This window comes from Erinaceus europaeus, chromosome 15 (assembly GCF_950295315.1).
Source record: "Erinaceus europaeus chromosome 15, mEriEur2.1, whole genome shotgun sequence".
Classification (NCBI taxonomy): domain Eukaryota; kingdom Metazoa; phylum Chordata; class Mammalia; order Eulipotyphla; family Erinaceidae; genus Erinaceus; species Erinaceus europaeus.
Window position 1 is genome coordinate 26,708,904 of NC_080176.1, and position 105,308 is coordinate 26,814,211.

General features: G+C 52.2%; 6 protein-coding genes and 2 long non-coding RNA genes across 12 annotated transcripts; 2 read left to right on the top strand and 6 right to left on the bottom strand.

Annotated features, from left to right (window-relative positions):
• Nucleotides 1–2,489: 2,489 nt before the first annotated feature.
• MOGAT3 (monoacylglycerol O-acyltransferase 3) lies at nt 2,490–7,311 on the bottom strand. The gene is made up of 7 exons (XM_007517983.3): nt 6,692–7,311; nt 5,563–5,670; nt 5,407–5,477; nt 5,070–5,274; nt 4,597–4,771; nt 2,908–3,110; nt 2,490–2,813 (listed from the first exon to the last, which is right to left on the bottom strand). Exons 1-7 carry the CDS (start codon nt 6,786–6,788, stop codon nt 2,659–2,661), a joined length of 1,014 nt encoding a protein of 337 aa, XP_007518045.2. The 5' UTR covers nt 6,789–7,311; the 3' UTR covers nt 2,490–2,658.
• Nucleotides 7,312–12,972: 5,661 nt separating this feature from the next.
• PLOD3 (procollagen-lysine,2-oxoglutarate 5-dioxygenase 3) lies at nt 12,973–22,732 on the bottom strand. 2 transcript variants are annotated; one of them, XM_007517928.3, is made up of 19 exons: nt 22,304–22,732; nt 22,045–22,136; nt 21,595–21,731; nt 21,350–21,513; nt 21,156–21,268; nt 19,132–19,195; nt 18,754–18,851; nt 18,509–18,610; nt 18,271–18,396; nt 17,993–18,114; nt 17,503–17,607; nt 17,273–17,398; nt 16,968–17,109; nt 16,771–16,884; nt 16,589–16,657; nt 16,096–16,200; nt 14,655–14,801; nt 14,436–14,561; nt 12,973–13,424 (listed from the first exon to the last, which is right to left on the bottom strand). In XM_007517928.3, the coding sequence occupies exons 1-19, from the start codon at nt 22,407–22,409 to the stop codon at nt 13,269–13,271; spliced, it is 2,214 nt and encodes a 737-aa protein (XP_007517990.2). In that variant the 5' UTR covers nt 22,410–22,732; the 3' UTR covers nt 12,973–13,268. The 2 variants fall into 2 exon arrangements, with proteins under 2 accessions (XP_007517990.2, XP_060029419.1); XM_060173436.1 differs by lacking the exon at nt 18,271–18,396.
• Nucleotides 22,733–22,960: 228 nt separating this feature from the next.
• LOC132533142 (uncharacterized) lies at nt 22,961–23,685 on the top strand. Its single transcript, XR_009545028.1, has 2 exons — nt 22,961–23,359; nt 23,478–23,685. It is a non-coding gene; the product is annotated as an uncharacterized LOC132533142 (long non-coding RNA).
• A 593-nt stretch (nt 23,686–24,278) lies between these two features.
• ZNHIT1 (zinc finger HIT-type containing 1) lies at nt 24,279–28,604 on the top strand. Of its 2 annotated transcripts, XM_016185948.2 has the most exons (5): nt 24,291–24,436; nt 24,588–24,720; nt 27,817–27,987; nt 28,131–28,210; nt 28,288–28,604. In XM_016185948.2, exons 2-5 carry the CDS (start codon nt 24,600–24,602, stop codon nt 28,477–28,479), a joined length of 564 nt encoding a protein of 187 aa, XP_016041434.1. In that variant the 5' UTR covers nt 24,291–24,436; nt 24,588–24,599; the 3' UTR covers nt 28,480–28,604. The 2 variants fall into 2 exon arrangements, with proteins under 2 accessions (XP_007517992.1, XP_016041434.1); XM_007517930.3 differs by lacking the exon at nt 24,588–24,720 and having other exon boundaries at nt 24,279–24,436.
• A 368-nt stretch (nt 28,605–28,972) lies between these two features.
• On the bottom strand, nt 28,973–32,996 carry CLDN15 (claudin 15). Of its 2 annotated transcripts, none has more exons than XM_060173437.1 (6): nt 32,171–32,996; nt 31,780–32,041; nt 30,553–30,717; nt 30,373–30,454; nt 30,191–30,307; nt 28,973–30,115 (listed from the first exon to the last, which is right to left on the bottom strand). In XM_060173437.1, exons 1-6 carry the CDS (start codon nt 32,210–32,212, stop codon nt 29,995–29,997), a joined length of 789 nt encoding a protein of 262 aa, XP_060029420.1. In that variant the 5' UTR covers nt 32,213–32,996; the 3' UTR covers nt 28,973–29,994. The 2 variants fall into 2 exon arrangements, with proteins under 2 accessions (XP_060029420.1, XP_007517993.2); XM_007517931.3 differs by having other exon boundaries at nt 31,780–32,077.
• A 157-nt stretch (nt 32,997–33,153) lies between these two features.
• Nucleotides 33,154–36,484, bottom strand: FIS1 (fission, mitochondrial 1). Its single transcript, XM_007517984.3, has 5 exons — nt 36,329–36,484; nt 35,562–35,694; nt 33,933–34,009; nt 33,553–33,658; nt 33,154–33,392 (listed from the first exon to the last, which is right to left on the bottom strand). Exons 1-5 carry the CDS (start codon nt 36,371–36,373, stop codon nt 33,295–33,297), a joined length of 459 nt encoding a protein of 152 aa, XP_007518046.1. The 5' UTR covers nt 36,374–36,484; the 3' UTR covers nt 33,154–33,294.
• Nucleotides 36,485–49,088: 12,604 nt separating this feature from the next.
• On the bottom strand, nt 49,089–57,891 carry LOC132533143 (uncharacterized). 2 transcript variants are annotated; one of them, XR_009545030.1, is made up of 4 exons: nt 57,821–57,891; nt 53,837–53,970; nt 53,626–53,707; nt 49,089–50,183 (listed from the first exon to the last, which is right to left on the bottom strand). It is a non-coding gene; the product is annotated as an uncharacterized LOC132533143 (long non-coding RNA). The 2 variants fall into 2 exon arrangements; XR_009545029.1 differs by lacking the exon at nt 57,821–57,891 and adding an exon at nt 55,630–55,739.
• A 5,440-nt stretch (nt 57,892–63,331) lies between these two features.
• IFT22 (intraflagellar transport 22) lies at nt 63,332–76,224 on the bottom strand. The gene is made up of 5 exons (XM_007517933.3): nt 76,072–76,224; nt 69,707–69,783; nt 69,528–69,617; nt 65,159–65,361; nt 63,332–63,722 (listed from the first exon to the last, which is right to left on the bottom strand). Exons 1-5 carry the CDS (start codon nt 76,108–76,110, stop codon nt 63,574–63,576), a joined length of 558 nt encoding a protein of 185 aa, XP_007517995.1. The 5' UTR covers nt 76,111–76,224; the 3' UTR covers nt 63,332–63,573.
• Between the last annotated feature and the right edge of the window lie 29,084 nt (nt 76,225–105,308).

Here is a 105,308-nt window from a genome sequence, read left to right on the forward strand (position 1 = left end):
TGCTACCACCCAGCCCCCCTTCTCCTCCTTACTGTGAAACATTTAATAATGTTGAGTATTTAATATTAATTTTTAAATTATGGATATAATTCCACATTGTTCTCACCACTAGAGTTCTCTGTCCCATCCCCCTCCATTAGAAGTCACAGTGGTATTCCAAGGACACAGATATGGGTTGACTATTATTTCTTTAAAAAAAAAACAAAAAACTGAGTTGGGTGGTAGTGCAGCGAGTTAAATGCAGGTGGCGCAAAGCACAGGGCCTGGCATAAGGATCCCGGTTCGAGCCCCCGGCTCCCCACCTGCAGGGGAGTCGCTTCACAAGCAGTGAAGCAGGTCTGCAGGTGTCTGTCTTTCTCTCCCCCTCTCTGTCTTCCCCTCCTCTCTCCATTTCTCTCTGTCCTAGCCAACAACAACATCAATAATAACTACAACAATAAAACAACAAGGGCAACAAAAGGGAATAAATAAATAAATAAAAACTTGTTTTTCAAAAAAATCTTTATTTATTACTGGATAGAGACAGAGAAAAATGGAAAAGGGAGGTGGAGACAGAGAGGGAGAGATACAGAGGCACCTACAGCCCAGCTTCACCATTAGTGAAGCTTTCCCCCTTGCGGGTGGGGGCCAGGGACTTGAACCTTGGTCCTTGTGCACTGTAATGTGAACACTTAACCAGGTGCGCCACCGCCTGGCCCCTTGATTATTTTTCCTATAACTAGAAAACCTATATTTAACTGCATATATTTGCCCATTCTTCCTATGGTTCTACCTTCTCTTCCATTCTAAGTCACACCTACACTTGTGGGGTTTTGGGTTTGTTTTTTTTTTCACCTCCAGGATTATCATTGGGGCTACGTGCCAGCACTACGAATCCATTGCTCCTGGAGGCTTATTTTTTGGGACAGTGCCGGGGGCCAGCCCCAGCAGGTTATTAGGGTTAGCCTGGAGGAGGAGGGGCATCGGCGAAGAATGAAGAATGAGAGAAGAGCGAGTTGATGTTGAATCAAGCTCAAGCAGACATCTCTGTCATAACTTAAGCAGAACTTTATTTTCATAGTCTCATAAGGCTTAGATCATTAAAACAAAAATCACCAAGGTATTGATTATTTAAAAAATCACCAAGTAAGAACAGCACAGGTAGGGAACACCTCCTGCTTTGTGGAACATTTACATTCCAGGGGCACTTTCCTCCCTAGAGATCATGTCACCGGTTCTGTGACTTTTGTTTTTCCTGTACCTGTGTGCTAGGCAAATGTCCTATTGATTAAGATGAATATTCTACCTTTTATGCCATTCTCTTGGCCCTATGCATCAGAAGACAATGGTTTATAGAAAGTTCAAGATTGTTATGTTTCTAGGGGCCTTAAACAAATTGAGCAGCCCATTTTTCACAAAATCTGTTCCATTGTTTGATCAAGGAGTTTTGTTTTGTTCTGTTCCAAGTTAAACTCTCTAGCTGGAATCCATCTTCTGTGTGTGCTCACTATGCGACCTAGGTTCTCGTGTACTATTCCTGCATAAGGAGGTGGGAGCACAGCAATGGGTGGTAGATTAAAAGGCCCATTGTATCTAGGCAGGTACCATAACTTTCCATTAATTAATTATGCTATGTAAGGTGGCCCCTCCACTGTGGGAACCACCAATCTTTCTCTATATTTTAGGGGGAATACTAAAGGAAGTGGTGTAGATAAAGGGGAAAACATTTCTTCCTATTGGAGCCTCCTGAAAAATTCTGCATTACTGATATTGCTTGTTCCATTATGATCTGTCTTACAGAGTGCAGTGCAGGTTTTGTCATTATTTTTGTTATTGGTCAGGCTCTGAGCCTGGCCATAGGTAAATATTATTAGGACCACACAGAGCTTAATCATGGCAAAAGGCCAGATGGTTTCAGTTTGGCCTGGAGAGTCCAGCTGTGCTGAACTTCCTGCGAAGCTGGTACCGTGTCAAGCAGCTCGCATGGCGGCGCCTGCGCCAGGAAAGGACAGAGAGAAATCAAAACAGGAGGTGAAGACAGAGAGGGAGAGAGAAAGATAGACACCTGAAGACCTGCTTCAACCCTTGTGAAGTGACTCCCCTGCAGGTGGGAAGCCAGGGGCTCGAACTGGGATCCTTGTGCTTAGTACTATGTGCAATTAACCCAGTGCACCACCGCCTGGCCCCTACCTATACTTGTTTCTACTTCTTTTTTCCTCTTTTCCCTCCTTTCTTTTTTCCTCTTTTCTCTCTCTCTCTCACTCTCTCTCTCTCTTTTAAAAACTCTTTAAGAGGGAGTTGGGCTGTAGCGCAGTGGGTTAAGCGTAGGTGGCGCAAAGCACAAGGACCAGCTGGTTCGAGCCCCAGCTCCCCGGACCTGCAGGGGAGTTGCTTCACAAGCAGCGAAGCAGGTCTGCAGGTGTCTTTCTCTCCCTCTCTATCCAACAACAACGACAACAATAATGACTACAACAATAAAACAACAAGGGCAACAAAAGGGAATAAATAAAATATATATTTTTTAAAAGGTGTTTAAAAACTCTTTAATTTATTCATTTATTGGACAGAGAGATGGAAAGTAGCACGGAAAGACTCAAGTGGACGAATACTGCACCAGTGGGCGGGCAGGGGAGGCGTTTCTGGGCCCCCAGCTAGGGCTGGGGGAGTAGGGTGCTGGGGCTAGATGAAGGTGAGGTGCGTGGCCTCCGGCACTCCGCAGTCCTGCTTGTGCTCCTCAAACAGCCGCTCCAGGGCCTCCATGTAGAGGCGGTGGTAGTGGTCCACCTCCTCCTGGCTGGGGTTGGCGCGCTGGGGCACGGAGATGGGGCTCCCCACTGTGGGAGAGGCCAGGTGAGAGCCGCCGGCTGGAGGAGGTGGCCGGGGTGGCAGTAGCCTTTAGGGGGCGCTGCCCACACAGCAAACACTCACCCACGGTGGTGATGGGGCTGGCGAAGGGGAGCAGGCCCCAGGCACGATTGGAGAAGATGCTTTGGCCCCAGAACAGGCAGGGCGCGAAGCCCAGGAAGTTCTTGAAGGCCGTCTGGCACCGGTGCTGCCAGGAACCTTCCGGGAAGGCCTTGAGCCGGAAAACGTCATTCTCCCCGAAAGAGTAAACAGGCACCAGCGAGGCCCTGCGGTGGGGTGGGGGGGCCCGCAAGACAAGGGTGGGGGTACAAAGGGCGGCTCCCGGGGACCCCAAGACAGAGCCTCAAAGCACAGCTTGTTTCTCCCCACTCCCCCACTGGCTACAGAGAACATTCTAGAAGGGCCGGGCAGTGGTGCACGCGGTTGAGCATACACATTAATTACATTTTTTTTCTTCACCAGAGCATTGTTCAGCTCTGGTTTATGGCAGTGTGGGGGAATTGAACCTGGGACTTGAGCGCCTCAGGCATAAAAGTCTCTTTGCATAACCATTATGCTATACCCCCACCCATTTAATTACATTTACTACCACGCACAAGAATTTAGGTTCAAGCCCCCCCCCATCACCTGCAGGAGGGAGACTTCAGGAGTGGTGGGAGAAGCAGTGCTATGTCTGTCTCTCTGTCTCTCCTCCTCTCTCTTTCTTATTTATTTATTTATTTGCCTCCAAGGTTATTGCTGGGGCTCGGTGCCAGCACTATGAATCCACTGCTCCTGGAGGCCATTTTTTTCCTTTTGTCGCCCTGGCTGTTTATCGTTGTTGTTATTGATGTCTTTGTTGTTGGATAGGACAGAGAGAAATGGAGAGAGGAGGGAAAGCCAGAGAGGGAAAGAGAAAAATAGACACCTGCAGACCTGCTTCACTGCCTGTGAAGCGGCCCACCTGCAGGTGGGGAGCCTGGGGCTCGAACCCGATCCTCATGCTGGTCCTTGCGCTTTGTGCCACATGCGTTTAACCCGCTGTGCTACCGCCCAACTCCCAGAATCTTATATATATATTTTTTTGACTCCAGGGTTATTGCCAGGGCTCGGTGTCTGCACCATGAATCCACTGCTCCTGGAGGCCATTTTTTCCCTTTTGTTGCCCTTGTTGTCTTTTTATCATTGTTGTGGTTATTATTATTGTTGTTGTTGCTGTCATTGGATAGGACAGAGAGAAATCGAGAGAGGAGGGGAGACAGAGAGGGGGAGAGAAAAATAGACACCTGCAGACCTGCTTCACCACCTGTGAAGCGACTCCCCTGCAGGTGGGGAGCCAGGGGCTCAAACCGGGATCCTTACTCTGGTCCTTGTGCTTCGCGCCATGTGCACTTAACCCGCTGTGCTACCGCCCGACTCCCCAGAATCTTATAATTTTTATAGAGATATACAGAGAAGACACACCAGAGGTGACTCTAACAAATGCAGGCTCAGGCTCAGGCTCAGCCCACGATGTCCCCTTGCAAGCCATCAAACTGCACCCCCCACCCCCTGCCCAAGGCTGGCACCTCTGCTGTCAGAGCTCAGCTCCTGCTTGTACCCCGAAGCCTTGGGCAGCCTGGACTCCCACCCCACCCCACCCCCAGCTTCCCAGAACCACCTGGCAGTGCTGAGCCCAGGTGGGCCTAGGGCAGGGGGTGTCCACACCACCCTGAAGCCTCACCTCCCAGAGCCCTGGCGGGGGTCTGAACCCAGGCCCAGCCCCCCACTCACCCATTCCTGAGTGCCAGGCGCACAAAGCCCTTGCGGCCCCTCAGCTTGAGGCAGTGCTCCCCGGGCCTTGCATACAGGGACTCGTGGGCGCCCCCCACCAGGATGACCACAGCCTGCCCCTGCTGTGCCTGCGCCAAGATGGCTTCCAGGCTCTGCCGGCTCACCGGGCACATCCCTGTGGGGAAAGGGGGGTGTCATGGGGGCCCCCTCTCCCTGTAGGTGGGTGGATATCACAGGGGGCTCCCAGCTCTCTCTCCCTATGGATAGGTGGTTGTTACAGGGAGGCACCCAGCTCTCTCTCCCTAGGTGGGTATCAAAGGGGACCCCCAATGCCCTCACTCTCTCTAGGGAGAGATGTAACAGGCAGGACACCCCAACACCCTCCCCCTGTGAGTACTCTGGGTTGGGCTCAGGTCAGGAAATGCTCCCCCACACACACACACAGTGGGTCCCCCCCAAAGGGCTGTGCTTACCCAGGGCCAGGAGGTAATCCCGGTAGACAGGCAGGTGGAAGAGGCTGGCCAGGGTGGCCAGGTAGGGCCGTAGCCCCGGGAAGTGCTGGGAGAAGCCGTTGCTCTCAGTGCAGAAGTTACAGGCCACGCCTGTGCACATGATGCCGTGAGGGTGTGCCGCCAGCACGTAGTTCCTGTCAGGGGGCAGCTCCGCCGTCTTCACCAGCTGTGGGGGGACAGTTAGGGGATGGGAGTGAGGGGACCGGAGCTTGAGGCAGGGCAGCCCAGCACGGCCCAGAGAACCAGGGCAACCCCTGGCACACCCCTCAGGGGCAGGAGCAGGGGCAGAGCCCGTCACCTTGATGGGGTAATAGTCCCGCAGGTGTCTCCAGATCGGCCAGTTTCTGACCCACTGCGAACGCCGTCCGGCTGTGAATAAGGGGGAGGGTCGTGGCAGGGACCCCGAGATGCTCCCCCCTCACCCTGTTCCTTTCCCACCCCCCACCCTGCTCACCTTGGTGGGGGGTGTCCCAGTCCAGGAAGAGCCAGGCCAAGTAGAGCACGGACAGGAGCCACAGAGACGTGAAGAGAAGCCAGAGGATGAGGAGGGAACAGGAGAGGCCTGGGGAGGGGTGACAGCCGGGCGTGAACCCCTGCAGCCAAAGAGTGGACGCAGCCTAAATAAATGCCTGGCCACAGATGGCTGCCTGAAGAAGTGATGGGATATATACTTCATGGAATACTGCTCTGTCATCAAAAGGATGATATTGTGTTCTTTGGGGCAAAATGGATGAGACTGGAAATGACTGCTTAGTGGATTAAGTAGAAATGAAAAACACGGGCCCGGCCGTAGCGCAGCGGGTCAAGCACACATGGTGCAAAGCACAAGGACCAACTCAAGGATCCTGATTCGAGCCTCTGGCTCCACCCTTCAGAGGGGTTACTTCACAGGCGGTGAAGCAGGTCTGCAGGTGTCTGTCTTTCTCTCCCCCTCTCTGTCTTCCCCTCCTCTCTCCATTTCTCTCTGTCCTATCCAACAACAACAGCAATGGCAAAACAACAATAACAACAAGGACAACAAAATGGGAAAAATGGCCTCCAGGAGCAGTGGATTCATAGTGCAGGCACTGAGCCCCAGCAAGAACCCTGGAAGCAAAAAAAGAAAAGAAAAAAAGAGAGAGAGAGAGATAAAAGACAACTACTGTGTGGCCATGTGGTTTCGCTCATATGTGGAATCTAGAGATCTGATTTACATGAACTTGGGGGAAAATAAAAACAGAAGCAAGCAAACTAATATTTGTAAGGTGGTTATCTTTGGGAGGTGGGAGGGTGAGGACACGGAACTCTAAAGGCGGGTGTGGTGGGAACTATGTACACTATGTCTTGTGATCCTGTGAGCTGCCATTAAACACAAACTTTAAAAAAAAAAAAGCAGAGAAAGAGAGAGAGAGAGAGAAGTGAATTAATTCACTTGGGGCAGACAGCTTTGCACCCACCCAGACCCAACTGGTTAGTTTCCAGCCACCCTCTGTTCTATACCCCCTCCCCAGTCCAGGCAAGGCAGGGGCTCCAGCCTCTCTCCCCCCGGGGTCCCCCCAACTCTCATGGGGATCCCAGACCCCAAGCCCCTCCTGTGTGCTCACCCATGAAGAGGAAAGTCAACACAAACTGATAGGAACTCAGAGCTTCCAGACGCCGCTTCTCCGGGGTCTTCTCAGAGGAGGCCGTGGGGTCCCCCATTCCAGCGGCTCAGCACACCCAGAGGCCGCAGAGGAAGAGGAATGTCCCTTGGGGTTCTTGAGAAGTGGGCTGTGCGGCTGGTAGAGAGACTCAGGGATTGGACACTCTGAAGCCTCCTTTTCTGCCTGATCTTTGAACTTTCCCCCGCCAACTGGCCTCAGGTTGGGAGGCGGGGTCAGAGGTATATCAGGGAGGGGTGGCACCAGGTGAGGTGCAGGAGGGAGATGACCTGGGAGAAGGCTCAGAAAAAATCAGGGCTGGGGATCAGACTAATTTCATTTCTTTATTTTTTCACTTGGTTCCACTGCTCCTTGATTGGAGACAGAGACAGAGAGCCACCATTCGTGGAGCTTCCCCTGGTGCTATGCGGGGTCCTCCTGGAACCTGGGCTTCCTCAGCATGGTCATTTGTGTTCACCGTCTTGGGGAGCCACCTCCCAGTCCTGGGACACCCTTCTACTGGTAAGTCTGCAAAGTCTGCAGAAGCAGGTCCAGTGGGGGCACAGGGGCGGTGTCTGGGCCCCTTCCCTCCTTGCCACTACCACCAGGGTAGAGTTCAAACTGGGGAGAGGATTGTGCAGGGATCCCTTTCCTCTGTCCTCTCTGCTCCCCTAAGCTCAGTCCCCCACACTCTGGAGGCCCTGGACAGGTGTGAAACCCGCCATCTAGCTGCAATCTGGCTTTGAGCCCTCAGCTCCCCACCTGCAGGGGAGTTGCTTCACAGGCGGTGAAGCAGGTCTGCAGGTGTCTATCTTTCTCTCCCCCTCTCTGTCTTCCCCTCCTCTCTCCATTTCTCTCTGTCCTATCCAACAACGATATCAATAATAACTACAACAATAAAAGGACAACAAAGGGAATAAATAAATATAAAAAAATTAAAAAGCATGTACAAACTATTATATTTACTGTCGAATGTAAAACATTAATTCCCCAATAAATTTTTAAAAAGAGAGAAAGAAAGAAAGAAAGAAAGGAAGGAAGAAAAAAGACCATAGCTGGCTTCCTCCCAGTCACCTCCCAGGGACATGGGGACCAGCCCCTCAGATGTCACCAGTGTCCCTCCTGCTCCAGCCCTCCCCAGACTCAGAAGCCACTGCACCTGCTGCCCTGGTCCCACCCGCCTTTCTCAGCATCCAGATCTTCTGTGGCTGCTGTCACCCCCCTCCCCACATCCTGCTGTCTGGGGGTGCCTGGTCCCAGATCTGCCTTCATGGTGCCCCCCCTCTCTCATCCCCCTCCCCACTCAGCAGGTCCCCAACCTCCCTCCACCCCTTCCCCAGGTTTGAGGTCCCTGGAGGGGCCCAGCGCCCCCTCTCTGTGTTCCCAGTGGCCTGCAGGCCAAGTGTCCACACTGCTCCTAAGAGGGGCGCTTGAGCCTGGGGACCCACAGGAACCAGTCAGGCTGAGGCTGGGGCTGGTGCTGGAACTTGGTCAGGAGGCCCTGGGAATGAGGTGCCCCCCCCATTGGCTTCTCCCAGCTGCTCAGCCAGGGCTGAGGGGTCCCAGGGCCTCCTGCCCACTGGTGACATCTGAGGGGCTGATCCCCATGTCCCTGGGAGGTGACTGGGAGGAAGCCAGCTATAGTCTTTTTTCTTTCTTTCTTTCTTTTTGTAATTTCTTTATTGGGGAATTAATGTTTTACATTCAACAGTAAATACAATAGTTTATACATGCTTTTTAATTTTTTTATATTTATTTATTCCCTTGTTGTCCTTGTTTTATTGTTGTAGTTATTATTGATGTCGTTGTTGGATAGGACAGAGGGAAATGGAGAGAGGAGGGGAAGACAGATAGGAGGAGAGAAAGACAGACACCTGCAGACCTGCTTCACCGCCTGTGAAGCGACTCCCCTGCAGATGGGGAGCTGGGGGCTCAAACCGGGATCCTTACGCCGGTCCTTGCGCTTTGTGCTTAACCCACTGTGCTACTGCCCAACTCCCCATGCTTTTCTTTCTTTCTTTTTGCTTTTTTTTTTTTGCCTCCAGGGTTACCGCTGGGGCTCGGTGACTACACCACAAATCCACTGCTCCTGGAGGCCATTTTTTTCCTTCTTTGTTGCCTTGTTGTTTATTGTTGTTATTACTGTATTGTTGTTGGATAGAACAGAGAAATCTGAGAGTGGAGAGGAAGACAGAGAGGGGGAGAAAAAGATAGACACCTGCAGACCTGATTCACCGTCTGTGAAGCGACCCCCCCTGCCGGTGGGGAGCCGGGGCCTCAAACTGGGATCTTTGCATGGGTCCTTGCACTTTGCACCACGTGCACTTAACCCACTGCACCACTGCCCAGCCCCCCTTTTCTTTCTTTCTCTTTTTAAAATATTTATTTATTCCCTTTACTTGCCCTTGTTGTAGCCTTGTTGTGGTTATTATTGTCATTGTTGATGTCGTTTGTTGTTGGACAGGACAGAGAGAAATGGAGAGAGGAGGGGAAGACAGAGAGGGGGAGAGAAAGATAGACACCTGCAGACCTGCTTCACCGCCTGTGAAGCGACTCCCCTGCAGGTGGGGAGCCACGGGCTCAAACTGGGATCCTTACGCCGGTCCTTGTGATTTGTGCCACGTGCGCTTAACCCGCTGCGCTGCCACCCGACCCCCCCCCCTTCCTTCCTTTCTTGTCGGGCTGCACCACGGAGAAGAGAGAGAGGAGATCCGGAGCGAAGAGGGAACACAAATCTTTATTTGCGCTGGCACCTCAGAGTTGGGTGAGAGAGAAACAGGTTGGGCCACGTGGAGGTAGCAAAAATGGCCGCCTCACGCAGTAACCTTCCCTGCATCTAAACACCCAAGTGAAGCGGCCGGTGGTGAGAGCAAGGTGCAGAAGAAGAAGGGCTTTTATGGGAATAGCTCTCGCGAGAATGGGAAGGGGGAGGGGTAACCATAGCACTCCAAATATCACGGGAATTGACAATGCCCTGAGGGCACAACATGGCAGAACAGGCACTCCGAGAATGTCCCAACTCTCGCGGGAACTAGCAATAGACTGAGGGGTCAACATAGCAGATATGACTGCATCGGCACAATTTCCTAGCACTTTCTTCCTCCCTCCCTCCCTCCCTCCCTTCCATTCCTTTCTTACCAGAGCACTGCGTAACTCTGACTTATGGTACGATGGAACCTGGGACTTTGGAGCCTCAAGCATGAGGGTCCCACCCAGCAGCCATGTCTCAGGCCCCCTTAGTTCCACCTGTCCCCAAACTCAAGGGCCCCCGCCCGAGAACCCTGGCCCCCAGCTCTGGGGAGCAAGGAAGTGAGGGGCCTGGGAGCCTTGGGGACTCACAGGGTTACCAAGGAAAGGTACAGTGCAGCTCAGCAAAGATGAGGGGTCACTGGGGAGGGTCACTGGGGGGCTTCTACACAGGAGTCTGTCCCCCCCACACACAATGTTATTGCTGGGGCTCAATGCCAGAACTATGAATCCACTGCTCCTGGCAGCCATTTTTTCCATTTTATTGGACAGGACAGAGAGAAACTAAGAGGGAGGGGGAGATAAAGGGGGAAAGACAGACACCTGCAGACCTGCTTCAGTACTTGTGAAGTGACCCTCCTGAAGGTGGGGAGCTGGGGGCTGGAACCTAGATTCTTGCATGGGTCCTTGTACTTTGTACTATGTGCACTTAACCAGGCGTGCCACCGCCTGATTCCCCTTTTTATTGTTCTTTAAACTATTTTTAGGGGGCTGGGTAGTCTCTGTCTATCACCCCCTCCCCTCTCAATTTCTCTCTGTCCTATCCAATAAAAATGAAAAATGGCCACCAGGAGCAGTGGATTTGTAGTGCTGGTACCAAGCCCCAGTGATAACTCTGGAGGCAATGAAAAAAAATTATATATATATATATAATTATAAATATATAAATATATATATATATATATATATATATATATATATATATATATATATATATATATATTCCAGGGTTGTCGTGGTACCTACACTACGAATCCACTGCTCCTGGAGGCTGTTTTTTCCCTTTTGTTGCTCTTGTTTTATTGTTGTTGTTACTGTTGTTGTTGGATAAGACAGAAATGGAGAGAGGAGGGGAAGACAGAGAGGGGGAGAGAAAGATAGACACCTGCAGACCTGCTTCACTGCTTGTGAAGTGACTCCCCTGCAGGTGGGGAGCTGGGGGCTCGAACCAGGATCCTTAAGCCAGTCCTTGCACCACGTGCGCTTAACCTGCTGAGCTACCACCCGACCCCCATATATCTTTATTTTAATGAGAGACATGCAAAAAGACACACAAAAACCAGAGCCCTGTTCAGCTCTGGCTGATGGTAGTGCTGGGACTTCAACTCTAACCACTCACATGAGGAGGTGGCCCACCACCTGGTGAGCTCTCTCTCTCAGTCCCAGGGTTTATTTACTTTATGAGAAAGAGGAAGAGGGACAGCCAGCACATCACTCTGGCATATATGGTGCTGGGGATTGAACCTGGGCCCTCATGAGTGCAAATCAGCAACGTGGTTCTGTAAAAGACTCTCCCGCCTGAGATGCCAAGGTCCCAGGTTCAGTCCCCAGCACCACCATCAGCCAGAGCAGAACAGAGCTCTGGGTAGAAATAAATAAATAAATAAATAAGAGGCCAGGTGGTGGCGCACCTGGTTGAGCATGTACATGTATTACAGTGCTCAAGGACCCGGGTCCCCACCTGTAGGGGAGAAAAATTTGCGAGTGGTAAAGCAGTGCTGCAGATGTCTGTTTCTCTCTATCACCCCCTTCCGTCTTGATTTCTGGCTGTCTCTATCCAATAAATAAAGATAAAAAAATTACAAAAAAATTAAAAAGAAGTGAAAGTGGGTCAATGGGAGAAGTGGTTATGTCCTCTTCCCAGGCTTCCCATACCCACCCCGCCCCCTGTGAGAACATGTGCCCTGTCCCTGCTCAGCCCACTTCCCTCCCAGGGCACGTGGTATATGGCTGAGAGGGTGCAGGCTGAAGTGGACTCAAAGTGGAAAAGAAACTGTCCAGGGAAGCAGCAAGGAAGACTTCCTGGAGGAAGTGTTTCTGGGAGGTGGGATGGGGCAACAAAGGAGGGGTCAGGCATCACTCTGGCCCAGGTGATGCCGGGGATCAAACTCAGGAGAGTCCAGCACTTTATTTGTTGTGCCACTTCCTGGTGTGTGTGTGTGTGTATCATTATCTTTATTTATTTGTTGGATAGAGATAGCCAGAAATCGAGAGGGTAGAAATAGATAGAAGGAGGGAGAGAGACAGACACCTATAGCCCGGCTCCATCATTCACAAAGCTTTCCCCCTGAGGTGGGGACCGGGGGCTCAAACCCAAGTCCTCTTGCATTATAACATGTGCGCTACCACCTGGCCCTGGTAGGTGTGTTTTATGTGGTAGTTTGAACTTTCTTTTCTGTTCCAAATCATTTGTAAGGGGATAATGGTTCACAGTATAGTTGTTGATACAAGTATACATTATTACTTTTTAAATTTTTATTATCTTTATTTCTTAGATAGACGGCCAGAAATTGAGAGGATAGGGGGAGATAGAGGAGAGAAACAGAGAGACACCTGCAGCCCTGCTCCACCACTCATGAAGCCTTCCCCCTGCAGGTGGGGGTCCGGGACACAAACCCAGGTCCTTGCACACTGCAAGCCACCCAGGTGTGCCACCACCAGGCCCAGACACAAGTATAAATTCTCATCTCCTTGTGGTCCAGGAGGTGGCACAGTGGATAAAGCCCTGACTCTCAAGCATAAGGTCCCGAGTTCAATCCCTAGCAGCACATGGACCAGAGTGATGGCTGCTCTTTCTCTGTGAATAAAACAGATAGCCTTCTCTACAGCCCCAGAGGGGGTGTAGTGGCTAGAGTGTTGGACTTTCAAGCATGAAGTCCTAAGTTTGATCCCTGGCACTTCACGTGGCAAAGTACTGCTTTGCATCTCTCCCTGTAACTCTCCTTCTCTTCCTTGTTCTCTCATCAATTGATAAAAACACCTTGGGCTGGGGAAGACAGCATCATGGTTCTACAGAGACTTTCCTGCCTGAGGCTCTGAGGTCCCAGGTTCAATCCCCAGCACCACTATCAGCCAGAGCTGAGCAGGGTTCTGGTGTCCTTGTGTATCTTTCTCTCTGCCCCTCTTTCTTATCAAAAGAAAAGAAAAGAAAATGCACCTTTAAGAATACAAATTTGGTGGTGGGGGACACGGAGCTGCAGGTGAAGGGGAAGAAAAGCCACAGTTACAAATCCTCCTTTATTGAGGGGCAGGGGATGAGAAAATAACTTATCACGTGGGGAACCCCTACCCCGTCCTCTCCCCAGGGGGAGTCCTGGGGGTGCCCAGGCGGGAGCTGGGCTGGGGGGCTCTGGGAGCTTCCTGAGAGAGCCGTGTGGCGGGGTCGAGGGGAGGGGACACATTCAGTCCCAGACACACAGGACGCACACTGGGGACAGAACCCCCCCTCCTTAGGAAGGGGTCCCCCAGAAGGCACCGCGGCAGGAAGGCTTGATGGCGGATGAGTGGCTAAGTGTCAGGGGTCCACAAAGGACACCATGATGTATCGGGTCCCCCAGGTGGTGGGGAGCCCCTCGTGGTAGTGGGTGAGCCGGCCGGGGTGCAGGAGTGCCCAGCCCTTCCGCGGGGACGCGATCACACAGTCGTAACGCAGGAAGCGACAGCCGCCACCCTGGGGGGGGGGGACAGGGCAGAGATGAAGGGAAGAAGTGGGGGGGGAGCCCAGGGATCAATCATGGAGCTGGGGGGACTGGCGAGAGGGATGGCAGACAGCTGAGAAGGGGTTCAGGAGACAGGACTCGAAAAGACACAAGGTGAAAGAGCATAGGCAGGGGCTGGGTGGTGATGCACCTGATTCCTGATTGAGCACACACATTACCATGTAAAAGGACCTGGGTTCAAGCCCACAGTCAGCACCTGCAGGGAGGAAACTTTACAAACAGTGAAGCAATGCTGCAGGTGTCTGTCTCTCTCTTTTCGTAAAAAAAAAAATTTTTTATTATCTTTATTTATTGGATAGAAATAGCCAGAAATTGAGAGGGAAGGAGGAGACAGAGAGACACCTGCAGCCCTGTTTCACCACTCGCAAAGCTTTCCCCCTGCAAGGGGGGTCAGAGGCTCCAACTCGGGTCCTTTCGCACTGTAACATGTCGCTCAACCAGGTGCACCACCACCTGGCCCCTGTCTCTCTCTTTTTAAAGATATACTAACATTTAAATATATATTAATTTATTATTGGATAGAGACAGAGAAAAATTGAGAGGTGAGGGGGAGATAGAGAGGGAGAGACACTGAGAGACCCCTGCAGCCCTGCTTCACCACTTGTGAAGCTCCCTCTCTGCAGGTGGGGACCAGGGGTTTGAATCCGGGTCCTTGCTCACTGCAATGTAAGCGCTTAACCATGTCTCTACTGCTACCACTTGGCCTCATTTCTCTCTAGCTATCTTCCCCTTCTCTCTCAATTTCTATCCCTACCCAATAAATAAATAAATAAATAAATTTTTTAAAAGGAAGCATAAACGTTGGCCACGTGGTGATACAACAAATTGAGCGCATTCATCGCAGCGCACAAGGTCCCAGGTTCCAGCCCCAGGAAGGTTATGAGCTCAGAGCCAGGCAGCAGGTGTCTCCTGCGTGCTAGCATCAGCGTGCGTGCTTGCGTCAGCACAGGGGCAGGGCTCACCTCGTAGTCTAGCCCCTTCCGGTTGAGCGCCACGTTGAGGGTGAAGGTGGAGGAGTCGTGGTGCGGCCGGAGTGCTGGCTGCTCGTCCGGCCGGTAGCGGACGACGAAGTTCATGATGGCGCGGGTCTGCGGGGCCGTGAGGTCCAGGGGGCGGCCGTGAGGTCGGGGGCGGGCGGGCCTCTGCACCCCCACCCACCCGCTGCCCGGGCCGGCACCCACCTTGGTGTGGTAGCCGGGGAATAGGTGCTCGGTCATGGGCCCCACGTAGGTGCGCAGCAGCTGCAGCCACTGGTCCTCATAGCCCACCTGCTTCATGTGGATGTCCACCGTGGGCACGTTCTCGTAGCCGCCTGCCAGCCGGGAGTCCTGCGGGGAGGGGGGCTGAGACCCGCGGCCCGCACCCTGGGCCGCTGGGACCCACACCCTGGGCTCTGGCACCCTGGGCCCTCACATTCTGGGTCCAGCACCCTGGGACCCCTGGGCTCTTGGACCCTGGGCCTTTCCACCCTGGGCACCTTGGGCCCTAAACCCTGGGCTCTGGCACCTTGGGCCCCACACCTTGGTCACCCCAGCCTCCCCCCACAGGGAAGAGCCTCTCTTGCACTGCCCGAAGCATCAGCTTGGGGACCGGGACCCCCCAACCCATGAGTCAGCCTGTCTGTCCCTGGCAGCTGTTTTGGGCAGTGTTAGGACCTCACTGTTTCTGATTAGCTTTCTTTTGTCATTGGGTGGGGGAACCATAGCACTGGAGCTAACACTGGTAGAATGGCACGGCCCCTGTAGTGCCAGGGCTAACTGGGCCACACATGTGGCATGACCCATGCCCTACCTGGTAACCCCCCTTTTAAAAACTAGTTAAAAAATTTTTTTATCCTTATTTATTTAATTTTTTTAAAAATTTATTATTATCTTTATTTATTGGATAGAGACAGCCAGAAATCAAGAGGGAGGAGGGTGATAGGGAGAGGGACAGAGAGACACCTGCAGCCCTGCTTCACCACTTGTGAAGCTTTCCCCCTACAGGTGGGGACCAGGGGCTTGAACTCGGGTCCTTGTGCACTGCAACACATGCGCTCAACCAGGTGCACCACTGCCCAGTCCCATTTAAAACTATTTTTCAAGATTTATTTAACTAATCAATGAGGAAAAGGAAGGGACTGGGTGGTGGCACACTCAGGAGAGTGTGCACACATTACCATGAGTAAGGGCCCGGGTTCAAGCCCTGGTCCCCAAGCAGTGGAGCTTGTGTTTCCCCTCTCTCTCTCTCTCTCTCTCTCCATTTTGTCTTTATGAGAATAGAAGGAGGAAGAGGAGGAGAAAAAAAACAGGCAGCTGGGAGCACTGGGTTCATTACGCAGGCAGCAAGCCCCAGTAGTAACCCTGGTTGCAAAATAAAAAAATAAAGGGGGGGCAGAGAACCAGAGTCTTGTTCTGGCACATGCAGTGCTGGGGATTGAACTTGGGACCTCGGGAGTTCAGTGCTCTAGCCGCTATACCACCTGTGAGGCTGCTGACTCTATACTTGAGAGAGTGTGTGCAGAGCAGAGGGACTGAACCTGCAGCTCTGGGAGAGAGGTCTGCAAGTCTGTACTCAGGCCTGAGTTCTCTCTGACTTCACTGTCTCTTGGGAGAGAGTCCTGTGGGCCCTGTAGCCCCTCACCTCATGCCGGCCTCCCGACCACTGGCCAAAGTGCTCCATCTCCTCCACCAGCTCGTCACACATCTGCTCGGACAGCAGCGGGAACCAGTACACATCTGGGCAGGGCTGGGGACAGCGGGGGGGCTGGGTGACCCTCCGGAGAGAGGGTCAGTTGGGGGGGGCAGTGGGGGCTGGGTGGCCTTCCCAGAGAAGGAGAGGGACTGGAGGCAGCAAGGGGTTGGCTGACTTTCAGGGAGAAGGAGAGAGACAGGCAACAGGCAGGGGAGAGTTGGGGGGAGGGGGGTGATCTTCCCAGAGAAAGAGAGGGGAGGGGGCAGTCTGGGGAGGGGTGACCTCCCGGAGAGGGGAAGGAGAAGCAGGAGGGAGGGGACAGACAGTGGGGACAGGCCATGGCCAAGAATGGGGGTGCTGACATGCTCAGCCTCCCCCTTAGGACCCTGGGGGGGCACATAGTCAGGGGTGGGGCCCAAGAGGTGCTGGGGGGTTCACCTACCTGCTCCACAAGCCCATCCCCCTCCAGGGCGCGGCTGTAGTTCTCATGGATATACTGCTCCCTCCAGTCCTAGGGGGCAGGGGGTCATGTGACACCAGGCCACAGGCTCCTCCTCAAACCCCAGGCCCTCCCTGGGGTGCCCCAAGCCCACATGACCTCCCGGGGGTGGGGGGGGCCCTCACCACGGGGTTGTGGAAGATCTGCCAGAGGTCGGGGTGCAGGTGGTCAGTGTCATAGCGTGCAGTGGCCAGCAGGCGGCCGAACTCCTGGCGGTTGCTGAGGTGCAGGAAGATGCCCTGGGCGGGCTGGGGCGTTAGGGCGGCAGGTGCCCCTACCCACCCCGACTCCCCTTGGGGGGCTGCCCCTGCTGCCTACCCACCTTGTCCCGCAGGCTTTTGCAGAAGGCCATGTCCGGGTCCGAGTCGCTGGCTGAGAACACCTCCCTCTGGGGCAGCTCGGATCTCAGCGTGTCCCCCCGGATCAGGTAGGCCTGGGCCACGTACGGCACGTTCCACACACCCCTGGGGGGGAAATGTGCTGTGTTAGCTGCACTGGGAGGACCCCCCTTCTGCCCCATCTGTCCCAGGAGCCCCCCTCATCTGGGGCATCCTGTGTATGGCACTGCTGCACACAGCTGCTTTGTGGGGGACCAGGTAGGGAGGCTGAGGGGGATCCAGGACTCACATGCGCTTCCGCTGCACCAGCTCCACATAGTCCTCTGAGCGGGCGTAGTACTCGTCGGGGCTCAGGGCCCCCCAAAAGTTGGACCACAGCTTCCCGTGGCGGGACAGCATGGGAGCTATCACCTTCCTGCGGATGGATGGACAGACAGACAGTAAGAATGTCAGAGGCAGAGGCAAGTCCCCGCCTCCATGTCGGACCCCCCCCCAGGGGAGTTGGGGGAGTGCTCACACCTGTTCTCCTCGATGAGGAGGCGCAGGGCCTGTGGGTGGGTGAGGATGGCATCGGCGTCCAGGCTGAAGTAGAAGTCACAGTTAGGATCCTGCCGGCAGTTGTCCCTGAGGGAGGGGGACACAGCAGGAAAATAAGCTGGAGTGGGGGGTGCCCTGGGGAGAGGCACCCCCACAGGGGAAGGTTGCAAGGGTGGGGCACAAAGAGAGGTACTGGGTTGGGGAGGTGAGGGAGGGGTTCTGAGGTCCTGGTGTGGGGGAGGGGTGCTGGGTAGGGTGAGGGAGAGGTCCTGGGGTGGGAGAATGGGGGACAGGTGCTGCATTGGGGGTGAGGGAGGAGTCATGAAGTAGGGGGAGTGGGGGAGGGGTGCTGGGTTGGGGCAGAGTGGGGGAAGGGTTTGGGATAGAGGAATGGGGGAAAGCTGCAGGGGTGGGGGACTAAGGGAGTTCTGCTGGGTTGGGGGGCTGGGTCCCCCCTTTCTGGCTCACTTACAGCGCCATGTCCCGGGCCTCGCCCGAGCTCAGGGCTTCCTCTGGCCCCACCAGCCTGGCGGCCGAGAAGTGCTCATGTAGCCTCGGCCAGGCCTCGGCGATGTGGGGTTCATGGTAGACCTCCTAGAATGGGGGGGCAGGGCAGGTGTGGGGGCCTGAGACTGGGGGTGGGGAGCAGGGCAGATACTGGAGTGGTGGGAAGGGGGGGCTCGCCTGCGTGAGGCCATCAGGGTGGGGTGGGGTGGGGACTCCCAGGGGAGCGAGGTCTTAGAGCCTCACACTGTTGTGCAGGAAGAGGCTAAGCCTGTCAGGGGGGTAGTCCAGCTGCAGCAGGCGCCCCAGGAAGCGTGGCAGGAACGGGGTGGGCTGCTCCACAAACACGCCCACCAGCACCCGCGGGAGAGGCTGCAAGGCACCAGAGTGGGGTTCAGGGGCGCCCCACAAGGAAGCCTGCCATTGTCCTGCAGGCCTGGGGCCCCTGCCTCAGCACACCCACCCCATCCCCAAGGGCCCTCACCTGCTCCTCTGGAAGTGGCCTCCAGTCCAGCTCGCAAGACCCACAGCCCCCCTCAGGGGTCCAGCCATTGGGGACATAGTTCCCCAGATAGTTGAGTTGGAGCTAGGGGGACAGAGAAGGGCTGGGTTGGGGGGATAGGAGGGCCAGGTGGACTTGGAAGGTCTCCCAGCACTGTGGGTTGGGGGGCAGGATGGACCCATGGCTGCGCAAGACTGGGGGACCCCAGGGGCTGGCTTGGCACCCACCTTGGTGGGCCCGTTCCCGTGCACCACGACAGGCAGTGTGTCATAGGCCACGTTCCGGATCCGCACTCGATTCCGGTCGAACTTGAGGACCACTTCATCTGGGGGGAGGCTGGGCTGTGACTCGCCACTCTGCCAGCCACCCATCCCTGGCTGCTTCTAAACAAAGGGGGTGCCCTCCAGCTCCCCTCTCTTGGACTTTCACTTCCGAGCCCTGTGGCCTGGGCCCCACAGCCCTCCCTCCCCCAGGCCTTGACACCTTCCATAGCGGTCAGGTTCAGCTGGGGTGACCTGCTGTCTGAGGCTGCCCCCCCACCCCAGAATCCTCAGATCCAAGCTCCCCCAGAGCAGCCAACCCCAGTCCACCTGTGCCCCCCTCACCTAGAGCCCCGTTGAGGTTCTGAAAAATCCGAGACTTATGATCCAGATTCAGGCCGAGCTTCTCCTGGGGAGACATGGAGGCAGGGAACTGATTGTGTGTCCAAGCCAGGCGCCTCCCACCAAGAACGTTGGGGGGCGGGGGGTTGTCCCGCAAGAATATCCAGCATCCTCGTGGGAGCTGGGGCTAGGCCAAGAGACAGAGCAAGGATGTCAGAGAGGAGATCAGGCCGGTAGCTGGCAGAGGCCCCGAGAGCTCATGAGGACACCAGGCCAGAGGGTGACCCTTGAGGTCACTGCAGGAGATGACAGAGGGTGGCTACACGGTGACGCCAGCCACAAGGCCCAGGAGTCGAGCTGCTCCCCCCAGGATGCTGGCGGCTCTTTGGTGTTCATGCAGAGGTTTACTCCAGGGGTCCAGGGGGTGGGTGTTGCAGGGAGTAGGCCGCTGAGTTGGGAAACATGAGTTCCCGAGTTCAAGCCCTGGTATGCTATATACCAGAGCCATGCTCCAATCCCCTCCACCCCTCTCTCCTGTTAATAAAGAAAGTCTTCGGGGTGGGGACACAGGCCCTTGGTGACAGGAATGGTGAGAGAAAAAAAAGAAAAGACACAGAAAACTGAAATGTTACAGGTATACCAACAACTGTATTTATTATAAACCACTGATTCCCCCCTCATAAAGGAGTAAAAACAGAAGAGAGATACCTGCAGACCTACCTGACCACTTGTGAAGCATCCCCCCCCAAAAAAAAAAAAGTCTTGTTTTAAGAAAAGTTATTCATGTATTCACTTATCACAACACAGAGGACCAGAGCCCTGCTCAGCTCTGGCATAAAGGGTGCCAGGGACAGAACCCGTGGTCTCGGGGCCTCAGGCTGATAGTGGGTGCTCTAAAGGGCTGAGTGAGCTCCCCTGCCCTTATGTTTATTTTATTTTTTCAAGAGGGGTCCAGCCCAGGCCTCACACATGCACATTTTCATCCAGATACAGGGTGGGGGGGGTAACCACAGCACTGGAGCTTGCCCTCAGTGCCCTCACACACACCCCACCCCCGTTACGCCAGGCAGCGGACTCAGGACCTCACACTTGCAAGTCTTGTGTCCCGGTGCTGAGTCTCTTCCCCAGCCAACAAGGAGACCTTTCTTTAGAAACTTTTTTTTTTTTTTAATTGATTCATTACCAAGAAAGAGGAAGAGAGCCAGCCGAAGCACCACTCTGGCCCATACAATGGATTGAACTTGGGACCTCCCGCTTGAGAGTCTACCGCTGTAGCCTCTGGAGGAGAACCAAACAAGGGACGAAGGGGCAGGCGGTGGGCCGGGGCCTCATGAACTCACTGGGACAGACTGTCGGCCACGTTAGCAAAGCGGCATACTTGGTACTTAGAATAATCAAATATTTAATAATAATAACACATAATTGGGGGGCAGGGAAACACTCCTTCCTGTTAGAACATCAATTTGTAGACCTGGTGATCCAGAAGTCCCAGGTTCAATCCCCAGCATCCCCTGAAGCCAGAGTTGAGCAGTGCTCTTGGCCATCTCTCTCTCTCTCTTGTTTGTTCTCTCAATACATCTCATAGTAAATACAAAAATAAATGAGCTGGGCGGTGGCAACCCTGGTAGATTACCCATGTTACAATGACAAGGACCTGGGTTCAAGACCCCTGGCTTCACAAGCAGTGAAGCAGGTCTGCAGATGTCTCTTTTTCTCCCTATCTTCCCTTCCTTCTGAAGTTCTCTCTGTTCGATCAAATCAAATAGAGACCAAATTAAGAGACTGATAGATAAGATAACACACTAGGTGATGTGCTCAGCCTTGCCGAGCACACAGCCCTGGTACCACACGTGAGGTGCAACTGTACAGGGGGAAGCTCAATGCTTCTCCCTATCAGACCAGAAAGTGTCTTAGGAGTGGTAGAAATTCAGCTCCAGGAGTAAAGAAAGAAGTGAGGGCCCTCACGGCAGGGCCCCACCACCACCCCTTTTCTCCCCTGATCTCTCCATCCGGGGACCCCCACCTACCCTGAGTCCCGGGTCCAGGTAGAGCCTCGTATAGAAGAGCTGGTCGTCGTCGTCATCCTTGTATTTCCACTGGCGCACCACGTGGTAGATGGTGGGGGCGAAGCCGATGAACCCTGCAGGGACGGGTGGACAGTGCTGACCCCAACCCCCAGGATTCCCCAGGTTCCGGGAAGCTCCACCCAGAGCCCACCTACCCCCGGAGTTGAGGAAGCGCTTGCCGGCGCCCACGTCCGGGTACTGCTCAGCCAGCGCCCACTCGGGCCAGCAGAAGGCTTCGGCCGAGAAGAGCAGGCGGCTGCCGCTCTGCACAAACTTCTTGAGCAGCTCTGTGGGGCTGCCGGCCAGGAGGACATCATAGCTGCGCCGGGGAGGGGAGGCGTCGTGAGCCACTAGAAAACTCGGTCTCATCTTCCCTCCCCCTCCGCCACCCCCTTCTTACCTGTCCACGAACATGATGACCAGGTCCTCGCGCTCCTTGTGCTTCTCCATTTCCTTCTTGAGCCAGCGGACCTTCTGCCCCCCGCCCACGGTGCGGGCCACATCGCCCCCTCGCCACGCCTCGCCCAGGCCCAGGGTCTGGGGGGGGGAAGGGAGGGTGACCGCGCTGGCAGGGAAGACCCCTCTGCACCCGCCCGGGCCCCTCTGCGTCCCCTCTCCAGGTTACCCCTCTTGCACCTACCCTAGACCCCTCTGTGCCCCCTCTCCACCCTGGGCCTCTCTGCGCCCCACCCGGGCTCCTCTGCGCCCCCTCTCCAGGCCACCCCTCTGCACCCTCCCGAGTGGGGCTCCCGACCATCCCCCCCACCCCCGCAAGCTCACCCCATTGTGGGGGCCTGGGTCTCCAGCACCCCACTGCTGCTTTGGGAGTCGGGGTGGGGGCCCCACTTACCCGCACAGTGTAGTTGAAGAACTCAGCCGAGCGCAGGAAGCGCCGGTAGCCCTCGGTCTCGGCGGTGGCCACGGTGATCACCAGCAGTTTCTCTGTCGCCAGAAGCAAGGGCCATGGAGTCCCCGCGTCCCTACCGCCGGCTCAGCCCCGGACTCCTCCAAAGCCGCGCGCCCAGGACAACACCCCCTTTCCCGCAAATGACACCTCGATACCCACGGGGAGGTGGGGCAGCCGGACGCGGGGTGGGGACGGGTCTCACCTGGGTTCACCGGGTCCCCGGAGCGGGGGCGGTCGAGGGTCGGGCCCCCGGGAGGGGGGGGCAGCGCCAGCAGCAGCAGCGCCAGCAGGAGCCCCTGGGGGGTCATGGCGGGGAGCCCCGCCCCGGAGGGCGCAGTGGGGCCTGCCCTCGAAGGGGGCGCAGAGAGGCCCGGGGTGGACAGGGGCTGCGGAGGGGCCCGGGTGGGTGTAGAGGGGTTGCGGAGGGGTATGGGTGGGGCGCAGAAGGGCCCGGGTGGAGAGGGGGCTCAAGGGAGCCCGGCCTGGAAAGTGGCGCCGAGGAACCAGGACCCAGGGGTGCAGACGGCGGGCTGCGCTCCGCCCCGGAAAGCTGGCGCCGCCCGAGGCTGCGGGAGGCGGGGTATTGGCTGGGGGCCCGCCCGGTCCAGGCGACGGGCCCCGGGGCGCGGGATCTGCGCTCCACCCGCCAGACACACCAGGCAGCAGGGCCGGAGGGGAAGTGGCCGCCAGTCGGGCGGGGAACCCAGGGCGGAAGGCCCGGAGGCGGAGAGGGGCGGGTCCCAGGGGGCGGTGCTGCCACCCGGTGCGTCACCCAGGACCCCCTCGGAGGACCCCAAAATGGGTCCTGTGTACCCAAGATGTCATTATTGATTGTTTCTCAATCAGAGCCCTACTCAGATCTGGCTGACGGTGGTGCTGGGATTTGAACTTGGGGCCTCAGAGCCTCAGGCAGGAGTCTAGCATCACTACTCTGCTATCTGTGAGCTTTGCTTGCAGAAGCATCTACACAAGTGACACTTGTTGGAGCCTCAGGCTGGAAAGTTTGTTTTTTGCATAACCTTTGTGCTGTCTCCAGACACAGAAAATGAGGGGCTGATACTCTTGAAGATTTATTTTATTTTAAATGTTTTTTGTATTATCTTTATTTACTTATTGGATAGAGACAGAAATCGAGAGGAAAGGGGATGACAGAAAGGGAGAAAGAAAGACGCCTGCAGCCCTGTTTCACCACTCGCAAAGTTTTCCCCTGCAGGTGGGGACGAGGGGCTGAAACCCAGGTCCTTGCACCTTGAAACAGGTACTCATCCAGGCGCACCACACTCGGCCCCTTGAAGATTTATTTATGGTGTGGGAGACAGCTCTGTGGTTACAACTGATTTCTTTCTTTCTCCCCCTTAACATTGCTCTGACTTAAGGTGGTGCTGGGTACTGGGACCTCGGAGTCTTGGGCAGGAAAGTCTTTTTGCATCACCATTATGCTGTCTCCCTGTCCATTACAATAGATTTTTCATGCCCAAGGCCTCAGAAGGCCCAAGTTCAAGCCCTTGGCACCAATGGAAGCCGAAGCTGACCAGAGCTTATTGACCAGAGCTCTGGCGGAAAGTGGACAAATAAATATATGTGTATGTATTTTATCATTATATATGTGTGTGTGTATATATGTGTATGTATTTAATCATTGCTAATTATTATATGAGAGAGGTGAGTGAGTGAAGCCAGAGTGTTGTTCAGCTCTGGTATAAGATGCTCCTGGGGCTTGAAGCTGCAGCCTCTGGAACCTCAGGTGTGGAGGTTGGGGGCCAGCTCTTTAAAATGACCCTTTTTTCCCCATCTTCCACTAGGAAAGAAAAAAAAAAAAAAGGAAGAAAAGAGGAAAGGAGAAGGAAATGAAAAGGTCACCAGGAGCGATGAAGTCGATGAAGTTGAGCAGGGACTGAGCCCCAGCAATAGCCCTGGTGGCAAAATCAATCAAGGTAACCCATATTAAAGCTTGGAGACATCATAATGGTTCTGCAAAGACACTTTCCTGCCTGAGGCTTTGAGGTCCCAGGTTCAATGCTCAGCACCACCAGCAGCCAGACCTAAGCAGTTCCCTGGTTTAAAAAAAAAAAAAATTGGTGGGGGCAGAGGCCCCACAAACAGATATAACCACACTGAAGCCAGAAGCCCTCTTGCCCTTATCAAAGATGAAGGGCAGCTTTTTCCTTGTCTCCTAGGGAACGACACGTCACCAGCCAGGCCACCCGAGCCTTTTGCGCGTGCGCAAAAGCCCACGGCCCCCTTCCCCGGAAGTGACGCCGCCTCTCCGCTGAAGCGTGTGCGGGAGGCACTTCCGGCAGCTGTGTTGTGATCATGGTGGAGAAGAAACCTTCGAGTACGTGAGCCCCCTGCGTGTTCTGGGCTTGGGTTCTGACCCAGGGTCTCGTCCCCCGTCTTTGGGCCCTGGTGGCTGGGCGGCCCCCGCAGTCAGCGCGGTTCTCGGCGGGGAGGGGGCGGGCAGCACCGACGCGCCGGTTGCGTTGCAGGCTGAGCGGAGGATGGCGGAGGGCGGCCGGGCGCGCAGGCACCTCTCGCTGCCGCTGGGCCGCCGGCTCCCGGGCTGGGCCGAGGATGAGAGCGTCTGGATTGAGAGGCAGATCGCGATTCTGCTTGGTGCAGGTGCGCGGGGACCCTGTCCCGGCGCCGGAGGCCCCCAAGGGTCTGGATTCTGGGTGCAGGGGCGCGGGGGCTCGGCTGGAGGTGGGGCCCCCGAGGGGGATCTGGATTCGGCTGAAGCAGCGGTTTGCAAAACCCGGGCGGCCTCAGGGACTCGGCGAGTCGGGGGTCCTCTCGCCCCGAGGCGGGAGACGCAGGGCAGGGTGAAGGAAGGACGAATGAAGGAATGGCCGGTGGGCTTTGCAAGAAGGTGATGTGACCGTTTGGGGTTGGCAGAGCTGAGGGTTCCTTGTCCCTTTTATTTCATTATTTTTATATAATGTCTCTTCCAGTTCTTTAATTTTTTTGTATTTTATTTGTTTTTATTTTATTTTTGAGAGAGAGAGGGAGAGAGAGAAACACCAGAGCACTGCTCAGCTCTGGCTTGTGGTGGGGCGGGGGATTGAACCTGGGGCTTTGGAGCCTCAGGCATGAGAGTCTGTTTGCATAACCATTATGCTATCCCCCCTGCCCCTTAATTTTTTTTAATTGTTTGTACTTACTTACTGAATAGAGACAGCCAGAGATCAAGAGGGAAGAGGGGGATAGGGAGACAGAAACCTGCAGCCCTGCTTCACTGCTCCTGAAGCTTCCCCCTGCAGGTGCGGAGCGGGAACTTGAACCCGGGTCCTTATGCTTGGTCACACGTGTGCTCAACCAGGTGCACCCCCCCTTTTTTAATATGTCTTTATTAATGAGAGAGAGGAGCACAGCATCCCTCCGGCACAGTCACAGCCAGAATCGACCTCAAGCTTGAGACTCCAGCATCTGACCCACTGCCACCTCCTGGGTCTTATTAGTTCTCTCGATGGTGGGGCGTCCTTGCTTTTCATTTCTCAAAAGCAGACCTCTCAGGGAGTGGGGTTCACAGCCCTGGACTGGAGGGGTGGTGACAGATCCACTGGCGGTGAGGCTGGACACAGGGGAGGCTGGTAGATTGATGTCAAAGGCTTTGGGGGGGGGGGGTTTACCAAAAGAACTTATCTTTCAGGAAGGCCTTTCTGGCTTCAACCGGTAGAACTTTGTGGACTTGTCCTTACAGCAGCACAGTTGACTGTGGCAGCCGGTGGCCCCAGGGGCTGGAAGTGTGGCCACTGGATCAGATTGATCCGGATGGATCCACACCTGAACCTGTGTCTTTGTGTGTCTCTCGGCATCACTTGTCATTCATTGTTCACAGAGCTGGTAGCTGGGAAGACGGGGCCCCTGCCCCTGCTCCCCACCTGGTGCCGCCCCTCCCCCCCAGCAGGACTCTATCCTCCTGGGTTGAAAGGGGGTTAGGACCTTTCTGAGTTTAGTTGTCATTTTACTTAGCAAGACATTGATATTCACCTCACACGCAGGGGACGGGAGTGCTCTGCACAGTTTGGGGTGGGCATCCGGGGTGGGAGGTGGGCGGCGAGGGCTGGAGCTGGGACTGGCTTTCTCAGCAGCGTGAACAGAACCTAGGTGTCCATGATGGTTGGGCAGGGCTGTGGCATCTTTTCTTTCTGTTTCTCAGTTCTCTTTCTCTCTAAATAAAAAAAGAATTAATTGGGCGTGGGAGGGAGCATCATGGTTCTGCAAACAGACTCTCCTGCCTGAGGCTCTGGGGTCCCAGGTTAAGTCCCAGGCACCACCATCAGCCAGAGTTGAGCAAGTAAAGAGAGAGAGAGAGAGATGGATATTGGAGAAAGGGCAGGCAGACACTAAAGGTAAGAAAGATTCTAATAGCCAGCCAGCCAGCTCCCTGCTCCTCTCCTTTCTGTTCCAGCCACACAGCTTCAGTAGGGGACTTGGGACACCCCAGTCTCCCTGCCAGGAGCCCCCTCATGCTGTCCCCAGGCCTGACCCCCCCACACACACTGACCCCTCCCTCAGCCAGGTCTTACCCCATGGCTGCTGCCCCGAGAGCCTTCCAGAAGGTGGTACTTGGTCCTCCCCGTCCGACTGTGCTTCCTCCTCCCCCCAAGCCAGCAGCCTCACTGTCTCACCTGAAGCCCGCCCATCCCATGGGGACCCCTTACCTGCAAGCCCCCAAACCCCATCCCCATGCCTCTGCTTTGTGGAGGGGGAGGGGGGCTCTGTGGGAGCAGGAGAGGCTGGTTGGTGGGAGGCAGGGAGTGTGCTCCCTGCACTGAGGGGCCTGGGCACAGCCCAGATAGCTCAGCCAGGAGGTGGCCCACCCTGCCACTTGCTCCCAGGGTTGGACCCTGGCCCCCCGGGGCCAGGGGCACTGTGGTGTGGGGTGTCTCTCTCTGCCTTTCAACCTGAAAATGGCCCCTGGTGACAGGGAAGTTTGGGGGGGAGCAGCTGGGGGGGTGGTCTGGAGCTCAGGAGAAGGTTCTGGACCAAAAGTCTCTGTTGAGGTCATCATCCTGCAGGTGAGAGAGCCCCCCCCAGGATCCCCAGGAGAGCGTGAGACAGAAAGGGGGGCAGCCCAGGGGTGCTGAGCCCCTGGTGGGGTTTGGGGGCACACAGGGTGGGGACTCTTCACCGTCCCCCAGAGTTGTGGCCCAGCCCAGGGCTGAGGTGACAGGAAGCGAGGAAGGGCACCAGCTGGGGCGACCTGTGCCACATGGGGTGTCACTCAGGTAGGTGCTCTGGAGTCTTTCCAGCTGCAGTTACAAGCTGGCCGGGGCCCAGGGCTCAGCACCAAGCAGACAGCGAGCGAGCAGGGGCTTCAGCCAACGGGTCTGGTGGGGGCCCTGGGCGGCCTGCTTTCTTATTCACAAGGAGACAGCTGAGCCTCAGTGGCATCAGTGGGGAGAATCAAACTCAGGGCCTCATGCCTGAGAGCCCAGAGCTCCACCCGACTCCTCTTTCCAGTTCCCCCTATTTTATAACCTGAGCCCTGCTCAGCTCTGGTGCTGGGGATTGAACCTGGGACCCCAGATCAGAGCCACAGGCAGGAGGGTCTTTTGCAGAACCACAGTGCTCTCTCTCAGACCCACGGTTTTAAGAGCTTCCTGGATGGGCGGGTGTTGCCGCACAAAGGCCAAGGTCTGGGGGGGCAGGGCGCCCCCCCCCCCAGCCGGCAGCCGGCACCCGGCACCCGGCACCCTGACACCCGCCCCGCAGTTCGCTCCCAGGACCCGGGGCAGCGGCGGGTGCTGGACCGGGCGGCCCGGCAGCGCCGCATCAACCGGCAGCTGGAGGCGCTGGAGAACGACAACTTCCAGGACGACCCGCACGCGGGGCTCCCGCAGCTGGGCAAGCGCCTCCCGCAGTTCGACGACGACGCGGACACGGGTGAGGCCGGGCGCCCCTGCCGCGCCGCAGTGTCCCCTTGTGCTTCGGAGCAGACCTGGGGGCTCCCGGGAGGCTGGGAGGGCCGGGGGGGGGGGCGCCCAGCAGCCCCCGTCAAGGGTAGGGTTTTTCTTGGCACCCGCCAGGGAAGAAAAAGAAGAAAACTCGCGGCGACCATTTCAAACTACGCTTCCGGAAGAACTTCCAGGCGCTGCTGGAGGAGCAGGTGAGGGGCGCTGCGGGCGGGGGCGGGGACCCCCAGGCCGGGTAGGGCGGCCTGATCCCCCTCCCGCCGCCCTGCAGAACCTGAACGCGGCCGAGGGCCCCAACTACCTGACGGCCTGCGCCGGCCCCCCCGCACGGCCCCAGCGCCCCTTCTGCGCCGTGTGCGGCTTCCCGTCGCCCTACACGTGCGTGAGCTGCGGCGCCCGCTATTGCACCGTGCGCTGCCTGGGCGCCCACCAGGAGACCCGCTGCCTCAAGTGGACCGTGTGAGGCCGGCGGACCCCCAGCGCAGCCCCCGCACGGAGAGGACCCCCCAGCCCCGCCTTCTCCCTTCATTTCCTTGTTCTTTTTAAATATCTGTTTATTAAAAGTGTCGTGTGGTGGTGGTTCAAGCAGTAGAGCGCACAGGTTACCGTACTCAAGGACCCAGGTTTAAGCCCCGGGACCCCATACGATGGGGGAGGGGGGCTTCAGGAGTGATGGATGGGGCAACGCTGTGGATGTCGCCTCTATGAAAAGGAAGAGGGGCCCCGGGCAGGGTGGAGCCACGGAGCAGAGCCCAGTGATAGCCCTGCAGGCGAAGTGAAAAGAACCCAGTGACACAGACTCCTGCCTGAGGCCCCAGGTTCAGTTCCCAGCACCACTATCAGCCAGAACTGAGCACGGCTGAGGGTAGAGAAAGGAGAAATGATTTATATTTTAAATGAGAACGAGAGACACTGATAAGGAATTCTGCCGGATATTGAGGAGACTGAAGCCCGGATGGGTGAAAGAGAGGAGTTTATTCTCCAGACGGCCAAGAGTCCACGTCAGTCTCAACACTTACAGACTTGAACTTAGGTTCAGCTACAGTCGTGTTCAGTCAGCAGGCTCACCCCCTCCCCAGGCTGGGTGGGCTTCCTCACCATTAACCACACACCAGTCTAGATGGTAGGTTTTTCTGTTTTACAATTTAATTTGATGGGACAGAAAGAAACAGGGAAGGAGGACATAGAGACCTTCAACCACCCTGGCTTCCCCCTGCAGATGGGGCCTGGAGGCTTGAACCTGGGTCCTTGCGCTGGTCTCACTTGTGCACTCAGCCGAGTGCCACCTGGGCCTGATTTTTTTTAACTGTTAAGTGCTGGCTTATGGTGGTGCCAAGGATTGAACCTGGGGTCTCTGGTGGTTTCTTAACAAGAGCCAGAGCATCACTCAGGCGGATTTGGTCAGAGCCCACCTACCATACCCACCACATCAGGGCCGTGATGAGTCGGCCTCTCACAGTTTCCCTGACTAACCTTTTAACTTAGAACTCAGCCCAAGCTTCCCCCGGTGCTGCAGCTCCTTCATCCAGTGCCAGGGCTCACACCTGGGCCTTGTTCATACAAGGCATGTGCTTCCCCCAGTGGGCTGTGTCTGCCCTTTAAAGTCACTTCACGCGGGGTCTGGTGGTGGCACCTTCCCAAATTCTCCTTCCAGATGAGACAGCTCGGGAGTGGCAGGGGGGGACAGGCGCCAACCTATGGTCTGTCCCAGCCACCACCTGCTTGACTCGAAACTACTATTTGAGCGTTTTAGGGTTTTTTTTTTTTATTATTATTATTGTTTTCCTTTTTTAAAAAACCCAAGCCCTACTCAGTTCTGGCAAACAGCGGTGCTGAAGATTGAACCTGGGATTCCGGAGCCTCAGGCCTAAGAGTCTTGTACAGAACTGCTGTGTCTCCCGCCGCCCTCTGACAGCTCAGCTCAGTGTGGCTGAATTCCTGCGGGGCGCAGACCTGGCCCCTGGCCCCGGGTCCGAGGTTACACATAAGCGTTCTTGCCGTATTTGCCGAAGCTGCTGTCCAGCTCGTCCGAGGTGGCGGCCTGGCGGCCGGGCAGGCTGGCGGCGGGCTTGCTGGGGGCCTTGTAGGGCAGCCAGGCCCTGCGGGGTGGGGCCGTCAGGTGGGCTCATCGTCCTGCACCCGCACCCGCACCCGCACCCCGAGCAGGGTCGTACCTGGCGGCGGGGTTGGCGTCGCGGGCACCGCAGCAGCTCAGGCAGAGGCAGAGGCCGCCTAGCAGGGCCAGCAGCGCGGCGCTCCAGCCCAGGTAGAGGGCGGGGCCCAGCTCATACCTGGGGGGACAGCGGGCTAGCGAGAGCGCGGTCCCAGCAGCCCCCCGGGCGGCCCCCACACTCACTTGGTCCCAGGGTACAGGGGGTCGAAGAACTCGCGTGTGATGTTGGCGGCGTACCAGGAGACCGCCACCAGACCGCAGAGCCCTGCGGGGAGAAGGGCGGGGGCAGCCGGGAGGGAGGGGCCAGTCCTGGGCAGGTGGGCGGGGCTTTGGGTGAGGCGGGGCGTGATGGGGCCCCCTTACCCGCCAGAATGTGCAGGGCCCCCGCAGTGGCCGCCAGCCTGGCCTTGGTGGGGTGCGCCAGCCCCCCGATGTTGGTGCAGCGCAGGCCCAGCGCACCCAGGCATACGCCCAGACCGCCCATGAGGACTGCGGTGATCATCAGCGCGCGGCAGGCTTGCAGGTACCCTGGGGGGGGGGGTGCCCGTGGGTCGCAGCCCCGCCCCAGCACCCGAGTCAGCTAGGGTGACTGCGGGAATTCAGCACTTGTGTCCCCCGCGAGGTGCCCAGGCCCTGTGGCCGGCAGGGGGCAGCAGGGCCACGGGGGCGGGGCAGCCCAGCTCCAGCCTCCCTGCCTCGTTTTCCCTGTCAGCGCTGCAGTGGCCGGATGTCCCGCACTGTGAGCTCCCTAAGGACCTTGCACCTCTTCCCAGGCGGGGCGGGGCCACTGCTTGGAGAAGCGGCAGAGTGGGGGGGGGGGGACGGACAAAGTTCTCGGAGCACGGCCTGGCTTCCAGCCTATCACTCTGCACCCGCCCTCCTCCACCTGGGCCGCCCCCACTTGGGGCAAACCACCTGGGAGGTGAGGGACAGTAAGGGGGAAACTCCAAGGGGCCGGGGTGAGGGAACCAGTCCAGACCCTTTCCTCCCCCCCCCCCCCCAGCAAGGCCCTGGAATCAATCTTCAGCCTCTGCCCCCAACATCAGGGCCAAATGAGGGTGACCAGCCCTCTTGTGTATCTCTGTGGGCTCAGAGCAGCATGGGGGGGCATCCCCTGTCAGTGGGTAGATGGGGGAGGCAGGCGGGCTGGGCTGTGAGCTGCCCACCTCCAGGCTCCCAAATGGAGCGGGCCTCAGCTCTACAAGGTGTGGGGGGGGGGTCACCTGCCCGCAGATGTAGCCCAGGGTCTCTGGGTACAGACACAACACCAAGGGGGAGGGGCTGTGACCCCCCCTTGGCCCGGTCAATGGCAGGACCCCGAAACTGCAGGGCAAGAGGTACCCACTTCCAGGTTGAAGCTGCAGCCCCTGGAGCCCCAAAAGGCTGCCCCAACAGGAAGCCCACCAAGGCCATGGGACTGTGCGGACTCCAGGCGGGGGACCCTCCTCGCCCCAGCACACCCAGGTGACTGGCTAAGACTCCCCCGCCCCAACCCCGATGGCACAGAGGCCCCCGCCTGTCCATGGAGTCCCTGCAGCGCCCGCCCACCCGGGGCCTCCACGTGGGCAGCCTTGCGCCCAGCCGGCCTACCGGAGAGGGCCAGCAGGGACGGGAACTCGCGGCAGTTGTAGACACCCATGGAGTCGGTGGCACAGCTGTACCACAGGTTCTCAAAGATGGTGTTGGTGGTGATGACGCTGCCGTGCACGGTGGACACGCGCCACTGGCTGTGTGGGAGGCTGGCTCCCAGCATCAGCAGCCCCAGCGCGGCCAGCAGGTAGCCCAGCGTCTCCAGGGCCGCAGACATGCCGTGGGGGGCGGGTGGGGGTCCCCTCAGCGTCCCTCTGGGTCTCTGCGCACAGGGTGGCCCCAGGAGTGAGCTGCAGAGCTGCCAGCCCGCCGGGATGGAGTAAGCAAACGGGCCAAAAGTCCACCCCCTCCCCCGCCAGCTCCCCGCCCCGAGAGGGTGGGGGAGGCTCACCCGGGAGTGACCAACGGATGCCGCCAAGGAGGGGCCCCCCATTCCCCACGGGAACCAAGGGGAAGCATCTGACTGACTCAGCTTTTGGGGGGCCAGGTATGGGACAGTGTCTCTGGATGCTGGAAGCAAGAGTCAAAGGCCCAGGGACTGGGGCAAGAAGAGTCAGGAAATGGGTTGTCGATGGGGAACCCAGTCCAAGCCCCACCCCACCACCTGTCGGTGGACTGCAGCCCTGTACCCCAGAATCACCCCTCAACTGGGAGTTTGCCACGAAGGCTTCAGACCAGGGCTTGGAGAGCTAGAGGCCATCCTGGCTGCACTCCACAAGCCCCAGCTTCCTGGCTCTCCCCTCTGGGCAAGTCACAGACAGGTTTGGGATGGTCAGACTTCTAGTGACGTCAGTGGCTCTATCAGTTGGATGGACGCGCTGCCCCGCCCGCACCGGTAAGCACCTGTCACCTATTGGGACAGTTCCCTGGGGTCTCGCTTCCTGCTCGGAACCTGCACAGCTTGGCTGCAACTCCGGCCTCAGGGGCCAGGGACCCCAGGGTCCACCTGCACCCGGCAGCTCCTGCTGGGGAGCCCCACCCCACACCCCCGGGCTGGCAGAGGAGTGAGGTATGTGGTGGGAAGAGCTCCCCCCATGCCGGAGCCTGGCACGGCCCTGCCACCCACCCTGCTGACCCCCCCCACAGCCGGAAGGGGGACTGGAGACAGGGCAGAGGTCTGGAGGAAGCTGAGGAGGGCGCCCCCTGTGTGGAAAACTCCACTCGCTGTGCAGCCGAGTGGGTCAGAGGCGAGGCACATAAATCATGGCCGGAGGTGGGCCAGGCGCATTCTCTGGGCTCAGCTGTCACTGCTCAAGGCCATGGGGGGCGGAAGGAAGGGGCGCGGCCTGGGCAGCAGTGGACAAAGCACCCCCACACCCACTGGGGGATGGCGCAAGCCCCCCACCCAGCCCTTCCTGAAGGGACACAAGAGGCTCCCAAGCTGAGGCCTAGCTTTATTTACATGCCTCTGAGCACACGATGGGGCTGGGGGGGGGGTGGTGGTTAGGGCTTCAGGGCAAGTGCCCCATCCCTGTCCCCTGCGGTTCTGTCTGTCCCTCGGCAGAGCTGAGTCGCTTAGGGTTTGGACTTGGAGACGGCGAGTCCGATGAGTCCAGCCAGGCCCGCCACACCCAGGGCCATGCCGCCGACGATGGCCATGCCCACCAGGCCATCTGGGGGTGGGGGGTAAAGCTTAGGCCAGGCCCACACCCTCCTGCCCTCCCACCTGGGGTCCTCAGGTTGGAGGAAGGGGAAGCTGAAGCTGGACCCCAGGCTTGGGGTGGGGAGAGGCTGGGGGACACGGGCTTCAGCCGCTTTGGGGAAGGGGGTCACCTTTCTTCATGGCCTTGTCAATCAGGCGCTCCAGCTCGCGGGCCTGGTTGTTCTGGGGCTCAGTCTGCAGCAGCCCCCGCACGTACTTCAGGGCCCTCTCGTACTCCTGCCCCATGGACATCCAGACCCCAGTCACCCCCATACTGTGGGGCTGCCCAGGGCTCCTCCCTCCCTCCAGCTCCTCCCGGGGCCCCGCCCGACAGAGTAGAGTCCACAAACCATCCCAACCCCAACCATGTGGGGGTGATAAGCCAGGGCAGATAAGGCCCCGGCCCCAGACTGCACCCCACTGACACCTGGCTCCCCACACCCTCGGCAGTTGGTCTCACTCCTCCAGGAGTGCCCCTGGGCCAGGGCCTGTGTGGGGCTGCCCACCTCACCTTGAGCCGGTAGTTCCCCACAGCCAGGTAGAAGACATAATCCCGCTGCTCCTCCTTGCTCCCTTTGAGCAGCAGCTCTGGGGGGGGGGGGGGAAGACACACACGACACAGTATTGACACACAACCTCTGCCCTGCCCAAGGTCGGGGTCCTGGGCTTAGTCCCCAGCACCACTTCATCCCGAGCTGAGCAGAGTTCTGGTCTCTCTCGTGTTAAAAATAGACTTCAGGAGACAAACCCACGTCTTTCTTGGCACATGTCCCAGAGACCCCTCACCCTACTCGGAGCCCCTCAACCCCGCCACAGGCCTGAGGGAAAGCCTCTGGGCTAAGCCAGGGGAGGTCAAAACTGGAGAGGCTGTGGGCCCCGCTCCTGCTGGGCAAGATGCTCCATGGACTCGCAGACAGGACCTGCGATCCTGGGTTCAGCCCCACATGCAGAGGACAGAGAGATCCTCTGGTCTCTTAATGTAATCAAGTTGTACACCTTTCTCTTTAAAAGTCAGACCCAGCCTGAGGCACCAGAGGTCCCAGGTTCAATCCCCAGCACCACCAGAAGCCAAGAGCTGAGCAGAGCTCTGGGGAATAAACAAATGTCAGCTCAGAACTCACCCCTAGCCAGCCTCCCCCAAGTGACGCCACCTGACTTCCCATGGCTGACGTGCTCAGCATGCTCCATGCCCCGGGCCCATGGCTAAGTGGTTTTGCAGGTGTGTCTATGTCTTCCCAAGTCCCCTCTCACCCAACCAGCCAGGCAGCACAGAGATGGCTTCCACAGCTGTTCTTCAGAGGAAGCCTGGAGACAATCCCAGCAGGCCAAATGTACAAGTACGGTGGCAGCTTCTTGTTTTTGCTTTTCTTTGCTGCCAGGGTTTTCCCTGGGGCTCCCTGCCTACATGATTCCACCATTCCCAGAATTTTTTTTTAATAGAGGTAGAAACAGTGAAGAGACCACAGGACCCAATCTTCCTTCACTGGGCTCAGACCGGGGTGACACACGACAGAGCAGTGTGCTGAGTGAGCTATTTCACCAGCCTGACTAAGATGGAGGGAGACAGAAGTGGGATGCCCCGGTGCTCCTGCGACACCCTCTTTCACGATGCTCTGTGACGTCAGGGGTTTGGACCTAAGCCTGTGCACAGGGCAAAGCGTGCGCTCACTCTGCCAGGCCAGCCACCTCTGACCCCAGACTCTTGCTCTTTTATACAATTATCTGATCAAGAGAAGGCGAGCAGAGAAATGTCAGATTCAGGGCTGTGCTTCTAACGGTGGCCCCTTCCCAAGCTACGAGAGATCTGATGGGGTGTCTTCTGCACTTTTTCACAGCACACACACACACACCACCCCCGAAGGAAAAAAAAAATCAGGTTTTCAAGACAAGCGCTGAGTAACTGGTGCGGAGGGCTGCTGGCCCTATGCCAGCCCATTAGCCACGTGACCTCCAGACAGGGCCCCGGCCCCAGGGCTGGGCTACAAGTCACCAAAGTCCTCCAGGGACTGTTTTGGCTAAACAGTGCAGTAGCCAGGCTCCACAGAGCCCTTTGTTGTCGGCGGTGACGGGGATAGCTGCCCACACAGCAGGGAGGGCGCGGGGCAGATCAGGGGCAGCGGGAGGCGTGGCGGGGCCTCACCCTCCAGCAGCGCGATGCCTTTACGGATGTCGTCGTTGTACTTGCTGCGCACCAGACACCAGGCGTACTCAAACTGGGTGCCCTTGGACACGGCGCCGGCAGCCTGCTCTGACTGAAACTTCTTTTCAAATTTCTGCGGGTGGAAGGGGAGAGGGGCTTGGAAGGGGGCGGGGCGCCCTCCTTGGACACCCCCCACTGCGGTCCCTTCCCTTGGTGGCACCGGGCAAGATGCTTGTCACCTCGCGGCGGCTCCCGGATCAGCTGACAGCCTGTCTGCCGGGACAGTAAACAGTCTGTATGTCCGGCTGACCCACGGCCACCGCACCCGGTGGAAAAACTGCATCTGCCGCCAGCGTCACGTCGGCCTGTGATGCTGCCCGGTGCACAATGCACCGCGCTGGGCTCGGTGGTGGTAGCTCTAAGTTTTCGGGGGCCAGCTAGACGCCTCCCGCCCGTGAAGGAGCACTCAGGACGCGATGCCCGCGCCCTGACTACCTGCCCTGTGCGCAACGGGCACTGTCAGTCTTCCAGGCCAGCTTCCTAGCCGACAGCGAAGCAGTAGCATGGGAAACTACGACTCCCATCAGCTCCCGGGGCAAAGCGGCGCCCCGGCTAGGGGATAGGCGCCGCAGGGGCTGCCGGGAAGTGTAGTCAGGCTCTCTCACCGGAGCTGATACTAGGAAGAGGATTTAGCCTCGGGCGGGGTCTCCGGGCCCGACGCGCCTGCCTGCACCTTCCTCTCCCCTCCCCCCCGGGTCAGGCCTCACCAGCAAGTCTTCCACAGACACCAGCTCGTTCAGCACGGCCTCCATGGCCGCAGCCCCCGCTCGCCTCACACCTGAGCTACTACCGGGCCGCAATTCCCATAGCCCACAGGCCGAAGTGGATAGCCACTTCCGGTGCCAGGAGGAAGCAGGCCGCCTCGCCTTCCCGTAGCCAATCGCCTCTCGCAGAGGAGGCTTTGCCCTCCCTTTCCTGCCCACGCAAGAGTGCGCGCACGGGAGGCTGCTGCGCATGCTCCGAGCGGCCCCGCCCACTCGTGCCGACCGGTGTCTTGTCTGTCACGTCTGTCCAGCTATCTAGCCCGCAGTCCCTGCCGGCCCTGACACCCTCAGCGGCCGCGGGCCCTTTGCACACGCAGTCCCTGCCATCTGGAACACCTCTCCCTTCCCCGTGTATTTCATTCATTCATTCATGATTCAACTCATTCAGCAGCTCGCTGAGCACAGTTCCTGTTCGCCTGGCGCTTGCATTGTAGTGGGAGAAATCAGGGAGAAAAAATTGAGCCAGTAGGTAACTAGAAACACACCACTCTCTACTCTCAGGAGTCGACGGTGCTTTGAAAGGAACGCAGGCTGAAGGAGCAGCTGCAGGAAGGCTCAAAGGAGCGACTTGGGGGCCCTGGGATGGGTGGAGGGAGCCAGGCCGCAAGTGAGGGGCGCACCCCGCAGACCCCGGTGGAGGGCACAGCGCGAGGACAAGGCAGCACCTGGTGTGGGGCCTCGGGGACGCTGGGCAGGGTGCGGGTCTCCTTACCGGTGAGAAGCAGCAAAGGGAAGGGTCCGATGCCACCCCCAGCCCAGGCCAGCAGGACACGCTGCAGGGGCGGGGCTGAGAGGAGGGGACCCAGGGCAAGTGCTGAGCTAGCAGGGGCGGAGGGAAGAGACCCAGGACGGAGGACAGAAGGCACCGTGGGCAGGGTCTGCTGCTGGACTGGCCGTGGCAGAGAGGGTCATGAACCTGGGGAAGGGGAGAACTCAGCCCCCGGGCTCCACCTAAGGAAGCCCCGGCTCAGGTGTCCAGACCAGGGAGCCTCCTGCACAGAGAACCCACCCCCGCAACACACACCTGGCCCCTCTGGGCCAGAGCTGAGCAGCACTCTGTAAAACAAACAAAAACTGACTGACAGCAGCCCAGGGGGTGAGGCTCTGCTTCTCTCTTCCATAACTAAAGAAACCTTTTTTTCAGAGCTGCTTTACAATACAGGGTTCTCCCTTAAGCAGTAGGTGAGGTAGGAAGGGGCACTTCAGGGCGGCATGAAAAGCAGACAGGTGAAGGTACAACAGGTAGAGTCACACAGACACAAAAAGCAAAGGAAACATGGAACAGACAGACCCACTTTCCCATATGTCAAAGGGCTGGTTTTGACCTCTCTGCTGGTGGACACTGTTATGGTTATTATTGTTATTTTCTTTTTTCTGCCATCAGGGTTATTATTGGAGCTCAATGCCAACACAATGAATCCATTGGTCCCCCTGGCCATTTTTTTTTCCTTCCCCTCCCCTTATTGGCAAACGCTAGAAGAAGAAGAAGAAGATTAAAGTTTTTAATAGGATAGAACAGAAATTGAGAGGGTCGGTGGGGGTAGACAGCATCATGGCTATGCAAAGACTCGTGCCTGAGGCACCAAAGGTCCCAGGTTCAATCCCCAACATCACCATAAGCCAGAGCTGAGCAGGGCTCTGGTCTCTCTCTCTTTTTATCTTTCTGTGTCTCAATTTCATTAAAATAATTTTTTTTTTAAAAAAGGAAGAAATTGATAGGGGAGAGAGGGAGAGAGAGACCTGCAGACCTACTTCACTGCTTATGAAGCTTTCTCCTTGCAGATGGGGAGCAGGGGGCCCAGACCCCACTGTGAGCTCGACAGGAGGCCCCCTGAATATTTTGCAAAGTAGTGGGGGGGGGGCTGCAAGAGGCCATGTCTGACTAGTAATTTCCACCTGTGTAAAGTCACCACTACAGCAGAGGAGGAGGAAGCCACAACCGTTCCTATTACTCCTGAAAGGAAAACAAACAGCAGGAGCACTGGTTTTATTGAATGAGGGAAGATGATCGAGGAAATGACATTAAAGAAAGAAGGGACAGGGGATCGGGTGGGAGCACAGTGGGTTAAGCGCACCTGGCACGAAGGATCCTGGTTCGAGCCCCGGCTCCCCACCTGCAGGGGGTCACTTCACAGGTGGTGAAGCAGGTCTGCAGGTGTCTATCTTTCTCTCCCCCTCTCTGTCTTCCCCTCCTCTCTCCATCTCTCTCTGTCCTATCCAACAACGATGACAACTACAATAAAACAACAAGGGCAATAAAAGGGAATAAATAAATAAATAAAATGTTAAAATTATATATATTAAAAAAGAAAATATAACGGGCCGGGCAGTGGCGCACCTGGTTAAGCGCGTGTATCACAATGAGCAAGGACCCAGGTTCAAGCCCCCGGTCCCCGCCTGTAGGGGGAAAGCCTTGCGAGGGGTGAAGCAGGGCTGCAGGGGTCTCTGTCTCTCTCCCTATCTCCCCCGCCCCTCTCAATTTCGCTCTGTCTCTATCTAATAAAGAAAAATGTGAAAAAGGAAAAAATATATAACGAAAGATCAGCTGCAAGCAACCCTCGTGAAGTCTCCCGGGGTGTGCCTGATGGGCCGACCTGGGACCCTCCTTCCTCCCTCCGCCACAGCCCGGCACCGTGACACCTGAGGGCGCTTACCTCCGGGCCGCCCACCCCCGGGGCTGCGGCCAGGCCCCCGCAAGTCCCCGCTGCGCTCCAGCCCCGGGAGCCGCAGGCCCGCCCATCGCTGCCGAGGGCGACAGAGGAGAGGCTAACGGCAAAGCCAGTGCACCTGCACTTCCGGGAGGCAGGTGCGCGGCCCGGAAGAAGGGGGAAGCGGGCGCTCCCTCCGGGGCCGCTCTAGGAACAAGGCTCGGTGGTCCTGAGGAGCTACTCTAGGAGGAGGGCTCGGTGGTCCGGAGGACTGAAGAAGGCAGTTGAATGGCAGCATCCCTCCACTGGGAGGCGGGGCTCGATGACTCGGCTGGCCAATGAAAGGCCGCGGCCTTTAGGGGCCGGGGCCAAAGGTTGGGCATCTCTGGGCCAGGTGAACTGTTGCCCTATGAGGATGCTTAGCTGGGCCTGAACTTCCTGTTTTGTTTGTTCGCTTGTTTTTGCCACCAGGGCTTGGTGGTTATCACTGGGGCTTGGTGCTATGAATCCACTGCTCCCAGCTATTCTTCCGGGGTTTTTTTCTTCTTGATTATTTTTATTTATTTTTTTGGACAGTACAGATAAATTGAGGGAAGATAGGGAGTGAGACAGAGACACACCTGCAGAACTGCATCACTGCTCATGAAGTCTCCCCTCTGCAGGTGCTTGAACTCGGGTCTTTGTGCACAGTAATGCGTGCGCTCAACCAGGTGCACCACACTGCACAGCCCCTGAACTGTTTCTTCACTCTCTTGTTATCCTGCCTGCTCTCCTCACTTGGCTCTTATCATTTTCTGACGACTTTGTGACTAACAGCCAGAAGAATGATTGGGGCCAGGGAGATGGCATTCATGGTTATACAAGAGCCATTCCGGCCTGAGACTCTGGGCTCCTGGGTCCAATTCCCAGCACCACCATAAGCCAGAGCTGAGCAGTACTCTAACAAATAAATACATAATTTTTCAAAAAATATTTTTAAAGTCTATTTACTGGGCTGCAATACAGTTCACTTGGATGGCGGTGCTGGAGCTTCCCCCATCAAAGAATTGGTGCTGTGGTTCGTGTGTGTGTCTGTCTGGCTGTCTTTATTGTGTCTGTCTGTCTGTATAAAAAAAGCCACCCCAGAGCAATAAAGCTTTGGTGCTGACCAAAATATGCATTGATTTACTGGTGAGAGGAAGAACCAGACACCACTATGGTATGTGGGGATCTCATAATTGAATTTGGGGCCTTGTGTTTACAATTTCTGCTCTGGCCACCAGGAGAACAAATTTATGACAAAATCAAATAAGCTCATAACTGCTAATCACAGGGTACTTTTCTGAATAGAGTGAATAAGACAGCTGACAGCTTCCTTGTTTCCATGAGCCACTGGGTTAAGAATTAAATATGAGGTAGTGAGTGCTCCCTCCTTATCTTGTTATTTTATTCCCCTTAACCCCCCTCCACACACACTCTCTCTGCAGCATTTTGCCAAGTAGAAATGTTTGATTAAAATTAACAGTTTCAGGCCAGTGACCCAGGAAGTGGCAGAGGGACTACAACCTGGATTGACCAAGGACTACAGCCTGGAGGACCCAAGATCGATCCCCAACATCACATGTGCCAGAGTGATACTCTGTTTCTCTTTCTCTCTCTAGATATTATTAATAAATTGTATATATATATATTATCATATAGAAACAGAGAACTTGTGTCAGAAAATTGTGAGGAGCTTCACAAAGCACCCTGCATTCCTGATACTATGGCCTATCTACATAATCATTGTTTTGCCTGAAAGATCCCCACCCATTCCATTCCTTTGATCTATCTTCTTTCTACCCTCGAGACCCTCCCTGCCTGTAGAGTAATATTAATCCTACCAGTTAAAACCCTTGCAACAGTTGCTAAGGAAGTTTCTAATTTCCCAGCCCCTTTTGCCTTTCTCCGCCCCTTTCCTAGCCATTTCCATTTCTGACTTGCCACTTCCAGGTCAGCCTTTTAAAAGGCTTGGCTCTATGATCAAAAAGATATTGCACTGCCTCGGGCCACATGATTGGTTCCTGAGTCATCTCCCTTGCGGTGAGTGAGTAGTAGCCCAGGCTGGCTCCGGTAGTGTTCTCTCCAACCCAGAGAGTATGTGCCCGGGAAGAGGCACCCCCACGCTAGCCCAGCAAACTTGATAGGGAAGGGGAAGGAGAGAGGGAAACACCTGCAGCACTACCTCACTGCTCATGAAGCTTTTTCCCCTGCAGGTGGGGATCAGAGGCTTGAACCTGGATGCTTGCGCACTGTAACATGTGCTCAACCAGCTGGTCCCATAAATATATCTTTAAAAAGATCATTTCAGGGGGTTGGGCAGTAGCGCAGCAGGTTAAGCACACATGGCGCAAAGCGCAAGGACCAGCATAAGGATCCGGTTCGAGCCCCCAGATCCCCACCTGCAGGGGAGTTGCTTTATAGGCCACGAAGCAGGTCTGCAGGTGTCTTTCTCTCCCCCTCTCTGTCTTCCCCTCCTCTCTCCATTTCTCTCTGTCCTATCCAACAACAATGACAACAGTAATAACTACAACAATAATAACTACTACAACAACAAAAGACAACAAGGGCAACAAAAGGGAATATATATATATATATATATTTTTTTTTTTTTTTTTAAAAGATCATTTCAGGGGGTCAGGTGTTAGCACAGTGGGTTAAGTGCATGAGGTGCAAAGCACAAGGACCAGCATAAGGATCCCAGTTCGAGCCCCCGGCTCCCCACCTGCAGGGGAGTCGCTTCACAAGCGGTGAAGCAGGTCTGCAGGGTCTATCTTTCTCTCCCCCTCTCTGTCATCCCCTCCTCTCTCCATTTCTCTCTGTCCTATCCAACAATGAACGACATCAACAACAACAACAATAACCAGAACAAGGCTACAACAACAAGGGCAACAAAAAGGGGGAAAAAATGGCCTCCAGGAGCAGTGGATTCATGGTGCAGGAACTGAGCCCCAGCAATAACTCTGGAGGCAAAAAAATACAAACAAAAAAAACCATTTCAGTCCCAGGTTCAATTCCCTGTACCACCATAAGCCACAGCTGAGCAGTGGCCTGGTAAGAATAAAATAAAATAGGGAGTTGAGCAGTAGTGCAGCAGGTTAAGCACAGGTGGTGCAAAGTGCAAGGACCAGCTTAAGGATCCCGGTTAGAGCCCCAGCTCCCCACCTGCAGGAGAGTCGCTTCACAGGCGGTGAAGCAGGTCTGCAGGTGTCTATCTTTCTCTCCCCCTCTCTGTCTTCCCCTCCTCTCTCCATTTCTCTCTGTGCTATCCAACAACTATGACGACATCAATAATAACTACAACAACAAAACAAGGGCAACAAAAAGGAATTTTTTTTTTAAAGAAGAATAAAATAAAATAATTTCGGGCCTTGGCATGCACTCATCCCAGGTTTGTGCCCCAGCACCATGTGTGAGGTTCTGTAGCGCTAGAGGATGTCTGGTGCTTTTATGTCTCCCTTCCATCTGAATGAATAAATGGGTCCAAACAACAAAACCTCAGCCTTGAACAGCAGGGCCTTACGCGTTCATATTCCACAGTGAAAATATATAAACAAACCAAGAGCTCAGAGAGGTTAAGCACTTTCTCCACATTCCAGGTCACCTGCTTCTCAGCAGGCAGCAGCTTTTCTGTGAGCTATTATCTCTTTGGAAATGTGGTGAATCCACAAACATTACAGGCGCTTGACGCAAAAGCACCTGTTCCTGGTAGCAGGCGGGTAGCTCAGTCATCCCCAAGGAATGTTTGTGTGGGAGAGATGGCTCAGAATGTTCCTGCGAGGGGAAAAAAAAACCCAAAAATAAAAAAACACCCCTCCCACTGCTCTGAGATGCTCAGACGCTGGGAAGGATGATCCCAAAGCCAGCTGTGTGTGCATGGAGTTGAATAGACACTTCCTCTAGTGGAATGGGAGGAGGGGTGAGAGAGAGCTCAACTGAGAAAGCCAAGTTGGCTAAGTCATCAAAGGGCCATTATCATCAAAACAGACTTTTTTTTTCCCCTCCAGGATTATCGCTGGGGCTCGGTGCCAGCATTACGAATCCACTGCTCCTGGAGGCCATTTTTCCCATTTTTGTTGGCCCTTGTTGTGGTTGTTATTGTTATTGTTGTTATAGCTGTTGTTGGATAGGACAGAGAGAAATGGAGAGAGGAGGGGAAGACAGAGAGGGGGAGAGAAAGATAGACCCTGCAGACCTGCTTCACCCCTGCAGGTGAGCCAGGAGCTCGAACCGGGGATTCTTAAGCTGGTCCTTGTGCTTCTTGCCATGTGCACTTAAAACGCTGTGCTACCACCCCGCCCCCAACACAAACATTTGATTTATTTTCTCTTTTGTTGTCCTTGTTTTTCATTGTTGTTGTAATTATTGTTATTGGCGTTGTTGTTGTTAGGACAGAGAGAAATGGAGAGAGGAGGGGAAGACAGAGAGGGGGAGAGAAAGATAGACACCTGCAGACCTGCTTCACCGCCTATGAAGTGACTCCCCTGCAGGTGGAGAGCCGGGGGCCCGAACCAGGATCCTTGCTGGTCCTTGCAGTTCTCGCCACTTGCGCTTAACCCACTGCGCTACCGCCCGACTCCCCACAAACATTTTTTTTTAAAACGCCAAAACATTTGTGGATCCACTATCGAGAAGAGGAATCATGCAGGAGGAGAGCCAGAGGCAGTGGGTCCTTGGGGGTGTTTCTGCACCCTGGGAGGCTTTTGTTCATCAGAGAACAACGAATTCCCTGCATCTTAGGGAGTGAAGTGCTGAACTGAGGGGCCACTCACCACCGAATGAGTAGGTTGGCACTCACCCCTGGCGTGTTGAAAAGGTGGAGTTTGGAGACAGGGCCACCAGAGAGGTAAATAAATTCACACCAGCCTGCTAGGATATGCCCTCATCTAACATGATGTCCTTGTAAGAGAGACTAGGTGGCTCGGATCACAACGCAGTGGATAACGCGTTGGGCTCTCAAGCATGAGGTCCTTAGTTGAAGCCCTGGTATTGCCTGTGTCAGAGTGATGGTCTGGTTCATAAATCACTTTTTAAGAAAATATTGGGGGCAGAAAGACAGCATAGTTATTCTGCAAAAAAAAAAAAAAAAGCTTCCAATCTGTATGTTTAATGGCACATATAGTTAAGTGCTCACATTACAGTGCTCAAGGACCCAGGTTTAAGCCCCTGGTCTCCACCTGCAGGGGAAAAGCTTGAGGAGTGGTGAAGCAGGGCTGCAGCTGTCTGTCTCCCTATCTTCTCCTTCCCTTCCCTCTCAATTTCTGTCTCTATCCAATAATCAATAAACTTTAAAAGAATTAAAAAGACAAAAAATAAAGAGAGAGAGAGAGGGAAGCAGGCTGAGGGAGAGTGAGAGAGGCCACAGCACTGAAGCTTCCTCCAGTTCAGCAGGGGCTGGGCTTGAACCCAGGATGCACACATAGCAGGGCAGCGCACCGTCCAGGTGAGCGTCCGCACCTGCCCCTGTCTGCTTGTCTCGTCTTTCTCTTGCCTTTTTGTGTTCATGCCCAGTGGCTGAATCTCGTGTCTGGTCGCTTTGAAGACATGGTTTCTCTTTCACCTGCAAATGGGGTGGACTCTGGAGCTGGGTCAGGAACAAGCCTGGCTTGCAGGAGACACGTCTCTGCCTCTATTCGGGGCTGGACCCGGCCTGGGCTCGTACTCTGCCCTGCAGGTGGGCAGACGGGTCTCTGGCTTTGGCATGCCCACACTGCCCTCACATCTGGGGTTGGGGCTAGCAACCTTGACATTGAGCAGGACCCGCCCTGGGGCATAGCTGCCTCCCTGCTGTCTCACAAGTTCTGTGTCCCCATAGGAACCCAGGTGTCAGCACGCTTGACATCAGCAGGGAGGTGCCAGAGGACACCTGGTGTCTGCTCCAGGACTCTGGACTCCACACTCGGGGATCTGGGTCCCACAGGGAGGGCTCGGCGTGCGCTCCAGTCCAGCCCCACCTCTGTGTCCACACCCTGGGCTCTGACTCCATGTGGGGCTGCATGGCCCTTCCTGAGACATGGACGGGGCTACCACGACAGGACAACTTAAAAAAAAAAAATCTGTGTGCTCAGGCCAGGCGGTGATGCACCTGGTTGAGCACAGGTGTCCCCATGTGCAAGGACCCGGGTTCAAGCCCCAGCTCCCCACCTGCAGGGCAGAAGCTTCACAAGTAGTGAAGCAGGTCTGCCGGTGTCTGTCTCCCCCTTCTCTCTCAATTTCTGTCCTAATTTTTAAAAAAGAAAAAAATATGTTCATTAAAAAATTATATTTTTTTCCCTTTTTGTTGCCCTTGATTTTTGTTGTTGTTGTTATAGTCATTACTGTTGTTGTTATTGTCGTCGTTTTTAGATAGGACAGAGAGAAATGGAGAGGGGAGAGGGAGAGAAAGACAGACACCTGCAGACCTGCTTCACCGCCTGCGAAGCAAGCCCCTGCAGGTGGGGAGCCGGGGGCTTGAACGGGGATCACTGCGCTGGTCCTTGTGCTTCACACCACCTGCACTTAACCCACTGCGCTACCGCCCGACTCCCAATATGCTCATTTTTTTTTTTAATTACTGTATAAAGATCTGTGTTTTGGGTTGAGGACAGAATGAAGCCACAGAACACAGGGCTTACACACGAGAGGCTCCAGGCGTGACCACAGTACCATAAACAAAAGTGGTAGGTGGGGAGACAACATAATGGTTCTGCAGAGAGACTCTCATTGTCTGAGGCTCCAAGTCCCAGGTTCAGTCCCCTACACCACCATAAACCACAGCTGAGCAGTGCTCTGGCAGAAAATAGAAAAGCGAACAACAACAATAATAACTACAACAATAAAACAACAAGGGCAACAAAAGGGAATAAATAAATAAAATAAAATATTAAAAAAAAAATAGAAAAGCGAGGGGGCCGGGCGGTAGCGCAGCGGGTGGCACAAAGCACAAGGACCAGCGTAAGGATCCAGGTTCAAGCCCCGGGGTCCACACCTGCAGGAGAGTCACTTCACAGGCGGTGAAGCAGGTCTGCAGGTGTCTTTCTCTCCCCCTCTCTCTCTGTCTTCCCCTCCTCTCTCCATTTCTCTCTGTCCTATCCAACAATGACAACAATAATAATAACAACACCGATAAACAACAAGGGCAACAAAAGGGAAAAAATGGCCTCCAGGAGCAGTCGATTCGTAGTGCAGGCACGGAGCCCCAGCAATAACCCTGGAGGCAAAAAAAAAAAAAAAAAAAAAGAAAAAGAAAATAGAATAAGGGGAGGAGAAAAAAATGTGGGAGGAGGAGGGCAGTGCTCTGGGGGGAGACATGTAAGACTAGGGAGATGGAACAGTGGTGATGCAGAAGACTTTCACATCAGAGGCTCCAAAGTCACAGGTTCAGTCCCTAGTAGTGCCAAGAGCTGCCATGTGTGTTTCGTATTGAGCTGCACTCTGGTAGTTTGCGGCTGTGAAGGAATTTTCTCATTTCACTGAATTTTGCTCATTTCATTTATATTGGTAGAGTTGTTGATCCTTAATTTTTTGTTGTTGTTGTTGTTCATTTTTTTCTGCCTCCACAATTATCACTGGGGCTTGGTGCCTGCACTATAAATTCACTGCTCCTGGTGGACATTTTTTTCACTTTATTGGACAGGACAGAGAAATCGACAGAGGAAGCAGAAGATTAGAGGGGAGAAAAGGAGGGGCAGGCAGCAGTGCGGCGCCCCCAGCCCCAGCCCACCCCCACCTTTACAAATGTACCAGGAGGGAGAGATGGAGTGGACTTAGAGTGTGACCCTGGCCTATGGGAGGCAGAGATGGAACCCAGGGCCTTACACACCTCCCTGGCCCTCTCCCCAAGCCTTCAAAAATTATAGAAACAGGAGAGATAACCAGTGCTGGGGACTGAACTCCAGACCTCACTCGGTAGAGTACAGCGCCCCAGTCAGTGCGCCCCCTGGAGGCCTGCTCGAGTCTTTCATTACTGCCCCAAATTTCTCTAAGACAGAATTTTCCATAAGTTCCCAACAGCAGGTTGGGCCTGGACAGGACGCTCTGCAGCCTCATGGCACCGCAGGGGAAGACGCAGTGATTCTGTGGGCTTTGGGGGTAAGCAAGAAAGCCAGATCTGAGCAGCAGAGTCAGTTTATTGTGCTTGCAGGCACTCACTGTGCTCGGGACACAGGCAGCCTCTGTGAGCCCCCCCACACACACCTGCCCCTGGGGCAGATTCCTGCTGGGGGTGGCACCCCTTAGCACACTGGGAACCCTGCACGGCAGTGGCTGCGGAGACTACAAATGCTGGAGCCCCAGTCATTCAACGTCAGAGAATTCACACTGGAGAGAAGCCACACGCGTGCGTGCGGGGCGGCGACCAGGCCACCAGGCCTGGCTTCTACGTGGTGAAGCCCATCCACATCTGGGGGTCTCGGGGGAGCCCCCTCCTCACAGGACCCCACGGAGAGAGGACTCGGCTGCCAGCTTCCCCTCGCTGGGTGCCAAGGACCCTTGAGGACACAGGGGCAGAAAGGGGCTGGGTTCACCAAGCGTCCCTAAAAGCCACCCACAGCAGTGCCCTGGCCTGCGGCACCCTCCCAGCTCAGGACTTGAGCCCAGCAGGGTGGCAGTTGGCCTGGGTGCAGGATGCCTTCTGAAAGGAGGCCCAAGCGCCACAGGGCCCCACCCTGTCAGGCCGTCTGTGTGGGGTGAGGGCGAAAGGGGGGTGACTATCCTCAGGTTCTGAAGGCAAGGACACCCTGCATGTCAGGGCTCAGTCCCAGTTCAATTCAACTCATCTCTAAAGGGCAGAAAAGCCTGGCAGGCCTCTGGGGATGGGGGGCATAGTCTAGCCCTCAGTCCCTGAGGCTTCCCTCCTCTTGAGGCTCCCAGCACCCCAGGTTAGGAAAGGTGGGGGCATCCCCTGGGGTGGAGAGATGGGTCCACCTGTTCAAAGTGCCTCACTGGTTTCAGGGTGACCAGAGGCCAGGTTTATCCAGCTGCTTAAGATTAGCGGCTGAGACCCTTCTGGGGACCCCGGGGCCTGGACAACCCCAGGATGACCCTGTACAGAGGCACCTGGCCACCCCAGGCAACCTCTCCCTAGAAGTCACCCCGTTTCAGAAGAGGTGGCTGGCTAGGCACACACAGCTGGGACTCCCCTCAACCCCTCGCCCACCCCTCTATGGGTCCTGCAAGTCCTCTGTGGGCTCGGGCAGTGGGTGGCTCCCCAGACTTCCTGGGCCTCCCATTTGCCTGGCCAGGACCTGGCGGCCTTCAGAATGCCTTAGGCTGCAAGTAGCTGTGTCTGTGCCGGAAACAGATATTCTTTGCTTGGCTGCAAGCGGGAGCTTCCAGAGAAGCGATCGTGTCTCAGTGGCACGGTCTCCAACACAGGCTCTTTTTCTGTCTGCTGGGCAGCCTTGCTAGGCTTCCAACCACTACCACCACTACACCCCATCTTGTTGCGGCATTACCTCAAGGTGGCTGCATAAGCTCTAAGAATCAAGTCCTTAACCACCCATATTCAGAGCAGGGAGGAAGGGTGGCCTCTTTCATGTTCCTTTAACCAGGAAGCAAACATTCTGCCCAGGAGGTCCCCCGTTTCCCAGGAGGCTGTGGAGGCAGAACCAAGTCACAACACCAGCTCACAGCAAAGGGGTTCAGGACCAGACCAGCGGCACAGACACAGGGTACTGAGGTGGGGGTCCTCGCCACCCCCGCATCCCTGGCCCCCTACCCTTGGCTCTGGGCTGGCATGTCCCCAGGCCCTCCAGGCCCAAAGGGGCCCCTCCCCACTCCCCACGCTCTTTGCTTAGCTGCAGGGCTGGGAGTATTGTCGTTAGCCCCAGTCCCAGCCTCAGTGTCCCTGTGGCCTGTGCACTGCTGCGGCCATTGTGTCCCCAATCTGCCCTCATGGGCTGACTGGGCTGAGGTCCCCCCATCCCAGAGTCTACTGGCTTTCCTTCTGTTTTCAAGCCAATGACTTCAAAGGCAGGGGAGCAGGCCCCAGGTCTAGGGGGTGTGGGGGGATAACCCCTCATGTTGCACACAGCACCGTCACCTTGGGGGGACACAGGGCCAGAGCGGCCGGTCCCCACGGAAGAGGCTTCTGCACCATGTTTCGTGACAGAACCCAGAGTATCAAGCTAGGCTGACCCGGCCTCGCTTTGGGAGCAGGGATGACGCACAGACAGAATCAAGGACCCCGGCTGACCGCAGACCCTGGGTCTGGGGGCATCCACACACAGGCTCCCGCTCTGCTCGGCCTGAATACATGACTTACAGACCTGGGGACTTGGGGACTGGGAGCCCCAGCGGTTGCTGGCCACCTCTCTCGGGCATGGCTTTAATAGTGTAGGTGGGAGGCAGTACCCACGCAACTCAGTCCCTACAACAAGGCCTCAGGTTGGGGGGCAGGGCTCAAGGCTCCCGGGAAACAGAAAGTGTGTCCCATGCCAGGCGGCAGGGCACCTCCCAGAGCACTGGGGCAGCTGCTGGCCTCCAGATGACAGTGAGCCCCCTCTAGACCTTGCTGAGGGCTGTGGGGGGTCAGAAAGGGGGTGAGGGCCAGGGGGTGATGGGGGCTGCCAGGCAGGGGCTCCACATACCTGGAAACTTCTGGATATCAAATGTTCCCCGAGTCTCTGAGCAACCTTTGCCAGCCCTTAAGGCGCCCTGGGGCTGGCTGCTCCCTGGGGACCCTGATCAGAGACCGTCCTCCTTTAGCCAGGTCCAGGGGTCCCCCCAACCCACCCCCCAGTGCATTCTGGCCTGTGTAAATGGGCTGAGGGCCCAGCCAGCGGCCTCATGGCCCAGGCCCAGGCGGCCACGGGCAGCCTTCCCGCTCTGCTCACACATACCCCAGCTCAAGGCCTCAGGCAGCGTCAGTGCCAAGGCGCCCTGGGTCAGAGCTGGGGTGAAGACACAGGGGCCTCCTTCCCTGTAGAGCAGTCTCTCCAGTACCCTGTGGGGGCAGCACCCTCTTTGTGGGGAGGAAAACAGTCACTCACGGGCCCCCTCCTCACTGCCGGGAGCTGCAGGGAGAGGTGCCAGCAGCCTGCCTGGAGGAGGCGGCACAACTTCCGAGGGGCATCGTCTCCCTCCCAAGGCTCCACGCAGAGATGCCGAGGAGAAGACAGGATCACATGTGGCTTGCCCAGGAACACGCGAGTCTGAGGAGACAGAGGTGTGAAATGAAAGGGTGAGGAGGACTCAGAACCTTCCAAGAGAGCAGGGTCATTACAGCTGGGGCTGGTCCTGGAGGTGGTGGTGTGAGGGCTCCCTTCCAGCTGTGGAGGCCCAGGAAGGCTTCCTGGAAGAGGAGGCTCCCGGACAGTCTTGGAGGTTGGGTAGTGACTTCTGGCAGCAGGCAGGGAATCAGGTGCCTCTGCCAGCAGGAGGCATAAGGTAGCTTACCATCTCCCAACCCTCAGCCCTCACTCAGAGTCCCGAACTGGGGACCCTGGGGCCGTGAGGGTGGCACCATCACCCGCAGGCTCCCTGGAGGAGGGGGCAGGTACTCCTCAGGAACCGGGGGTGCCCCCTCCTGGACATCTGGCTGTGGGAGGGGCCTCAGGGCCCAGGTTCCATGCCGGGCTCTGCACGTACCAGAGCTGAGCGGCACTGTGGTCTCTGTCCTTAGGCTGGATACATCTTTTTATTTTCATTTATCTTATACTAATGATTTTTTTCTTTCTGCCAGGGTTGCTGCTGGGACTTGGTGCCTGTACCATGACTCTGCCTCTCCTGGCGGCCATTTGTAAACACCTTTCTTTTCTTCCTTCTTTTTTTTTTTTTTTTTTCAAATTCTTATTATATTTATTCCCTTTTCTTGCCCTTGTTTTATTGTTGTAGTTATTATTGTTGTTATTGTTTTCGTTGTTGTTGGATAGGACAGAGAGAAATGGAGAGGGGAGGGGAAGACAGAGTGGAGGAGAGAAAGACACCTGTAGACCTGCTGAAGCGACTCCCCTGCGGTGGGGAGCAAGGGGCTCAAAGGGATCCTTATGCCGGTCCTGGCGCTTTCCGCTATGTGCGCTTAACCCACTACCGCTCAACTCCCTCTCCCTTCTTTCTTTCTTTGTTTCTTTTTTTTCTCTCTCCCTCCCTTCCTTCCTTCCTTTCTTTTGGCAGAATAGGGAGAGAGACACCGAGACACCTTAGTACTGCTCTACTAATTCTGAAGCTTTCCCTCTGCAGGTGGGGCTGGAGACTTAAACTTTTTTTTTTCTTTTAATTTTGGTAGAGATTAAAAAAAAAAAAGGCATAGAAAGAGAGAGAGAGAGAGATGGAGAGAATGAGTGGGAGGGGGGAGACACAGCCCAGGCTGAGGAAGTAGCATGATGGCTATGCAAAAAGATGCTCATTTTTTTAAACACTTTTTTTTAGATTTATTTATTCCCTTTAGTTGCCTTTGTTGTTTTATTGTTGTTCTTGATGTCGTCGTTGTTGGATAGGACAGAGAGATGTGGAGAGAGGAGGGGAAGACAGAGAGGGAGAGAGAAAGACAGACACCTGCAGACCTGCTTCACCGCCTGTGAAGCGACTCCCCTGCAGGTGGGGAGCCGGGGGCTCGAACCGGGATCCTTCCACCGTCCCTTGCGCTTTGCGCCACCTGTGCTTAACCCGCTGCACTACCGCCCAACTCCCAAGATCCTCATTTTTGAGGCATTCAGGGTCCCAATTCAGTCTCCTGCACACCCCACACCAACATAAGCCAGAGCTGAGCAGTGCTCTGGGGCTGGGGGTGGGGGTGAGGGTAAGGGGAGGAATAACCAAAAAGAAAGGAAGGAAGGAACCGCGGCCCCAAAGTTGGGCTTGAAGCTGGGTCGCATACATGCAAAGCAGCGCACTATCCAAGTAAGATATTTTGTCGACTCATGAACTAAATGTATCCTGTTTAAAAGTTCACGTGGGAGTCGGGCGGTGGCGCAGCGGGTTAAGCGCAGGTGGCGCAAAGCGCGAGGACCAGCGGAAGGATCTTGGTTTGAGCCCTCGGCTCCCCACCTGCAAGGGAGTCGCTTCACAGGCCGTGAAGCAGGTCTGCAGGTTTCTGTCTTTCTCTCCCCCCCTCTGTCTTCCTCTCCTCTCTCCACTTCTCTCTGTCTTATCCAACAACAGCAGCAATGGCCACAACAACGATAAGTAAACAACAACAAGGGCAACAAAATGGGAAAAACACCTCCAGGAGTAGTAGATTCGTAGTGCAGGCATCGAGCCCCAGTGATAACCCTGGAGACAGAAAAAAAAAATTCACATGTGAGAAAAGGGGAAAACATGGAAAATGACTTTCAGAACTTATACTGATCATTTATTTATTTATTCATTTATTTATTTATTTATTTATTTTTAAGATAGAGACAGAGAGGCAGGGAGACACCGAGCATGTTAGAAACCTCACCACCAAGGTTTCCTTTACTGTGCCGGGTGCCTGGCTCAAACATGAGTTTTGGCCCCAGCCCTGCTCAGCACTGGCTCTCCATGGTGGCGGTGGGGGGGGGGGGGCGGGGCGGATTGAAGCTGGGACGGTGGGACAGTCGGGTACACAAACCACCTGGCGCTGTCTCTCCAGTCGGTTGGGGTGGGCGGCAGAGGAAGGGGCCTAGTGATAGCCGAGGGGTGGGGGAGGCAGGAGCGGGGGTCCAGGACAAGCGATCTGGAAGCCCCACTTGTCCACAAGCAGGAGACGCCCGGCCTACCCCCGGCTCCCGGGGAGCTCAGCACCGGCAGACGCCGCCCTCCTGTGGCCAGAGCCGGTATAGCGCCGGCTTCAGACGCTCGCCCGCCAGCCCTCCTGCCCCTTGCCCCTGCTGGGACTCGCGCCTGCAGGATGAATCCACCGCTCCCAGAGGCCTTTTATTTTTATTTTTATTCTTTAATTATTTATTCCCTCTTGTTGCCCTTGTTTTTTTATTGTTGTAGTTATTACTGTTGTCGTTGTTGGATAGGACAGAGAGAAATGGAGAGAGGAGGGGAGACAGAGGGAGAGTGAAAGACAGACACCTGCAGACCTGCTTCACCGCCTGTGAAGTGTGTGCTCAGACAGGGGCATCATCAACCAGCCTGGTTTTGTTTTGTTTTTCCCTCTTCATTTAGAGGACCAAGCTGCATGTCTGAGGGCCTAGAGTCCCCAGGTTCAGTCCCCATCCCTGCCTTGTGCTGGAGCTGGGCAGGGGCGTCTGCTGTGAACCAGGCTCCACTGTGAGTCTCCCTCCTCTCTGCCTCTCTCTCCACTGCTGTCTCTATCTTAGTTGGGGGAGAGAAAGGGAGACAGAGAGGGAGACAGAGCGAGAGAGATGGAGCAGTCCATAGGGGCTGCTGTGAAGTCCAGGCATGGCATGTCATAACAGATGTGGGCACCTTCTCTAAAGGGTCTGAAGTGACAGAAAGGGGCTATGGTGGAGGTCAGGGGACTGAGCGAGAGAGCAGTGTGGCTGGGTGACAGACAGGAGAGGATCTGTGTGTGGGGACCAGGCTTCCCACAGGCCGCGCCCCGGCCCCAGCACCCCAGACCTGTGGGTGGGAGACTGCAGGCACCATCTTTCTCCCACCCACAGAGCGGCGTCCTGACCTGGCCTCCCAGGCGGCTCTGCCTGCAGCCAAGTGTTCACTCACCTGGGGCCGGGTGATGGCGCACCGAGTTGAGAGCACATGTTACAATGCACAAGGACCCAGGTTCGAGCTCCCCAGTTCTCACCTGCAGGGGGAAAAGATTTGCAAGTGGTGAAGCAGGGCTGCAGGTGTCTCTCTCTCTATTGCCCCCTTCCCTCTCGATTTCTGTCTTTAATAAGTAAAGATAATAAAAAAATAAAAAGAATTCACTCACATGGCACCCAGCCACTCCTCTGCCCTCAGGTCAAGAGCTGGAACATTCCCAGGTGGCTTTGCTTCTCGTCCCCAGGCCTCACGGAACAATCCGGGGTCTCATGGAGGGGACATCAGACACCCCCACATCACCATCTGCAGTGGAGAAAATCAAATAGTGTCGTCTGTCGCTGTGCTAGAAAGGCCGGGAGGGACCCAGCCGAGGGCGAGTGCTGGCGGCTAGCAAGTGGCTGGGGCTCTGGACGCTCCAGGCCTGGATGGGTGTGCACATACCCACCAGGTGTTTTTATTTTTAATATTTTACTTATTTTATTGAACTACTGGGTAGAGACAGAGAAATCAAGAGGGGAGGGGATAGGTTGAGTTGGAGAGAGACAGACACCTGTAGAAACTGCTTCATTGCTCGTGAAATGTCCCCCCGTAGGTGGGAAGCAGGGACTCAAACCTGTGTCCTTGCACATGGCAACATATGCACTCAACTAGGTGTGCCACTGCCCAGCCTGTTTCATTATTATTTTAAATATCTATTTCCCTTTTGTTGCCCTGGTTGTTTTATTGTTGTAGTTATTATTGTTGTTATTGATGTCGTCGTTGTTGGGTAGGACAGACAGAAATGGAGAGAGGAGGGGAAGACAGAGAGGGGGAGAGAAAGATAGACACCTGCAGACCTGCTTCACCGCTTGTGAAGAGACTCCCCTGCAGGTGGGGAGCCAGGGCTCGAACTGGGATCCTTATGGCAGTCCTTGCACTTTACACCACCTGTGCTTAACCCGCTGCGCTACCACCTGACTCCCTTTTTTTTTTTTTATTTTTAAGGGTTGATTTATTTATTTAGGAGAGAGAGAATCAAAGCGTCCCTCTGGCACATGCAACGCCGGGGCTGGAACTCAGGTCCTCAGGCTGAAAAGGCCTGTGCTCTAGCCACTTCACCACCTGCGCTTTCTCTCTCTTGTTTAAGATTTCTGCGTATTGCACCAAAGTAAAAGACTCTGGGGTGGGTGGGTGGGGAAAATACAGGTCCAAGAAGGATTCAGAGGACCTAGTGGGGGTTGTAATGTTATATGGGAAACTGGGGAATGTTATGCATGTACAAACCATTGTGTTTACTGTTGAATGTAAAACATTAATTCCCCAATAAAAAAAAAGTCAAAAAAAAATTTCTGTACTTATTTGATGAGAGGAGAGAATGAGAGACAATAGCACCACTCAGCTCTGGAAGGTGTGGTGCTGGGGGTCGAACTGGTGTACTCAGGCTAGCCAGTTGTGGTTTCTCACTGAGTGGTCTCTGGCCCCCACAAGGGTGGCAGTGGCCTGAGCCTTGAGAACCAAGCAGAGGCCGTGGTGGTGGTGGCGGCGGCCGGGCAGAGGGGAGAAAGCTGGTGTGGGCAACCCTGCACAGCTCTCCCTGCAGGCTGGGAACAGCTCAGCTGGTGGACGCAAGGCTTGCATGCCAGAGGCTCCCACGGTTCAGGCTGGGGTGGTGCTCTGGCTCCTCTCTCTCTCTCTCTCAGAAACTTCCTCTCATGTGAAGGGAATGTAATCTTCCTGAGGGGGTCCGCGTTTGCACACTGCAGCCTGCAGCTTCCCTCTGGCCTCAGCTGCTCAGCTAACATGCTCAGGACCAGCAAGGATTCTAGAAGGTTCCAGTGCTACTTCCCATTCCTTGGTGGGGGGGGGCGAAGAACCCCTCACTGAGGCTGAGGCCTGGGGGTGGGGGTCCTCTGCAGACAGACACTAACAGTGAGGGGCCATTGCTAGGGCAGAGGCCGTCCTGTGGGACCACCGGACACTCACACTTCGGGGTTGCCAGTGACTCCCCGTCGGTCCTGTGTCCCCATCCTGCTCAGGGGCACGGCTCAACTGTGGCAGCCGCCATCCTGACTGGGAAGAGCTCCCAGGAGCTCGCCTGGCACTTGGGGGGAGGGAGGGTCCAAACACACTCAAGTCATTTCAGAAACATCTGGAGACACCAGATCCACTGGAGACACCCAATAGCCCCCCTTGGCTATGGAATAAAGAGAAGACGCACCCCCCCACACACACACACCACACTCTCTTGTTCTTGTCTCCCACACGCCTCCCCCTTTGAGGGTATGTATTTCAAAGTAAATCGAGGCATCATGCTTTTTTTTTTTTTTTTTGTCATCATTTCTGGGACTTCACAATACCAGGCTGCTTTAAAAATAAATAGAAAAACAAACAAACAAAAAAAACCAGACACTGGGTGGTGGTGCATTCTGCATAACACACATCACTATGTTCGAGGACTTGGGTTCATACCTTTTTTTGTTTTTTGCCTCCAAGGTTATCACTGGGGCTCGGTGCTGGCGCTACAAACCCACTGCTCCTGGAGGCCATTTTTTCCCCCCATTTTACTGGATAGGACAGAAAGAAACTGAGAGAGGAGGGGGAGACAGAGAGGGAGAGACAGAGGGAGGGAGAGGGACTTGCAGACCTGCTTCACAGCTTGTGAAGCGACCTCCCTGACTCCCCACACACACAGGTAGGGAACTAGGGGCTGGAACCCGGGTCCTTGAGTCTAGTACTATGTATGCTTAACCTGCTGTGCCTCTTCTCAGCCCCCAGGACCTGGGTTCATATCCCCAGTCCCCACCTACAGGGGGGAAGCTTCAAGAGTGGTGAAGCAGGGCTGCAGGTGCCTCTCTATCTCTCCCCTTCTCAATTTCTCTGTCTCTATCCAATAATAAATAAAAATAACTTTAGGACTGTCACACCTGAGGCTCCAAAGTCCCAGGTTCAATCCCCAGCACCACCATTAGCCTGAATTGAGCAGTGCTCTGGTCTCTGTCTCTTTCTCATGAAAAGATCAATATATATATTTAATTCTTTATTTTTTAATTTATGTATTCCCTTTTGTTGCCCTTGTTGTTTTATTGTTGTAGTTATTTATGTTGTCGTTGTTGGATAGGATAGAGAGAAATGGAGAGAGGAGGGGAAGACAGAGAGGGGGAGAGAAAGATAGACACCTGCAGATCTGCTTCACCGCCTGTGAAGCGACTCCCCTGCAGGTGGGGAGCCGGGGCTCTAACCGGGATCCTTAGGCCGGTCCCTGCGCTTTGCGCCACGTGCGCCTAACCCGCTGCGCTACCACCCGACTCCCCAAGATCAAAAGATATTTTAAAAAGTAAAAATAAGGGAGTCCGGCGGTAGCACAGTGGCTTAAGCACAGGTGGCGCAAAGAGCAAGGACGGGCATAAGGATCCCGGTTCGAGCCCCGGCTCCCCACCTGCAGGGGAGTCGCTTCACAAGCGGTGAAGCAGGTCTGCAGGTGTCTGTCTTTCTCTCCCCCTCTCTGTCTTCCCCTTCTCTTTCCATTTCTCTCTGTCCTATCTAACAATGACGATATCAATAACAACAATTACAACAATAAAAAAAGGCAACAAAAGGGAAAATAAACATTAAAAAATAAAAAAAAAAGTAAAAATAAATGTAGGGGGCCAAGTGGTGACTCAATGGTTGCATTTTTTTTTTTTTAACCAGAGCTCTGCTCAGCTCTGGCTTATGGTGGTGCAAGGGATTGAACCTGGGACTTTGGAGCCTCAGGCATCAGAGTCTCTTTGCAGAACCATTATGCTCTCTCCCCCTGCCCGCATTTTATTTTTTTTAAGATAGCTACAGAGAGAGACAGAGCACTGACGCTCCACCACGAGTCAAGGGACGAGCTTGCCGCTGGGTCGCTCACAGGCAAAGCAGCCTCCACCCAGCTGAGCTGTCCCGACCCCCGTCCCTTCTTTGGTCTGGGCCCTGCGCTACTTGCAGCCTGTCCACCGGGCCCCCCACCCCCGCCGACACCGCCGCTTCTCCCGCCAACTCCGGAAACATCACAAGGAAAAGACCAGGTGCGGGCCAGGCCGAGACCCAGCAGCGGGCCCGGGCGCCACCTGGGGGCACCATGCACACAGCACCAGGGGAAGCCCCCGGGGGCCTCGGAGAAGAGCTGGCGTCTCTCTCCCCCTGTCTCTACCTGGCGTCTGTGTCTGAGAGAAGAGCAGGGGACGGGGGGGACGTCGCCTGGCATACTCGCCCTCAGGACACTGGGTCGCCCACCAGGTCCAGGCCAGGGCTCCTGGCCCCGTCCCCTCTCCTCTGTGCTTTCCCGGTCGGGGCGGCAGGGGGGCGACACTCAGCCCGCTTAGTCGTGGACCGAAGAGCCTCCCTTGCCCCCTCTAACGGCTGCCCGCCCGCCTCCCGCCAACGGACTGATCGCGTGTGGGTCGCTGGGACCCCGGCTGGAGACCCCCGCACGCGGCTTCCGGTCGGTCGCACAACCAAAATGGTCGCTGCGAGCTGTTGCCAAGGAAACAGGTGAGTGTGCGGAGCCTTGGGGTCCTGAATCAGTGCCTGTCGCACAGCCCCCTGGGAGATGCAGGCCGCGGCTCCCGGGGCAGGCTGGGAAATGTAGTCTTCGAGCAGTGGCAGCACTCCAGAGCATCTGCGTTCAACTCGGTCCGCACAGGGAAGGGGTTGGAACCTCGTCCATCAGACACAGATTTTACTTTCCAGATAGTCACAGAACTTGATTCCTTTTTTCCAAAATTTTTATCTACTTCGGGCCAGGCGGTGGCGCACAAGGTCCCAGGGTTCAAGACCCTGGGCCCCACCTGCAAGGGGGAAAGCTTCACAAGTGGTGAAGCGGGGCTGCAGGCGTCTATCCAATAATAAATGAGTAACATTAAATAAAACTTCTACTTTATTTTAATCAGAGACCAGAACAGTTCTGCTCAGCTCTGACTGCTGGGGATTGAACCTGGGACTTCAGAGCCACAGGAAGCATAGTCTTTTGCAGAGCCAGGATGCCGTTTCCCCAGCCCTCTCTCTCTCCCTGCCAGCCATCAACTTTGTATTCCAGATACTGCATGTACTGCTCAGCCTGCTGCTTCAGTCTTGTTCCCGGGTCCATTTGCTCCTAGGCTGTCACTGTCCTTGCCCTACTGCTCCAGGCTCTCCCAAGGCAGGACCAGGGCCATGCTCCTTGAGTGGCATGAGGATTAATCTCACCTTCCCCACTTGGCCTCTCAAACACAGAAGCTGCCCTCTGTAGATTGGACTTTCTACATCTAGTGTCATTATTAAAAGATACCTAGGCTACAACTTTCTGCTTTTAAACATTGCTGCCCCCTCTCTGCCAGGAAAGAAAGAAAGAAAGAAAGAGAGAAAGAAAGAAAGAAAGAAAGAGAGAGAAAGAAAGAGAAAATAGACTCCACGTATAGTTTGATTTCCAAAATATTCTTGAAGAGGATCTGGGGTAGTTTTATCTAAGTAGAAACCAACTTTCCCAAACTTGGGTACAATTAGAAAATCCCTGTGGACAAACGCTTTTCACACCTTACTGTTTTCTGGACCTTGTACAACCACACCTCAGACCAATGGAAGGGTGGTTCTTGTATGAAGTCCTGTCACAAAACTCCAGTAAGTAAAACTGTTAACATAGGGGGCCAGGTGATGGCACACTTGATCAAGCACACATATGACCATGCACAAGGACCCAGGTTTGAGCCCCTGCTCCCCACCTGTAGAGGGAATGCTTCACGAGTGGTGAAGCAGGTCTGCAAGTGTCTATCTTTCTCTTTCCCTCTCTGTTTCCCCTCCCTTCTCAATTTCTCTCTGTCCTGTCAAAGAAAAATTGGGGGAAAAAAAAAAAGGCCACTGGAGTGGTGGATTCATAGTGCAGGCACTGAGTCCCAGTGATAATTGTGGTAGCTATTAAAAAATTAAAAAAGGAAAAAGTAAATAAATATATATATTTGCCTCCAGGGTTATTGCTGGGGCTCTTGAATCCACTACTCCTGGAGGCTATTTTTTCCCCTTTCGTTACCCTGGTTGTTTTAGTTATTATTGTTGTTATTGCTGTCATTGTTGTTGGATAGGACAGAGAGAAATGGAGAGAGGAGGGGAAGACAGAGACCTGCAGACCTGCTTCACTGCTTGTGAAGCGACTGCCCCTGCAAGTGGGGAGCCCAGGGGCTGGAACCAGGTTGTTTATGCCAGTCCTTGCACTTTGCGCCACGTGCACTTAACCCTCTGCTCTACCTCCGACCCCCAAAATAAAATTTTTTAAAAAACTGTTAACATCAATCAGGTGAATTTTTATTCTGCATGACACCTTGTCTAAAGTCTAACATCACACCTGATCCAAAGAGCCAATACTGTGGGTACAGCTTCCCTGAGGCCATAGTGACAGGAAGCATACTCTTAAGGGCTATCAAAAAGCCCAGAGAGGAGTGAACTGTCAATCGTAAAAAGACAAATGAGGTGGTACTCACATCAAAGCATTCAGAACTCTCTTTTTGAAGTGGGAATACTTGGCAGATGCATATCTACTTGCTTTCAACTTTGGCAGGAAAAAAAATCTATATATCCAACAAGAGCAACAAAAGGGAATAAATTTTGCACCAAAGTAGGTGGGGAGAATACAGATCCAAGAAGGCTGACAGAGGACCTAGTGGGAGTTGTATTGTTATATGGAAAACTGGGAAATGCTATGCATGTACAAACTATTGTATTTACTGTTGAATGTAAAACATTAATTCCCCAATAAATAAATTTTAAAAAATTGAAAAAAGGGAATAAATATTTTTAAAAATCTATATATCAGACATATAGAATTATTTTGACTGATAAAGCAGTTCAGAAGTCCCATAAAAATATGTGCTCGCTCTTTTTAAAAATTTTTATTTATTTATTCCCTTTTGTTGCCCTTGTTGTTTTCTTGTTGTAGTTATTGTTGTTATTGATGTTGTTGTTGTTGGGTAGGACAGAGAGAAATGGAGAGAGGAGGGGAAGACAGAGAAGGGGTGAGAAAGATAGACACCTGCAGTCCTGCTTCACTGCTTATGAAGCAACTCCCCTGTAGGTGGGGAGCTGGGGGCTAGAACCCGGATCCTTACACTGGTCCTTGTGCTTAGCACCACCTGAGCTTAACCCTCTGTGCTACCGCCTGACTCCCCACTCTCTCTCTCTCTCTTTTTATGTGCTTTCTTCTTAATGTTAAAAGCCAGAGTCTCCCTCCTCCTCACTGAGTGCACTTCTTTGTTTTTTCAAGACCTAGAGCACTGCATTTCTTGCCTCAGGGGAGTGTACAACGCTGAGGAAGCATCAGACAGGGTTGGGGTATTTGTGGGGTTCTCAGCAAGCAGGCAAACATCCAGTGAAGATGGAGAGCCATAACTCAAGAAAGACCACCTCAAGCACTATGCACACTCAAAGACTCCCGGAGCACGGCTTTCACACCAATGACTAGGCACCCTGTTTTCCTCTGTGGAATAATAGCAAGTTAGCTTGCACTTCTGATATTATGAATCTTCTGGTGTGTCCCTCCTCAGAAGTGTAGCAACCCCCAAGAGCTCTCTTGAACAACTGAGATATCAACATTCCCATTACGATGTAAGCTTAGTCAGAGCTGTGGGATCTCACTCAGCCATTTGCTTGGTTACAGAAGATGCTAGTTCAATCTGGAGGAAATAAGGGTGGGATCATATTTGCAATCATCAACACAATACCTTATCCAACTTGTGCTTTTGTTTTCTAACACTGTCTGCTGAAGGCTGTTGGTTCACCAACATTGAACTTAGCTTTTACTGCCATGGGGCTTCTCTACCAAGGGTTTTCTCCACAAGGGAAGTCTTTTGCTTGGCTGGTGAGTACGCTGACACTGTGTGTGTTGGGGGTGGGGGCACACAATGGTTGGGGTGCACCTGGGAGTGCACCAGGGGTGCACCTGGGAGACCAGGACCCCCACTGTGCTGTGCACACTCTGGACTTGGGCATCAAGACTCATGGTGCATCCTGGGATGTGCTCTGTCACCTGGAGCTTGGGACGGTGTGTTTCCTTTGCCCTTCACCTGGGAAATGAGCTGTGATGTGTTGTGGAGACCACCTCTTACAAAGAGAAAAAGAAAAAGAAAGAAAGAAAGGGAGAAAGAGAGAGAAAGAGAAAGGGAGAGGACTGGGAGGCTGCTCAGCAGGATTGCTCAAGTCCCTTGGTCCACTTTTATTTTTTTTATATAAAAAATAAAAACAATAGGGGTCGGGAAGAAACACAGCGGGTTAAGTGCACATGGCACAAAGTATAAGGACAGGCATAAGGATCCTGGTTCAAACCCCCAGCACCCCACCTGCAGGGGGTGGATCCACAGGCAGTAAAGCAGGTCTGCAAGTGTCTACCTTTCTCTCCCCCTCTCTGTCTTCCCCTCCTCTCTCCATTTCTCTCTGTCCTATCCAACAACAACAGCAATAACAACAATAATAACAACCACAACAAAGATAAAATAAGGGCAACAAAGGGAAAAAAATGGCCTTCAGGAGCAGTGGATTCGTGGTGCACGCACTGAGCCCAGCAATAACCCTGGAGACAAAAAAAAAAAGGGGGGGGTCAGGCGGTAGCGCAGCGGGTTAAGTGCATGTGGCACAAAGTGCAAGGATTGGAATAAGGATCCCGGTTCGAGCCCCCGGCTCTCTAACTGCAAGGGAGTCACTTCACAGGTGGTGAAGTAGGTCTGCAGGTGTGTCTTTCTCTCCTCCTCTCTGTCTTCGCCTCCTCTCTCGATTTCTCTCTGTCCAATCCAGCAACGACATCAACAACAACAATAATAATAACCACAACAAGGGCAACAAAAGGGGACAAAAACAAAGAAAAACAATAAACTATCCACCCACAGATCCAGGGTAGCCAAGTCTTTTGCCTGGGTTCCTCCCAGCCCCTCTATTCAGGGGGGCTGGCTTCAGAGTCCACCCAGGAAGCTGAAAGCTTCTCAAGAGGTGACTCCCCAACAGAGAAGGGGAAACATGGTACTGGACAGGTCAGGAGAAGCAGGCTTGCTTCCGGTATGAGTCAGGAAGGTGCAGTGTCAGTCACTTCATTCAGCCTCGAGCGAGTGTCTACCTGGACACAGTGTGTAGGTCTGGGGGTCACAGCTAAGTCTCAGCAAGCAGGTGCACTAGCAGACACAGTGCCCAGAAGAAATGGCCAACTACCTTCCCTATGAATACTCAGGGACCCTCATGAGCAGAGCCATGACTCTTTGAGATTTCACCCACTTCTGGAAAATGATCAATCAATAGTGTTTTCTTGCATTATCTGAGACAGAGCTTCATTGTCTTGACTCCACTTTACCGTTATTTAGAAGGATGGAATGGGAGCTCTTGAGCAGGCAAGGGTCTCTCTGTTTTGATTATGTTTATGGGCTGGGGAGACAGCAGAATGGTTTTGCAAATATCTTTCATGCCTGAGATTCCAGGGTCCCAGGTTCAGTCCCCAGTACCACCACTGGCCAGAGCTGAGCAGAGCTCTGGTGACTTTCTCTCTCTCTCTCTCTCTCTCATGAAAATAAAAAATAACTGTTCACACTGTGTGTGGTCAGGAGCGGGGGTGGAGTATCATGAAGCCAGTGGCTGTTGGCTGGTTTCACGAGCAAACACAGCGCTAGGTAGCTATGGATTAACACTGCTTGCTGCCAGGTCACTGGGCTCTGACAGCTAGGGTTCCACAACTTTTATAACTTAACATGTGCATGGAGAGGGGAGTCCCCCCGGCCCCCCACCACTTCCCAGCTCTCTGATGAGGTCTGGGGTGAAGGGAGGAGAACCCAGCAGCAGGCCTTTCTCAACCACACAGGGGAGAGAGGGGAGAGATTGGAGGGCACCGGACCTTCTAGCAAGGAAGGGACATCCCCTCAGCCCTGGGGGACAGACAGGGGGCCACAGCTGCCCCAGAGGCCGCTAGGTGATGATGGACATCTCCTCTCGGTCTCTGCTCTCGGACATGGAGCTGATGATGTTCTTCAGGTATTTGATGAACTCCGAGCGGATCTCTTCTGGGTCATCCTCCAGGTTGGAGTGCACCAACTTCAGCTTGTTGAGGGGCGGCGCTGGGAGGGGGAGGGAAGGCCATCAGGCAGGAACATGCCTCAGGGTGCCCTTTCTAGAAAGTTCTGAGTGACCTGGGGTTTGCAGAAGCCAACCTGCTGTATCCTCTGAGGCCTGAACATTAAGCTAGTGTCTTGCCTGTCATAGTGTCACTGAGGAAGATGGGTTGACACACACTGCCACCTGGCAGTGGGACAGCAGCGTGACAAACCACTTTGCAGCTTTTCACTCATGAGAGAGAGAGAGAGACCAAAGCCCTTCCCATGTGATGCCATGTGGGGCTTGAACCTGGGGTGTGTGCCTCCCTACCCCCATGAGCTAGCTCTGCTTTTAGTGTCTGCAGTGTGGCTGGGAAGACAGCCCAGCTGGTAGAACCCAGAACTTGCATTCCTGAGGTGCCAGGTTCGATCCCCAGCATTGCATGTGCCACAGTGATGGGCTGGTGCCCTGTTTGTCTATCTGTCTTTCTCTAATACATCCTTAAAAAACATATGAAAAAGAGGGCTGGGTAGTGGTAGTAATCACTGACATTACCAAGTACAAGGAACCAGGTTCAAGACCCTGCTCACCACCTGCAGAGGAGAGGCTTGAAAAGCAGTGAAGCCAGGCGGTGAAGCAGGTCTGCAGGTGTCTCTTTCTCTCCCTCTTTCTGTCTCTCCTCCTCTCTCCATTTCTCTCTGTCCTATCCAACATCATTAACAACAATAATAACTACAAAAACAATAAAAAAAACCAACAAGGGCAACAAAGGGAAAGTAAATAAATAAATATAAAAAAATTAAAAAGGGAGTCGGGTGGTAGCGCAGCGGGTTAAGTGCGAAGCGCAAGGAGTCTTTCTCTCCTTCTCTCTGTCCTCCTCTCTCCATTTCTCTCTGTCCTATCCAACAGTGATGACATCAGTAACAACAATGATTACAACAACAACAAAACAACAAGGGCAACAAAAGGGAATAAATGTTTTTTAAAATTTTTTTTAAAAAGCAGTGAAGCAGGTCTGCAGGTGTCACTCCTTCTCTCCTCCTATTTCTCCCCTATCCATCTCAATTTCTGTTCTATCAAAAAAAAAAAAAGAGATAGAGAAAGGGGGGGGAATAAAAGTAAAAATGGCCACCATGAGTGGTGAATTCATAAATGCCAACACCAACCCCCAGCGATAACCCTAGTGACAATACAATAATAAATAATAGCGATAGTGATGATAATAGTAATAGCACAAGAACATAAAGAAAAGAACTGCTCCCAGCTAGACAAGAACAAGACTTGGAGCTGGGGCTGGGCCGTCCCTGACAGCAGCCTCAGCGCCTTGGTTGGAGTTTGGTTTCCTGTTTGTCTCTGTGTCTTCCCAGAGCCCTGCTCAGCTCTGGAGGATGGTAGTGCTGGGGATTGAACCTGGTCCCCCCCAGCCTCTCTGCAACGCCCCCTGTGCGCCCCGCCTCACCCAGGGCCAGGTGTCCCCTGTCGCCGCCCGAGCCCGGCTTGTGGTGAGCAACCAGCAGGCAGTGCGCGTCGGGCAGGAACTGGCCCTGCACGAAGCAGGCATACCACGTCTCGATCTCCTTCAGGTGGCTGGGCGTGTCGGCATTGAAGACGATCACCACCCCGTGCGAGTCCTTCATCAGCGCCGGCCAACAGGACTCGAACCTGCGGGGCAGAGGGGCGTTCAGAAGGGGGGCCCCACCTCACCACTGTTGCGAGAACTCTCTCCCCCCTTTCTTTGAATTTCAGAGAGAAACCACAGCACTGCGCCCCCAGCGAGGGGCTGTAGGGGTGCCAGGCGTGCACTCTGCTGGGCCGGCTGTCGCTCTACCCCCACCCCACCCCAGCTACACAACTCAGCAAAGACCCCTTGCGGCTGAAAGACGGTCTTTTACTTAATGAAAGGCATGTTAGGGCGATCGATATATATCCAATACATGGTTTTAAAAAATGTTTTATTTACTTCATATTAAAGAGAGAGAGAGGGAGAGGGAGAGAGAGAGAGAGAGGCTGGCAGCCTGATAGAGGGCACAGCTGATGGAGATTTGATCCCTGGCCTCGAATACGCCAGAGTGATGCTCTGGTCATCTTTCTCATCAGCAACACATAGAACGGAGGGCAGGGCAGAGCCCCTCACGGGTCCATGTGAGGCCCAGGCCTGAGCCAGAAGCCTCAGGGATTGATCGTGACTGAGCTGCTGTTCCCTCTGCAAACAAAGAATGTTGCGTGCTTCTCACAGTTTACAACACAATGGGGGGGGGGGTGAGAGAGAGAATGCAGCACCAGCACAATGGGGGGATGGGAGAGAGGGGAGAGAGAGAAAAAGAGAGAGAGAGAAGGAGCCGCGCAATGGGGGATGGGAGAGAGGGGGAGAGAGAGAGGGAGCAGCACAACGGGGGGTGTGTGAGAGAGAATGTGCAGCACAATGGGGGGTGGGAGAGGGAGGAAGAGAGAGGAGGAGGAGCAGCACAACGGGGGGTTGGGAGAGAGAATGTGCAGCACAATGGGGGGGTGGGAGAGAGAGAGAGAGAGAGAGAGGAGGAGCAGCACAACGGGGGGGGGTGGGGGTGGGAGAGAGAATGTGCAGCACAATGGGGGGGGTGGGAGAGAGAGAGAGAGAGAGAGGAGGAGCAGCACAACGGGGGGGGGTGGGGGTGGGAGAGAGAGAGGAGGAGCAGCACAACGGGGGGGGGTGGGGGTGGGAGAGAGAATGTGCAGCACAATGGGGGGGTGGGAGAGAGAGAGAGAGAGAGGAGGAGCAGCACAACGGGGGGGGGTGGGGGTGGGAGAGAGAATGTGCAGCACAATGGGGGGGTGGGAGAGAGAGAGAGAGAGAGAGGAGGAGCAGCACAACGGGGGTGGGGTGGGGGTGGGAGAGAGAATGTGCAGCACAATGGGGGGGTGGGAGAGAGAGAGAGAGAGAGAGAGGAGGAGCAGCACAACGGGGGGGGTGGGGGTGGGAGAGAGAGAGAGAGAGAGAGAGGAGGAGCAGCACAACGGGGGGGTGGGGGTGGGAGAGAGAATGTGCAGCACAATGGGGGGGTGGGAGAGAGAGAGAGAGAGAGGAGGAGCAGCACAACGGGGGTGGGGTGGGGGTGGGAGAGAGAATGTGCAGCACAATGGGGGGGTGGGAGAGAGAGAGAGAGAGGAGGAGCAGCACAACGGGGGTGGGGTGGGGGTGGGAGAGAGAGAGAGAGAGAGAGAGGAGGAGCAGCACAACGGGGGGGTGGGGGTGGGAGAGAGAATGTGCAGCACAATGGGGGGGTGGGAGAGAGAGAGAGAGAGAGGAGGAGCAGCACAACGGGGGGGGGTGGGGGTGGGAGAGAGAGAGAGAGAGAGGAGGAGCAGCACAACGGGGGGGGTGGGGGTGGGAGAGAGAATGTGCAGCACAATGGGGGGGTGGGAGAGAGAGAGAGAGAGAGGAGGAGCAGCACAACGGGGGGGTGGGGGTGGGAGAGAGAATGTGCAGCACAATGGGGGGGTGGGAGAGAGAGAGAGAGAGAGAGAGAGGAGGAGCAGCACAATGGGGGGGCAGCACAATAGGTCTGCTATTCAGAGTCACCACAAAAGAGAGAAAAGGAGAAAGAAGGGGAAAAAAGAGGTCCAAGAATTAGCTCTTTGGGTGGGTGGGGCATGTGCCCTGATAGACCTGGTTCAAGTCCTGGCGCCAAAAGGGGGGTTGCTATGTTAACAGAGGAAGCTCTCTGCTGTGCTATCTCCCACTCCCCCGTCTCTCCCCCTCTCTCTCCTTGTCTCTCTCTCCCGCTAAGTGAGAAACTGGCCTAGAGTCATGAAGCTCTGTGTGCATGGAGCCTGGTTATATGCTTATGAAAAAGGGAGAGAGAGAAAGACTGGCTCCGGGCAGACGTTTGCTGTTTCCAGTCTCTACATGCGACCTTTACCAATACTTTCCCCCTTATTTTCTTCCTTCTCCCTTTCTTTATTTCTTTCTTTCTTTCTTTCTTTCTTTCTTTCTTTCTTTCTTTCTTTCTGTCTTTCTTGCTTTCTTGCTTTCTTTCTTCCCTTCTTTATGAGAAAGACAGGAGGGGAGAGAGAAAGAACCAGACATCACTCTGGTCCATGTGCTGCTGGAGATTGAACTCAAGACCTCATGCTTGAGAGTCCGATGCTTTATCCACTGCGCCACCTCCCAGACAACTACTTTCTTAGCTCCCTCCCAAACTGGGACCACCTGGTCTGCACTTTCACTTCAGAAAATGCTTCTTGCTCCATTTACAAGAAAGAGGAGGAGGAAGAAGGGGAGGAAGAGGAGGAAGAGAAAGACAGACAGACAGGAAGAAAGAGAGAGGAAAAAAGAAAGAAAGAGAGAATGGAAGGAAGAAAAACGTATTTTGAGGGATAGAGGAGACAGCACAGTGGTTGTGCAATGAGACTCTTCTGCCTGAGGCTCTGAGTTCCCAGGTTCAATCCCAGCACCAACACCAGCAAGAGCTGAGCAGGGCTCTGGTAAAAATAAAATAAAATAAAATAAAAATACTATCATACCCACCCCACCCCCCTTGCTCAGAGTGAGGAAGAAATAAGCCGCAGTTTAGTTGCCCAGCACTGACGCAGCCTCAGTCCTTGGAGAACAGCCTCCCTCTAGCACCTGCTCTAGGACGACACAGTAGCACCTAGTCATAGATAGCAGTCTCTCTGGTCGGTTTTGTATTATGCTGTACATCATTAAAGATCTAAAAACAAAGGTTATACAGTCTTGATGAATCTAAAGTAATTTGCTATTTTGATTCTTCAGAGAGAACTACTAATAAAAAAAATCTAAATGGTAAAAAAAAAAAATACTATCTTAGTTTTAATAATTGACAGGTGACTTCTCCATGTGTCAGACCTCAGTTGTTAAAGTTTTTCTCTTTTAGATGGAGACAGAGAGGCAGAGAGGGAGAGAATGAGAGTCCCCAGCATTGAAGCCTCCTTCAGAGCTGTGAGGGGCAGAACCTGGGCTCGGTCCTGAGTTGCGCACAGGGCAAAGCAGAGCAGCGCACTGTTCGAGCGAGCTTCTTCACTGGCCTTCCAGTCTTTTCCTTAATCACCCTTCTTATGTATTGATCTTTTAAAAATTTTTTGGTATTATCTTTATTTATTTATTGGATAGAGACAGAAATCAAGAGGGGGGGAGATAGAAAGGAAGAGAGACAGAGAGATACCTGCAGCCCTGCTTCACCACTTGCAAAGCTTTCCTCTTGCAGGTGGGGACCAGGGGCTCACACCTGGGTCCTTGAGCACTGTAACTTGTGCTCTCCATCAGGTGTGCCACCACCCGGCTAATGGATAGAGACAGAAATCAAGAGAGAAGAGGGAGACAGACAGCCCTTGTGAAGCTTCCCCTCTGCAGGTGGGGGCTGGGGGCTTGAACCACAGTCCTTGCCCCTCATAGCCTCTGTGCTCTGCGGGGGCACCACCACCCTACCCTTGCCCCCAGCAGTTGCGTCCCCTCTAACTCGGTTAGGCCTGACATATGCTGGGGAGCGGCCGAGTGCTGGGTGCTGGCGGCTGCTGTTACTATTCTTTTTGTTTTCTTCTAATATTTTATTTATTAACGAGAGATATAAGAGGGAGGGAGAAAGAGAAAGAACCAGATATCACTCTGGTACATGTGTGGCTGGGGATCTCATGCTTGAGACACCAACATTTCATCCACTGTGCCACCTCCCGGACCACTACTATTATTCTTTTTAACTAGTTTATTTGGGGGAGGGGCTGAGAACCAGGGCCTCACATGCAGTGCCTGGGACCGAACCCAGGGCCCTCAGACGCGCCCGTGCTCCTCCCTGAGCAGCCCCCCCCCACCGCAAAGCCCCCGGGAGACGCACTTGGGGTCACCGCCGCAGTCCCACAGCTCGAACTCACAGCCTGCACCTCTGCTGGTGCCCGTCACCTGCGGGTTCTCGAATTCCAGGATCCTGAAAAGCAGGACAGGGCTGCGAGTGTGCCGGGTCCGGGCTGGGGGGCGGGGACCAGCACCTGGGCCCTCCCAGAACCCCAGGCTCACCTCACTCCCTGGGTCGGGCTGTGCTCCGTGATCTCGGAGGACTCCGTCAGGAAGTTGGCCAGCACGCTTTTGCCGCTCTGTGAAGAGGAGGGTGGGGAAAGGCCTTTGAGAGAACTGTGCACAGGCCGAGTGCTGGTGCTAGGTGCTCTCTCGGTGCTGGGACCCACGGAGCACGGGCCACGCTCTGGGTGGCTCTGCCCCTGGCCTGGTCATGTCTCTCTCTTTCCCTCGCTCCGCAAAGTCATCCCTGAACTGGGCCCCACCAGCTCTGAGGCCCCTTCCAGCTAACACAGGTGACAGCCGTTCCTGGCAGAGAGACCAGCAGCACCCAGCCTGGCAGGTTGGGGCCCACACCACATGGGAGGTGCTTTGGCACCAGAGGAAGCTCATGTGCTGTGATTTCTCTCCCTCTCTCCATCTGAATGAAGAAGTGGCCTAGAGTGGTGAGATCATGCATTTTGGGCGGCCTGCCTCCCCCCGCCCCACACACACACACACCAGCCCTCCTGCAGCCTCACACACTCAGTCACACCAGAGAACACAGCATCTAGCGCCCTTACTTGTGGGGCTCACAAATGTTTCTCTACACCCAGGCCAACAGCCTGATGAGTGTGGCCAGTCTCCTGGGGCTGGGATCCGTCTCCAGGGTGGGGGATGCAGATTCAGAAACTGTGCTGCACCTGCCTTGTTGGGTGAATCAACAAATAGCTCCAGTGCTCAGGGAAATGGCTCTGTGATAGGTTCGATTTCCTGCACTGCAAGAGCCAGAGTGATGCTCTGGTCTCTCTCTCAATAGTAAAAACATCTTTAAAAATGTAGCTCTATGGAATTGGGTGGTAGCACAGTGGTTTAAGCGCACGTGGCGCACAACACAAGGACCGGCATAAGGATCCCAGTTCAAGCCACCGGCTCCCTACCTGCAGAGGAATCGCTTCACAGGCGGTGAAGCAGGTCTGCAGGTGTCTTTTTCTCCCCGTCTCTGTCTTCCCTCCTCTCTCCATTTCTCTCTGTCCTATCCAACAATGACGACAACAATAATAACTACAACAAAAAGACAACTAGGGCAACAAAAGGGAATAAATAAATAAATAAATAAATAAAATTTTTAAAGATTTTATTTATTTATTTATGAGAAAGATAGGGGAGAGAGAGAAAGAACCAGACATCACTCTGGTACATGTGCTGCCAGGGATTGAACTCAGGACCTCATGCTTGAGAGTCTAGTGCCTTAGCCACTGCGCCACCTCCTGGACCACATAAATAATTTTTTTAAAAATTTTTTATTTATAAATATTTTTAAAAAGTAGCTCTAGTCACAAGACCACTCTAGTCTCTCTCTTTCTCTTGCCTCCAGGGTTATCGCTGGGGCTCAGTGCCAGCACTACGAATCCACCACTCCTGGCAGCTACTTTCCCCATTTTATTGGATAGGGCAGAGAGAAATTGAGAGAGGAGGGGGGAGATAGAGAGACACGTGTAGACCTGCTTTGCTGCTTGTGAAGCATCCCCCTGCAGGGGGGGGAGTTGAGGGCTTGAACCTGGATCCTTGTGCAGGACCTTGCACTTCAAACTATGTGCACTTAACCAGGTGCGCCCCCACCCGCCCCGACCCCTCAGTCAAGTCTCAAAGGTGCAGATTAGGGGCTTGAATAAAACTGACATGACGGGTCAGGGTGCTAGCATAGTGATTTTCATGCCTGAGACTCTGAGGTCCCAGGTTCAATTCCCGGCATCACCATCAGCCAGAGCTGAGCAGAGTTCTGGTGTATCTCTCTCATTGCAATTATATATATATATATATTAATATATATATTAAATGAACTAAAGCAGGATGACGACATGGGCAGGTTTTGCTGAGCGATCAGAGGAGGGCCAATAGGATAAACCGAGACTGAAAATGACAACAGATAAGCCAAGGTTCGAGCATCCAGTCCCCACGTGCAGGGGGGAAACTTCACAGGTGGTGGAGCAGGGCTGCAGGTCTCTCTCTCCCTCTCTAGCTCCCCTCCCCTCTCAGTTTCTGTCTCTATCCAATAATAAATAAGTAAAAAAAAATATTTGATTTATTTATTTTGCCTTTTGTTGCCCTTGTTGTCTTTTTTTTATTGTTGTAATTATTATTGCTGTAGTTATTACTGATGTCGTTGTTGGATGGGACAGAGAGAAATGGAGAGAGGAGGGAAGACAGAGAGGGGGAGAAAAAGACACCTGCAGACCTGCTTCAACCCCTGTGAAGTGACTCCCCTGCAGGTGGGGAGCCGGAGGCTCGAACCGGGATACTTACGATGGTCTTTGCGCTTTGTGCCACATGCGCTTAACCCACTGCACTACCACCCGACTCCCAGTAAAAATATTTTTTAAAAAATAACTCTTTGGGGGTCGGGTAGTAGCGCAGCAGGTTAAGCGCACATGGCACCAAGTGCAAGGACTGGCGTAAAGATCCCGGTTCGAGCTCCCGGCTCCCCACCTGCAGGGGAGTCACTTCACAAGTGGTGAAGCAGGTCTGCAGGTGTCTGTCTCTCACTCCTCCTCCCCTCTCCATTTCTCTCTGTTCTACCCAACAACAATGACAACAGTAACAACAATAATAATAACCACAACAACAATAAAACAAGGGCAAAAAAAAGAGGAAAAATAAGCCTCCAGGAACTCATGGTGTAGGCACCCAGCAAGTCCCAGCAATAACCTTAGCGGTAAAAAAACAAACAAACAAAAACTATTTTTCCCAGAGCACTGCCTCAGCTCTGGCTGATGGCGGTGCTGGAGACTGAACCTGGGACCTTGGAGTCTCAAGCATGAGAGTTTCTTTGTAAACCACTATGCTGTCTCTCTGCTCCTGTGCTTCTTTGCCTTTTCCTAGTCTGTGCACATTATGAGGACACATGAGCGTCATGAACACAGGTGTGAACACAGGAACTTGCCTGGTTTGTTTAACTGCCTCACAGCTATTCAAGCTAGAATGTGTCTTGGTTTATGGGGACATTCTTCTCTTTTTAAAAATTTGTCATACTTATTTATTCCCTTTTGTTGCCCTTGTTTTATTGTTGTAGTTATTACTGATGTCGTTGTTGTTGGATGGGACAGAGAGAAATGGAGAGAGGAGGGGAAGACGGAGAGGGGGAGAGAAAGATAGACACCGGGATCCCTACACCAGTCCTTGTATTTTGCACCACCTGCGCTTAACCCGCTGCGCAAACACCCAACTCCCAGGGACATTATTCTTGTCTTGGTGGGCATCTGGGGTGTTTCCTGCTGTTCACCACTGAGCACACACAACTCATCTGGAGCCTCGACTGGGGGCTCTGGGGAGCCAGGCCCATCTTGACAGCCGTCACTGTTCTATAGACCCATGAGCAGACCTGGCATCCGTTCCCCTACACATCATCACGCCGAGTGGTACTGATCTTGTAAAATTTTTATTCTATGTGTTTATTGGGGAGAAGCAGAGAGAAATCAATAGGGGAGGGGAAGACAGAGAGGGAGAGGGACAGAGACACCGGCAGCCCTGCTTCACCACTCATGAAGCTTCCCCCTGCCGGTGGGACTGAGGGCTTGAACCCAGGTCCTTGTGCACTCTTGCCTGTGGCTTTACCCAGTGCACCACCAGCTGGCCCCTGATCTTGTAAACTTTTCTCATCTAATCTGATGGCTGAACAATTGTCCTTCTGTTCTGTGTTCCATTGACAATGAGGCTAAGCACAGTTTCTGCTATCAAGTAAGTGTATTATATATTCCTGTGTCTTTTGGTTTTTCTGTTATGTCTTTTTGTTTTTTAGATTTTTACTTACTATTGAATAGAGGCAGAGAGAAATTGAGAAGGGAGATAAAAAGGAAGAGAGACAGAGAGACACCGGCAGCCCTGCTTCACCACTCGTGAAGCTTTTCTCCTTGTGGGTGGGGACCAGGACCTTGAGCCATGTCTTCATACTGACTTTACAATGTCCTTTGTTTCTGCCACCTGGACATACCACCATCCTTGTATTATGTTTTGTTGACACTGGCCCCCCCCACCCCAGCTGTATCCTTGCTGTCCTCTCTGCTTATTTATTTATTTTCTAGAGCCCTGCTCATTTACAGCTGATGGTGGTGCCAGGGATTGAACCTGGGACCTTGGAGCCTCATGCCTATGAGTCTGCTGCATAACCATTATGCTGCCTCCCCAGTCCCTAAGGTTTCTTTTTCTTCTGCTACTGGGTTTATCACTGGGGTTTGGTGTCAGCACTATGAATCTACTGCTCCCATTGGCCATTTTTTTTCCTCCTTTCTTTCTTCTTCTCTATTTTTTTACTGAATAGATTAGAGGAAAGTTGAGAGAGGAGGAGATTTAGAGGGAGAAAGAGCCTGGCTTTACCACAAGTGAAGTATCCCTTCTACAGGTCGGGGGTGTGTGGTGGTGGGCGCTTGAACCCAGGTCCAAGTGCATGAGAATGTGTGTACTTAACCAGTGTGCCACCGCTGACCCCCCCCCCCAGGTTTCTTTCTTTCTTTTTTTTGCTTCCAGGGTTATCACTGTGGCTCCATGCCAACACTACAGCTCCACTGCTCCTGGAGGCTATTTTTTCACTCGTTTGTTGCCCTTTTTTTTTTTTTTTTAAACATGGAACACCTCTACTTTTTTTTTTTTTAAAGATTTATTTATTAATGAGAAAGATAGGAGGAGAAAGAAAGAACCAGACATCACTCTGGTACATGTGCTGCCAGGGATTGAACTCAGGACCTCATGCTTGAGAGTCCAATGCTTTATCCACTACGCCATCTCCTGGACCACTTGTTGCCCTTGTTGCGGTGGTTGTTATTGTCATTGCTGTTGATATTGGTGGATAGGACAGAGAGAAATGGAGAGAGGAGGGGAGAAAGAGAGAGGGAGACAGAAAGATAAGACACCTGCAGACCTGCTCCACCACCTGTGAAACGACCCCCCTGCAGGTGGAGAGCCCAGGGCTCCAACCCGGATCCTTGCATTTTGTGCCATGTGCGCTTAATCCGCTGCGCTAACACCCAGCTCCCTCCAAGGTTTCTTTCCGCGTTGTGTAGAAGCATAGTTCCTGCTGCCCGGGAGGAGGTGCAGTGGGTGAAGCACTAGATGCTCAGACACGAGTTGCTACGTTCCATCCATGGCAACACATGTGCCAGAGAGATGATCTGCCTCTCTGCCTCTCTCTCTCTCTCGCTCATAAATAAATAGATCTTAAGAAAAAAATAATAAAAGCAAAGAAGACATGCTTTCTTTCCACAAAACTGAGTTCTCACCATGGGCAAAATGCACACTCTCAGGTTACACCCCCCCATGATCTCTAAGGGAGGGTCCCGGGAGGGCTTTCACATCAGGACTCTGGGTGGCAGTGAAGGTGGAGCACGTTCAATCACCAGGACTTTTTACAGTTCTTACCTGTCCAGTTTTAGCCTGCGTATGTGACATTCTCTTCCTTCCTTTTTATTTTTTAATTTAATTAGTTTTTAAATTTAATTTAATAATAATAATAATATTATTATTTTACCAAATCGCTGTTCAGTTCTGGCTGATGGTGGTTCTGGGAACTGAACCTGGGAGCTCCGAGCCGCAGGCAGAAGAAGTTTTGGGTTTTTTTTTTTTTTGCCTCCAGGGTTATCGCTGGGGCTCGGTGCCAGCACTATGAATCCACTGCTGCTGGAGGCCATTTCCCCCCCCCTCCTTTTTTTGCCTTTGTTGTTTATCATTGTTGTTGTTATTGCATAGGACAGAGAGAAATGGAAGACAGAGAGGGGAGAGAAAGATAGACACCTGCAGACCTGCTTCACCGCCTGTGAAGGGACAGCCCTGCAGGTGGGGAGCCGGGGATCCTTGCACTTCGCGCCATGTGTGCTTAACCCGGTGCGCCACCGCCTGCCCCCCCCCCCGTCTTTTTATTTATTTATTTTTTTTGCAGAACCACGATGCTGTCTCCCCAGCCGTACACGTCATTTCTAATTTATTTTTGCGATCAAGAGGCAAGGGAGAGAGAGATCAATGCATCCAGGCCTCCTGCAAGGCCGCCGTCATTCTGGGGCTCAACCACGTGCGCAGGTGACCCCGCGACCCCAGCCCGCGGGGCACCTCCTGAGTGGACGGTCCCCGCACCTGACACCTGTACGGCTCCCCGGCGAGCTCAGCACCCACAGGGCAGATTGCGGGATGCGGGGCGCAGCCGAGAGCCCCGGGGTGCGGCCCTGCAACCACTTCCACCCCGGCCCCCGCCAGCCCCCCCTCCCCCGGCCTGGTCCCCCGGCCTGGAAGCCCCGACACTAAAGTGAGGCCAGAGGAGCACATCTGGGGCTGCGGGTCCCATCTCTCGTGGGGGTTCCCCACGCCGATTGCGGTCCCCTCGGCGCCCCAGGCCCCGGCCTCACCTCACAGGGCCCCACGAAGAGGATCTTGGCCTTGAGCATCGCGGTCAGCCGCCCTCAGGCTTCAACCAGCCCAACCCCGAGCGGCCAGAGCCAGCCGTAGTCGTGGCGGAGCTGAAGCCACGGCGCTGATTGGCCGCCTCGTCTCCATGGAGACACGGAGCGTGTCGCGGGGACTGACGGTAAGGGGCGTGTCCAGCCGGGAGTGGGCGTGTCCTCGCGGAAAGATGGCTGCCGGCCGGCGGGGCGGTGGGAGTGGGGTTCGCGGTGCAGGTGGGGGTGAAAGGGCTGGGAGGGAAGCGAAAGACAAAAAATGAAAACAAAAAATAAGTGGTCCGGGAGGTGGTGCAGTGGATAAAGTATTGGATTCTTAACCATGAGGTCCTGAGTTCGATCCCTGGCAACACATGTACCAAAGTAATGTCTGGTTCATTCTCTCCTCCTATCTCTCTCATGAATAAATAAATACATTAAAATAATAATAAGGGGTCGGGCGGTAGTGCAGCGGGCTGAGCGCACGTGGCACAAAGCGCAAGGACCTGCTCAAGGATCATGGTTCTGGTCCCCAGCTCTCCACCTGCAGGGGGGATGAAGCAGGTGGTGAAGCGGGTCTGCAGTTGTCTGTCTTTCTCTCCCCCTCTCTGTCTTCCCCTCCTCTCTCCATTTCTGTCTGCCCTATCTAACAACGAGGATATCAATAACAACAACAGTAATAACTACAACAATAACAAGGGCAACAAAAGGGGGGAAATTAAATAATAATAATAAATGGGGCCCGACCCGCTTCTGAGTCCAGAACCCCGGCAAGCAAAGTGAGTGTCCGGGAGAGGGCAGAAGTGAGGGCCCCCCCATCCCTCCCGTTCTCCCCTGGTACACTACACTGTCTACGTTGCAGGTCTGGATGCTGTTTGTCCCCCACGAGCCCCCCCACATCTGCATGGAGAGGCCCCTTCATGCCATCACCACCTATAGGAGCTTTTCACCCTGTTAAGTCCTATACCATATATAATCTTTTCTCTTTAAGATCATGTCTATCTTTTTAAAACTTTATTTTGCAGAGAGTAGGATAGAGACTGGGAGGGAAGGATAGAAAGGGACATAAACAACCTCAGCACTGTTTTGCTGCTCCTGAAACATCACCCCTGCAGGTGGAGATTAGGGGCTTAAATGTGAGTCCTTGCTCAGTGTAATATATGTGTTCTATCAGGTGGACCACCGCTCAGCCGCGTCTTTTTTTATTTTTAGTTTTTAAATATTTATTTATGCTTTTGTTGCCCTTGTTTTATTGTAGCTATTATTGATGTCGTCGTTGTTAGAACAGAGAGAAATGGAGAGAGGAGGGGAAGACAGAGAAGGGGAGAGAAAGACACCTGCAAACCTGTTTCACCAACTGTGAAGCGACTTCCCTGCAGGAGGGGAGCCAGGGGCTCCCACCGGCATCCTAACGTGGGTCCTTGCACTTTGCGCCATGTGCGTTTAATCCGCGTTACCGCCCAACTTCCCCCTATTTTGTTTTTAAAGATAAGTAAATCATTTAAAATATTATTTATAGGGAGTCGGGCGGTAGCGCAGGTATCTTTATCTCCCCCTCTCTGTCTTCCTCTCCTCTCTCCATTTCTCTCTGTCCTATCTAACAACGATGACATCAATAATAACAATAACTACAACAACAATAAAACAAGGGCAATGAAACGAATCCAATTACAAAGAAGACTAAGGCAAGTATAAACCTATGGGACTACATCAAATTGAAAAGCTTCTTCACAGCAAAAGAAACCACTACCCAAACCAAGAGACCCCTCATAGAATGGGAGATCTTTACATGCCATATATCAGACAAGAGTTTAATAACCAACATATATAAAGAGCTTGCCAAACTCAAAAACAAGACAACAAATAACCCCATCCAAAAATGGGAGAAGGACATGGACAGAATATTCACCACAGAAGAGATCCAAAAGGCCGAGAAACACATGAAAAAATGCTCCAAGTCTCTGATTGTCAGAGAAATACAAATAAAGACAACAACAAGATACCACTTCACTCCTGTGAGAATGACATACATCAGAAAAGGTAACAGCAACAAATGCTGGAGAGGGTGTGGGGTCAAAGGAACCCTCCTACACTGCTGGTGAGAATGTCAGTTTGTCCAACCTCTGTGGAGAACAGTCTGGAGAACTCTCAGAAGGCTAGAAATGGAACTATCCTATGACCCTGCAATTCCTCTCCTGGGGATATATCCTAAGGAACCCAACATATCCATCCAAAAAGATCTGTGTACACATATGTTCTTGGCAGCACAATTTGTAATAGCCAAAACCTGGAAGCAACCCAGGTGTCCAACAACAGATGAGTGGCTGAGCAAGTTGTGGTATATATACACAATGGAATACTACTCGGCTGTAAAAAAAAGGTGACTTCACCATTTTCAGCCGATTTTGGATGGACCTTGAAAAAATCATGTTGAGTGAAATAAGTCAGAAACAGAAAGATGAATATGGGATGATCTCACTCTCAGGCAGAAGTTGAAAAACAAGATCAGAAAAGAAAACAGAAGTAGAACCTGAAATGGAATTGGCATATCTCACCAAAGTAAAAGACTCTGGGGTGGGTGGGTGGGGAGAATACAGGTCCAAGAAGGATTCAGAGGACCTAGTGGGGGTTGTATTGTTATATGGGAAACTGGGGAATGTTATGCATGTACAAACCATTGTATTTACTGTTGAATGTAAAACATTAATCCCCCAATTAAAAAAATCAGATTAAAAAAAAAAAGGGCAATAAAAGGGAACATAAATATTTAAAAAATTATTTATGGGGGCCGGACAGTAGTGCAGCGGGTTAAGCGCACATGGCGCAAATCTCAAAGACCAGCGTAAGGATTCTGGTTCCAGCTCCCGGCTCCCCAACTGTAGGGGGGTCGCTTTACGAGCGATGAAGCAGGTCTGCAGGTGTCTATCTTTCTCTCCCCCTCTCTGTCTTCCCCTCCTCTCTCCATTTCTCTCTGTCCTATCCCACAACAACAATAACCACAACAACAATAAAACAAGAGTAACAAATGGGAAAAGGAAAAAAAAAAAAAAAGGCCTCTAGGAGCAGTGGATTCATGGTGCAGGCACCGAGCCCAGCAATAACCCTGGAGGTGGGAATCGGGTGGTAGTGCAGTGGGTTAAGCGCAGCTGGCGCAAAGTGCAAGGGTCAGAGCAACAATCCTGGTTCGAGCCCCCAGCTCCCCACCTGCAGGGGAGTTGCTTCAGAAGCAGTGAAGCAGGTCTGTAGGTGTCTATCTTTCTCTCCCCCTCTCTGTCTTCCCCTCCTCTCTCCATTTCTCTCTGTCCTATCCAACAACAGCAACATCAATAACTACAACAGGGCAACAAAAAGAGGGGAATAAATAAATTTAAAAGTTATTTATTCATTTATTTATTATTGGATAGAGACAAAGATAAATTGAGAGGGAAGAAGATAGATAAGTGATACCTGCAGCCTTCGTCTACCACTTGTGAAGATTTCTCCCAGCAGGTGGGGCCCAGGGGCTTTTGAACCCAGGTCCTTGCACATTGTAATGTGTGTGCTTAACCAGGTGCGATAGTATAATTATTTTTTAATGGAGAGACACAAACAGACAGAAACCTGGCTTCTGCAAAAGACTTTCATACCTGAGGCTCCAAAGTCCCAGGATCACTCCCCAGCACCTCCATAAGCCTGAGATGAGCAGTGCTCTGGTCTTGCTCTCTGTACTGCTCTTTCTCATTGAAAGATTAATTAAAGTGGCTCTAGAGGTGGCACAGTGGATAAAGCATTGGACTCTCAAGCATGAGATCCTGAGTTCAATCCCTGGCAGCACATGTACCAGACAAGAGTTCTTTCTCTCTGCCTATCTTCATGAATGCATATATTTGCCTCCAGGGTTACCGCTGGTGCACTATGAATCCACTGTTCCTGGCAGCCATTTTCCCCATTTTGTTGCCCTTGTTGTTGTTGTTATTGTCACTGTTGTTATTGCTGTTGTTGTTGTTGGATAGGATAGAGAGGAATTGAGGGGATTGAAGCCACGCCCCTGCAGGTAGGAGCAGGGGCTCAAACCTGGATCCTTGAGCCAGTCCGTGCGCTTCGCACTATGAGCACTTAACCCACTGCACTACTGCCCAACCCCCAAGTAAATAAAATTTTAAAACTATTTAAATAAGCAAACCGAAACAAAACAAAGCAAAAGAAAAGGCTAAATAAAAATATAGTAGAGAGAGAGAGAGAGAAGACCCAGAATGTTACAGTATATGGCACCAGGGACTGAACTTGGGACTTCAGGCATGTAAGTCCTGTGCTCTATGGCTGAGCCACCCATCATCTTTTTTATTCCCGTTGAAGCTGTTTTCCAGGAGACAAATGAGGAGCCCTTCCCCCGAAGTGCTGTCAGGGAGGAGAGAGGACTCACCAGTTCTGTTCCTGTGTGACAAGGTCCTGTATCCCTCCTCACACACACTGTCCTTCTCAGGCTGCCTCGGCTCTGGGGTCCCCTGTGGGTGCTCTGGGGACCCTCTGGGGACCCTGGTGGGTGCTCTCTTAGTCATACCCAGAAGTGCCACACCTCAATAACTTTCTGGAAAGATCTCATTCATGGTTGTGTCCATTAAGTCAAATTCACAGCCTGGGACACAGTAAGTGCTCAGTCAAACCTGGGCTCTTTCCCAGCCTGCATGCATGTGCGTGCGAGCACACACACACACACACACACACACACACACACACACACCTCTCAGTCTATAAATATTTGACTTAATGAATGTTCCCTTCAGCCTCACCGGGGGGCTTTCATTTTGCTTCCAGGTGAGAAAAATTAAAATAAAATGTGAATTGCCTTCCATTCCTTGGCTCCACACACTCTGTAAATGTGGAGTGATTATTATTGTAGATTATTGCAATACTCTGCTTTATGGCTTTCATTTTAATTAGAAGAGGTTGACTTCAGGCGACTTCATACCCAGCCTTTGGCTGGAAAGAAACAGGGTGACATTGGCAGGGCTGGGACAAGATGACTTCAAGGCATTTTCTTCCCTGATTCTATGTCGACTGCAATAAAACTTCTCACAAGAAAAAAAAAAAAGGAAAGAAACACGCTTGACATATTTCAAATCCTTCCTATAAATTGTTGAAAAGATTTAATAAAACCACCAGTCATAAAATCTTTTCATTTGAGTCCACCCTCTCATGGTCCCAGTTCTCACACATGCAGTTTTTATTACGAAGGAATAAATTGTGGATTTCCTGTTATTCCAGGGAATAAAAAGACCCTTCAGTCACCTCCTCAGAAGGCACAGAGATTAGAGCATACGTCATGCTCAGTCCAGATCTCAGCCATGGGGTGTGGTCACACAAACCCTTTGTCACCTGGAACTATTTTTGCCTTCTCTTAATATAGACTTTCTTATCTTTATTATTATTATTTTTTAAAGCCCTATCCAGGTTCAGCAAGTTTGGTTTAAGGCAGAATCTATAAAGTAAAAATGACACTGTGTCAATCCCCATAGGAAACTCTGCTCTCAATTAAAAAAAAAAAAATCCCAGAAGATGACAAAATATTTGGGGAAAAGAAAGGGGGGGGCTAGGTCTTAAGCAGGACCCTTTGTCTTTGTTTGTCAGTGTGTTACATAAAGGATTCAGGGAGAGGGTTGTGCAGGGGAAGGAACATGGGCTTCAGAGTCATGTAGAATTTTAAGGGAACTGTGTACTCTTGGGAAAACGATTTAGACCCTTGGCTTGGGCTCAGTGGAAGCCAGCATCCAAGGTGGTGCTGGGGAGTCACTTCCTGTTTGTCATACTCTGGTATCTCCCTTTTCACAACGAAGAGTGCTGGCTGGCCCCTATGTCTTAACTGCTGAAGTTGGGTCACCAACACACAGTGTAAACTTCTGCCTTCCACTCTCTTCAATTCCTCCTTGCAGGGACAGCCAGCTGCCATTCCACCACCAGGCCCCACATACACATCCAACGTGGAAGCTCCTGTGGTGAGAAGAAACTGAGTCCTATTTCTCACCAGTGAGCCATCTCACCAGCCAGTCATGTGGGTGCCACCTTGGAAGTGGGACCTGCAATCTCCATGGAGTCTTCGGATGACTACAGACCCTACCAACATCTTAGCCACAGCCTTGGACCAGAACCAGTTAAGCCACTTAACGTTTGAAACCCCTGGATACGGTATCAGATAACACACATGGGCTTAGGGGGAGGGACTTACCAGGTAGAAATAGGTAACCCATCCAGAGCTCTAGCTTCCCATCTACCAAATGGGGCTTCTAGACCCATCCTGTAAGGCCGTTAGACTTACAAGGGATCCAGTTCCTTTATGGGCACCATGGTTGGGTGACTTGATAGCTGTGACCACATGTGACACTCTGACGCTTATAGAACACCTTTGCGTTGCTTTATTTTTGGTTTCCTTTCTTTTTTTTTTTAATTTCTTTATTGGGGAATTAATGTTTTACATTCAACAGTAAATACAGTAGTTTGGGGAGTCGGGCTGTAGCACAGCGGGTTAAGCGCAGGTGGCATAAGGATCCCGGTTCGAACCCCGGCTCCCCACCTGCAGGGGAGTCGCTTCACAGGCGGTGAAGCAGGTCTGCAGGTGTCTATCTTTCTCTCCTCCTCTCTGTCTTCCCCTCCTCTCTCCATTTCTCTCTGTCCTATCCAACAATGACAACAACAATAATAACTACAACAATAAAACAACAAGGGCAACAAAAGGGAATAAATAAATAAAATAAATATAAAAAAAAGAAAAAAATTTAAAAAAATACAGTAGTTTGTACATGCATAACATTTCCCAGTTTTCCATATAACAATACAACCCCCACTAGGTCCTCTGTCATCCTTCTTTGCATTGCTTTTGACTCACGTTCTCCACAACCCCGGTCCTAAGACTCTGCCCCCCCCCCCACACCCGCTGTACCAGTTGTTCCTTGAGAGCACTAATATTTTATGGCCTTCCTCTGTCTGTTCATTTTTGAGAACATTTTTGCATCCAACCTCTCACCGATACGCTAATGCCTCAGACTAACACAGGATGTGTCCCCACTCGGTGTCTTTATACGGAGCCGTCTCCCTCTTGCACGGGTTAGCTAATTGCCTGCATTTTCAACTTGGATGGTTCCAAATTCTGCAGATCGTCCCTGCAAAAACCCAAAATGAGTATTACGCGCACAAGTGTGTTTACCACCATATTTTGTAAATGGGCAGCTGCAGATTCTAAGAGCGTTTGCTAAAGCAGGCTTCACTCTCACACTTTCCACACACATCCCATTCATAGAGCTAGTGAGGGAGTGGTGGGGGAGACGGCTCAGCTGGCAGACCTCAGGACGAGCAGCCCTGGATGTCCCGAAATGACTGTTCTCTCTTTCTCAGATGAAATTCTCTTTATTTGCTGTGAAATAAGTAAATAAAAGAAGTCGGCTTTTAAAAAGAGCACATTTCAGGGCCCTGTGGTGGCACACCTGGTAGGCACACATGTTACAGTGCGCAAAGACCCAGGTTTGAGTTCCTAGTCCCCACCTGCAGGGGAGTTGTTTCACAGGTGGTGAAGCAGGTCTGCAGTTGTCTGTCTTTCTCTCCCCCCTCTCTGTCTTGCCCTTCTCTCTCCATTTCTCTGTGTCCTATCCAACAACAACAACAATAACAATGGGAAAAAAGACGGCCTCCAGGAGCAGTGGGTTCATAGTGCCAGTACAAAGGCCTAGCAAGAACCCTGGAGGCAAAAAAAAAAAAAAAGGAGGCAAGTGGCACTTGCTGACAGAGTAGAGTGTAGGAACAATTGTGTCACTGCTGTCCATTGTTCTGGAAGTCTGCACAGCCCCCTGGGAGGTGACATGGCGGGCTGAGCACAGGAAACCAGGCACAACATGAACTGGAGTCAAGCAGTACTCCACTCCCTCACAAAAAATAAAATACATCTTCTGCTGGAGTTGCCACTGGGGCTCAGTGCCTGCTCCCAATGACCACCCTGCCCCTCCCCCTTTAAAAAAATCTTTCTATTATTTCATAGGATAGAGAGAAATTGAGAGGAAAGGGGGAGACAGAGAGGGAGAGAGAAAGAGAGACACTGCAGACCTGCCTCACCGCTCATGAAGCATCCCACTTGTGCATGGTGATGTGTCTGCTTAAATGGCTGCGTCACTGCCTGAGCCCAAAGATGTGATTAATATCTTCAAGGAAACCTAAGTTTTGCACAAGGGAGTAGGCAGGCTTTCTGTTCCAGGGGAAGGCTTTCCTTCCCAGGGCAGCTGTAGGCTTGGCCCATTGTCCTCTCTCAGCCAGGCTTTGTTTATTTTACTTGTTTATTTTTTGCCTCCAGGGTTATCGCTGGGGCTTCGGTGCCAGCATTACAAATCCACTGCTCCTGGTGGCCATTCTTTCCCCTTTCTCTCTTTCTCTTTTGCATAGGGCAGAGAGAAGTTGAGAAGGGAAGGGGAGGTAGAAAGGGAAACAGAGGGCTTGGATGGTAGCACAGAACGTTAAGCACATGTGACACAAAACGCAAGGACTGGCGTAAGGACTGGCGTAAGGATCTTGGCTCGAGCCTGGCTCAAGCCCCCAGCTCCCCCCCACCTGTAGGGGCTTCGCTTCACAAGGGGTGAAGCAGGTCTGCGGGTGTCTATCTTTCTCTGCCCTCTCTGTCTTCCCCTTCTCTCTCCATTTCTTTCTGTCCTATCCAACAACGACATCAATAACAACAACAATAATAACTACAACAATAAAAAACAAGGTTAACAAAAGGGAAAATAAATAAATAAATATTTTAAAAAAGAGAAAGAGATTCCACCTGTAGGGGGAAAGTTTCACGAGTGGTGAAGCATAGCTGTAGGTGTCTCTCTGTCTTTTTTCTTTCTCTACCTCTTCCTCCTCCCCTCACAACTTCTTTCTGTCTCTCTCTATCCAATAATAAAAATAAATTTAAAAAAGAAAGGGACGTGGTCCAGGAGGTGGTGCAGTGGATAAAGTATTGGACTCTCAAGCATGAGGTCCTGAGTTCAATCCCCGGTAGCACATGTACCAGAGTGATTTCTGGCTCTTTCTCACTCCTATGTTTCTCATTAATAAATAAATAAAATCTTTAAAAAAAAAAAGAAAGGGAGACAAGAGATGGGGCAGGAAGATAGCATGATGGTTATGCAAAAAGACTCTTCTGAGGTTTCCAAGTCCCAGGTTCAATCCTCATCCCACAATGAGCCAGAGCTGAACAGTGCTCTGGAAAAACAAACAAACAAACAGAGACAGCACACCTGCAGCCCTGCTTTGCTGCTCATAAAGCTTCTCCCCTGCAGGTGGGGGCCTGGGGCTTGAACCCAGATCTATGAGCACAGTAATGTGTATGTTTAACCAGGTGCACCTGCGCCCGGCCCCCTATTTATCTTTATTAATGTATTTACTTAGCACCAGGGCCTTGCTGGGGCTACATGGTTGTATGGTTCTGCCCCTTCTGAAAGACTACCCCCCTCTTTATTCCTTCCAGGTAGAGGGTGAGAGGCAGAGAGAGGAGAAGAGATGTCACAGCTCTGCTCCACCACACCCGAAGTGTTCCCTGTACATGGTGTTCCCACCTGGGTCCTTGCTCATGGTAAAGTGTGCTCTCTACTAGATGAGCTTTCTCTCAGTCCCCTCCTTTTTTTTTAAGTTTTATTTATTTATTTATTTCCCCTTTTGTTGCCCTTTTTTATTATTGTAGTTATTATTGTTGTTGTTATTGATGCCATCATTGTTGGATAGGGTAGAGAGAAATGGAGAGAGGAAGGGAAGATAGAGAGGGGGAGAGAAAGATAGACACCAGCAGACCTGCTTCACTGCCTGTGAAGTGACTCCTCTGCAGGTGGGAAGCCAGGGGCTTGAACCTTTTTTTTTCCTCCGGGGTTATCACTGGGGCTCAGTGCCTCCTGGAAGCCATTTTTCCCATTTTGTTGCCCTTGTTATTGTTATTGCTGTTGTTGTAGGATAGGACAGAGAGAAATTGAGAGAGGAGGGGAAGATAGAGAAGGGGAGAGAAAGATAGACACCTGCAGACCTGCTTCGCCACCTCCCCTGCAGAGGTGAAGAGACTCTCCCCTGTAGGTGGGGAGCCAGGGTCTCGAACTGGGATACTTGCGCTGGTCCTTGGCGCCATGTGCGCTTAACCCACTGTGCTACTGCCCAGCCCCCAGCCTCTATTTTTAAAACGTATTTACTAACATTAGAGAGACAGAAGGAGAGAGAGAAGCAGAGCATCACTGTGGCACATGTGATGCCAGGGATCAAACTCGGGACCTCATGGTGGAAAGTCCAGAGCTCTAGCCATGTCTGGAGCAAACCTGCCGTAGTGAATGATACTGTCTGCATCACACTGGATCTCCCCAGAAATGTGGTTGCTGGAGAGGGCACCTGGTTAAGCACACACATTACAGTGCACAAGGACCTGGGTTCAAGCCCCTGGTCCCCACCTGCAGGGGAGAAAGCTTCATGAGTGGTGAAGCAGGGTTGCAGTTATCTCTCTGTCTCTTTCTCTCTCTATATCCCCCTTCCATCTGTCTCTATCCAATAATACAGAAAAATACTTTTAAAAAAGAAAGAGAGAGGGGTTTGGGTGGTAGTGGAGTGGGTTAAGCACATGTGGCGCAAAGTGCAAGGACTGGCTAAGGATCCCTGTTCAAGCTCCCGACTCCCCACCTGTAGGGGAGTCGCTTCACAAGCAGTGAAGCAGGTCTGCAGATGTCCATCTTTCTCTCCCCCTCTCTATCTTCCCCCACTTCTCTCCATTTTCTCTCTGTCCTATCTAACAACGACAACAATAATAATTACAACAATAAAAAAGAGCAACAAAAGGGAAAATAAATAAATATATATAAAAAAGAGAGAGATGCATGGGGTAACTCTTCATGAGCAGTGAAGCAAGTCTGCAGGTGTCTTTCTCTCCTATCTCCCCTCCTCTCTCAATCTCTCTCTTTCCTGTCAAATAAAAATAGTAAGAAGGGGGGGGGGTCGGGTGGTAGTGCAGTGGGTTAAACACACGGCACAAAGCGCAAGGACCGGCACAAGGATCCCGGTTCGAGCCCCCGGCTCCCCACCTGCAGGGGGGTCGCTTCACAGGTGGCGGAGCAGGTCTGCAGGTGTCTGTCTTTCTCTCCCCCTCTTTGTCTTCCCCTCTTCTCTCCATTTCTCTCTGTCCTATCCAACAACAATGACATCAATAACAACAATGATAATAACCATAACAATGATAAAACAACAAGGGCAACAAAAAGGGGAAAAAATAGTCTCTAGGAGGAATTCATGGTGCAGGCACCGAGCCCCAGCAATAACCCTGGAGGCAAAAAAAAAATAGAAAGAAAGAAAAATAATAATGATAATAAGGAAAGAAGGACCGCCAGGAGCAGTGGAGTCACACTGCAGACACAGAACCCCAGTGATAACTCTGGTGGCAGAAAATAAAATAATAAAATAAAATAAAATAAAACATGCCTGCTGGGTCAAAGATTCCATATCCTCCCCCTCCCCCCATTGTTCTTTGATTTAGAAAAAGCAGAAGAGAGGACCAAGACCTTAGCACTGCTCCCCCAGTGCTTCATGGGGCATTTGTGTGGAGCCATACATGTTGTGCTAGCTGAGCTGTGTCTGAGGCTGTAAGTAGTTTGAACAAGGAGAGTGAATTTATCCCAAGTTGTACTCATCTTGCACTAAAATAGATATCTAGATAGACAGACAGACAGACACCAGGTGTAAAGGAAGACCTGCTCAGTGAGGAGCGGGGCCTGGTTTACAGCTTCCCAGTGAGGAAGCAGTGCGTGTCTCTCTCACAGTGCAGCCCCCCCACCCCCAGGCTCTGGGCTCAGTCTCCCCCAAGTCCTCAGGAGCCCATCCAAACTCAAACACAGGCGACTTTCTGCAGCCTGTCTTCACAGCCCTTCTCCATGGCTGCCTCACACTGTCACCGGGGCCTGTAAGCCCGGCCATCACAGGGTGTGGGTTGGGGGGAACGGATGAACAGAGTGTGGAGCAGAAGGTGGGTTTCCTGTTGTGAGTTCCTTCCTCTGGAGAAGTCTGCTCTGCTCTGCACACCCCCCTCCCCCCCAAAAAAAATCTCTTAGTGGAAGATTGAGGGTTCTGATCCAAATTCTGTGATCTGAAGTCCTGGCCTACCTTGTGGGCTGTGCAGGCTTAGGGATATAGCTTAAACACCAGTAATAATGTGCCTTTTTGTCACCAGGACTGTCACTGGGGCTTGTTGCTGACATGACAACCCCACAACCCCCAGAACCATTCTGTATGGCTCTGTTTTTTTTTTTTTTTTGTGTGTGTGTGTGTGTGTGTGTCTATCAGAGACAGAGAGAAATGGGGTAAGGGAGAGAGAAAGATACACCTGCAGCACTATTCCATTGCTTATGAAGCTTTACTCCTGCCGGTCTGCAGGTAGGGACTGGGGACTTGAACCTAGGTGCTCACTTATGGAGACGTGTATGCTCTGCTGGGTATGACACCACCCAGCCTTGAGTGTAAGTCCTGTGTGAGTTTCTGGGAAATAAGAGGTGTGATCCGTATGTCCTGGGACTATCAGCAGGGTAAAGTAAGACAAGGTGCTTAGAGATACTTAATGCGTTGTAACTGGATATTATTTCCCTCTGGATAAAGAATCAACCAGCAGGGTCTGGTAGTGGTGCACCTGGTTGAGTACATGTGTTACAGTGTGCAAGGACAAGGGTTTGAGCCCCCAGCCCCCACCTGGAGGGGAAAGCTTTGCAAGTGGTGAAGCAGGGCTGCAGGTGTCTCTCTGTCTCTCTTCCTCTCTATCTCCCCCCTCCCTCTTGATTTTTGGCTGTCTCTATCCAATAAATAAAGATAATACAAAAAAAGAATTAACCAGCCACGCAACCAACCAACCAAGTATTTAATCAGCCAAGTAACTAACCATTCAACCAAACAAGTAACAGTCAACTAATCAGCCAACCAATCAAGTCATCACCACTATGGTCAAAACATGGTTAGATTCACTCAGCTTAGAAAAGCACCACAGCAGATCAGATGGTGCTGTGCTGTCCCTGAATGTCCCTGAATGTCTCTGAGTGTCCCTGAGTGGGTGGTGGTCCAGGTTCAATCCCCAGCACCACCATCAGCCACAGCTGAACAGGGCTCTGGTCTCTCTTTCTGTGTGTCTCTCTCTGTACCTCTCTTGCATTCAAACAAAATGAGTCTGCTTCCAACCAGACTTCCCTGGGCAGACGACCTCACCACTGTGCCCCACTAGGAAAAGACAAAAACAGGCTGGGAGTGTGGATCCACCTGCCAATGCCCATGTCCAGCAGAGCAGCAATTACAGAAGCCAGAACTCCCATCTTCTGGACCCCAAAAAGAATTTTGGTCCATTTCTCCCAGTGGGGGAGAAGTGATAGGGGGAAGATCACCAGAAGGCTCTAAACTTTAACTCCATCAGGACCCAGAGCGAGAAGAAGAGGAAGGAAGAGATATTTGGATGTAGTAATAAGTGTAGGTGTGACTCAGAAAGGAAGAGAAGACAGGACCATAGCGGGAAAAAGGCAGATATATACAAATATAGACAAATAGTTGTAGAAATAATAGTTAACCCTTATCTGCAACCTTGGGAGGACAGCTATAGCTTCCAATGGAGGGAGTGGGGATCCAGAACTCTGGTGGTGGGAATGGTGTGGAGCTGTACCCCTGTTATCTTGTAATTTGTAAGTCAATATTAAATCACTAATAAAAAATAAACTGACGGCGCAAAGCACAAGGACCGGCATAAGGATCCCGGTTTGAACCCCGGCTCCCCACCTGCAGGGGAGTCGCTTCACAGGCGGTGAAGCAGGTCTGCAGGTGTCTATCTTTCTCTCCCCCTCTCTGTCTTCCCCTCCTCTCTCCATTTCTCTCTGTCTTATCCAACAACGACAGCAACAATAATAACTACAACAATAAAACAACAAGGGCAACAAAAGGGAATAAATAAATAAAATAAATATTAAAAAATAATAATAAAAATAAATAAATAAACTGAGTCAAATATTCATAACAAAAAAACAACAACCTCAAACCCATCTGCTCCTACAGTTGTCAGCCGTTTCCAGTCTTATCTGTCATCACCATCGCCCCCTGCCCGCCTAGGCATATTTTAAAGCACATGCCAGACATCATGTCAGCTCACCAGTACAGACATGTGTTCAGCAGAGAGGGATTTTCAAAACACAGAACAGCCTTGTCACAACAACACCTAATAAAACGGCCGGGCGGCTCCCCTATGGAGGCGGATAGGCAGTCCTGGCTCTAGGGTCTCTGCTGGTCACATCTGTGGATTGACAGTTCCTTTGTCTGAACCGTAGCCCAGACAATGGCCACCCCTTTGTAAGTGGCTGTTATTTCAGGGTCTTTGAAAAAAGTCTCTCTCCCTCTTACTTTCTCTCTCTCAATATCACCTTTTCACTTTGGGAATAATTCTAAGTTCACAGAAAAATAACAGAATTAGTATAGAGTTCCCATGTCCCAGACAACTTTCATGACCTTAACGAGGCTGTATCAGAAATAAGAGTCATGGGAGATGGGTGGTAGCGCAGGGTTAAGTGCACATGATGCTTAAGGATCCCAGTTTGAGCCCCCCGGCTCCCCACCTGCAGGGCCGTCGCTTCACAGGTCTTCAGGTGTCTGTCTTTCCCTCCCTCTCTCTGTCTTCCCCCTCCTCTCTCCATTTCTCTCTGTCCTATCCAACAATGATGACATCAATAACAACAATAACAATAACTACAACGACAATAAAAAACAAGAGCAACAAAAGGGAAAAAAAAGAAATGAGTCACAGCAGTACATTGAAGTCAACTACGTTTTTATTGATTCATTTCTTTTCTTTCTTTTTAATTTTTTTAATATTTATTTTTCCCTGTTGCCCTTTTTATTATTGTTGTTGTTGTTATTGATGTCATTGTTGGAAAAAAATAGAGAGAAATGGAGAGACGAAGGGAAGACAGAGAGGGGGAGAGAAAGACAGACACCTGCAGACCTGCTTCACCGCCTGTGAAGCGACTCCCCTGCAGGTGGGGAGCCAGGGGCTGGAGCCGGGATCCTTAGGTTGGTCCTTGTGTTTCATACCACGTGTGCTTAACCTGCTACACTACCACTGGACTCCTTTTCCTTCCTTCCTTCCTTCCTTTCTTTCTTTCTTTCTTTCTTTCTTTCTTTCTTTCTTTCTTTCTTTCTTTCTCTTTCTTCCATCCTTCCCTTCCTTCCTTCCTTCCTTCCTTCCTTCCTTCCTTCCTTCCTTTCTTTCTTTTTTTGCCACCAGGGTTATTACTGAGGCTCAGTGACTGCACCACGAATCTACTGCTCCTGGAGGCTATTTTTTTCCCCTTTTGTTGCCCTGGTTGTTTTTTTATCATTGTTGTGGTTATTATTGTTGTTGTTGTTATTGATGTCATTGTTGTTGGATTGGACAGAGAGAAATGGAGAAAGGAGGGGAGACAGAGAGGGGGAGAGAAAGATAGACACCTGCAGACCTGCTTCACTGCCTGTGAAGCAACCCCCCCTGCAGGTGGGGATCCGAGAGCTTGAACCGGGATCCTTACGCCGTCCTTGCACTTTGCTCCACCTGTGCTTAACCTGCTGCACTACCACCTGACCCCCTATTGATCTATTTTATTTTTATTAATGACTTACAAAACAACAGGGGCACAATTCTACACTGTTCCCACCACCAGAGTTCTGTGTCTCTATTCTCTCCATTGGAAACTGCTGTAGTATTCCCAAGGACAGATATGGGTTGACTGTTATTTCTAGAACTCCCTCTACCTATCTATCTATCTATCTATCTATCTATCTATATTTTTTTCCTATAGTCCTGCTTTCTTTTTTCTTTTTTTTATTTCTTTATTGGGGATTTAATGTTTTACATTCAACAGTAAATACTATAGTTTGTATATGCATAACATTCCCCAGTTTTCCATATAACAATACAACACCCACCCACCCACCCACCCCAGAGTCTTTTACTTTGGTGCAAAACTCCAATTACAGTTCAGGTTCTACTTCTGTTTTCTTTTCTGATCTTGTTTTTCAACTTCTGACTGAGAGTGAGATCATCCCATATTCATCCTTCTGTTTCTGACTTATTTCACATAACATGAATTTTTCAAGGTTCATCCAAGATCGGCTGAAAACAGTGAAGTCACCATTTTTTACAGCTAAGTAGTATTCCATTGTGTATATATACCACAACTTGCTCAGCCACTCATCTGTTGTTGGACACCTGAGTTGCTTCCAGGTTTTGGCTATTATAAATTGTGCTGCCAAGAACATATGTGTACACAGATCTTTTTGGATGGATGTGTTGGGTTCCTTAGGATCTATCCCCAGGAGGGGAATTGCAGGGTCATAGGGTAGGTCCATTTCTAGCCTTCTGAGAGTTCTCCACAGAGGTTGGACCAATTGACATTCCCACCAGCAGTGCAGGAGGGTTCCTTTGACCCCACACCCTCTCCAGCATTTGCTTCTGTTCCCTTTTCTGATGTAAGACATTCTCACAGGAGTGAAGTGATATCTCATTGTTGTCTTGATTTGCATTTCTCTGACAATCAGAGACTTGGAGCATTTTTTCATGTGTTTCTCGGCCTTTTGGATCTCTTCTGTGGTGAATATTCTGTCCAAGTCCTTCTCCCATTTTCGGATGGGGTTATTTGTTGCCTTGTTTCTTTTTCTTTTTTATTATTGAACAGAAACTGAGAGAAGTTAAGAGAGGAGGAGGAGATAGAGACACCTGCAGCCCTGCTTCACCATTTGTGAAGCTTCCCCCATGCAGGTAGGGATGAGGCTTGAACCTGGGTCCTTGCGCACTGTGATATGAGTGCTTAACCAGGTGCACCACCACTTGGCCCCATTCTTTTCCATTTTAAGTCACAGCTACACCTACTACTACTACGTCTGAATGTCTTTCCTTTTGTCCTCTTCTCTCTCTGGGTCCTGATGCAATTAGGGCTCAGAACCCTCCAGTTATTTCCCCTAACACTTCACCCCTTCTGGGATTATTATTGATCTGTTTTTTTATTGTGATCCTGTAGATTGAATGCACTCTTATGCCTTAGCTATATGACTGACCACCTCCCCAGTTCAGTATCTCATTGTTATTATTTTAAAATATATTTGTGTGTTTTGTTTTAGAGAGATATATATAGAGAGATATTAGAGCCCTACGCAACTCTGGCTTATGGTGATACACTGGAATGAACCTGGGACTTTGGAGCCTGAGGCATGAAAGTATTTTTTTTAAAACTATTTAAATTAATTTAGATAGAGACAGAGAAGTTGAAAGGGAAAGGGGAAGACAGAGAAGGACAGAGATAGAGAGACATCTGCAGCACCACCTCACTGCTTGTGAAGTTTCCTGTCTGCAGGCTCGAACCTGGATCTTTACACCAGTCCTTGCACTTTGCTTCATGTGCGCTTTACCAGCTGCGCTACTCCCCAGCCCCCCAGGTGGGGTTTATTTTTAATGTATTTTTGAAGATGTATTTCAGGGGGAGGCGGGCTGGATGGTGGCACCCCTGGTAGAGTGTACATGTTACTATCACAAGGACCAGGGTTCAAGCCTTCTATGCCCACCTGCAGGGGAGAAACTTCATGAGATGTGGAGCAGGGCTGCAGGTCTCCCCCTCCCCCTCCATCCTCTCTCTCTCTTCCCTCCCCTGAGGTGGACTGAGCTCTAGGAGTATCTCCAGGGTCTCAGTGCTCACTAGAGGGACAGAAAGCTGCATGGGGAGGCCAGTGGGAGAACCAGGCACCCCTCTCCCCATGGATCCCCACATCAGGGACCCCCAAGATGTATGCTGCAGGAGAGACCCTCTGTGTGTCAGGGAGGGTTCAGGGGCCAAGCTAGAGTTGGCCCTGATGGTATTCAGGGCGCCCCACCCTGCCTGGTAAGATTTGGATTAAGCCAACAGCGTTCCTGCTCCCAATTCTGTTTTAAAACCCTTAAAAGCCCTGCTTGCTCTTTGGTTCCTGGTACCCCAAGTCCCGCCTTCCCTGTGGCTGCCCCCACCTCGCAAGACTTTCATTCATCAGTCCTGAGTGTTTCCAGCGGCAGGAAGCCCCCCCTTTCCCTGGGTTTAATTAATGACTCCTCCATCACTCCCCCACACCCCCTTTTCCCCCCTGATCTCTCCATTTCTGGCTTATCTAACTTGTTTGGACTTCAAAGAGAGGCTTCTTCAGAGGAAATCTCATGAAGGTTTTTATCAAGTGGAACAACCTTCTTCTCTTTGTGTTGGGGCCCCGCCTCAGTACATGCCCCCCTTTCCTCTGAGTTCAGCAAAATGTGAAAACACGAGAGAGACAGAGACAGAGACAGAGAGGTTTGTGGCAGCAACCCAGGACCCAGGACCCCAGGCTCGAAAGTCTTGAACTCAAGTCAAATTCAATCCACTGAACCATCTCCCCAGCCATGATTTATTATTGTTATTTTTTGCCTCCAAGGTTATTGCTTGGGCTCAGTGCTGGTGCTACGAATCCACTGCTCCTGACAGACATTTTTTCCTTTTTTTTTTTTGTTTAATAGGATAGAGAGAGGGAGAGACAGCTTGTGATGCAGCCCCTCTGTAGGTGGGGAGCTGGGGGTTTGAACAGGGATTCTTGCACTTTGTACTATGTGGGCTTAGCCCAGTATGCTACCACCAACATCCCACCCCCATGATTTTTTTTGTTTTCTGTATTTTTTATTTATTTACTCCCTTTTGTTGCCCTTGTTGTTTTATTGTTGTAGTTATTATTGTTGTTGTTATTGATGTCATCATTGTTGGATAGGACAGAGAGAAATGGAGAGAGGAGGGGAAGACAGAGAGGGGGAGAGAAAGATAGACACCTGCAGACCTGCTTCACCGCCTGTGAAGCAACCCCCCCTGCATGTGGAGAGCTGGGGGCCTCGAACCAGGATTCTTACGCCCGTCCTGTACTTCGTGCCACCTGCGCTTAACCCGATGCGCTACCGCCCAACTCCTGTTTGTTTTTTTAAAGACTTTTTTTAATGTTTTGAAATATTTATTTATTGGGTTGGGGAGACAGCCCAATGGTTCTGCAAAAGACTTCCCTGCCTGAGGCACCAAAGGTCCCATGTTCAATCCCCAGCACCACCATCAGCCAGAACTGAGCAGGGCTCTGGTGTGCTTGTCTTTCTCTCTCTCATTAAAATAAATAAAATGTAGAAAAATCCATAGACTTCAAATTAAAATATATATTTATTTATTTATTGGATAGAGATAGCCAGAAATTGAGGGAAGTGAGAGATAGAGAAGGACAGAGACAGAGAGACACCTGCAGCCCTGCTTCACTACTTGCAAAGTGTCTTCCCTGCAGGTGGGGACCAGGGGCTTGAACCCAGGTCCTTGCACACTGTGACATGTGCACTCAAACCAGGTGCGCCACCGCCCAGCTATTAGACCTCAAATTTTGAATTGGATTGGACATTAAATTAGGGAAGAAAAGTATTTATTTATTTTGGATAGAGATGGAGAATGAGAGGCAAGGGGGAGATAGAGGCAGACACTCATGCCTGCTTCACCTCTTACAAAGCACCCCCCTTCTGCAGGTGGGGACCAGGTGCTTGAACTCCGAGTCCTTGTGTGCTATAATGTGTGCACTCAACTGGGTGAACCACCACCCAGCCGCCTCATTTTTTTTAATTAATTCATGACCTTTTTATTATTTAAGAGAGGGAAGAGAGAAGGAGGGAAAAAAAACTCCAGAGAATCACTCTGACATGTGGCGATGCTGAGGACTGAACCTGGGCCCTCAAGCTTCAGGTGACCCACCACTTCCCAAGCTGCTTCCCTTTATTTTATTTATTTTAATTATTGGATAGAGACAAAAAAATTGAGTGGAGGGCGGAGGGTAGATAGCATAATGGCTATGCAAAGACTCTCATGTCTGAGACTCCAACGTCCCAGGTTCAATCCCCTGCATCACCATAAGCCAGAACTGAACAGTGTTCTGGTAAAAAGAAAAAAAAAAAAAAAAAAGAAAGAAAGAAAAGAAAAATTGAGTGGAAAGGGGGAGATAGAGAGGGAGAGAGACACCTACAGCCCTGCTCATGAGGCTTTCTCCCTGTAGGTAGGGACCAGGGGCTTGAACCTGGGTCCTTGTGCACTGTAATGTGTGCGCTTAACCAGGTGCACCACCGCCTCCCCCTACCCCAGCACTTTATTTTGGAGTGGAGGGCGTAGGGCAGCAGGCTCCACAAAGATGGATCTGGGAGCAGCAGCTGCTGGAGAGCCCAGTGCGGGAGCCCCTCGCTCCCCTGAACTTTGGAGGGGAGACGGCAGGGCCCTGGGGGAGGGGAAGCCTCTGTTTCCCATTAGCAGGAAGAATTCTCCCGCCAGAAGGTCGGTGTTGCCTTCACTCCCTGGCCCCTCCTCTGCTGACCTCAGCAGAAGCAGCTCTGCTTTCTGTCTGCCCTGGAGGGTGCTGAACCCCCTGTCCTTATCAAAAAGGTGGGGGACAGGGCTGCAGGGCTGTGGGGTGCCTGCTTCCCTGGCAGAGAGGGGAGGCTCTGTCTTCTTCCAGCCAGAGAAACCTGATTCCCCCTTTCGTTGGCAAATCCAGCCTCTCCACTCCTCCTCAGAGAAAAAATGGGGTGAGGACCCCAGCTGTTGTTAGTGCAGAGTCCTGGAGATCCCCCCCCATAGGTCTGTTTTCTATTTGAGTGAGGCCCCAAGGTCACACAATTGGCAAAGGTCACTGAGGAAGCCAGGTCACCGCCTTCCAGCCTATGTCCCAACCCCCAAGTCAGGTCCATAGGGACAGTGGCTTAGGGTGAATGGGGGTAGTGAGTGGGGGGGGGGGGTCACAATTTTCAGATCAGAAGAGCAGCCCCAGTGTGTGGCTGAGCAGAGGCGGGTAACTCAAGTTCAGAAACCTTCTAAGATTACCTGAGTGAATGCACACATTACCATATGCAAAGACCCAGGTTCAATTACCCACTCTCCAATCCCCACCCTCAGGGAGGAAGCTTCATGACCAGTGAAAGCACTGCAGGTCTCTTTCTCTCTCTTTCTCCCCTTTCTCTCTAAATTTCTTTGTCCTACCAAATTAAATAAAGTGATTTAAATAAATAAAATTAGGTCATAGGCTCAGAAGTGGTTGAAACCATAAAGTAATACTAGTTCCTTCAACATATCTTTTTTTTTCTTTTTTATAAAAATGAAACGTTAACAAAACCATAGGGTAAGAGGGGTACAACTCCACACAGTTCCCACCACCAGAACTCCATATCCCATGCCCTCCCCTGATAGCTTTCCTATTCTTTAGCCCTCTGGGAGTATGGACCCAAGGTCATTGTGGGATGCAGAAGGTGGAAGGTCTGGCTTCTGTAATTGCTTCCCCCAATATATCTTTTTTTAAAGATGTTATTATTTTTTTTTGAGAAATTCAGATTTATAGTTATCAGTAACATCTTCCAACATTTATTTATTTATTTATTTATTTATTGCCTCCAGGGTTATTGCTAGGGCTCAGTGCCTGCACTATGAATCCACTGCTCCTGGAGACCATTTTTTCCCCTTTTGTTGCCCTTGTTATTTATCGTTATTGATATTATTGCTGTCGTTGGATAGAGAGAAATTGAGGGAGGACAGGAAGACAGAGAGAGGGAGAGAAAGATAGACATTTGCAGACCTGCTTCACCGCTTATGAAGCGACTCCCCTATAGGTGGGGAGCTGGGGCTTGAACCAGGATCCTTATGCTGGTCCTTGCGCAGGTCCTTGCCCTTTGCGCTCATGCCATGCTTAACCTGCTGCACTACCACCCAGCCCCCAAAATGTTATTTTTACCTCTGTCTTATGGTGGTGCAGGGGATTGAACCTGGGACTTTGGAGCTCAGGCATGAGTGTCTCTTTGCAAAACCATTATGCTACCTACCCCTGCCTCCTCCAATATAGTCTTCAGCGCAGTTCTACTGAAGGTTTATTAAAAAACTGACAAACAAACAAACTGAATTGGGGCCAGCAAAATAGTTCCCAGGGACAGTGGGCTGCTCAGGCATGTGTGTGACCCAGGCTTGAGGTCCCGCCCCCACTGCGCTGAGGAAAGCTTGAGTGCTGTGGTCTCTCTCACTCATTCTTTCTTTCTCCTCACCCTCCCCCCTCCTGCTCCCTTCTCCCCCCTCCTCTTCTTGAGTCAGCTTGTACTTGAGCTGAACAGGACGATTTCTATTCACTGCAGTGGGTGTTCTGTTTTTGTTTTTTCATTTTTTATTTGTGATTAATAGTGGGTTATAAGATTACAGTGCATAGAGCCACACCTCACCTGCAGTGCAGACTTTTAGAAATTGTTTTAACTTTAATTCTAACAATTTTAATAAATTGTTAGAAGACAAAAGGAAAAAAGGGGGGGCGGGTGGTGGCTCACCTTGAGCGCACGTATTGCAATGTGCAAGGACCCAGGTTCAAACCTGGGGGAAGATACATTTCTTTTCTGGATTGATTATTTATTTATTTACTACTTTTTTTGTAACCAGACTCCTGCTTGGCTGTGACTTACGGTGCTGGGGACTGAACCTGGTACCTCTGTGCCTCAGGCAGGAAAGTCGTTGCTGTGCTGTTTCCTTGACCTGTGTCTCTTTATGTGTCCCCAGCTACATGGGGCCCTGACTTCCTGCTGTTTGTGGGAGGCACAGAAGGCCACTCCAACACCTCAGAGAGTGTCCCCTGCCTCCCATTCAGTGCTGACCACTTAGAAGTCTCTGAGCTCAAGTTCAAGGTGCTGGAGTGAATGCATCGCCCTGGATATTAGAGAGTCCCAAAGTTTCTGGAATTGTCCTAAAGTTTTTGGTCCCCAGGACCCCAAGGGGGATGCTGTGAGGGTTACCTGCCACCCTCTCTGGTCCCCCTAGCTGGGGAAGACAGTCTAAGGCACCACTAGAATGAATTGAAAAAGAAAAGGAAGGAAGGAAGGAAAGAAGGAAGGGAGAGAGAGAAAGAAAGAAAGAAATTAAAAAGAACCAAATAAGCAACCCTTAAATTCTTCTGCCCTTACTGTGATGCCTGCAGCAGGGTGGAATTTCTTTCTCTCTGAGATCTCACTAGTCAGGAGAAGGGGGGAGCTGGGCCCCTCACACATTCCTGGGGAGGGGAATGACCTCATCATTCACTGGGCGTTGGCCTAGTGCCCAAGGTTAAACATTTTTTGGGGGAGGCATGGAAAATCCCGATAACCTGAATTCTCCAGATCTTCCAGGCCTTGGGAAAGGGGTGAGAGAGGAAGGAGGTGGTCCTGGGTCCAAGTCACATTTCCCATGGTGGTGGTGGGGTAACTGACCCATCCACCCCTGAGTCTTGGGTGAGACTCCAGATTTGGAAAAGTGAGGGTTCATTCAAAGCCCCAGGTGTCCTTTGAGGGGAAAAGTGGATATTGAAGGCAGTGGAAAGAGGGGGTGTGGGGCCAGGCAGTGGTGCACCTAGTTGAGCGCACACATTATAATGCAGAAGGACCCAGGTTCAATCCCCTGGTTCCTACCCACAAGGGGGAAGCTCTACGAGTCGTGAAGCAGGGCTGCAGGTGTCTCTCTGTCTCTTTCTCTCTATCTTCCCCTCTCCTCTCTGTTTCTCTCTGTCTCTATCTAGTAACAAATAAAAAATATATTTTAAAAGAATTTTTTAAAATATTTTTTAAAAAGAGGGGTGGTCCAGGAGGTGGCCTAGTGGATAAAGCATTGGATTCTCAAGTATGAGATCCAAAGTTCAATTCCTGGCAGCACATGTACCAGAGTGATATCTGGTTCTTTCTCTCTTTCTTCCTATCTTTCTTATTAATAAATAAATAAAATCTTTTAAAAAAAGAAAGAGAAGATGATATCGTGGGGGACTGTATTGGAGAACAGATATGAGCTCTGTCTATGCGGGCATGTTTGTTCATTTAGTCATTTCTTAGGAGAAAGAAGCAGAGCACCCCTCTGGCACATATTATGCTGGGGATTGAACTCAGGACCTCATACTTGAGAATCCTGTGCTATATCCACTGTGCCACCTTCCGGGCTGTAAACAAGGGGGTGGGCACCAGGCCAGGAGGCTCTCAGGGACAAAGAAAAGGACTCCACCTTGGGATCAGGGTGCAGCCTGGACTCCAGGTTGCCCCTGCCCCCCTGAGCAGAGACAATGCTGTGAGACTCCTGTCTCCTTCACCCCAAACTAGCTGGGGGCCAGGCAGGGGGCAGGTCCTGTGTGTGCTCTGGGGACAAGGCTATTCCATCTTTAGAAGGTGGTGAGGCGTAACCACCACCCTCTCCTCAACACATAGATGAGCCCTGATTTGGGGGCCCACTTCTCACCCCGGATCCTGTGCTCCACTCACTCCCAGCTACTTCCCCCACCCCCAGCAGAGACAGCAGGTAAGGTAGAGGCTGAAAGGGCGAGAAGGTTCTGGAGATGCCTGAGCAGGTGCTGGTATGGTGCAAAGCTAAAGGCTCTGCCTTTCAGGTTTGATGTTTTTCTTTCAATCCTTTTTATTATTATTATTATTTTAAATAAAAAAAATCCCTTTTCACTACCCCCAAGTCTTTCTTATTCATTTATTTTGCTTCCAGGGTTATTGCTGGAGCTCGGTGCCTGGCCATTTTTTCCATTTTATTGTTGTTGCTACTGTTGTTGCATAGGACAGAGAGAAATGGAGAGAGGAGGGGAAGACAGAGAGGGCTTATGAAGCGCCCTCTCCCCCCCGCAGGTGGGGAGCCAGGGGCTTGAACTGGGATCCTTATGCCGGTCCTTGCGCTTTGTGCCATGTGCGCTTAACCCAGAGGTTACTGCCCCACCGCAAGTCTTACTTATTTTAATGAGATAAATATATAGAGAGTGACAGAAAAAGACTAGAGCCCTGCTCAGCTCTGGCTGATGGTGGTGATGGGGACTGAACCTGGGACTCCAGAACTTTAGGCAGGAGACTCCTTTTGCAGAACCATGATGCTGTCTGCCAGCCCAATGTTTTCTTATTTTAAGTGCTTAAAAATATTATTTATTATTGGATAGAGACAAGAGAAACTGAGAGGGGGAGGGGTGATAGACAGGGAGAGAGACAGAGAGACCTGCAGCCCTGCATCACCACTCATGAAGCTTTCCCCCTGCAGGTGGGGCTTGCTGGGGGCCAGCCCCAGCAGGATATTAGGGTATCCTTAAAGATGAGGGGCTTCAGCAAGAATGAGATGAGAGACACGTCAACTGCTTCAGGAGTAAGAGAGAGGCACCTCTGCCGTGCTCAGGCAGAACTTTATTTTTATAGTCTCATAAGGCTTTGATTATTAAAATAAAAATCACCAAGGCTTTGGTCACTAATACATAAATCACCAAGGCTTTGACTATTAAAACAAAAATCACCAAGTAAGAACAGCACAGGTAGGGAACACCTCCTGCTTTCTGGAACATTTACATTCCAGGGGCACCTTCCTCCCTAGAGATCACATCACAGTTTCTGTGTTTTTTGTTATTCTTGTACCTGTGTGCTAGGCAGGTGTCCTATTGATTAAGATGAATATTCTGCCTATATGTTTATGCCATCCTTTTGCCTTATGCATCAGAAGCTGTGGTTCGTAGAAAGTTCAAGCTTGTTATGTTTCTAGGGGCCTTAAACAAATTGAGCAGGCCATTTTTCATAAAATCTGTTCCACTGTTTGATCAAGGAGTTTTGTTTGTTCCTTACTGAGAAGGCACCAAGGTGATGCTGACCTGGCCATAAAGTTAAGCTCTCTAGCTGGAATCCATCTTGTGTGTGTGCTCACTGTGTGACCTAGGTTCTCATGTACTATTCCTGCATAAGGAAGTGGGAGCATAGTGGTGGGTGGTAGATTAAAAGGCCCATTGTATCTAGGCAGGTACCATAACTTTCCATTAATTAGTTATGCTATGTAAGGTGGCCCCTCCACTGTGGGAACCACCAATCTTTCTCTATATTTTAGTGGGAATACTAAAGGAAGTGATGTAGATAAAAGGAGAAACATTTCTTCCTCTTGGAGTCTCCTAAAAAATTCCGCATTATTGGTATTGCTTGTTCCATTATGATCAGTCCTACAGAGTGCAGTGCAGGTTTTGTCATTACTTTTGTTATTGGTCAGACTCTGAGCCTGGCCATAGGTAAAGATTATTAAAACCACACAGAGCTTAATCCCAAGGCTTATGCATGGCAAAAGGTAAAATGGTTTCAGTTTGGCCTGGAGAGTCCAGCTGTGCTAAACTTCCTGTGAAGCTAGTACTGTGTCAAGCAGCTTGCATCTCGGCACCTGCGCCAGGGACTGGGGGCTTGAACCTGGGGTCCTAGCTCACTGTAATGTGAGTGCTTAATCAGGTTCGACACCACCAGGCCCTGCTTTTTTTTCTTTTTTCCAAGAGAGGTGGGGGTGGGGAGATGTCAAGATCAGAGCACCACCCTAGGACATGCAGCTCTGGGATTGAGCCAGGAGCCTTAGCCATGCAATTCCTGTGCTCCAAAGATGAGCTATTTCCCTTCTTCTTCTCCTTCTTCCCCTTCTTCTTCTTCTTCTTCTTCTTCTTCTTCTTCTTCTTCTTCTCTCTCTCTCTCTCTTTTCCAGTAAATAATCCTTGAGCTTTTCACTCCTGGCACCACCATCACAATTTACAGGGCAATACACCTGATGTAACAAAAAGAAGAAAGGGCCTGTGAAATAGCTCATTGAACAGTGCACTGCTTTCAGCCCAACCCCCACCGCACTGGAGGAAGCTCTGTTGCTATGGTCTTAAGGAAGAGAAGGGGAGAGGGCATGCTTAGATAGCACAACGGTTATGCAAAGAGATTCTCATGCCGAGGCTCTGAAGTCTCAGGTTCAGTCCTCTGCACCACAATAAGCCAGAGCTGTGCAGTGCTCTGGTGTTTCTCTCTGTCTCTCTCTCTCTCTGGATCTCTCTCAAAAATAAAATAAATAAAATACTTAAAAAAAAAAAGATGAAGAGCAGGGGAAATAGCATAATGGCTCTGTCAAGAGGTTTTTGTGTCTGAGATTCCAAAAGTCCCAGGTTTAGTCCCCTGCACCCCCATAATCCAGAGCTGAGCAGGGATCTGGTAAAAATAAATAAATAGTTAAATTAAATTTAAAGAGGAAGCTGCAACAGATAAAAGAACTCAGGGGGAGTCGGGCAGTAGTGCAGTGGGTTAAACTCAGGTGGTGCAAAGCACAAGGACCAGAGTAAGGATCCTGGTTCAAGACCCTGGCTCCCCACCTGCAGGGAAGTCACTTCACAGGCAGTGAAGCAGGTCTGCAGGTGTCTATCTTTCTCTCCCCCTCTCTGTCTTCCCCTTCTCTCTCCATTTCTCTCTGTCTATTCAACAGTGATGACATCAATAACAACAACAATAATAACTCTAATGACAATAAAAAGCAAGGGCAACAAAAGGGAAAATAAATAAATATAAAAAATTAAAAAATAAAAGAACTCAGGAATGCATATCTAATTTACACTGCACTACATCCATCAGTAGCTGTGCTTTTTTTTTTTTTAATATTTATTCCCCTTTGTTGCCCTTGTTGTTTTGCTTTTTTTTATTTTTAAATCTATTTAGGGGGCTGTACGGTAGTGCAGTGGGTTAAGCACATGTAGTGTGAAGCACAAGGATCCCAGTTCGAGCCCCCAACTCCCCACCTGCCAGGGGCTCACTGTGCAAGTGGTGAAGCAGGTCTGCAGATGTCTATCTTTCTCTCCCCCTCTCTGTCTTGCCTTCCTCTCTCCATTTCTCTCTGTCCTGTCCAACAACAATGGAAAAAAGATGGCCTCTAGGAGCAGTGGATTCCTAGTGTGGGCACCGAGTCCCCCCAGCAATAACCCTGGAGGCAAAAAAAAAAAAGCAAGCTATTTTATTTTTTACTTATTATTGAGATCTAGAGAGGGACATTGAAAGAGAGAAAGAACCAAACGAGAGGATCAGTCTGGCACATGTGCTGCCAAGGATTGAACTTGGGACCTGATGCTGAAGAGTCCAACACTCTGTCCACTGGGCCACCTCCCTAGCCACCAATCACTGCAATTTTTGCAAATTACCGCTCTGACTGTCCTGAGCTGAGAGGTTTCTAGGCTGCAGTGATGCTCCTGGCTCCTCACCTGCTGAGGACAGGCAGTCCAGAGCCTCCTGTGTTTCCCACCCAAACACCCGCATCCTGTGTTCCATTCATTGGTCCACCACCACCACCATGGCCTCCTCTAATCTGTATCCATCACTTCCAAGTGCCTTCTGTTTGCATATTTTATTTTATTTGTTGGATAGAGACAGAGAGAAGTTGAGAAGGAAGGGGCAGACAGGGAGACAGACAGACAGACAGACACCTGCAGCCTTGCTCCACTGCTTGGTAAAGCTGCCCCCCTGCAGGTGGGGACGGGAGTTCCAACCCCAGTCCTTGCAAATGGTAGTGTGTGTGTTCAGCCAGGTGCACCCCCACCTGGCCCATTTGCCATACCTTTCAAAAGCAATCTCTCAAATTCTTCTGTGTCTTTTTACTTTTATTGTCACTTAAAAATATATTTTAGTCCTTTTAATGAGAGAGATACAGAGAGCGTGAGACTAGGGCCCTGCTCAGCTCTGGCTGATGGTGGTGCTGGGAATTGAACTTGGGACCTCAGAGCCTCAGGCAGGAGAGTCTCTTTGCATTACCAATATGCAGTCTCCCCAGCTACATTACCCCCCTTCTGTTGTTATTGTTATTATTGTTGTTGTTGGATAGGACAGGGAAAAATGGAGAGAGGAGGAAAGAAAGATGCAGACCCCTGCAGACCTGCTTGTGAAGTGACTCTCCTGCAGTTGGGGCACGGGGGCTCTAACTGGGATCCTTGCCTTTTACACTTGATTTAGGGGGACGTCAGCTTTTCAGAATCCTCTCTGGAAAACGGCTCTTCCCAGGGAGGTAGCCCAGTGGGTAAAGCGCTGGACTCTCAGGCATGAGGTCCCCAGTCTGATTCCTGGCATCTCATGTTTCAGAGTGGTGCTCTGCTTCTCTCACCAATCAATCAATCAGTCCATTTTAAAGCAAGAGCTCTCTTAGTTCCCAGATTGAGCACAGCTCTTTGCACAAAGCTAAGTCACAAAGCTTGAGCCCCTGGAACTTTTGGTTTCACTTTGGGGGGGTCAGAGGGGGTCTCATATCACCTCCCACATCATCTCCCTTTCTCAAAAACACTCTTCCCCCTCCCCTTTTTTTTCTTCCTTAACCAAAGCCCTGCTCAGCTCTGGCTTGTGGTGGGTGGAGGATTGAACCTGGGAC

Bases quoted from the DNA above. Each gene is read 5' to 3' on its own strand.
- PLOD3 (XM_007517928.3), bottom strand. From the start codon at position 22,409: ATGACCCCCCAGGGGCTCCTGCTGGCGCTGCTGCTGCTGGCGCTGCCC. The intron at 22,137-22,303 runs GTGAGACCCGTC...TTCTGGCGACAG, and splicing joins CGGGGACCCGGTGAACCCAG to AGAAACTGCTGGTGATCACC. The intron at 13,425-14,435 runs GTGAGCCCTGCC...CCCCCCCCCCAG, and splicing joins GGAAGGGGCTAGACTACGAG to GGTGGCGGCTGTCGCTTCCT.
- FIS1 (XM_007517984.3), bottom strand. From the start codon at position 36,373: ATGGAGGCCGTGCTGAACGAGCTGGTGTCTGTGGAAGACTTGCTG. The intron at 35,695-36,328 runs GTGAGGCCTGAC...TTCCACCCGCAG, and splicing joins TGTCTGTGGAAGACTTGCTG to AAATTTGAAAAGAAGTTTCA. The intron at 34,010-35,561 runs GTGAGGCCCCGC...CCCCCCCCCCAG, and splicing joins AGGCATCGCGCTGCTGGAGG to AGCTGCTGCTCAAAGGGAGC.
- IFT22 (XM_007517933.3), bottom strand. From the start codon at position 76,110: ATGCTCAAGGCCAAGATCCTCTTCGTGGGGCCCTGTGAG. The intron at 69,618-69,706 runs GTGAGCCTGGGG...CCTGCTTTTCAG, and splicing joins AGCCCGACCCAGGGAGTGAG to GATCCTGGAATTCGAGAACC. The intron at 65,362-69,527 runs GTGCGTCTCCCG...TCTGCCCCGCAG, and splicing joins GACTGCGGCGGTGACCCCAA to GTTCGAGTCCTGTTGGCCGG.
- ZNHIT1 (XM_016185948.2), top strand. From the start codon at position 24,600: ATGGCGGAGGGCGGCCGGGCGCGCAGGCACCTCTCGCTGCCGCTGGGC. The intron at 24,721-27,816 runs GTGCGCGGGGAC...CCCGCCCCGCAG, and splicing joins CGCGATTCTGCTTGGTGCAG to TTCGCTCCCAGGACCCGGGG. The intron at 27,988-28,130 runs GTGAGGCCGGGC...GGCACCCGCCAG, and splicing joins CGACGACGACGCGGACACGG to GGAAGAAAAAGAAGAAAACT.
- CLDN15 (XM_007517931.3), bottom strand. From the start codon at position 32,212: ATGGGGGGCCCCTCCTTGGCGGCATCCGTTGGTCACTCCCGG. The intron at 30,718-31,779 runs GTAGGCCGGCTG...CCCCCCCCCCAG, and splicing joins GTCCCTGCTGGCCCTCTCCG to GGTACCTGCAAGCCTGCCGC. The intron at 30,455-30,552 runs GTAAGGGGGCCC...TTCTCCCCGCAG, and splicing joins GGCCCTGCACATTCTGGCGG to GGCTCTGCGGTCTGGTGGCG.
- MOGAT3 (XM_007517983.3), bottom strand. From the start codon at position 6,788: ATGGGGGACCCCACGGCCTCCTCTGAGAAGACCCCGGAGAAGCGGCGT. The intron at 3,111-4,596 runs GTGAGTGGGGGG...ACCCCACCGCAG, and splicing joins CGCCTGGCACTCAGGAATGG to GGCCTCGCTGGTGCCTGTTT. The intron at 2,814-2,907 runs GTGAGTGTTTGC...CCTCTCCCACAG, and splicing joins CAGCCCCATCACCACCGTGG to TGGGGAGCCCCATCTCCGTG.